This window comes from Pogoniulus pusillus, chromosome 15 (assembly GCF_015220805.1).
Source record: "Pogoniulus pusillus isolate bPogPus1 chromosome 15, bPogPus1.pri, whole genome shotgun sequence".
Lineage (NCBI taxonomy): Eukaryota > Metazoa > Chordata > Aves > Piciformes > Lybiidae > Pogoniulus > Pogoniulus pusillus.
In genome coordinates, this window is record NC_087278.1 from 2,931,485 (window position 1) to 3,068,597 (window position 137,113).

Consider the following 137,113-nt stretch of genomic DNA (forward strand, 5'->3'; position numbering starts at 1 on the left):
AATCAGTCAGGGTTGGAAGGTACCACAAGGATCAGCCAGTTCCCACCCCCCTGCCATGCCCAGCAACACCCTACCCTAGAGCAGGCTGCACACAGCCTCAGCCAGCCTGGCCTCAAACACCTCCAGCCATGGGGCCTCAACCACCTCCCAGGGCAACCCATTCCAGCCTCTCACCACTCTCCTGCTCAACAACTTCCTCCTCACCTCCAGCCTCACTCTCCCCACCTCCAGCTCTGCTCCATTCCCCCCACTCCTGGCACTCCCTGAGGGCCTAAAAAGTCCTTCCCCAGCTTTTCTGTAGCCCCCTTCAGATCCTGGAAGGCCACAAGAAGGTCACCTGGGAGCCTCCTCTGCTCCAGCCTGCACAGCCCCAACTCTTTCAGTCTGTGCTCACAGCAGAGCTGCTGCAGCCTCTGAGCATCCTCCTGGCCCTGCTCTGGACACTCTCCAGCATCTCCACAGCCCTCTTGTAATGAGGGCTCCAGAATTGGATGCAGTACTCCAGGTGGGGGTGTCAGCAGAGCAGAGAGGGGAGAATCCCCTCCCTGGCCCTGCTGGCCACATTGCTGCTGCTGCAGCCCAGGCTCTGCTTGGCTTTCTGGGCTTCAAGTGCACACTGCTGGCTCCTGCTGAGCTTCTCCTCCAGCAGCACCCCCAAGTCCCTCTGCTCAGGGCTGCTCTCCAGCCACTCACTGCCCAGCCTGGATTTGTGCTTGGCATGGCCATGGCTAATCACCCAGCACAGGCCTCTCCCCAGCTTGATCACCCTTCTCTGGCCACCTTCTGGTATCTCAACATCTCTCTTGAATTGAGGAGCCCAGCACAAAGTGCCATGTCCACACATTTTTTGAACACCTCCAGGGTTGGGGACTCCACCACCACCCTGGGCAGCCTGTTCCAATCCCTGACCACTCAACACAGAAAAGAAATGTTTCCTAATGTCCAACATAGACCTCCCCTGGCACTATTTCAGACCATTTCCTCTCCTTCTATTACCTAATACTAGGGAGAAATGACCAACTCCACCTCATGGCAGCTTCCTTCCAGGTTGTAGAGACCACTGAAGTCTCCCTTCAGCCTCCTCTTCTGCAGACTAAACAGCCCTAGTTCCCTCATCTGCTCCTCCCCATCAGATCCTCCACCAGATTTCCTGTCCTCTCCTGGACACACTTCAGCCTCTTCATGTCCTTGCCCTGAGGGGCCCAAAACTGAATTTACTATTCGAGGTGTGGCCTCACCAGTGCCCAGTACAAGGGAACTCCCATTTTAAACTAAATCCCTTTGACTTTGCACACTTGCTTTTCATTTTATACATTTCTTTCCCTGGGGAAAAGTAAGAAATAAAACATCCCTGTGAGATGGATGTGCACTGCTAATTGTAAGGAATTACTGGGGAGATAACACCAGCTTCTGTGATAGGTGGAGTGGAGCCTATTCCATAAGGACCTCTCTCAATTTCCAGCTGAAACCTGATGGTGATGATTTTGTATTTTAATTTGTTATATATTACTTAATGATCCTGTAAAATGAGGTATTGAATATGAGTAGGGAGTGGCCAAGCAACAACTTAACTTTCTGCCCTCCTCTTGCTGTGGGTTTTTTTCATGCCTTCTTACTTTGGATTCCTTCCTATTATTCATCTGCTATGTCTCTTTTAGGACACACCTAAATTCATTATGTCACATATCTGGAAGTTAGTTAGGCCATTAGTCATCATACAGAGCAGCACTGACTCATTTGGATCCCCTCCCTTTCTGCCTGCTATCTCTGGTTGTATGTTATAAACTCTTTGGGAGAGAAAATGTCTCTTTGTTATGTTTCAGTAATGGTAGTTGGGATTCTGCTCCATGGTGTGCTGACCTAAGGGTGTTCTGCTCCATGGTGTGCTGCTCTGATGGTGTTCTGCTCCATGGTGTGCTGCTCTGATGGTGTTCTGCTCCATGGTGTGCTGCTCTGATGGTGTTCTGCTCCATGGTGTGCTGCTCTGATGGTGTTCTGCTCCATGGTGTGCTGCTGTAAGGGTGTTCTGCTCCATGGTGTGCTGCTCTGATGGTGTTCTGCTCCATGGTGTGCTGCTCTGATGGTGTTCTGCTCCATGGTGTGCTGCTGTAAGGGTGTTCTGCTCCATGGTGTGCTGCTCTGATGGTGTTCTGCTCCATGGTGTGCTGCTCTGATGGTGTTCTGCTCCATGGTGTGCTGCTGTAAGGGTGTTCTGCTCCATGGTGTGCTGATCTAAGAGTTTCTGATTCATGGCTTGGGGTTCTCAGAGTCTGAGAGCCTGAGTCTCCACATTAGATGACACAAGGGACCTTCTGGAGCCCCCATTACAAGAAGGATGTGGAGATGCTGGAGTGTGTGCAGAGCAGGGCCAGGAGGATGCTCAGAGGCTGCAGCAGCTCTGCTGTGAGCACAGACTGAAAGAGTTGGGGCTGTGCAGGCTGGAGCAGAGGAGGCTCCCAAGGGACCTTCTTGTGGCCTTCCAGCATCTGAAGGGGGCTACAAAAAAGCTGGGGAGGGACTTTTTAGGCTATCAGGGAGTGACATAACTGGGGGGAATGGAGCAAAGCTGGAGGTGGGGAGAGTGAGGCTGGAGGTGAGGAGGAAGCTGTTGAGCAGGAGAGTGGTGAGAGGCTGGAATGGGTTGCCCAGGGAGGTGGTTGAGGCCCCATGGCTGGAGGTGTTTGAGGCCAGGCTGGCTGAGGCTGTGTGCAGCCTGCTCTAGGGTAGGATGTTGCTGGGCATGGCAGGGGGGTTGGAACTGGCTGCTCCTTGTGCTCCCTTTCAACTCTGACTGTTTCTATGATTCTGTGATTCTATGATCCTGAGTGAATCATAGAATCAAGCAGGTTGGAAGAGACCTCCAAGCTCATTCACTCCAACCTAGCACCCAGTCCTCTCCAGTCACCTAGACCATGAAAATTAGAGAGTTTTCATGAAATTATAGAGTGTTCCTATTAGATGTTAAATTGCTGAATGTGTGGATGGAACTTTAAGTGTTTCCTTCCAGCTGCTCTTTCAGACTGATGCTTGTATTGTTGTTTCACACAAGGACACCAAGAGATAATCCATGTTTCATGGACAGAGGAATGTACTCCTACAAACCTTCACAACTGTATCATTTGCTCTTCAGGAATATAAGTTGGCAGTTTCACAGTGCTATGGAAGATACCTTCAGCAGTTCATGGCTGCAAACCTGGATGATGTCATGGGTGATGTGCATCAATTTCAATCCACCTTCTTCCCGAGTGGTTTCAGAGACAGAAGTGCAGCACTTACGGTAGGTTGGTGTTTGGTTGCTTGTCAAAGACATTCACTGATGCAAAATAAGCCTATTTTATCCTCCACAAATGTGCTTCATAGGATTTAAATGTTAATATTAAGCAGTGATTGGGTTGGAAGGGATCTTGTCCAACATGGCTACGGGTCAAGGGAGGTGATTCTTTCCCTTTACTCCGCTCTGGTGAGACCTCATTGGAGTATTGTGTCTAGTTTTGGAGCAACTATTAAAGGAAAGATCTGGATGTGTTAGAATGTGTTCAGAGAAGGGCCAAAGGGATGATCAGAGGGCTGGAGCTGATCTGCTTTGAGGACAAACTGGGGCTGTTCAGTCTGGAGAGGAGAAGGCTCCAAGGAGATCTTATTGTGGCCTTTCAGCATCTGAAGGGCAACAAGAAAGCTGAGGAGGGACTTTTGAGGAGTGTTATCTATCAGGGCAGTGCCATGTCAGACTAAGAGTCATGTGAGGTCTAATCAGTCTGGCCAAGAGAAGGCTTTGAGGAGACCTTATTGTGACCTCCAGTATCTGAAGGGAGCTGCAAGAAAGCTGGGGAGGGACTTTTCAGATGTCAGGTAGTGATAGGACTGGGGAGGATGGGGCAAAACTAGAAGTGGGTAGATTCAGATTGGATGTTAGGAAGAAGTTCTTTGCTATGAGTGAAGTGGTGAGACCCTGGAATGTGTGATATTTGATCACATTCTGTGCTTCTGTGATCCACAGCCTCCCTGGAGGTGTTCAGGACCATGTCAGATGAGGCCTTGAGTGACCTGTTCTAGTGGGAAGTGTCCCTGCCTATGGCAGGGGGTTGATCTGGATGAGCTTTGAGGTCCTTTCCAACCTAAACCATTCTATGAATATATCATTGATTGCTTATCCAGGTAGGGTCTTGTGGCTGCTACCTATGGAAGAAAGTGGTTTAGTATAGGTGCGATGCTAAAAGCATAGAATCATGGAATCATAGAATCAAGCAGGTTGGAAGAGACCTCCAATATCACCCAGGCCAACCTAGCACCCAGCCCTAGCCAGGCAACCAGATCATCCAGGCTTTGCTTCAACACCTCCAGGGACTGTGACTCCACCACCTCCCTGGGCAGCCCATTCCAATGCCAATCACTCTCTCTGGCAACAACTTCATAGAATCATAGATTCTTCCTCCTAACATCCAGCCTAGACTTGCCCTGGCACAGCTTGAGACTGTGTCCCCTTGTTCTGTTGCTGGGTGCCTGGGAGAAGAGCCCAACCCCACCTGGCTACAGCCTCCCTGCAGGGAGTTGTAGACAGCAATGAGGTCACCCCTGAGCCTTCTGCAGGCTGCACACCCCCAGCTCCCTCAGCCTCTCCTCATGGGGTTTGTGTTCCAGGCCCCTCACCAGCTTTGTCACCCTTCTCTGGACACCTTCCAGCACCTCAACATCTCTCTTGAATTGAGGAGCCCAGAACTGGACACAACACTCCAGGTGTGGCCTGAGCAGTGTTAAGTACAGGGGAAGAATAACCTCCCTTGTCCTGGCCACGTGTTAGATTTTACCTTAGGCAGGTCTTTGCAGAGAGGCTGTTTCCAGTAGAGGGTGGATATTTCAGAATGAATTAATGCAAGGCTCTCTGTGATCAGGAACAGCAGAAGGAAACTGCAGGCATCTCCTGTGTATAAAGCCAAGCAAATTGATATTCCTCTTGTCAGAGTTAGATTGCAAATAGGTGTTCAGGGAGGAGAAAAAAGAGGACAGCTTGCCTAAAAGCTCGAAGCAGATGTCATGAGAGAAGAAATACTCTTTCTTTATATATTAATATTTTCCTTTTTCAAACATAGTTCAGCTTCTTAGAGAGAATTTGATCAAAGACTACGATAATACATTTCAGTTTGGGGGTTTAAAATGGCTTTCTAAATAGGTTTAAAGTTCCAGAGATGGTTTCTTTTTGTTTTCTATATGACTTTGAAGCAATCTTAGTGCCAGATGTCATCACATGTCTCTGCTAAAATACTTATTCTGCAGCTTGGCCTTTAGGCACTGATGTGTTGGGATGGATTAATTTGGATGTACAGGTGAGGATTGTTAATAACTATGAAAACTGTTCATTAACAGACAGGAGAATAGTGAAGAGGTGATTGGGTACAATCAGCATGGCTTCACCAAGGGCAAATCCTGCCTGACAAACCTGGTGGCCTTCTATCAACAGGTCACAACATGAATAGATGAGGGGTGAGCAACTGATGGCATTTACCTGGACCTGAACAAGGCCTTTGACACTGTCCCAAAGCACATCCTGGTCTCCGAGCTGGTGACACATGGGGTGGGCCACTGGATGGATAAAGAGTTGGCTTGATGGCCACACCCAAAGAGTGACTGTCAATGGCTCCATGGCCAAGTGCAGGCCAGTGACAAGCAGAGTCCCTCAGGGAGCAGTTCTGGGACCAGTCTTGTTCAGCGTCTTTATGGGTGCCATGCACAGAGGCATTGAGTGGAGCCTCAGCAAGTTTGCTGCTCACACCAAGCTGTGTGGTGCAGTAGCCAGGCTGGAGGGCAGGGATCCATGCAGAGGGACCTGGACAGGCTGCAGAGGTGGGCACAAGCCAAGCTCAGGAGGTGCAACAAGACCAAGGGCAAGGTCCTGCAGCTGGGTGGAGACAATGCCAAGCACAACTCCAGGCTGGGCAGTGAGTGGCTGGAGAGCAGCCCTGAGCAGAGGGACCTGGGGGTGCTGCTGGAGGAGAAGCTCAACATGAGCCAGCAGTGTGCACTTGCAGCCCAGAAAGCCAAGCAGAGCCTGGGCTGCAGCAGCAGAAGTGTGGCCAGCAGGGCCAGGGGGGCGAAGGGGAAAGAACAGAACATACCTGGGCAAGTCAGGGCAAGATAAGCCCATTTTTGGCCTGTCAGGCCTACCATGACATGTATCCCTAAATTTCCAGGTGTGCAATCTTAGTTTGGCAGTGATCTGTACAGTTGAGAACCAATAATGACAATGTGTCAAATGGTAACACCTGAAGGCTTTCTGTGTGTGTTTGCCCAAGTTTCTGTGGTTAACTGTTGGTTTTTTTTTAATGTAATACTGAGGAAATCAGAGAAGTGGAGTTCCAGGGCATGAAACTTGTAGTTTCAGTGAATTAACTGGGAAAAAAAATAACAAAATCAAGTATTATGAGGTGATTAGGCTTCTGAGAGGGACTGAGTCTCTGTTTGTGTTCTCATCTTCTGGTTTGTACAGAGAATAGAATCATAGAATCAAGCAGGCTGGAAGAGAGCTCCAAGCTCATCCAGGCCAACCTAGCACCCAGCCCTATCCAGTCAACCAGACCATGGCACTAAGTGCCCCAGCCAGGCTTGGCTTCAACACCTCAGCCATGGGCACTCCACCACCTCCCTGGGCAGCCCATTCCAATGCCAATCACTCTCTCTGCCAACAACTTCCTCCTAACATCCAGCCTAGACCTCCCCTGGCACAGCTTGAGACTGTGTCCCCTTCTTCTGTTGCTGCTTGCCTGGCAGAAGAGCCCAACCCCACCTGGCTACAGCCTCCAGTATTCCAGGCAGGACTGAGCTCACAGCTGTGTTAGCTATTACAAGGAAGAGAAGGAGCAATGTATCTCTAGAAGAAACAAGATACACATGTGAGCTAGAAATAAGTCTTATGAGGAGCACCTGAGGGAGGTGAAGTTGCTTAGGGTGAAGAAATGAGGCTGAGGAGGCACTTTCTCATTCTCTGCAACTACTTAAAGGAGATTGTAATGAGGTGGGTGTTGGTCTCTTCTCCTTTTTAAGTGATAAGGGAAGAGGAAATGTTCTCAAGTGGCACCAGGGAAGGTTTTCATTTGATGTTATAAGAAACTTCTTCATCTAAAGGGTTCTGAAATGCTGGCTCCACAGGTAGGTGGCAGATTCCATATCCTGGAAGTGTTGGGAAGATTCAAAGGTGTGGTGCTAAGAGATGTGCACTTGTGGCCAGGAGGGCCAAATCCATTCTGAGGTGCATCAGAAGGGCTGTAGTTAGTATGTTGAGAATGGTTCTCCTGCCCCTCTGCTCTGCCTTGGTGAGGCCACACCTGCAGTACTGTGTCCAGTTCTGGTCTCCCCAGTTCAAGAGGAACATAGAACTGCTGGGGAGAATCTAGCACAGAGCCACAAAGATGCTGAAGGGAATGGAACAGCTCTGTTAGGAGAAGAGCCTGAGGGATCTGGAGCTGTGCCGCTGGGAGAAGTGAAGCCTGAGAGGTGACCTCAGCAATGGTTATCAGTGTGTGCAGGGGGAGTGCCAGGAGCTGGAGCCAGGCTCTGCTGGGTGATGCCAAAGACAGGCCAAGGGCACTGGGTGCACGCTGAGACATAGGAAGTGTTGTGAAAACATGAGAGGGACTTTTTCCCTGTGAGGGTGACAGAGCACTAGAACAGGCTACCCAGGGGAGTTGTGGAGTCTCCCTCTCTGGAGGCATCCCACCTGGATGTGTTCCTGTGTGATCTGCTCTAGGTGCTCCTGCTCTGGCAGCAGAGTTGGACTGGAGGAGTTTTCAAGGTCCTTTCCAGCCCCTGTGATTCTGTGATATGGTTTAGCCCCAGACTTGGTAGTTAAATAATGGTTGTACTTGGTCTCAAAAGCCTTTCCCAACCAAAACAATTCTCTGCTTCTAGAAAAGGCAAGAATTAAAGCTAGATTAAATAATCCAGCTTCATGCCTTATCCATCCTTTCTCCCTACACTCCTTTCAGCAGTCCTAGTGTACTGTGGTGCAGTTGAAACTGCTTCAGGGTAATGGTACAGCAACCTTAAAGCTTTAGCACTTGCTCCCTATCTCTACTCACTTCAGTGTCATGCTTGTGTTTTTTTTTGTCCTGGTACATTTGGTCTTTTCATACTGAATGCTTTGTACTTTGCTGGTGTGAAGATGAAGTGTGCATCTATTCTGACTCTGTGTGTTAATTCTGTGTATGCCTCCACCTGTTTCAGCTCCATGCCTTGCAAGAGAGAAGTGTTTGCATTTACCAGATGCTTTGCAGCAGTGACAGAAATCTCCAGAACCAGGATTCTGTGCAGACTTGTTTCAGTGTCTTGTCTTCATTGAGACTGACTATGCAAGTGGCTCTGCCTCAGGAGAACTTGTGCTGGCTCATCTACAACGGTACCTCAGGCTCTCCATCTACATTTCTGTGCTAAGCAAACCTATGGAGGGAAACTTTAGATATAACTCCTTAAGGTCAGCCTAAAGGTCATGACTGTCTCTGGCTGGCTTTAAACTCAGTCAGGGTTTTTTTGGTACTTATTCTTTATTTGTTCTCTGCCATAAAACCTTTTCATAGAATCAACCAGGTAGGAAGAGATAGAATCATAGAATCAACCAGGTTGGAAGAGATCTCCAAGCTCATCCAGTCCAACCTGTCACCTGGCCCTGTCCAGTCAACTAGACCATGGCACTAAGTGCCAAATCCTTGAATTGAGTGCCCCAGAACTGGACACAGCACTCAAGATGTGGCCTGAGCAGTGCTGAGCACAGGGGCACAAGAACCTCCCTTGTCCTGCTGCCCACACTGCTCCTGAGCCAGCCCAGGATGCCATTGGCTCTGCTGCCCACCTGGGCACTGCTGCCTCCTCTGCAGCTCCTCTATCCCAGCACCCCCAGGTCCCTCTCTGCCTGGCTGCTCTCAGCCACTCTGGCCCCAGCCTGTAGTGCTGCTTGGGGTTGTTGTGGCCAAAGTGTAGAACCCTGCACTTGGCCTTGTTCAGTCTCATCCCATTGGCCTCTGCCCACCCATGCAGCCTGGCCAGGTCTCTCTGCAGGTCTCTCCTACCCTCCAACAGCTCCACACCTGCTTCTTGCTTGGTGTCATCTGCAAACTTACTGATGCTGGACTCAATCCCCTGGTCCAGATCATCAATAAAGACATTGAACAGGACTGTGCCCAGCACTGATCCTTGGGACACACCACCAGTGCCAGCTGCCAACTGGATGTGGCCCCATTCACCACCACTCTCTGGACCCAGCCCTCCAGCCAGCTCTTGACCCGTTTCAGAGTGAGTCTGTCCAGCTTGGCCAGGAGCTGCTTGTGGCAGAGGCTGTCAAAGGCTTTGCTGAAGTCCAGGTCATCTACATCCACAGCCTGCCCCACATTCACCAGGCTTAAATGGAAGCTTCTCCATAGTGTAGGCTGCATGGTTAGAGTCTACTACTAAAATGACATCTAAGAATGTAAGAAGGGCATTTGTTGAGTGACCCATGGCTAAAAAAAGCCACAATAAAACACTTGTTAATGGGTTTGGTTTGGCTTTGAAAAGAGGATTGCAAATCTAAGAGTAGGAAATGATTATCTGACTTGACATTAGCTCAATATTATGTGACATTAGGTAAACATTAGCTCTTTACCTCTCTGGTTTTACCACAACATATATACTTTAATAGGGTGGACTGGATGATCTTGAAGGTCTCTTCCAACCTGGTTGATTCTGTGATTCTATACAGATTTGTATATCTTAATTCAGTTTATCCCTCAATAATTAAACTGTTTTAAAACATGCCATATGACATCATATTAGTGTTATCTATCAGGGCAGTGCCATGGCAGACTAAGAGTCATGTGAGGTCTGTTCAGTCTGGCCAAGAGGAGGCTTTGAGGAGACCTTATTGTGGCCTTCAATATCTGAAGGAGCTATAGGAAAGCTGGGGAGGACTTTTTAGGCTGTCAGATAGTGATAGGACTGGGGGGAGTGGAACAAAGCTGGAAATGGGGACATTCAGACTTGATATTAGGGAGAAGTTGTTGAGCATGAGAGTGGTGAGAGCCTGGAAGGGGTTGCCCAGGCAGGTGGTGGAAGCCTCATCCCTGGAGGTGTTTAAGGGTGGTGGAAGTCTGGAACAGGTTGTCCAGAAAGGCTCTGGATGCCTCCTCCCTGAGTGTGTTCAAGACCAGTTAAGATGAGGCCTTGAGCAACCTGATCTAGTGTGAGATGTCCCTGCCCATGACAGGGGGTTGGAACTAGGTGATCCTTGTGGTCCCTTCCAGTCCTGACAGTTCTGTGGGAAAATCTTTATTTAGATTTGTTGTTCATCCTCTGGAAACACCAACCCTGATGTTAAGAAGAAGTTTCAGTTGGTTAGCACAGCAGTTTCCCTGTGGGACTATAGAACTCTGTAGCAGGAGCAGTGTGGCCAGCAGGACAAGGGAGGTTATTCTGCCCCTGTACTCAATATTGGTCAGGCCACACCTGGAGTGCTGTGTTCTGTTCTGGGCCCCTCAATTCAAGAGGGATGTTGAGGTGCTGCAATGTGTCCAGAGAAGGGCAACAAGGCTGGGGAGGGGCCTGGAACACAAACCCTATGAGAAAAGCCTGAGGGAGCTGGGGGTGTGCAGCCTGCAGCAGAGGAGGCTCAGGGCAGAGCTGATTGCTGCCTGCAGCTGCCTGCAGGGAGGCTGTAACCAGGTGGGGTTGGGCTCTTCTGCCAAGGAACCAGCAACAGAAGAAGGGGACACAGTCTCAAGTTGTGCCAGGGGAGGTCTAGGCTGGATGTTAGGAGGAAGTTGTTGTCAGAGAGAGTGATTGGCATTGGAATGGGCTGCCCAGGGAGGTGGTGGAGTCACAGTCCCTGGAGGTGTTGAAGCAAAGCCTGGATGGGACACTTAGTGCCATGGTCTGGTTGATTGTCTAGGGCTGGGTGCTAGGTTGGACTGGATGATCTTGGAGGTCTCTTCCACCCTGCTTGATTCCATGAGCTTACCTGTTCTTCATTTTGTTTTGTTCAGGTACTATTCATCTTTACACCATATGCAGACATTTGATGACGAGAGGTCAATCTGCTCAGGTATGGCAAAATAAAGACAAATGTACAGAAGGCTTGGAAATTGACCTGATTTTGTGCCTAACACTGTACCCTGCTGCTTCTCTTTCCTTGCCATGAGGGTGTAAAAGGTCTAGATTACAAACCAGCTGATTTCTAAGCCCTCACACCTTGATGACTCTGCTCTTTCCTTAGTCCTGCAATGCAGACCAGCATTAACACCTTGTTGCTCTTTGAGGTGGGATGCATTGGACTGTTTCAGAGGGTTCCAGATGCTCTTTGGCTTCCTTTTCTTTTGGGCAACTGCATCAAGAGTTTTATTTCTTAGAAAGTGGAAATGCACTGACATCTGGTGGAGAGGCTTTATAGTTGTAAATCCTTGGCACAAAAAGAGCTGCCCTTTATTCCTTGCCCTTCTCTTCTATTTCTCTTAGCTTTATTTTTCTCTCCTACAACTTTGAACAGAGCCTGACTCAGCCTTAATCCAGCATAGTTTCTTATCTATTGGTTGTTTTAACCTTTCATCGAGCAGGAATTTACCTATATATATATATTTTGCTGTTTGAACATCTTTTATTGAAATCAAACCCTCCTTTAACATATTCAGGCTTTGACTATACAGAAAGCTGAACAACTGCTTGTAAGTATTTCAGCTTCTTTAAATGCAGACAAAGACTTTCTGTGTATTGACTTAATTTAGGACTAAAGTTGTGCATATCTTGTGTACCTCAAAGAAAATACAAAGGGGAGATGTTGTTCAATCAGTTCAGTTGGGTTAATTTTGAGAGGCAGACTGCTGCAATGACTGTCACAGAATGCAGGGTTTTGGAAGGGATCCTCAAAGGTCATCCTGCTGCAGTGAGCAGGGACATCTCCAACTAGATCAGGCTGCCTTGGAATGTCTGACTTTGAATGTCTCATGGGATGGGGCCTGAACTATCCCAGGAGCAATCTGTTCCTAAAGTTATGTTAGCCCTAAAGAGCCAAACAGAGTAGCTGAATGGTTGGAAATTAAGAGCAGACTGTCACTGAGGAAGGCAGACTCCAGTGCATCCCAAATGAGTTTGCTAATCCAACTAAAGACTAGGTTAGAGCAAAATGATCACTAGAGCTGGTACAAAGGAGAGGGATAACTCTCAAAAGCAGATGGAATCATAGAATTCTAGACTTCTAGTTGGAAAAGGTCCTCCAGTCCAATCTTTTAGTTGGAAAAGGCCCTCTAGTCCAACCATCAACCCAGCACCACGATGGCCATTAAACCATGGCCACACATTTCTTGAACACCTGCAGGCATGGGGGGGAGTCTACCACCTCCCTGGGCAGCCTGTTCCAATCCCTGACCACTCTTGCAGCAAAGAAATTGTTCCTGTTCTCTAACCTAAACCTCTCCTGGCCTGGAGCAGTGCCCTGTGAGGAGAGGCTGAGGGAGCTGAGGGTGTGCAGCCTGCAGAAGAGGAGGCTCAGGGCAGAGCTCATTGCTGTCTGCAGCTACCTGAAGGGAGGCTGTAGCCAGGTGGAGTTGGTCTCTTCTGCCAGGCAAGCAGCAACAGAACAAGGAGACACAGTCTCAAGTTGTGCCAGGGGAGGTCTAGGCTGGATGTTAGGAGGAAGTTGTTGTCAGAGAGAGTGATTGGCATTGGAATGGGCTGCCCAGGGAGGTGGTGGAGTCCCAGTCCCTGGAGGTGTTGAAGCCAAGCCTGGCTGGGGCACTTAGTGCCATGGTCTGGTTGCTTGGCTAGGGCTGGGTGCTAGGTTGGCCTGATTGAGCTTGGAGGTCTCTCCCAGCCTGGTTTATTCTATGATAGTGACAAGGCTATAGTAAACTGAAGTGGTTAAGTTAACTTGGGGGCTGAAATAGAAAACATGACCACAAATTTGGATGGGAAAAGCCCAGTAATAGGCAGGAGGAATGCAGAGCAGTTAAAAAACCATTAGAAGTAATACAATGTCTATGATTTTGTTTTCCTTTAACTTTCTGTGTTTGTCCTAAGTGGGAGTCTTTGTGTCCTTTAGTAATAGGTAGCTTGTTTATAGAGATTTAAATGCAATCACTTTGCAACTGGATTTCTTCACTACAGGTCCTGGAATACTTGCTGTGGGCCAGTATATGTATGGAATCATCCATCCCACTCTTATCTGTACACTATTTGACCTGGAGAGCCACCCTGTATGCTGCAGTTTCTCAGTGTTATTTTGACTGCCAAGCCAGCATTCATGGAGAGGTATTCTGGTTCACCAGACAGATTTACTCCTGATTTACTGCTTCAGATCAGATTGCATGGGAGTTTTGCTGCCCACGTAGCAGAATTTATCTGTGGAGATGTTTTTCCACATAGAATGATAGGGATCATCGAGTCCAACCCCTTTGCTAAAGCAGAATCACCTAGGGCAGGCCACAAAGGAATGCACTCAACCTTATAGGTTGGACTTGGTGATCTTGAAAGTCTTTTCCAACCTGCATGTATCTGTGATTCTGTGAACAAGCAATCAGGTCTTGAAAGCCTCCAGAGAAGGAGACTCCATAACCTCTCTGGGCAGCCTGTTGCTGTGCTCCAGCACCCTCACAGAAAGAACTTTCTCCTCATGTTGAGGTGGAACCTCTTGTGTTCCAGCTTGCACCTGTTGGTCCTTACTCTATCACTGGATACCATTGAAAAGAGCCAAGCTCCTTCTTGGCACCCACTCCTCAGATACTATAAGCATCTATAAGATCCCCTCTCAGCCTTCTGAAGATGCAACATGTACATGAATAACCAATTCAAAGCTAAATGTACCATGTTATACAATCACAGTTGTAGACTTGTAGCATTAAGCAGTGGTCATCCCCATGATTTTGCAGAGGTTTCCCTTTTCACTTCAGTTTTTGTTCATGACCTGGCTTTCACTGCAGTTTTTTGCAGTTGGCTGAAGGAAAGGATGATAGGGTTCTAAAGTCAAATGGCAAACTGCAGCATACTGGTTCACAGAATTGCCAGGGTTGGAAGGGACCCCGAGGATCATCTAGTTCCATCCCCCCTGCCATGGACAGGGACACCTCTACTAGATCAGGTTGCTCAGAGCCACATCCAGCCTGACCATAAAAACCTCCAGGGATGGAGCTTCCACCACCTGCCTGGGCAACCTATTCCATGCTCTCACCACCCTAATGCTGAAGAACTTCTTCCTAAACACCCCTGGAGGTGTTTAAGGCCAGGCTGGATGAGGCTCTAGTCAGCCTGAACTGGATGCAGTGCTCCTGGTGTGGTCTCACAAGAGCAGAGCAGAGGGGCAGAATCACCTCCCTTGTCCTGCTGGTCACACTGCTTTTGAGGCAGCCCAAGACATGGTTGCCTTCTGGGCTACAAGCACACACTGCTGGCTCATGGTGAGGTTTTCATCAGCTGACACCCTCAAGTCCTTCAGCCCAAAACTGCTCTTGAGCCACTCCTTACGCAGCCTGTGTATGTGCTTGGGTGCATGGTATAGCTCTACACACCCCATGAGCTCTATAGGTCTGTATACCATAGCTTGATGTACTCTGTACCTCTGTGGTTCATTCTGTGGCTACCAGTTCCCAGGTTTGCTGCTACCTGATTTGTGCTGCTACTTTGGGATCCTTTTTGCTGCTCTTAGCATTTGTAGTTTTCAGTCCAGTAGTTGCTGTGAGCTCTACTTACACAGAACCACAGAACTGTCAGAGCTGGAAGGGACCTTAAGGATCATCCAGTTCCAACCCTGCTGCCATGGACAGGGACACCTCATGCTAGATCAGGTTGCTCAGAGCCACATCCAGCCTGACTTAAATGTCCAGGGATGAGGCTTCCACCACCTGCCTGGGCAACCTGTTCCAGTGTCTTACTGCTCTCATGCTGAAGAACTTCTTCCTAACATCTAATCTAGATCTACTCACTTCTAGTTTTGCTCCACTCCCTCAATCCAATCAGTACCCAACCTCCTCCAAAGTCCCTGCCCAGCATTCTTGTAGCTCCCTTCAGATCCTGGAAGGCCACAATATAATTTTCAATTTCTAATCTTTTTTTTGTTCACATTTAAACAATAAAATCTGTAATGTAAAAATGTTTTGATGCCAAACCCCAGGACATGAGCATGTTAATGCTTCTTGTTCATGCTTTGGACAGGTGTTTGCTCGCCGTGGTTTGATCAAAATCGATGAGCTGAAGCAGTTAGAAAGCATCAGCTCTTCACCAGCAAATTCAAGGACAAAGAAGATTTTTAGAGAGGCAACTCTAAAGGTAGCCTTCTGCCATTTCCTACACACAGTTTTGCAGTCTCTGTGAACAGCAAAGTTAGTTACTTGCTTTCTTCTTCACATCAGATGTCAGTAATGGTTTTCAAGAGAGCAGTGTTTGAACCTAGAAGAAAGCCAATCCATCGACCCAAGTTAAGAGTTACCCTGAAAGAAGCCCAAAGTGTAAGTCTGGCATTTTGTACAATGCTTTCCTTTGCTTGCTCCTTGCATGTGAAGGATGTGTGATAGAATTCTGCTGGGTAAAGCACTGGTTTGACAAAAGAGCCCCAAGGGTGGTGGTCAGTGCGGTTAAATCCAACTAGAGGCTGGTCACAAGTGGTGTCCCCCAAGGCTCAGTGTTGGGACCACTTCTGTTTAACATCTTTATTGATGACCTTCATGAATCATAGGTTGGAAGAGGCCTCCAAGCTCATCCAGTCCAACCTAGCACCCAGCCCTATCCAGTCAACCAGACCATTGCACTAAGTGCCTCATCCAGGCTTTTCTTGAACACCTTCAGAGACAGTAGCTCCACCACCTCCCTGGGCAGCCCATTCCGATGGCAGATCACTACCTGAAGGGAGGTTGTAGCTGGATGTGGGCTGGTCTTTTCTGCCAGGTAACCAGCAACAGAACTAGGGGACGCAGTCTCAAGCTGTGCCAGGGGAGGTACAGGCTGGATGTTAGGAGGAAGTCACAGAGTGATTGGCATTGGAATGGGCTGCCCAGGGAGGTGGTGGAGTCACCATCCCTGGAGGTGTTGAAGCCAAGCCTGGATGAGGCACTTAGTGCCATGGTCTGCTTGATTGGTCAGGGCTGGGTGCTAGGTTGGCCTGGCTGAGCTTGGAGGTCTCTTCCAAGCTGGTTGCTTCTATGATTTCATAGGAGTAGGGGGGGCAGGTAACTCCCAAACCATCATGTAATTCTCCCATCTTGCTTCTTAAGCTATGAAATAATGGCAGTTCTCAAGTACTGTACCCATTTTGCATGGCATTGATAACTCAGCAGGAGCCCTTTGAAGCATAACATTGATAGCAGCAATCAGTTTCACAGGATATTGTGTTTTAAACCTGTGCTTGCCGGAGGAGAACTGATAGGAAAGAAATCTCACATTGCTGTCACTTGGTTCAGACATGGACAAAGTTTACATTGCCCTTTCTTCTTCAGGTGCCAAGGCCCTGCTCTGTGACCAAACAGCTGCTGACAGAAATGTTTGATGGTGTGGCAGCTCAGTTCCTTGCCATCCTAGAAGCTCTGTCTGATAGTAGCAGGAGTCTCTTGCAGCCTTCCTCATCTCTTCCTGATGAAAGAGAAATTCATGATGTCCTCTCAGAACTTTTTGTTGCAGGGCTGGAAATCCTCTCAGGTAAACAAATGTTTTTTTCCTGGGCTGTGGGCTGAGTATAGCCATAAGTAAACATAGAATGATAGAGTGAGTTAGGTTGGAAGGGACCTCAAAGGTCATCCAGTCCCAACCCCCCCACCATAGGCAGGGACACCTCCCACTAGAACAGGTCGCTCAAGGCTTTATCCAGCCTGGCCTTAGAATCAACCAAGCTGGAAGAGACCTCCAAAGCTCATCCAGTCCAACCTAGCACCCAGCCCTGTCCAGTCAACCAGACCATGGCACTATATTCCCCATCCAGTCTTCTCTTGAACCCCTCTAAGGACAGTGACTCCACCTCCCTGGGCAGCCCATTCCAATGCCAATCACTCTCTCTGCCAACAACTTCCTCCTAAGAAAGGAACAAGGCTTCCTCCTAACAAGGTCTCGAACACCTCCCTGGGCAACCTGTGCCAGTTTCTCACCACCCTCACTGCAAAGAACTTCTTCCTAGCATCCAGTTTAAATCTCCCTTCTGCCAGTTTAAACCCATTCCTCCTTGTCCTCTCATTACACCTTGCCAGTAGTCCCTCCTCAGCCCTTCTTTAGCCCCTGTCAGATCCTGGAAGGCCACTCCAAGGTCTCCTGGAAGCCTTCTCTTCTCCATGCTGCAGAACTCCAGCTCTCTCAGCCTGTCCTCAGAGCAGAGCTGCTGCAGCCCTCTGAGCATCTTTGTGACCCTCTGGACTCACTCCAATGAATAAGGAGATACTTTGTTAATTAAAAAATATATATAGAAGTCATACTTCCAAATGAGCTACTCTTGAAAAGATTACTGATTGGAATCTAACAAGTCAAGTACAATATAAACTGATGAAAGAAACTGTCTGCATTAAAGGTGGAGTGAGCAGTCCAGGTACTCTTGGAAGTCATCGCACCGCTTGCTTTCCTGTCATTAATGCAACTTCAACCCTTCTACAGTTGACACTAAGAGGTAAACCAGCTTTGAATGTTCAAAAGATTCAGTGCTAAGTGATGCAAATGTTGGGTGAGCAGATACAGCTTTCATGTTAGTAGCAGTTCTGTTCATAAAAGGATTGCAAAATATGTGATGGGCTGGTGCTGGGCTCTTCTCCCAGGTAATTGGAGACAGAACAAGGGAGAATGGCCTCAAGCTGAGGCTGGGGAAGTTTAGATTGGACCATAGGAAGAAGTTTTTTCAGGGAGACAGTGGTCAGGGATTAGAATGAGCTGCCCAGGGAGGTGGTGGAGCCACCCAGCCTGGATGAGTTTAAGGGTGGACAGATGTGGTGCTTAGGGTTGTGGTTTAATGTGAAACTTGTAGAGGAGGGTCCTAGGTTGGACTTGGTGATCCTGAGGGGCTTTGCCAACCTGCGTGGGTCTGTGAGTCTGTGATTTGCTTGTTTGAATGTGTGATGTTAAAGCATTCAAATGGGATCATGTACTGATATCATGGAATGCACCAGGTTGGAAGAGACCTCCAAGCTCAACCAGGCCAACCTAGCACCCAGCCCTGGCCAATCAACCAGACCATGGCACTAAGTGCCCCAGCCAGGCTTGGCTTCAACACCCCCAGGGACAGTGACTCCATCACCTCCCTGGGCAGCCCATTCCAATGCCAATCACTCTCTCTGCCAACAACTTCCTCCTAACACCCAGCCTAGATCTCTCCTGGCACAGCTTGAGACTTAATCCCTTTGTTCTGTTGCTGCTTGCCTGGCAGAAGAGCCCAACCCCACCTGGCTACAGCCTCCCTTGTAGACAGCAATGAGGTCTGCCCTGATCCTCCTCTTCTGCAGGCTGCACCCCCCCAGCTCCCTCAGCCTCTCCTCACAGGGCTGTGCTCCAGGCCTCTTTCCAGCCTTGCTGCCCTCCTCTGGATGTGTTGCAGTACCTCAACATCTCTCTTGAACTGAAAAGCCCAGCACTGGACACAGCTTGACCAATGTTGAGTCCGGGGCGGAATAACCTCTCTTGTCCTGCTGGCCACACTGTTCCTGATGCAGGCCAGGATGCATTTGCTCTCCTGGCCACCTGGGCACACTGCTGGCTCATGTTCAGAATCATAGAATCAACCAGGTTGGAAGAAATCTCCAAGACCATCCAGTCCAATTAAGTTGAACTTAAAATCTATGTGTGTATATAATCTATTTCAGATCAAATATTTATGTTGTCACTGCAGGAGAAGATGAAGTGTCTGGAGATGCTGCTGTGAAATTCATTAAATTAGCCTTCAGTTATGAGGAGTGGGATGTGTTTGATTCTGCTCTGGAATTGGTTGATAATTTTCTTCAGGTAATCTGGATGCTGTTTAGAATGGAATCATAGAATCAACCCCATTGGAAGAGACCTCCAAGCTCATGCAGTCCAACCTAGCACCCAGCCCTGGCCAGTCAACCAGACCATGGCACTAAGTGCCTCATCCAGGCTTTTGTTGAACATCTCCAGGGACAGTGACTCCAGCACCTCCCTGGGCAGCCCATTCCAATGCCAATCACTCTGAGAAGAACTTCCTCCTAACATCCAGCCTACATCTCCCCTGGCACAACTTGAGGCTGTGTCCCCTTGTTCTGTTGCCTGGCAGCAGAGGCCAACCCCACCTGGCTACAGCCTCCCTGCAGGCAGCTGCAGGCAGCAATGAGCTCTGCCCTGAGCCTCCTCTGCTGCAGGCTGCACACCCCCAGCTCCCTCAGCCTCTCCTCACAGGGCTGTGCTCCAGGCCCCTCCCCAGCCTTGCTGTCTTTCTCTCAACACCTTCCAGCACCTCAGCATCTCTTTGCAATGGAGGAGCCCAGGCATGCTTTATGTTGCCTTTTCTAAGAAACATTATTCAAAGCACTTATTTTAAAGGCAATTTTCTAATGCTTTGTTTTTCTTCCTCAAATCACAACTAGGCTCAAGGTGATCCAATATGGAAGAAAGCTGAAATGGAACTCCAACTTCTCAAACTGATGCGACCTTTACTCCTTCCAAGGCAATTGAAACGTAATGTTGCTGTCAGTGAGAAGAGTAGCAAAAAAGCTAAGATGCCTCATGGTTCTGAAAAGAAGCAAGAAGTTAGAAGTGAGTACTGCTCAGCTGTTGCTGCCTTTGGAGTTCAGTTATTTCTGCAGCAAGATTTTCTGTTTGATATTTTAAAACTCCAATCTGGTGCTCATAGCACTCTCTGGGAGCAAAACTAGCAATTGAGAAACTGCCCCCTGCTGCATTTTGTGCCTTTCTCATCTGCCAGCATGTGATTCCATGTGTGAACATGTGTGGTGTATGTTAGGCATCCATTAAGCTCATGGAATCACAGAATGGCTTAGTTTGGGAGTGATCTCCGAGATCATCTACTCCAATCTCCCCACACGTGGGCAGGGACTCCTCTCAACTAGATCAGGTTGCTCAAGGCCTCATCTAACCTGGTCTTGAACACCCCCAGGGAGAAGGCATCCAGAACCTTTCTGGACAACCTATTCCAGACTCCCACCACTCTTGTACTGAATAACTTCTTCCTAAGATCCAATCTAACCCTGCTCTCCCTGAGCTCCAAACCATTTCCCCTTATCCTGTCTCTAGACAGGACCTTCTGAAAAGTCTCTCTGCAGCCTTCCTGTAGGATTCCTTCAGCTATTGGGAGGCTGCTCTCAGCTGGCTCCGGGAGGCAGCTCTCAGCTGAACTCCAGCTCCCTCAGCCAATCCCCATAGCAGAGGTGTTCCAGCCTTTGGATCACCTTTGTGGTCCTCCTCTTGACTTGCTCCAACAGCTCTGTGTCCTCCTTATGAAAGGGACACCAGAGCTGGATGCAGTATTCAAGGTGGGGTCTCAGGGGCTGTATGGAGGCATATAAAATCAACGAGTGAAACAAACCTGTTTGACTTTCTTTGGTCTGTTCTTCATTAGTGTCTAGGCTGGATGCTAGGAGGAAGTTGTTGGCAGAGAGAGTGATTTGCATTGGAATGGGCTGCCCAGGCAGGTGGTGGAGTCCCTGTCCCTGGAGGTGGATGGGGCACTTAGTGCCATGGTCTAGTTGATTAGACAGGGCTGGGTGCTGGGTTGGACTGCATGATCTTGGAGGTCTCTTCCAACCTGGTTGATTCCGTGATCTGCTGGCATAAATTGGTGAATCAATCTACTCAGATGTTTTCAACTGTAAGTTTACAATAGTGAAAAATATCTTTTTTTGTTTGTTTTTATTTCTATATATATTTAATGCAGATGATTCCTTAAAGCAGGGAGAGCCTTCTCAAGATCTTATTGTTTTGGCAACAGCAGTGTTTTCCTGTGTCTCCATACCTCAGGAGGTAATAGAATTTCAGACATTCCTTCTCAGTCCTTTCACCTGTAAAGAATTCATATAACTGTAGACCAAAGGGATCAGTTGAATATATTACTTTGGTTGGTTGGTTGTTTTTAATTGGTGCTAGGTAGTCAGCCTACTTTTAAATGTGTTTAATAGATCACAGGATGTTAGGGGTTGGCAGGGAGCCAAAAAGCTCATCGAGTCCAACCCCCCTGCCAGAGCAGTACCATACAATCTAGCTCAGGGCACACAGGAACATAATCAGACAGGCTTTGGAAGTCTCCAGGGAAGGAGACTCCACAACCTCTCTGGGCAGCCTGTGCCAGGGCTCTGGGATCTTTATAGCAAAGAAGTTCCCTCTTGTGTTGAGCTGGGACCTCCTGTGCTGCAGCTTCCATCCATTGCTCCTTGCCTTATCCCAGGAAGCAGTGAGCAGAGCCTGCAGCCCCTCTCCTGGCCCCCAGCCCTCAGATAGTTATAAACATTGATTAAATCCCCTCTCATTCTTTTGTTCTCCAGACTAAGCAGCCCCAGGTCCCTCAGCCTCTCCTCCTCAGGCAGTGCTCCAGTTCCCTAATCATCCTCGTAGCCCTCTGCTGGACCTTCTCCAGGAGATCCCTGTCCCCTCAGTGTGAGGAGCCCACACTGAAGTCTGCTTGGAAAACCATAGGTCTAATTGCACATCTCAGTTGATCAAGCAGAGATCAATGTATTTAAGGGTACCAGATTTAGATGGGCAAACATGCTGAGTTGTAGCAAAGAGTTCTGCAGTACTGATTCAAGTGGGAGCACTTACCCCAAGGAAGGAAAATGCCTTTAAAAGAGCAGCATGCCTGCAATTTAAGGTACATCTCCTATTGCAAACAAACAAGCAGCAGAAACAGCAGCACCAGAGTGAGATGGTTTTGTGCTGAAGTCTCTGCTATGGAATAACTCCATTGTAGATCTGATCTTTATTCCCAGAGGAATCACTTCTAGCTTAGTTGTTCAAGCTGAAATTTCCCTTAATGTGCTCCTGAGGGGAAAAAGCCTCCAAACAGTGCAATGCTTCTTGTATTAGCTACAGTAAAACAGTTTCTGATCCAAAACACTAATGAATAATTTTCCTTAGAAAACCTCTGTTCTGCTAATTGGTTTCAGATAAACTCAGACTGGGGCAATGTCCAAATCATATCTGAGGCATCTGCTTTTTCAGCTGTAGTGGCAGGTTTGGAGTCCAAATATCTTACTTGTGAGGTGGTTACACCCTTAGACAAAAAGATTTGTTGGTTGGTTTCCATGAGCACTGTCTCATGAGGGTGGATCAGCTGGATTTTAAACTCTTCTGGTTCTACACTTACCCACAAATCTCCTCTGTACCTACTCAGTCCTGGGAAGGCAGGCAAATCCCTTCATGGTCAGAGAATTCATTGATTGGGAAGTTAGATCATAGAATAGTTGAGGTTGGAAGGGGCCTCAAAAATCCTTTATTTCCAACCCCCCTGCCATGCCCAGGGACACCCTGCCCGAGAGCAGGCTGCCCACAGCCTCAGCCAACCTGGCCTTAAACACCTCCAGCCATGGGGCCACTGTGTCCCTTGGGCAACATGTTCCAGTGTTTCACCACCCTCACTAAAGAATTTCTTCGTAACACCTAGTTTAAATCACCCCTCTGACATTTCAAACCCCTTAGTCCTCATCCTGCCATTACAAGAGGATATAGAGTCAACCAGGTTGGAAGAGTTCAACATCAGTAGGTTTGCAGATGACACCAAGTTGGGAGCATGTGTGTATCTGTCAGAGGGTAGGAGGGCTCTGCAGAGGGACCTGGACAGGCTGGACAGATGGGTGCAGTCCAGTGCCAAGAATTTTAACAAGTTCAAGTGCCACGTTCTGCACTTCAGCCACAACAACAGCCCCAAGCAGTGCTACAGGCTGGGGCCAGAGTGGCTGAGAGCAGCCAGGCAGAGAGGGAGCTGGGGGTGCTGGCAGAGAGGAGCTGAACCTGAGCCAGCAGTGTGCCCAGGTGGGCAGCAGAGCCAATGGCATCCTGGGCTGGCTCAGGAGCAGTGTGGGCAGGAAGACAAGGTAGGTTCTTGTGCCCCTGTGCTCAGCACTGCTCAGGCCACCCCTGGAGTGCTGTGTCCAGGTCTGGGCTCCTCCGTTGCAGAGAGATGTTGAGCTAGCAGTACTTGTCCAGAAGAGGGCGACAAAGCTGGGGAGGGGCCTGCAGCAGAGCCCTGTGAGGAGAGGCTGAGGGAGCTGGGGGGGTGCAGCCTGGAGCAGAGGAGGCTCAGGGCAGAGCTCATTGCTCTCTTCAAGTACTTGAAAGGAGATGGTAGCCAGGTGGGGTTGGGCTCTCAGACAAGCAATGACAGAACAAGGGGACACTGACTCAAACTGCACAAGGGCAAGTTCAGGCTGGATGTTAGGAGGAAGTTGTTGGCAGAGAGAGTGATTGGCATTGGAATGGGCTGCCCAGGGAGGTGGTGGATTCCCCGTCCCTGGAGGTGTTTAAGAGGAGGCTGGATGAGGCACTTGGTGCCGTGGGTTAGTTAATTAGAAGGTGTTAGGTGATAGGTTGGACTCGATGATCTCAGAGGTCTTTTCCAACCTGGTTAATTCTGTGATTCTGTATTGTCAGGAGAAGAGAAGCATGAGTGGTCTACCAGAATTTACCTTGAAAACTGTTCTCTCTGAGCTTTCAAGCTGTTGTCATCCCTTAATAAGAAAGCTAAATGTGTTGGTTTGCAGGCTTTGAAAAATGTAGAGACTCTTTTTGTGCTGAGTGATTTGAGAGTGTTTATATATACACTACCTGTTGCTCCAATTACCTGTTATTCTCTTTCCAGAGCATCCAACCTGACAAAGAACTACTTGTTGATGTCATAATGTTTTTGTGGCAGAAGTGTAAGAAAGGACTTGGGAAAATCCAAACGAGTGGAAGTGACTGCTTGAAATCTCTCCACAAATACAAAGCTTACCAGGTACTCCTTTGTTACAATGGATTGTTCTTACTAGGAATGAAGTTACTTAGAGTGAAGCCAAGATAAAATATTGGTGTTCAGGCTGAATGGAGAATCATGGAATCAGTCAGGGTTGGAAGGGAGCACAAGGAGCAGCCACTGCCAACCCCCCTGCCATGCCCAGGGACACCCTACCCTAGAGCAGGCTGCACACAGCCTCAGCCAGCCTGGCCTCAAACACCTCCAGACATGGGGACTCAACTACCTCCCTGGGCAACCCATTCCAGCCTCTCACCACTCTCCTGCTCAACAACTTGCTGCTCACGTCCAGCCTGAACCTATTAATCTCCAGCTTTGCTCCATTCCCCCCACTCCTGTTACTCCCTGATATCCTGAAAAGTCCTTCCCCAGGTTTTTTGTAGGCCCCCTTCAGATGCAGGAAGGCCACAAGAAGGTTACTTGGGAGCCTCCTCTTCTCCAGCCTGCACAGCCCCATCTCCCTTAGTCTGTCCAACCTAGTTGATTATATGATCTAGTGGGAAGTGTCCCTGCCTATGAAGGGGGCTCAGAACTAAATGATTTTTGAGGTGCCTTCAATCTAAACCATTCAATGCTTCTATGATCTTACTCAGCTGGCATGTGCAAAAGGGAGCCAAATCTAAGAAGGTAGCTGACTACAGGTTTAGGAACTTTTGAGTTCTAAACCTAACCTACCTCTGTAATGCAGAAATACCTTGTTAAAATCTGTTTTAACTCTTGTCTTAATTTCCCTCTCCTTCCTGCTTTTGTTTTTAGTGGGTTCACATACTCTGGTTAATAAATGAAGCAGTTCAGAAGAGCAGCATAGCAGCCAGTAATGTTGTAATGCTTGCAGAGGTCACCTTGTGTCTAACTGCAATATTGGAGAATGTTGCTCTTTCCACAAGTAAACTGAAGGAAAAAGCAGGTAAAGCTTTCAACAAAACTGTACTTATCTTACCAGAGTCACTTTCAGGATTGGAAACTTTGTGAGCTGATTAGAATCATGGAGTGGTTTAAGTTGGAAGGGACCTCAAAGCTCATCCAGTCCTCTCCTCCACCATGGGCCGGGACACCTCCCATTAGAACAGGTTGCTCAAAGACCTCATCCAACCCAGTCCTGAACACCTCCAGGGAGGTTTTGGATCACAGAATGTGGTCTTTGATTTGTCAGGGCTGGAAGTGATCTCAAGGATCATCTAGTTCCAGCCCCCCTGCCATGTGCAGGGACACATCACACTAGATCAAGTTGCTCAGAGCCCCATCTAGTGTGGCCTTAAAGACCTCCAGAGATGAGGCTTCCACCACCTCCCTGGGCAACCCATTCCAGGATCCCACCACCCTCATGGTGAAAAACTTCTTCCTGATGGTTGGATTGGATGATCTTAGAGGTCTTTTCCAACCTGTTTCTCATAGTGAAGAATTTCCTCCTAACACCCAATCTGAATCTACCCACTTCTAGTTAGGTTTTATTTTGACCCACTTGTAAAGGTTCTTGCCCACTTCTAGTTTGGTTTTACTTTGACCCACTTGTAAAGGTTCTTGCCCACTTCTAGTTTGGTTTCATTTTGACCCACTTGTAAAGGTTCTTACCCACTTCTAGTTAGGTTTCATTTTGACCCACTTGTAAAGGTTCTTGCCCACTTCTAGTTAGGTTTCATTTTGACCCACTTGTAAAGGTTCTTGCCCACTTCTAGTTAGGTTTTATTTTGACCCACTTGTAAAGGTTCTTACCCACTTCTAGTTAGGTTTCATTTTGACCCACTTGTAAAGGTTCTTACCCACTTCTAGTTAGGTTTCATTTTGACCCACTTGTAAAGGTTCTTACCCACTTCTAGTTTGGTTTCATTTTGACCCACTTGTAAAGGTTCTTGCCCACTTCTAGTTTGGTTTCATTTTGACCCACTTGTAAAGATTCTTGCCCACTTCTAGTTTGGTTTTACTTTAACATACTTGTAAAGGTTCTTACCCACTTCTAGTTTGGTTTTACTTTGACACACTTGTAAAGGTTCTCTCTTGGTGTGGGTTTAGGATCTTGGAATATGGATCAGAGTTGTCATCAGTGTTTTGCATTAACTGGAGAGTAGGTTTTAAGGTTCTTTTAAGAGAATATTTAGGAGTAGAAGGGAATGACAATACCTTCTGCTCTTTTGAAAGGGATAGCTTTGGAACACTGCTATTTGTTATAAAGGCAGAGGAGGTATTATGTTCTGTGATATGGAAAGTAGAGGACTGGATGAATCCTCACTCTGGCATCACTGCTATTCCTTTTTCATTCACTTTAAATTCTGTATTTTGGAGAAGAAGCAGCTGAAGAGATAGGAGCCATTGATCAAAGCAGGCTGATGAACAAGCAGTCAAGCATATGTTTATGCTGAGAGGAGTCCTTTTGCTGTGTGAAGGCAGATTTTCTTGCTTCTGAGAAAAGGAGAGTGAAGAAGCAGAAATAAACAGGCAAAGGTGACACAAAGTACAGGCATGGCTAGGAGGTTGTCCTTCTGAAAAGGCAAAAGACAACAAAAAAGAGGAATTCATATCAGTGAAGGAATAAAATGTTGACAGGCCAGAGGGCTGTAATGGAGAGTAAAGAAATGCCTTGGCTTGTTCTGGAAAGGAAAGCACAATTCTAGATGCATTCTTTGCAAGTGAAAGTAACTGTAACAATCCTGTTCAATATCCTTATTGATGACCTTGAGCAGGGTGACACCAATCTAGGAGCAGGTGTAGATCTGTTGGAGGGTAGGAGAGACCTGCAGAGAGGACTTGGACAGGCTGCATGGGTGGGCAGAGGCCAATGGGATGAGATTGAACAAGGCCAAGGGCAGGGTTCTGCACTTCAGCCACAACAACCCCAAGCAGCACTGCAGGCTGGGGCCAGAGTGGCTGAGAGCAGCCAGGCAGAGAGGGAGCTGGGGGTGCTGGCAGAGAGAAGCTGCAGAGGAGGCAGCAGTGCCCAGGTGGGCAGCAGAGCCAATGACATCCTGGCCTGGCTCAGGAGCAGTGTGGGCAGCAGGAGCAGGGAGGTTCTTGTGCCCCTGTGCTCAGCACTGCTCAGGCCACCCCTGGAGTGCTGTGTCCAGTTCTGGGATCATCAATTCAAGCAAGATTTTGAGATACTGGAAGGTGTTTGAAGAAGGGCAGCAAGGCTGGGGAGGGGCCTGGAGCAGTGCCCTGTGAGGAGAGGCTGAGGGAGCTGGGGGTGTGCAGCCTGCAGCAGAGGAGGCTCAGGGCAGAGCTCATTGCTGTCTGCAGCTACCTGAAGGGAGGCTGTAGCCAGGTGGGAGTTCATCTCATCTGCCAGGCACTCAGCAACAGAACAAGGGGACACAGCCTCAAGTTGTGCCAGGGGAGGTCTAGGCTGGATGTTAGGAGGAAGTTGTTGTCAGAGAGAGTGATTGGCATTGGAATGGGCTGCCCAGGAAGGTGGTGGAGTCACTGTCCCTGGAGGTGTTGAAACAAAGCCTGGCTGGGGCACTTAGTGCCATGGTCTGGGTGATAGGCTGGGGCTGGGTTCTAGGTTGGACTGCCTGAGCTTGGAGGTCTTCCAACCTGTTTGGTTCTGTGAATCCAGCTGAATTTTAAAAGGGTGATAATATCCCTTCAGGGATTTCTAAATTGAAATAGTTTATACCACAAAAAGATGGCCTTGGGAATTTATCAGTCCTCTTCTAGGTTGGGTTAGCATTTGAAGCACTGTGGATTCAATAACAATACATTGGAATTGATTTAAAAATAGAAATTTGAGGTGGATGCTACAGCAGTGTGAGGAACTACAAAATGCATCCAGGTGAATTTGAACACTTAGGTGTTCAAGAAAAGTCTGAATGAAACACTTAGTGCCATGGTCTAGTTGACTGGATAGGGCTGGGTGCTAGGTTGGACTGGATGATCTTGGAGGTCTCTTCCAACCTGGTAGATTCTGTGATGATTTCACTGGCTTGGATGTAATGCTGCTGTGAAATACAGAGTACATTTGAAATGTTATGTTATTAAGTAGTCCTGTTTTGATTTAGGATAATTGTCCATGTGGAGCTATGGTGTTCAAACCCTGAAAAGCTTCTCATGAAACAATCTACCTCTCCTAGTTGAGTAGTGAAGAACTGAGTTACTACCAAGCTCTTAAGTTGGGAGTAGAGATAATCTGATACTGCTAAGGTTTTCTGAGTGTATTTCATTTTCACTTTCTCATTTTCTTCCTTTAAAAACAGGAAAAGGGAGTGCTTACATCTGGCAAGATCAAACCTGTGATGTGCCTGAAATACTGATGGTAATATCTCATTTATGTTCACTGACAGAGTCATTTTGCATAGCATAAGGACATTAATTTCTGCTGGAAGCTTTAGCACCATTTTGGATGTGGTTTTTGAAAGCTGACAATCCACACAGTCAGAGGGGGAAAATGAGAGAGGTTTTATTCAGATGAAATAAAGAATGGTTTAACAGCACCTTTTAAAGAGGTCATGTTGTGGAAATGAATAATCAGTTATGAATTAGGAATATTAATGTATGTATGAATATTACATTTTGCTATTGCTCTTCAAAATGCCAAGCACAAATCCAGGCTGGGCAGTGAGTGGCTGGAGAGCAGCCCTGAGGAGAGGGACTTGGGGGTGCTGCTGGAGAAGGTCAGCAGGAGCCAGCAGTGTGCACTTGCAGCCCAGAAAGCCAAGCAGAGCCTGGGCTGCATCAGCAGCAGTGTGGCCAGCAGGGCCAGGGAGGGGATTCTGCCCCTCTGCTCTGCTGAGACCCCACCTGGAGTCCTGCATCCAGCTCTGGAGCCCCCATTGCAAGAGGGATGTGGAGATGCTGGAGAGTGTCCTGAGCAGAGCCAGGAGGATGCTCAGAGGCTGCAGCAGCTCTGCTGTGAGCACAGCCTGAAAGAGTTGGGTCTGTGCAGGCTGGAGCAGAGGAGGCTTCCAGGGGACCTTCTTGTGGCCTTCCAGGATCTGACGGGGGCTACAAAAAAGCTGGGGAAGGACTTTTGAGGCTGTGAGGGAGTGGCAGGAGTGGGGGGAATGGAGCAAAGCTGGAGGTGGGGAGAGTGAGGCTGGAGGTGAGGAGGAAGTTGTTGAGCAGGAGAGTGGTGAGAGGCTGGAATGGGTTGCCCAGGGAGGTAGTTGAGTCCCCATGTCTGGAGGTGTTTGAGGCCAGGCTGGCTGAGGCTGTGTGCAGCCTGCTCTAGGGTAGGGTGTCCCTGGGCATGGTAGGGGGGTTGGCAGTGGCTGCTCCTTGTGGTCCCTTCCAACCCTGCCTGATTCTATGATTCTGTGAAAAGTTCAGGAAAATTCCCTGAGATTCTGTGGATGTTCTGTCGAGGAAGCATTTGCACAGAGTTAAACAGTTTAAACCATCAGAACTTGGAAAACAGGAATGCAAAACCAAAGTGCTCTAACTCTCCTTACAGAGTCTCAGCATTAACTGCAGCAGGTACACTGACAATGCTTTTGTCCCTGAGTATGTTTCCTGTACAAAGAGGCTTCCAAGCTCACCCAGTCCAACCTAGCACCCAGCCTCAGCCTATCACCCTGACCATGGCACTAAGTGCCTCATCCAGGCTTTGCTTCAACACCTCCAGGGACAGTGACTCCACCACCTCCCTGGGCAGCCCATTCCAATGCCAATCACTCTCTCTGCCAACAACTTCCTCCTAACATCCAGCCTAGACCTCCCCTGGCACAGCTTGAGGCTGTGTCCCCTTGTTCTGTTGCTGCTTGCTTGGCAGAGGAGCCCAACCCCACCTGGCTACAGCCTCCCTTCAAGGAGCTGCAGACAGTAATGAGCTCTGCCCTGAGCCTCCTCTTCTGCAGGCTGCACACCCCCAGCTCCCTGAGCCTCTCCTCACAGGGCTCTGCTCCAGACCTCTCACCAGCTCCCAAGTTTAGGCTTATTTTGGCCTTCCATGACATCTTATGGAACTTTGCACCTGGTCACGAAAAATGCTCTCAACTGAATTCTCTAAGTCCAGTTTCCTTCTGCTTTAAGCTTTTTGAATTAGTAAATTAGGTTTTGAGAGCTAGATAAAATCAGTCCTCAGTGAATTAAGATGACTTGAGATGTAAAATGTTTGTCACATGAAAGCATGGGGAGCAGTGGAAAGATTATTTGGCAGAGTCGAAGCTACAACAGCTCTAAATGACAGCACTTTTGGTTTTGATAGTCCATAGTATAGCTTTGAATAAAGTAGTTGTAACCAAATGAGCTTCTCTGCATTTTCATTTCAGAAAAGTCCTCCAGAGCAACTGCAACTTGCTTATGAAAGTCTGGACAAAGCAATTGATGCAATGAACACCTCTCGCCTCCTGACCCAAAGGCCAGGTGAAAAGTCAATCCTTGACAGCTGCTGTACGAAGGTAAAGTCTGCAAACAGCTGCACTGCTGCAAAACCTGTAAGGAGTGATGACACAAACCTCATCTTGTCTCCAGGCTTGGAAATCTTACCACTATCAAATGCACCTCATCCTCCTGCCCTGTGTAAGAATAGGCCAAATAAATCATAGAGTGGTCTGGGTTGGAAGGGACCTCAAGGATCGTGGAGCTCCAACCCCTCGCCGTAGGCAGGGACACGTTCCACTAGAGCAGGTTGCTCAAAGCCTCATCCAGCCTGGCCTTGAACACCTCCAGGGAGGAAGCAGCCACAGCCTCCCTGGGTAACTTGTGCCAGTGTCTCACCACCCTCACTGCAAAGAACTTCCTCCTAACATCTAGTCTGAATCTCTCCTTTGCCAGTTTAAACCCATTCCTCCTCATCCTGCCATCACAATACCTTGTCACTAGTCCCTCCCCAGCCCTCCTGGAGCTCCCTTCAGATCCTGCAAGGCCACTCCAAGGTCTCCTGGAAGCCTTCTCCTCTCCAGGCTGCAGAGCCCCAACTCTCTCAGCCTGTGCTCAGAGCAGAGCTGCTGCAGCTCTCTCAGCATCTTGGTGGCCTCCTCTGCACTGCCTCCAACACCTCCGTGTCCTGCTTGTGCTGGAGGCTCCAGAACTGCACCCAGGACTGCAGGTGGGGTCTGAAGAGAGCAGAGCCAAGGGGCAGAATCCCCTTCCTTGCCCTGCTGCCCACACTGCTCTTGCTGCAGCCCAGCACAGGGTTGTGTCTGGGCTGCACTCACACTGCAGGCTCCTGTTGAGCTTTTCATCACCCCAGACCCCCAGGTCCTTTTCCTCAGGGCTGCTCTCAGCCATTCCCCACCCAGCCTGGAGCTGTGCTTGGGATTGTGCCAACACAAGTGCAGGACCTTGCACTTACAAATCTCTGTGTAGTAGAAAGAGCACTTTTCTCTTTCCACAATAAACTCTCTTAGGTTGACTTTGGTGTTTTCTTTTGGAAATAATTATCATTTTTAGCATTCTCCTGCAAAACAAAGGCAGAAATTCCTGCCATATTTAGTGCTTTGAATGGTTTACTAGGAAAAGGAATTGGTTTACTCTTGAGAGGAGTTCAGATTTTCTGCATGTTATCATTCTACACTGCTATGACCTTTGGTTTGTGAGCTGGGAACACAATAAAGGAGTTGTTTTTTTCACAGTTGCATTTGTGTTGTTAATCCAATTAATGTGTTATTAATCCAATTTCCCACTGATTTGTCTAGTTTTATTTAACCATTATCCATGTTCTCTCTCCTGGGCCATTCTCCTTTATTCCATGCTTGCTTCAGTGACTGCATGTTACACAGATAATGACAATTTCCTGTGTCCTAAAACAATTCTACTTGTAAGCTAAGTCATAAAAGTTTGTGCTTGCTTAATTGCTGCTTTCTGTTCGTTAGGTGGACTCAGCTGATTTGAACTCTGGTTTGGGATGTGCTAATGATAAGACAGAACCAGATGATGGATTTGTAATGGATTTACACTTGGAGCTCATTCAGGCTCAACATCGAGTAGCTGTGAAACTTCTTAAGATGGCACAAGGTAGGTTTCAGTAAAGCTGAATCATAGAATGCCAGGTTGGAAGGAACTCCAAGGATCATCTGATCCAACTTTTCCATGGGATAGTGTAGTTGACATGAAATGACCCAGCACTCTGTCAAGCTGAGGGAGCTGGGGGTATGCAGCCTGCAGAAGAGGAGACTCAGGGCAGAGCTCATTGCTCTCTTCAGCTCCCTGAAGGGAGGCTGTAGCCAGGTGGGGTTGGGCTCTTCTGCCTGGCAAGCAGCAACAGGAGAAGGGGACACAGCCTCAAGTTGTGCCAGAGGAGGCCTGGGCTGGATGTTAGGAGGAAGTTGTTGGCAGAGAGAGTGATTGGCATTGGAGTGGTCTGCCTAGGGAGGTGGTGGAGTTGCCATCCCTGGAGGTGTTGAAGCCAATCCTGGCTGGGGCACTTAGTGCCATGGTCTGGTTGATTGTCTAGGGCTGGGTGCTAGGTTGGCCTGGCTGAGCTTGGACGTCTCTTCCAACCTGGTTGATTCTATGATAATTGGCCAGTGTTGAGGAGTCCCCCACTTACTCCCCTTGAGAGATGATTCCAATGTCTGACTCTGCTTGTGGTGACAAATTGTCTTCTGGAGCCCAAATGATCCTCATAGCTTGGTTAGGGTCCTTTAGTAATGTATTTTGTAACAGCAAGAAATAAAGGATCAGCTTCTCCAGAGGAGCTGATGTAGGGCAGTGTGTATGCCACATGTAAAGAGAACTAATGCACTGAATCTACAGCATTTAGATTTACCACCCCTCTACTCAATCAATGGGAGTTCAGCTTTGCTAAGACCTACTGGATTGAGCTTCTAGCAGTTTGTTGTGGTATTTCAGTTACAATATTAACTGTAACAGTGCCAGTAAAGGACACCTGAGAGATGCTCTGCACAATTCTTTCCCCTGTGCTATTATTTTTTCCTCTACAGCATGGGTTGAATATTTTATTCACTGCTGCTTTTTATATGAATTTCTCCTCCTTGACAACTGTTGAAGTTGTCCTTACCTCTTTCCAGCTAGCAGTTATTTCACTCTTGCTAAATGCCTCCTGAAAAAAAAACTTTCCTTGATCTCCTGTTCTTGGTGGGTTTTGTTTGCTTGCTTGTTTGGTGGAGTTGGGTTTTGGGTTTGGAGTTGGGTTTTGGGTTTGGAGTTGGGTTTTGGGTTTGGAGTTGGGTTTTGGGTTTGCTTATTTGTGGTTTGTTAATTAAGAGCTACCTTTGACACTGCAGAGCAACCTTAAGAGCAAACAAGATCCTTCTTCCTGTGATCTTAGAGTAACTACTAAAGTTATTAAAGTTGGTGGTGGCATGATCAGTCCAAGCAGTTCTCCTCAAACCAAATGAAAGAACATGAGCTGCTTACTACAGAACTGCCTATTTAATCCCTCTGAAATGCTCTCAGTAACACTGTCAGAATAAGTAACCCATGGTTTCCTTCCTGTACAGCTGCTCCAGAGGAGACCACAGGCCCTAAGTCTGGCAAGCCTCACGTGAATGTTAAAGCTTCTCATTATCTGACAGGTAAGGCTGGTTAATGGAGATGTTAGAAGTACAGCAGTTTATTACTGCTCTTTCAGAAGTGGCTTAAGATGCCTCTTTTGCAGAGGGATTTATCATGGGAAAAATTAAAAAGAACAAACTCTCCAGAGCACTCTTTCTGATGCAAAAGGCTGCACTGAAGTACCCTGAAGAGCTAACCACCTTGTCCCAAAGGCAGCTGCTGAAGGTAAGGATACTAAACAATGTGTGGTAGGAGTCCTTTATCACAGCTTTGCATGGTCTGTGCCATGAAGGCTTGGATGACTCTTTCTTGCAAAAGGCAAAAGATGGAAGGAGCTTGAGGGACATTAGGTGCTTTTAACAGAGGTTAAAGTGGCCTTGGGAACGTTCAGCCTTTTGAAAGGGCAAAGTGACTTAGACCAAGGAAAGAGCACATCACCAAATTCTGTGCACACATGCAAGTTGCAGGCAAGCTGAGGGAAGGTCACCCGTGGAGGTTGCAGGCAAGCTGAGGGAAGGGGACTATTGACAATATCTTGTTATGATAGGACAAGGAGGAATGGGTTTAAACTGGCAGAGGGGAGACTGAAAGTGGATGTAAGGAAGAAGCTGTTTGCAGTGAGGGTGCTGAGACACTGGCACAGGTTGCCCAGGGAGGTTGTGGAGCACAGAATCACAGAATGCAATCAGAGATCCCATTCTGTGCTTCTATACTCCACAACCTCCCTGGAGGTGTTGAAGGCCAGGTTGGATGAGGCCTTGAGCCACCTGTTCTAGTGGGAGTTATCCCTGCCTTTGGCAGGGGGTTGGAACTAGATGATCCTTGAGGTCCCTTCCAAGCTAAACCATTCTATGGTTCTGTGATCTCTCTCTGGTTTTTGTTGGTGTTGGTCGCTGTTTGACACCAATTGCTGATCAACATTATTGTGATCACTCTCCTTTTGCCCTTGGTTCTTCCAATGTTGGAGATGCCACAGCCCTGACTCTTCATATCTTCCAACCCCCTGCCATAGGCAGGGACACCTCCCACTAGAAGAGGTCGTTCAAGGTCTCATCCATCCTGGCCTTGAACACCTCCAGGGAGGTTGTGGAGCATTCTCTTTACTGTCATCTGTGCAATTAATCTGCATATATAAGCCTTACACCAAAGTGCCATTCATCTTAATTTAGAGTCTAAGATGCTGTGGAAAGCTCTCAAAGTCATCTACATAGCAGTGAATTTTTGTTAGACCCTTTTGAAACCCTTTAGAAGTGAAGTCTGTCTGACTGATATGCTTTAATAGTACTTTTCCCCTTTGGTTTTTCATGGTAGGAAGCACTGACCTTAGTTGAGCAGGTTGAAGCTGACCAAAAAGCACTGTATCACAGCTTGAAAGAGGCTATGAACAGCAAGACAAAAAGCAAGACTCCTCCTCCTCCTCTGTTGCTTTCTAGATCACATTGCTCCATGACTTTTAAACCAGCTCCATTCTCTTCAGATCCTCAGGTAATGTTGTTTTGATGAGTAATAACTACACAATACCCAAGAGAGCAGAAGTTGTTTCAACAGTGTTATAGCAGCACTGTTTTCTCTGTTGTTCTTGAGAAGTTTATGCTATTCTGCCTCAATGATGCCTTTTTTTCCCTCTGTGATTCAGCTCTGACTCACTATTTTAGCATCTGTATGAAACTTCATCTTGTGCATCGTGTTCCTTGGTGTTTCTGTTGTACAACACTTATTCTACTTGTTGAAAGCTCATGCTGTCTCTCAGGAGCTAAAATACTCCTAGTTAGTACTTGAAGAGAAGCAAGGCTGTTTCATTATGCCATGCAGGGAAGTTTTGCACTAAAAGGTCTTCTAATGAGGTGCTGAAGTGCCCTGGTTCAGGTGGCAAGATCTACCTACATGGGGAATCACAGAGGTACTCAAATCATAAGGGGAGGGCTTCAGCCCCAACCTTCTGCTTGAAGCAGTGATGACTGTGAGTTTTGACCAGGTTCCTCAGGGCTGTATTGGAGGTGTTGAAGCCAAGCCTGGCTGAGGCACTTAGTGCCATGGTCTGGTTGATTGGCCACGGCTGGGTGCTAGGTTGGACTGGATAAGCTTGGAGCTCTCTTCCAACCTGTTTGATTCCATGATTAGGTCAGTTCTGAAGGCCTCCATGCATGGAGACAGAGCAGCTTCTTCAGGCAGCCTGATCAAAACTGTTTTCCTTCTGTTCCACAGGAATCTCTCTTGCTTCAGTTTAGGCCTCTTGTTTTCCATCTTCCTGCCAGACACTACTGTGCAATAATATCCTCCTCTTCATTACTTGATTCTAGGTGCTCAGGGGCTCCTGGTAGATCTCCTGAAACTACTCCTTCTCTGGGAAGAATCAGCTCATCTCTTTCAGTCTCTTCTTACAGTGCTGGTGATCCAGCTCCTGAGAGGAAATGGCCTCAAGCTGCATTAGGAAAGGTTTGGGTTGGACACTAGGAAATACTTCTTCACTGCAAAAGTGGTCAGGGATTGGAACAGGCTGCCCAGGGAGGTGGTGGAGTCACCATCCTTGGAGGTGTTCAAGGCACCTGTGGCCATGGCACTTTGGGATGTGGTTTAATGGCCATGGTGACATTAGGGTGACAGATGGATTTGATGAGCTTGGAGGTTACTTCCAAACAAAAGAATTCTATGATCTTGGTGGTGCTCTGCTGTAATCACTTCAGTGATTTCACATTTTTTCTTAGAATGGGGAGGGGGCAGGAAGAAAGCTTACTGTGGTCTCTAGCTGTGGTCTAATGACTGCAGAGCAGAGGGGGAGAAACAGCTTCCTTGATCTCCTAACTGTACTTGTGTTAATACAGTTCAAGATGCTTTGAGACTGTTTTGCTGCTGTGGAGAAATGCTGGATCATGTTCAGCTTCCTGTCCAGCATGACCCACAAATTGTGTTAGTGCTGCTCCCCAGCCCATCCTTACAGGTGAGAAGCTCAACAGGAGCCAGCAGTGTGCACTTGCAGCCCAGAAAGCCAAGCAGAGCCTGGGCTGCAGCAGCAGCAGTGTGGCCAGCAGGGCCAGGGAGGGGATTCTCCCCCTCTGCTGTGCTCTGCTGAGACCCCACCTGGAGTACTACATCCAGTTCTGGAGTCCTTCTTACAGGAGGGATATAGATGTGCTGGAGTGTGTCCAGAGCAGGGCCAGGAGGATGCTCAGAGGCTGCAGCAGCTCTGCTGTGAGCACAGCCTGAAAGAGTTGGGGCTGTTTGGTCTGGAGCAGAGGAGGCTCCCAGGGGACCTTCTTGTGGCCTTCCAGGATCTGAAGGGGGCTACAAAAAAGCTGGGGAGGGACTTTTGAGGCTGTGAGGGAGTGGCAGGAGTGGGGGAAATGGAGCAAAGCTGGAGGTGGGGAGAGTGAGGCTGGAGGTGAGGAGGAAGTTGTTGAGCATGAGAGTGGTGAGAGGCTGGAATGGGTTGCCCAGGGAGGGGGTTGAGGCCCCATGGCTGGAGGTGTTTGAGGCCAGGCTGGCTGAGGCTGTGTGCAGCCTGCTCTAGGGTAGGGTGTCCCTGGGCATGGCAGGGGGGTTGGAACTGGCTGCTCTTTGTGTTCCCTTCCAACCCTGCCTGATTCCATGGTTCAAGTCCAGCCTCTTGTCAGAAGGTGTCTGTGAGCAGCTGCTGTGTAACTGGCAGCTTCATTAATCAATTTCAAAGCAATGTACTAGGGAAGAATTCTTCCTTTTTTATCTCTAATGAACAGGGGGAAAACAATGAAATAGAGTTCTTGAAAGCCTAACAGTTCATCTGGTTGTTTCAGTTTGCTCAATACAGGAGGGAGACTGTAACACATTGGGTCACTAGATGGTGCAATGTGATTATCATTCTTACCCTGTTGCCAGCATCTTCCAGAACAATTCTTTTTTATCTAAAGATACAACTAGCTGTAGTCAAGACAGGAAAGGTATTTTTTTAACCAAGAACTTATTCACTGGAAATGGATACTTAGGATTTAATTATTCATCTAGGGCTCTTGTACCAGAAATCAAAGTATTACTACAATTTCCTGCTCTTAAAGTTGCTCATTTGCTGAAAACAATCTCTCCTGTTTCAATCTCTCCTTCTGAAAGGCAGTCAGGATTCATTACAAGGCAAATCATGTCTATTACAAGGAAAATGAATGTAATAGCCACTGAGAATTTGCTAGGTTGAAAAATCACCTCATCTGCCAAACCTCAGGGCCTCCTTAAATGTCTGCTGAAAGCAAATAGACTTAGGGCACTTTGTAAGTAGAAGTTTAATAGGAGGAAACTTAATCAGATGCATGCCTTACTGAAAGTCATCTTCTCAGCTCTGCAGAGGTGAAATCAAAATTAGTTTGCATGTTTGAGCTCACTGCACATGGCTGAGCAGTGACCCAGGAGCCCTGCACTGCATTCTTCATTGGACAAAGATAGTGCAACGTGTTCAGGAGATGCCCAATGAGATTAGCAGCAGCTCAGTGGCATTAAGGAAGTATTGATTCCACCAGCACCTAAGAACATGGCTTGGATAGAAAACAAAACTTCTTCACTTCCCATCTGCATTTCTGTTGCCTGTTTTTACAAACCTGGGCTTGGGAAGTTTGCCAGGAGAGGCCTGGCCTGGCTCAGGAGCAGTGTGGGCAGCAGGACAAGGGAGGTTCTTGTTCCCCTGTACTCAGCACTGGTCAGGCCACACCTTGAGTACTGTGTCCAGTTCTGGGATCATCAATTCAAGCGAGATATTGAGATACTGGAAGGTGTCCAGAGAAGGGCAGCAAGGCTGGGGAGGGGCCTGGAGCACAGCCCTGTGAGGAGAGGCTGAGGGAGCTGGGGGTGTGCAGCCTGCAGCAGAGGAGGCTCAGGGCAGAGCTCATTGCTGTCTGCAGCTGCCTGCAGGGAGGCTGTAGCCAGGTGGGGTTGGGCTCTGCTGCCAGGCAAGCAGCAACAGAACAAGGGGACAGAGTCTCAAGCTGTGCCAGGGCAGGTCTAGGCTGGATGTTAGGAGGAAGTTGTTGTCAGAGAGAGTGATTGGCATTGGAATGGGCTGCCCAGGGAGGTGGTGGAGTGGCCATGGCTGGAGGTGTTGCAGCCAAGCCTGGCTGGGGCACTTAGTGCCATGGTCTGGTTGGTTGGCCAGGGCTGGGTGCTAGGTTGGGCTGGGTGATCTTGGAGCTCTCTTCCAGCCTGCTTGATTCTATGATTCCGATGCCAGCTGGAAAAGGCTACCATGGTAAGGATCAATTAATGGGTCTAGATGACTTTAAATCTGTAGGATGACCTGCAGAGTTTATGCTTTGGCATAGGTTTGGGGGGTGGAGTAGGTGAGGATCGGTGATAATGGGGATTCATCTGATCTGTTGCCATTGTAGTTCTGCAGCTACAGCCATTAACTGATGTTTCTAACACAGTTGGCCTGCATCACTTTAGAACTAAGTGGTTTTGCTTTCCTTGTTTCAGTGACTGTGTTCACAAAATGAGTACATTCTACACCAGACAAAAGCTGGGAAGAGTGTTTGCTGTCAATTAATTCTCTTCTCATTTTCTTCAAAGGTTTCCTGGTACAGTATTCTGGGCTCTGTAGCAGGAGGAAGTTACATGAAAGTGAAGTTAAATAACAATAAACTTCCCAATGCAGGAGAAGAGGTAAGACAAAGATAAAACTCCTTTAGGTTGTTGTCTCTTCCTTTAAAAACCTCCAACTTTCCAAATGGATCCTTCTGATTATCTGATAAAGACAACTGGCCAATCCTTTGACAAACCTTTTCATCTTTGTTTTAAGCAACTGAAGTTTTGCTAGGCTGAAAGCATCCCAAAAACCCCAGAAAAAGTTCAGGGAACCTTTTTTTGAATGAATTAAATAATTTAAAAAGCTTCATGTTAGGCAAATTCTCTGTCCCTTCTGTTAGCATAGAATCATAGAACTGTCAGGGCTGGAAGGGACCTAAAAGGTCATTCAGTTCCAACCCCTCTGCTATGGGCAGGGACACTTCACACAAGATCAAGTTGCTCAGAGCCATGTCCAGCCTCGCCTTAAACACCTCCAGGGATGAGGCTTCCACCACCTCCCTGGGCAACCCCTTCCAGGCTCTCACCACCCTCGTGCTGAAGAACTTCTCCCTAACTTCCAAACTGAATCTACTCACTTCTAGTTTTGCTCAATTCCCCCAAGTCCTATCACTGCCTGACAGCCTGTTGTAACTTTGTCCATTACTGTGTCCAGTTCTGGGCCACTCAATTCAAGAGAGATGTTGAGATACTGGAACATGTCCAGAGAAGGGGAGCAAGGCTGTTGAGGGACCTAGAACACAGTAAGGAAAGGCCCAGGGAGCTGGTGGGTATGCAGTCTGCAGAAGAGGAGGCTCAGGGCAGAGCTCATTGCTGTCTGCAGCTCCCTGAAGGGAGGCTGCAGCCAGGTGGGGTTGGGCTCTGCTGCCAGGCAAGCAGCAACAGAAGAAGGGGACACAGCCTGAAGCTGTGCCAGGGGAGGCCCAGGCTGGATGTTAGGAGGAAGTTGTTGTCAGAGAGAGTGATTGGCATTGGAATGGGCTGCCCAGGGAGGTGGTGGAGTTGCTGTGCCTGGAGGTGTTGAAGCCAATCCTGGCTGAGGCACTTAGTGCCATGGTCTGGTTGATTGGCCAGGGCTGGGTGCTAGGTTGGCCTGAATGATCTTGGAGGTCTAGGTTTGTGTGCTCTGTATACTCCAAAGCATTCCAGAGAAAAGTGATATTCCCCCTCCATGCTATTTCATTGCTTTCAGGAACCTAGCACCACATGGAAACATGGGATGTCTCCTCAGCTAGGTTGTCCTTTGGTTGTGTTCAAGACCATCAAGTTGTTTATTTATCATGTTTGGAATCTGAGATTTGGTTTTGATATGTACAGTGAGTATAACTGGGAACCAAAACTGTCTATTGATAGATACCAGCTGATGGGAAGAGCCTCTTGGAAATCCAAGGTTTAGATGCCAATGAGAAGTACATTTTTGCAGTGGCAGCATATTCTTCTGATGGAAAACTGATTGGTGATGCCATTGGGGAAACAACTAAACCAATCCTTGCTTATCCACCTCTTCCTGCTACTACTGTTCGAGCCTATCTGACTCAGGTAGGATTAGAGTATCTGATAAGAAACCCTTTTATTTGCTTGTGATTTCCTTATTGTCACTTGCAGCTCTAAAACTTCTCCAGGTAAAACCCCCAAAACTTTCTTGCTAAAAGCTTGATAAGCACAAATCACAACTTAAAGCTGACAATGTTAGCTAATGATGTACTTGAGGAAGTCAATTCTTGATGCAAAATTATTATCCCCAATGATTGGGAATTCTGGTTTCAGGGAAAGAATGCCTCTGAGTTTTATTATGCTTCTTTTTCAGTCTGCATTCAGCTTCTTTCTTCTTTTATATCATCTGTTTATTTTTTGACAAGATGATCCTTGAGGTCTCTTCCAAGCTGGCATGCTATGAGGAGAGGCTGAGGGAGCTGGGGTTGTTTAGCCTGGAGAAGAGGAGGCTCAGGGCAGAGCTCATTGTTGTCTACAACTACCTGAAGGGAGGCTGTAGCCAGGAGGAGTTGGACTGTTCTGCCAGGCAACCAGCAATAGAACAAGGGGACACAGTCTCAAGTTGTGCTGGGGGAGGTCTAGGCTGGATGTTAGAGGATGTTCCTGCTGCTCCTTATCCTATTACTGGGCACCACTGGAAAGAGCCTGGCACCTTCATCTTGGCACCCACTCCTCAGATATTTATACAGGCTCAGGAGTGACTTCATTGCTGTCTACAGCTCCCTGCAGGGAGGCTGTAGCTGGGGGGGGTGGGCTCTTCTGCCAGGCAAGCAGCAACAGAACAAGAGGACACAGCCTCAAGCTGTGCCAGGGCAGGTCTAGGCTGGGTGTTAGGAGGAAGTTGTTGTCAGAGAGAGTGATTGGCATTGGAATGGGCTGCCCAGGGAGGTGTTGAAGCCAAGCCTGGCTGGGGCACTTAGTGCCATGGTCTGGGTGATTGGCTGGGGCTGGGTGCTAGGTTGGACTGGATGATCTTGGAGGTCTCTCCCAACCTGGTTGATTCTATGACCATGATCAGATCCCCTCTCAGCCTTCTCTTCTCCAGACTAAACAGCCACAGGGTTCTCAGGCTTTTTTTTCCATAGGGGAGATGCTAAAGTCCCTTCATCATCCTTATGAGAAACAGTTGGAAGCATTTCCAGAGCAAGACTTTATACTTACACGACTTTATACCTCCTTCTGGGGCTCTATTTACATCTGAGAGCAGCAGAGCATTCTGCAGCATTGGCAAAAGTAAAATGATCCTAGATGAATAAAATGCCTTCAGAAACTGTAGCAGAACACCTGTGAGCTATTCCACAGAGGGCTGATAGGTCCCTGGTTAACTCTCAGCAAACTTTTACCTTCCTGCATCTGGGTTGAGGCAATGCCAAGCACAAATCCAGGCTGTGTAGTGAGCGGCTGGAGAGCAGCCCTGAGGAGAGGGACTTGGGGGTGCTGCTGGAGGAGAAGCACAACATGAGCCAGCAGTGTGCACTTGCAGCCCAGAAAGCCAAGCAGAGCCTGGGCTGCAGCAGGAGAAGTGTGGCCAGCAGGGCCAGGGAGGGGATTCTTCCCCTCTGCTGTGCTCTGCTGAGACCCCACCTGGAGTCCTGCATCCAGTTCTGGAGTCCTTCTTACAGGAGGGATATAGATGTGCTGGAGTGTGTCCAGAGCAGGGCCAGGAGGATGCTCAGAGGCTGCAGCAGCTCTGCTGTGAGCACAGACTGAAAGAGTTGGGGCTGTGTAGGCTGGAGCAGAGGAGGCTCCCAGGGGACCTTCTTGTGGCCTTCCAGGATCTGAAGGGGGCTACAAAAACGCTGGGGAGGGACTTTTGAGGCTGTGAGGGAGTGGCAGGACTGGGGGGAACGGAGCACAGCTGGAGGTGGGGAGATTCAGACTGGACATAAGGAGGAAGTTGTTGAGCAGGAGAGTGGTGAGAGGCTGGGATGGGTTGCCCAGGGAGGTGGTTGAGGCCCCATGGCTGGAGGTGTTTGAGGCCAGGCTGGCTGAGGCTGTGTGCAGCCTGCTCTAGGATAGGGTGTCCCTGGGCATGGCAGGGGAGTTCCTTTTCAACCCTGACTGATTCCATGATCCTCTGCTAACTCTGAAAGCAAACTATCAGTAGACTCAGGTTGCTTGCACACATATTTTATTCCGACAGGTCAGAATGATCTTGTGGAAACTAAATGTATCTGTTTGGGGTGGGGGGTTAAAATCTGTCTTCTTAATATCATCCTCTTTGCCTTGGTTATTTGATGAACATAGAAACACCCTGATTGATTTGGTTTGTTTTTGTTGCAGGTAGCCTATCAGACTGGCAACTACTTATTAGCCAGAGAAGCATTTTCACCAATGTGGGATTATTTTGTTTCCAGCTCCTCTCCAGTGCCTGCCAATGCAGCTGTTATTTCTGCACATAGCACTTTGACTATATCTGAAAAGAGGTAAATGGCCCCAAAAATACCCCACACCCCTAATTTATAACCTACCCAATTATAGAGGGTTTCATTTTATACTAAAGACTTCCAGGTTGTGAAATTTACTTCAGGCTTGTAATGTGGAGGAGAAAAAAATCCCAACCCAAACCAACTCAGCACAACAACAACAGCCTGACTAAAAAAGGTGTGGAATGTATCACAGAAATAGTCCTTTCTAATTAGGAGAGGATTTGTGTTATTTCTGGAACTGCTGCCATGTGCAGTTCTCTCTAATGATTGTTTTCCACTGATAATTGGAACTGTTTGTAAAGTGGCTGTTAATCTTCTGTGCTGTATTTGCATATGCAAAGTGTGTAAGAGGAGCTCAGTTCTTGCCTTTCTGGTTGGAAGGGGCCAGTAGAGTTCAGAAGTTGGGGAAGAACTCCCCCCAGAATAAGTAGCTGCTTGCTCGTTTGCCTGGGAGGTGGCTTTGTAAAGTCTGCTGCTGATCTTTGACTATGCTGAAGTGATTTAGAATAGACACTCTAAGTGAATTCACACAGAGATGAATTTCACATGTTGAACAACAACATCATAGACAAAGCCCAGCTAGAAACTCTGCACTTGCATCCACTTAAATTCTCCCCTCTCCTCCTTCTCTTCTCTTCCTCTCTCTTTTCCCCTCTTCCTCTTCCTTCCCCTTCCCCTCTCTTTTTATCTCTTTCCTTCTCTTTCCCCCTCTTTATCTTTTATTCCTCTCTCCTCTCCCCTCCTTCCCCTTCCCCTTCTCTTCCTCTTTTTCTCTCCTTCCCCTTCCCCTTCTCTTCCTCTTTTTCCCTCCTTCTCTTCCCTTCCTCTCTCTTTCCCTCCTTCTCTTCCCTTCCTCTCTCTTTTTCCCTCCTTCTCTTCCCTTCCTCTCTCTTTTTCCCTCCTTCTCTTCCCTTCCTCTCTCTTTTTCCCTCCTTCTCTTCCCTTCCTCTCTCTTTTTCCCTCCTTCTCTTCCCTTCCTCTCTCTTTTTCCCTCCTTCTCTTCCCTTCCTCTCTCTTTTTCCCTCCTTCTCTTCCCTTCCTCTCTCTTTTTCCCTCCTTCTCTTCCCTTCCTCTCTCTTTTTCCCTCCTTCTCTTCCCTTCCTCTCTCTTTTTCCCTCCTTCTCTTCCCTTCCTCTCTCTTTTTCCCTCCTTCTCTTCCCTTCCTCTCTCTTTTTCCCTCCTTCTCTTCCCTTCCTCTCTCTTTTTCCCTCCTTCTCTTCCCTTCCTCTCTCTTTTTCCCTCCTTCTCTTCCCTTCCTCTCTCTTTTTCCCTCCTTCTCTTCCCTTCCTCTCTCTTTTTCCCTCTCCTTCTCTTCCCTTCCTCTCTCTTTTTCCCTCTCCTTCTCTTCCCTTCCTCTCTCTTTTTCCCTCTCCTTCTCTCTTCTTTTCAGTAGTTTTAACCACACAGGTCTGGAGGTAGGATTTGAGTGAAGTTCCTATCAAAGGAATGAAATGCTGAGAGAGAGACTTCAGCAGCTGTACAAAGCAGTTCCAGGGATGTTGCTTTTTGGCAGCTCAGTCCATACTTAAATGATTTAAAAAATCTGTTCATTTCTCTGTTTATTCCACGAATGTGGAAGCTGCTCAAAGCTGATGGATCAAAGATGAAATAAGGCAGTTGTAGTTTCACTGATCCGTAGCTAAGAATAACAGAGCAGCTTGACAGTGGATAGGGCTCAGAGAAACAGTAGAGGGAGCTGAAAGGAAAGGAAACCTCCTGTTGCCAGCCAGAAAGCCTGTTGATCCCTCGGTGATGTCAAGTGTGTGAATGTGCCTACTCGAGCTTCCTTCTTGAGTTTCAGCCTCTTGTAGGGAAATACAATGGAGGGAAAAGGAGGCATTTTCCCCTTGTACTTCAAAATCACAGGGTTTCCCTCTAACAAAACCCTGTAAAAATATATAACAAGGATATATGTCCTCTACTGCCAGGAAAGGAAACAAGTCCCAAGCAAAAGCAAGGAAAAAGTGGGCAGAAGAGAAGAGATTTCTTTCATGGCTGTAATACAAGGCAGCAGTCATGAGGGAGCTGGAGGTGTGCAGCCTGCAGAAGAGGAGGCTCAGGGCAGAGCTCATTGCTGTCTACAACTACCTGAAGGGAGGCTGTAGCCAGGTGGGGTTGGGCTCTTCTGCCAGGCAAGCAGCAGTAGAACAAAGGGACACAGACTCAAGTTGTGCCAGGGGAGGTACAGGATGGATATTAGGAGGAATTTCTTGCCAAAGAGAGTGATTGGCATTGGAATGGGCTGCCCAGGGAGGTGGTGGAGTCACTGTCCTTGGAGGTGTTCAGAAAAAGCCTGCATGGGGCACTTAGTGTCTCTCAGCCTGTGCTCAGAGTAGAGCTGCTGCAGTCCTCTCAGCATCTTGGTGGCCTCCTCTGGCCTGGCTCCAACACTTCCATGTCCTTCTTGTGTTGGGGGCTCCAGAACTGCACCCAGGACTGCAGGTGGAGTCTGAGTAGAGCAGAGCCAAGGGACAGAATCCCCTCCCTTGCCCTGTGCCCACACTGCTCTTGCTGCAGCCCAGCACAGGGTTGTGTCTGGGCTGCACTCATGCTGTTTTTTTGTTCGGTTGGTTGCTTTTTTCCCACCAGTTAAAAATCCCAGCCTGCATTTTAATAGCCTGCAGTTTCAGGCATGTGATGTCTGAGTCACCATTCACCTGCTTTTACTGGTCTCTCTTTGGTAGGTTACATTTTGAAGCTGTGTCTCGGACGTCTCCTATTACCCTGCAGCTTTTCCTGAGGAATATATTTGTTGTCTGTAACATGAACATCATGGAAAGGAAACTCTTCTGTGATTCCATCTGCTCCAATGAAATACTTTATAAGGAACAAGTATGTATGGCTTAAAATGATAGCACAGAAGTAACCAGGTGGGAAAAGACCTCTAGGATTGTTGAGTCCAACCTATCATCACTTAACCCTTCTGAGTAACTAAACCATGGCACCAAGTGCCTCATCCAGCCTCCTCTTAACCACCTACATAGACTGGATTGGATTTTACTTCTTGGTCATTTTTATATGTAGGTGGTAGAAGCCTCATCCCTGGAGGTGTTTAAGGCCAGGCTGGATGTGGCTCTGGTCAGCCTGATCTAGTGTGAGGTGTCCCTGCCCATGGCAGGGGGAGCTGGAACTGGATGATCCTTGAGGTCCCTTCCAGCCTTGACAGTTCTGTGATTATTTCATAATTACAAGCTAAATTGCAGTGCACTAATCCTATTTGCAGAGTAATTGTGATCTGGTCTTGCTTTCTGAAGTATTTTAGTAGCTGTTGATCATTTTATATCCTGGTGGAAGGAGAGTTTCTGAATCAATTATTGCCTAATCCAAAGCCCACTGGTTCCAACTGAAGAACTTTAGTGGGTGGTAGGCAGTAATTTGGGGCAGAAGTCTGACCACTGTTAGCTTTGTCTTGTCAAGATGCTCCTTGGGTTTTTAATTTTGAACATTTCTGCTTTTTTCCATACATCTATTTGCATTAATATAATAGAATCATAGAATCAACCAGGTTGGAAGAGACCTCCAAGCTCATCCAGTCCAACCTAGCACCCAGCCCTATCCAGTCAACCAGACCATGGCACTAAGTGCCCCAGCCAGGCTTTTTTGAGCATCTCCAGGGACGGTGCCTCCACCACCTCCCTGGGCAGCCCATTCCAATGCCAATCACTCTCTCTGCCAACAACTTCCTCCTAAGATCCAGCCTATACTTTCCCCTGGCACAACTTGAGGCTGTGTCCCCTTGTTTTGTGCTGGCAGCAGAGCCCAACCCCCACCTGGCTACAATGTCCCTTCAGGTAGTTGTAGACAGCAATGAGGTCCCCCTTGAGCCTCCTCTTCTCCAGGCTAAACACCCCCAGCTCCCTCAGCCTCTCCTCATAGGGTTTGTGTTCCAGGCCCCTCACCAGCTTTGTTGCCCTTCTCTGGACACCTTCCAGCACCTCAATATCTCTCCGCAATGGAGAAGCCCAGAACTGTGGCCTGAGCAGGGCTGAGCACAGGGCACAAGAACCTCCCTTGTCCTGCTGCCCACACTGCTCCTGAGCCAGCCCAGGATGCCATTGGCTCTGCTGCCCACCTGGGCACACTGCTGCCTCATCTTCAGCTACTATCTATCAGTACCCCCAGCTCCCTCTCTGCCTGCCTGCTCTCAGCCACTCTGTCCCAAGCCTGTAGTGCTGCTTAGGATTGTTGTGGCCAAAGTGTAGAACCCTGCACTTGGCCTTGTTCAATCTCATCCTATTGGCCTCTGCCCACCCATGCAGCCTGGCCAGGTCCCTCTGCAGGGCTTTCCTATCCTCCAACAGCTCCACAGCTGCCCCTAGCTTGCTGTCGTCTGCAAACTTACTGATGGTGGACTTAATCCCCTTGTCCAGATCATCAATAGAGATATTGAACAGGACTGTGCCCAGCACTGATCCTTGGGGCACACCGCCAGTGCCAACTGCCAACTGGATGTGGCCCCATTCACCACCACTCTCTGGGCTCTGCCATCCAGCTCAGGGTTTCATGGGTTGAATGTACTAAGTGGCTTTTATTTCAGACTTCCTTGTAGTCTGCTGGCATGTTAATGGCACTGAAATCCTGTTTATTTGGATAGCCTTACAGTGCTTAATGCAAAACTCATTGAAGAGCTTTTATCTGACTTGCTACTCACACTGCTCTTTTCAACTGCACCTACACCTGGCTCTCTTCCTTTACTCTCAACTGATGGGAAACAACTGAATTGATATTGGAATCAAAATGAGGGGGGGGTTAAATTTGGATAGATTCTGAGTTGGTTATGATTCTGGGCTGCTTTTGTTTTTTGAATTGGTGGTTTTGATGTTGGGTTGGGTTTGGGGTTTGGGTTGGTTTTGGTTTTTGGGTGGGTTGGATTTTGATTTTGGGTTGGTGGTTTTGATTTTGGATTGGGTTTAATTTTGGGTTGGCTTAGATTTTTGGGTTGTTGGTTTTGATTTTTGAGTTTTGGGTTGGTGGTTTTGATTTTTGGGTTTTGGGTTGGGTTTGATTTTTGGGTTTTGGGTTGGGTTTGATTTTTGGGTTTTGGGTTGGGTTTGATTTTTGGGTTTTGGGTTGGGTTTGATTTTTGGGTTGGTTTTGATTTTTGGGTTTTGGGTTGGGTTTGATTTTTGGGTTTTGGGTTGGGTTTGATTTTTGGGTTGGTGGGTTTGATTTTTGGGTTGGTGGGTTTGATTTTTGAGTGGGTTGGGTTTGAATTTGGGTTGGTTTTGATTTTTGAGTGGGTTGGGTTTGATTTTTGGATTGGTGGTTTTGATTTTGGGCTATTTTTGATTTTTGAGTGGGTTGGGTTTGATTTTGATTTGGGTTTGACTTCTGAGTTGGTGGTTTGATTATGGACTGAGTTTGATTTTTGGCTGGGTTGGTGGTTTTGATTTCTGGGTGGGTGGGTTTTGATCTCTGGGTTGGTTTGATTTCTGGGTGGGTGGGTTTTGATCTCTGGGTTGGTTAGGTTTCTGGGTGGGTGGGTTTTGATCTCTGGGTTGGTTTGATTTCTGGGTGGGTAGGTTTTGATCTCTGGGTTGGTTTGATTTCTGGGTGGGTGGGTTTTGATCTCTGGGTTGGTTTTGTTTTGTTCCACAGGTTGCCAGATTAGCAGAATGTGAAAGAATGACTGTGGCAATTGAACTGAGCAATTGGTTGGATGATGCAAGCTACAGCCTGCAGTCTGTTGTACAGTGCTATGGTCTCCTTGCTCCAATGATTTATCACAAGATTTCCTCTGTGCCAGTAATTCAGGTGAAAGCATTTTAAGATAAAGCATCTGGCAGTCAAGTTCTGCAGTTACAGTGGTTCAAATTAAACTTAAAATGGAGTATAGATTGGGAGAGCTGAATCACAGAATGTCAGGGGCTGGAAGGGACTTGCAAAGCTCATCCAGTCCAACCCCCCTGCCAGAGCAGATCCCACAGGAATATATCCAGGTGGGTTTTGAATATCTCCAGAGAAGGAGACTCCACAACCCCCCTGGGCAGCCTGTGCAGCCTCTCACAGTGAAAAAAATCCTTCTCATGTGTACATGAAACTTCCTATGCCTCAGCTTCCACCCACTGTCCCTTGTGCTGGCATTGGGCATCACCCAGCAGAGCCTGGCTCCAGCCTCCTGCACTCCCCCTGCACATATTTATAAGCACTGATGAGGTCACCTCTCAGTCTCTTCTTCTCCAAACCAAAGTCTCATATCCAGGCTTTGAATTCTTAGCAGCTGCTGAAAGACTTTGATGGGTTTGTGTGTTCCCAAAGCATTTATGCTTGGTGCATGTGATGACTTCCTAAAAGCACAGGTAGCCACTGGAAATGGCTCCTGTTGCAGATTTCATAATTGGAAGGAAAAGTGCTTTAGTCACCTGTGCCTTTCATGCCTGATAGATAAAAGAAGGGGGGAAATTATCTCTTTTATTCTTAGAGCACACTGGAAACATTTTCTCTTTCATATAAAATTAAGAGCACCTTAATGTGTTTCTGAGCAGTGTTTTACTAGGAGTAAGCCATCCCACTGAAGGAAGCATTCTTTGATTTCATCTTAATTAAATCAGCAAAACCATCCTTGATATTGCCTGTAACTTAATAGCTGAGATTTTCTGTCAACCTCTTATTTATTCCAAAGGGCTGTGGTTGAAATCTCTACACAGTTAATTCAATGGAAACTTTAGGCTTGACTTTTGAAGGCCTAACATATCACAGGATTTTAGGAGTTGGAAGGGACCCAAGGAGATCATCAAGTCCAACCCCCCTGCCACAGCAGGACAATCCTATCTAACACAGATCACACAGGAACACATCCAGACAGGCCTTGAGAGTCTCCAGAGAAGGAGACTCCACAGCCTCTCTGGGCAGCCTGTGCCAGGGCTCTGGGACCCTCACAGTCAAGAAGTTCCCCCTTGTGTTGAGGCAGAACCTCTTTTGCTGCAGCTTACACCCATTGCTTCTTGTCCTGTCCCAGGCAGCAGTGAGCAGAGCCTGTCCCCCACTCCTGGCAACCCTCAGATACTTATCAACATTGATTCACTCCCCTCTCAGTCTTCTCTTCTCCAGACTAAGCAGCCCCAGGTCCCTCAGCCTCTCCTCATCAGCCATGCCCTCCTGTCCCCTCAGCATCCTCCTAGCCCTCTGCTGGACCCTCTCCAGCAGATCCCTGTCCCTCTGCAACTGTGGAGCCCAAAACTGAACACAGTATTCAAGATGAGGTCTCACCAGGGCAGAGTAGAGGGAGAGGAGAACCTCCCTTGATCTGCTGGCCACACTCCTCCTAATACACCCCAGGCTCCCATTGGCCTTCTTGGCCAGCAGGGCACATTGCTGTGCCATGGGGAACTTGTTAGCCACCAGCACCCCCAGCTCCCTCTCCACAAGGCTGCTCTCCAGCAGATCACCTCCCAGCCTGGACTGGTGCAGTTTATTAATCCTCCCCAGATGCAGGACTCTGCACTTGTCCTTGTTGAACTTCATCTGGTTGCTGTGTGCCCAGCTCTGTCTCTGCAGGTCTCTCAGGATGGCCTCACATATCTTCCTGTCTGTTAGATTTCAAAGTATATTTAATGTGTACCATCAGATACAACAAGCTGCACAGAGCTGCAAGCTTGTAGTTGTGCTGGAGGCTCCAAACTTTGTTTTAACCTTTGCATTTTTACAGATCCTCATCAAGTGCTTGGCTGTCCTTCAAGAAATTCCAAGTGCTGCTTTGCAGAGGAGGCAGGCAGGGTGTTATGAGAGTATTCAGCACATGATAGCTTGCACTTCATTTTATACAGCAAAGGTATGTGTGCTGCTTTGAGGCTCTTTGGGATATTTTAAAGAGGGAAATGAAATCATTGGCTGTGAAAAGAAAGTAACAGTGATGTCTGTAGCACCCATTTCTTCTGCTGAGAGATGGAGAAAGAGGAAACATAAGCAAAGCTGCTCAGTCTCTCTCTGGCTGCTGCCTGCATCATAGGGCTGGGTGCTAGGTTGGACTGGATGATCTTTCAGGTCTCTGCCAACCTGGTTGATTCTATGACTATGAAATTCCTCTATCTGCGCCTGTATTACCCCAACTAATCCTTTTGCTTCTGACTTCTTATCTGGCTTCCTGCGTCTCACACTAGAGATTCTGAAGTAAGGGAGGGGTGGAAAAAGGGAGGGGAGTTGGTTGGAAAGCCCTCCTGGGTTGTTCTGCTGTTTGGGAGGGGGGTTGTATTCCTGTATTACTTTAAGCTTGTATATCATTGTATAGAGTTGTAAGTCATGGAACCAACCAGGTTGGAAGAGAGCTCCAAGCTCAGCCAGTCCAACCTAGCACCCAGCCCTATCCAGTCAACCAGACCATGGCACTAAGTGCCTCAGCCAGGCTTTGCTTGAACACCTCCAGGGATGGTGTCTCCACCACCTCCCTGGGTAGCTCATTCCAATGCCAATCACTCTCTCCATGGCAGGGGGTTTGGAACTAGATGGTCTTCAAGGTTCCTTCCAACCCATTCTGAGATTTTATGATCTCTTTGCATTCAGGATAAAAAAAGAAATTATTAAACTGGCCTACACAATCCCTGTGAGGAGAAGCTGAGGGAGCTGGGGTTGTTTAGCCTGGAAAAGAGGAGGCTCAGGGCAGAGCTCATTGCTGTCTGCAGCTCCCTGAAGGGAGGCTGTAGCCAGGTGGGGTTGGGCTCTGCTGTCAGGCAAGCAGCAACAGAACAAGGGGACACAGCCTCAAGGTGTGCCAGGGCAGGTCTAGGCTGGATGTTAGAGGGAAGTTGTTGTCAGAGAGAGTGATTGACATTGGAATGGGCTGCCCAGGGAGGTGGTGGAGTCACTGTTCCTGAAGGTGTTGAAGCCAAGCCTGGCTGGGGCACTTAGTGCCATGGTCTGGTTGACTGGCCAGGGCTGGGTGCTAGGTTGGACTGGCTGAGCTTGGAGTCCAACATCTCCAGGGATATTTAGGAAGAAGTTCTTCAGCATTAGGGTGGTGAGAGCCTGGAATGGGTTGCCCAGGGAGGTGGTGGAAGCCTCATCCCTGAAGGTGTTTAAGGCAAGGCTGGATGAGGCTGTTGGCAGCTTGATCTGGTGTGAAGTGTCCCTGCCCATGGCAGGGGGGTTGGAACTGGCTGCTGCTTGTGGTCCCTTCCAACCCTGACTGATTCTATGATTCTGTATTTTTTGATGGCAGCACTGTGGGGGGAGGGGGAATGTCAGTCACAGAATCATAGAATCAAGCAGGTTGGAAGAGACCTCTAAACTCATCCAGTCCAACCTAGCACCCAGCCCTGGCCAATCCACTATATTTCTGGTTAAATCTTCCTATTCTCTGAGGGAGAGGTCAAGGAGAAGTAGAACACATAAAAACATATTGAAATTCCAATTCCTTGACAGGTCTACAGTCCTGGTTTTTGTTTTGGTGGTTTGTTGGGTTTTTTTTTTTGGAGGGGGGAGGGAAGTTAAACTCAAGTATTGTGTAATTAATTTCTATTTCTAATATTCATGCATTCTGACAATGCTAAGCAGACATTTTGAGTGTCCTACAAAAACACACTGTGTAACAGGTGACTCTTTAATAGGTCCTACGTTCCTGGAGAGAATATGAACTAGCAGTAATTATTGTTAACTATGGGAGAAGACTGTTGGATTCTTCAGCAGCAGGCTCACCCTGCCTGTCACAAGCTCTGAAAACTGAAGAAAAACACAAAGAAGTTCAGGTAATTGCTCTAATTTTTACTTTTCCTTCTCTCTAAATACTGTGTTCTGTTATTTTAAAGGCTACATCTCCTCCTTCTTTTTATTGTTGTTTGGAAGTGTTTGTATAGAGTAAGGATTTCCTTGTAGAATAAGAGTTCCCAGAGGACAACTGAAAGGCTTCTAGTTATAACATGAGCCAGCAGTGTGCCCAGGTGGCCAAGAGAGCCAATGGCAGACTGGCTCAGGAGCAGTGTGGGCAGCAGGACAAGGGAGGTTCTTCTGCCCCTGTGCTCAGCACTGCTCAGGCCATCCCTCGAGTGCTGTGTCCAGTTCTGGGCCCCTCAATTCAAGAGAGCTGTTGAGGTGCTGGAAGGTGTTTGGAGAAGAATCAGTCAGGGTTGGAAAGGACCTCAAGGAGCAGCCAATTCCAACCCCCCCTGCCATGCCCAGGGACACCCTACCCTAGAGCAGGCTGCACACAGCCTCAGCCAGACAGTCTGATAGGCTACCTACAACAAAAACAAACCAAATCAATTAGGATGTTTCCATGTTCATCAAATAACCAAGGCAAAGAGGATGATATTAAGAAGACAGATTTTAAACCCCCACCCCAAACAGATACATTTAGCTTCCACAAGATCATTCTGACCTGTTGGAATAAAATATGTGTGCAAGCAACCTGAGTCTACTGATAGTTTGCTTTCAGAATTAGCAGAGGATCATGGAATCAGTCAGGGTTGAAAAGGAACAAAAGGATCATCTAGTGCCAGCCCTCCTGCTGTGGACAGGGACACCCTACCCTAGAGCAGGCTGCACACAGCCTCAGCCAGCCTGGCCTCAAACACCTCCAGGGATGGGACCTCAACCACCTCCCTGGGCAACCCATTCCAGCCTCTCACCACTCTCATGGGGAAATTTATTTCACTTTAAAAGGTAAAAAGAAAGTAAGACAATATTGAGGAAATGATCAGCCCAAGAGTGAGAGGAGTTGGGATCTAATCTAATCTTCACTATTGACCTGTTGTTTTAGTTAGGTGAAAGCTAAGTTTTCCTAAGTAAGTATTCACTATTACAGACCACTTCTTCAAAGACTTCCCACTTAGCTGCCATGGAGAAAGCAACAGAAAACCTAAGTGCTCTGGAATCCAATCTCCTCAGGCTGACAAAGCCAGGTGGGTGTGCTCTTGAAACACTCCTTACCTTTTCCTGTGGAATTTCCTATGCTTGGGAAAAAATATTTCACCTAAGAAGTATTCTGATTTCATACATCTTTTGTGGTAAAGCAGCCAAAATCAGAATTGCCTGATCTTCTTTTTAGCTGGTAGTGATGTCTCTAATGATCTTTATTCATTCATTTTGTTCATCATTTCCACCAAGACACTCACTGCTTCTTAGAAAGAAATGGTTCTTTTTGTTCTCTTCTTCAGCAGTGTCCTCTCGTGGCCATTGCCAGTCTGGGGTGTGTTAGAAGGGCTGTGGTTAGTAAGTTGAGAAGGGTTCTCCTCCCCCTCTGCTCTGCCCTGGTGAGACCACATCTGGAATATTGTGTCCAGGTCTGGGCCCTGCAGTTCAAGAAGGACCTCAGAGAACTGCTTGAAAGAATCCAATGCAGAGCCACAAAAATGATGAAGGGGTTGGAACATCTTTCTTGGCAGGAGAGGCTGAGGGAGCTGGGGCTCTTGAGCTTGGGGGAGACTGAGAGGTGACCTCAGCAGTGGTTATCAGTATGTGCAGGGGGAGTGCCAGCAGGCTGGGGCCAGGCTCTGCTGGGTGATGCCCAGTGCCAGCACAAGGGGCAATGGGTGGAAGCTGAGGCGTAGGAGGAATTTTTCCCTGTGAGGGTGACAGAACCCTGGCACAGGCTGCCCAGGGGGGTTGTGGAGTCTCCCTCTCTGCAGATATTCAAGCATTCATGTGTGATCTGGTCTAGGTGCTGCTGCTCTGGCAGGGGGTTTGGACTGGATTAGCTTTTGAGGTCCCTTCCAGCCCCTGACATTCTGTACTTTTGTGATATGTTCTCTCAGCCTCTGTGAATTGAGTTCCATGCTATTGGTCTTGCTTTATCTTCCTAAAGCAATGGAAAAGACCATACATTTTTGGCCACGTCCTTTACTGCCCATCCTTCTCCACAGATGATTCGTATGGACCTTTGTTAGACCTCTGCTAAGCTGCAGACATCCTCCCTATTAGTCTAGACCATGGAAGTTCAGCAGTCACATCCACCTGTTCATTAAGTGGCATAGCTGCTTATGGCAGAAAAGAGCAAGCTCCTGAGTTTCTCTCTGGGTGACAGTGAGAAATTTGAAAGCAAACTCCATGCCAAAGCAGAGTTTTTCTAGTCTTCACTGATGATTTCAGGTAGAGTTTCTGTTACACACTGTCACTGCCATAATGGATTTGCTTTGGTTGTTGATTCAGCTCGGGGATCAGAACTCACAGGACAAGAAGATCCCTTTCTCCTCTACCCTGTGGTGTCGTGTTGGACATCAAGCAGTGCTTATCGAGAAGGTAGGGTAGTTGGGGGTTATTGTAATGGTGAAGTCTGCTTTGCATCAGAAAGCTGCCAGTAAAGCTGCCTGCTTCCTGCTTGGAGGGAAGGGGAAATGCTCTCTTTGTTGGCTATCTCCTTCTTGCTTCTAATAAACTCTTGGACACTTTCTCTTCATTTTCTGTCTACTTCTTGCTTCCCATAAACTTTTGGGAGCCTTGTCTTCATTTTCTATCTACTTCTTGCTTCTAATAAACTTCTGGAAACCTTCTCTTCATTTTTTATCTACTTCTTGCTTCCAATAAACTCTTGGAAGCTTTCTCTTCACTGGGTATCTCCTTCTTGCTTCTAATAAATTCTTGGAAGCTTTCTCTTAATTTCTGTCTACTTTTTCCTTCTAATAAACTGGAAACTCTCTCTTCATTGGGTATCTCTTTCTTGCTTCCAATAAACTCCTGGAAGCTTTCTCTTCATTTTCTATCTGCTTCTTGCTTCTAATGAACTTCTGGAAGCTTTCTCTTCATTTTCTATCTACTTCTTGCTTCTAATAAATTCCTGGAAGCTTTCTTTTCATTTTCTTTCTCCTTCTTCCTTCTAAAGAACTCTTCAAAACTTTCTCTTCATTGGGTATCTCTTTCTTGCTTCCAATAAACTCCTGGAAGCTTTCTCTTCATTTTCTATCTGCTTCTTGCTTCTAATGAACTCCTGGAAGCTTTCTCTTCATTTTCTATCTACTTCTTGCTTCTAATAAACTCCTGGAAGCTTTCTCCTCATTTGCTATCTACTTCTTCTAATAGCAACTGCTATTATGTGTTGTGACCTATCTGAATTTAGTATCACCTTTTCTTCATCGACATGCAAGATGACATAACTGTGTGCCTTGAAGCATGGGTGCAGTTCCAGCTCAAGTCAGGCAGCTCTTAATTCTTTGTTACTTTGTTGCAGTGATGAAATTCAGGAATAAACCACGTTTCCTGGAGTTTTTTGTTCAAGTCCTGCAAAAAGTCCTGAATGAAGAGAAGTTTTGGTTCGTTCTGGAATGCGCAGCAAATGTGCAAGTTCACTTGAAAAGGTAGAGGTCAATCTTAAAGCAGTGGCCAAAGATTTCTGCCTAGGTTCATCAGTGTCACAGTTCATAGAGTCATAGAATGGTTTGGGTTGGAAGAGAGATTGGAGATCATCTTGGTCCAATCCCCCTGCCACGGACACTTTACTGTCTACAACTACCTGAAGGGGCATTGTAGCCAGGTGTGGGGTGGCCTCTTCTCCCAGGTAACCAGCAATAGAACAAGGGGACACAGCCTCAAGTCGTGCCAGGGTAGGTATAGGCTGGATATTAGGAGGAAGTTCTTCACAGAGAGAGTGATTGGCATTGGAATGGGCTGCCCAGGGAGGTGGTGGAGGCACTGTCCCTGAGGGTCTTCAAGAAAAGCCTGGATGAGGCACTTAGTGCCATGGTCTGGTTGACTGGATAGGGCTGGGGGATAGGTTGGCCTGGCTGATCTTGGAGGTCTCTTCCAACCTGGTTGATTCTATGATTCCCACTAGGACAGGTTGCTCAAGGCCTCATCCAGCCTGGTCTTCAACATCTCCAGGGGGGTGGATCACAGAATGTGATAGCTCTGCTATGAGGACAGACTGAGAGAGTTGGGGCTCTGCAGCCGGGAGAAGAGAAGGCTTTGAGGAGAACTTGGAGTAGCCTTCCAGTAAATAAAGTGGGCTGCAGGAGGGCTGGGGAGGGACTGTTGACAAGGTCTTGACAGGATGTGGAGGAATGGGTTTGAAGTGGCAGAGGGGAGATTGAAAGTGGATGTTAGGAAGAAGTTGTTTGCAGTGAGGGTGGTGAGACACTGGCACAGGTTGCCCAGGGAGGTTGTGGAGCACAGAATGTAATAAATGATCACATTCTGTGCTTCTGTGCTCCACAGCCTCCCTGGAGGTGTTCAAGGCCAGGTTGGATGAGGCCTTGAGCGACCTGTTCTAGTGGGAAGTGTCCCTGCTTATAGCAGAGGGTTGGAATTGGATGAGCTTTGAGGTCTCTTCCAACCTAAACCGTTCTGTGATTCTATAGTAAACCTTCCTGTTTTCCAAGGGGAAGAAGGAAACCAAAGCTTCTGAATGTAAATCTCCTAGTGAAGTAGCAATGGCTTTACCTGCTCCCAGAGAGAACCCTTTAACTGTGGGAGGAGTTCATCACGAGTGATTTACTAATTACAGTGATTCCAACATGCTTTGTTTGTCAGGAGGAACAATCACTTTATCAGCAGCAACAGAACTTCAACACCAGACATCAGCTCTCCCACTCTGTCAGAGAGCATGGAGAGACATTCTGCAGGAGCTAGGAAGCTTCAGAAAGTAAGTGCTGTGTCCAGTTCTGGGCCCCTCCATTCAGGAGAGATGTTGAGATACTGGAATGTGTCCAGAGAAGGGTGATGAAGCTGGTGAGGGGCCTGGAGCCAGGATGTGCAGCCTGCAGAAGACCTCTAAGCTCAGCCAGTCCAACCTAGCACCCAGTCCTAGCCAATCAACCAGACCATGGCACTAAATGCCTCATCCAGGCTTGGCTTCAACACCTCCAGGGATGGCAACTCCATCACCTCCCTGGGCAGCTCATTCCAATGCCAATCGCTGTCTCTGACAGCAACTTCCTAGTATCCAGCCCAGACCTCTTCTGGCACAACTTAAGGCTCTGTCCCCTTCAAGCAAAGCCTGGATGAGGCACTTAGTGCCATGTTCTAGTTGATTGGATAGGGCTGGGTGCTAGGTTGGCCTGGATGATCTTGGAGGTCTCTTCCAACCTGGTTGATTCTATGATTCTATCTTCATGGGGCATCTCTTTTTAAAGAGCACAGTGACCTCACCTTCAAAGAAACCCGAGGCATCAACTCTGAAGAAACCAAGGAGAGAAACCTTGAGTCCTATTCACCACAAGCAGCAGTTCCTGAATCATCCAAGCTTGAAGTCTCCAGAAGCACAAGGGTAAGTGAACACAAGTTGTCAGGTTCCTATAGAAGCAGAGAATCAACCAGGTTGGGATGTTATGAAGGGGGGAATTAATAAATTAACTAATTACTAGTGTTTATTAACGTTGATATTCAGAGCTCTCACCACCCCTGACTGCTGATATTAATAACATTTAGGTTCTTACCTGATGGAAACAGTCTGTGGATAATATCTAGACCTAGTAATAACCAGCAAAATACATCAACATCAATTGAACTGGAAGAGAAGATTCCTGTGGTCAAATGCTGCTTGCAGTCAGTGCACTGCTTGGCCACTAGGTGGACTCAAGGAGCTCTTTCTGTTTATGGCAGAGGGCAGTGGAGAATTACAAAGAGACTTCTAAGTATTTACTCACAGATTATTATTACCTAACTCAGCAGGGGCAAGGCACAGACCCAGACAGTGCCCAGATGCTTTTAGTGAACTCTTTCTTGTCGGCTGTTGAGACCTGATTCTTCCCAGGCTTCTGGGGAAAGGAGGCAGACAATCTCTGACCTTGCCCCCTGGCTCCTCTGGATGATCTGTGTGTCTCCAGGACTTCTAGGCTTAGCAGGAGACTTTCAGGTGCAGGCAGGATGTCTTGCAGTGTGCAGGCTCAGCACGATGTCACGCTGGCTGTGCAGGCATTTAGAGTCTGTTCCTGGTAAACTCGTGCCAGTGGAGTTTCCAGGCAAACAATAAGGCAGTAGGCAATAGCAGGCATGAGTACAATGGCAGAGCACACCAGAGCATGGCAGAGCATATTGTTTACCTGTGTACTTCTTTCATCAATGTGGCCTGAGATTAGTGTGCCTTTGGACACAGAATAGCCAATCAGAATGGCAGTTAGCCAAACCTTACCATATTAGGCAAAAAGCCACAGGCCCACTCCACCCAAGTCTGGGAAAAGCACAGGCCTTGCAGAAGGCAGACACAAACTGTATGCACCTTGTTTACCACAGGAGGAAAGCACACCTGGGCAAGTCAGGACATGCATAAGCTTATTTCTCACCCATCAGGCCCACCATAACAACCTGTGCAAAGCACACCAGTAGAATTGGTCAGTTTTTATGTGATGGTTTGGGCTCTTAGCCCCCCACACACACTTTTGTATTTGCCCCAGCTAACTCAGACGGCCTCTGGGAGTATAAATGAAGCTATTTATTTACAGCAGCAAATATACAGGCAGCTATTTACAATATATACAGTAATATACAGAAATATACAAAGGATAAACAATACAGAAGCACAACTCCCCTCCCAGAAACCTGAGTCTCCAGGAGGGGCTTTCAAACCACCCCAACACCTCCCCTTACCCTCTCAACCTTACCCCAGTTCTCAGGAAGAAGAGAGGTGCAGCCAAGAGGTTAGGGAGCAGGGTTAGTGGGAGCAAGGTTAATGAGATGTGACTAGGTCTGAAGGCAAAGGCAGAAATGAAAGACAAAATGGAGAATGTTTACTTCTTCTTCCCAGAGTTCTCAGCGTGACTGTGAGAGAAGGAGACACAATTGTTTTTCATTTCACTGCCCACTATCTAGTTCTCTTACCAAAACATACTAGCTTGCTTCTAACTAGCACATTTTACCATGAGTCTGGTGTTTCTCCTGCTGCAATACTGAAAACACCTCTCATCTAGCTCTATAATTGCTGTCACTAAGAGCTCTCTCCATGGATTTATCTTAGCTGGGGTTGAAATCCAGTTTTGGAGAACCAAAACCAACCCAGGTGAATCTGTAAACCAAGCAATGAACAATCATTTCTGATTTGAATTAAAATCACTTCAATTAAAAGCTAAACTAAATGGATGTACCTTGTTTGCCATGGGACCCTGGGCAGGCTAAAGTCCTTAGACTTAGTGGCTCCAGGTTCTTTTGTCATCTTTTCCTGCTCTTAGAATCATAGAATCAACCAGGTTGGAAGAGACCTCCAAGATCATCCAGGCCAACCTAGCACCCAGCCCTATCCAGTCAACCAGACCATGGCACTAAGTGCCTCATCCAGGCTTTTCTTGAAGACCCCCAGGGACAGTGCCTCCACCACCTCCCTGGGCAGCCCATTCCAATGCCAATCACTCTCTCTGTGAAGAACTTCTTCCTAATATCCAGCCTATACCTACCCTGGCACAACTTGAGGCTGTGTCCCCTTGTTCTATTGCTGGTTGCCTGGGAGAAGAGGCCACCCCCCACCTGGCTACAATGCCCCTTCAGGTAGCTGTAGACAGTAATAAGATCACCCCTGAGCCTCCTCTTCTCCAGGCTAAACAGGCCCAGCTCCCTCAACCTCTCCTCATAGGGTTTGTGTTCCAGGCCCCTCACCAGCTTTGTTGCCCTTCTCTGGACACCTTCCAGCACCTCAACATCTCTCTTGAATTGAGGGGCCCAGAACTGGACACAGTACTCAAGGTGTGGCCTGACCAGTGCTCTTGCCTCTCTGGTGGAGCAGAAAAACATGCCTAGGCAAGGCAGGACATGTTTGAGCCTGTTTTGGGCCAATCAGGCCTGCCACAACATAGTCAAAATAGGTTGCTCTGAAATTTAGAGTAGTGTCTTTAAAAACCTCTTTATTTCCCCCCCATCCAGTGGATGAAGTTTTGAACAGCCCACTCACTCCTCCCTTTTAGTTTGGTATAAAATTGGCTTCTACCCCAGGAGAATAATTTCTATTTCAGAGGATAACTGTGGAGGGTTTTGAAGGCTTTGTATGAATAATCAAAGGTTGGATTTCAGTTCTGTTAACTTGAGAAGCTTGATTCAGCATGGTGGAAAAGCTATATTAGTCTGCATGCTATAGTGCTCTTCAAACTGCATTAGGGAGCTTACCTGTCAGGAACCTAATAAAGAATGTTTACTTGTTCCTGATGTTTGGCTGTTATCAGGGTGATTTTTGGCATCCTTTTGTTAGACTTTTGGGATTATTTGTTCTGCAGGTTTTGGAAAACAAATGCAAGTTGATTTACACCTTCTCTGGCAAACAGTTGTATTGATGTGGTTAATCCATTGGTTTATTTCATAGTATCATAGAGAGGTTGTGGGGTCTCCTTCTCTGGAGACTTCCAAGGCCTGTCTGGATGTGTTCCTCTGTGATCTGTGTTAGATAGTATGGTCCTGCTCTGGCAGGGGGGTTGGACTCAATGATCTCTTTGGGTCTCTTCCAACCCCTAACATCCTGTGAGCCTGTGTGACCTCAGAGGTCATCTACTCCAACCCTCCCACCCATGGGCAGGGACACCTCTCAACTAGACTCAGCTGCTCAATGCCTTATCCAACCTGGCCTTAAAAACCCTCAGGGGTGGGGAGGTTGAAGGAGATGACCTCTGAGGTCACACAGGATCACAGGTTCACAGGATGTTAGAGGTTGGAAGGGACCCAAGAATCATAGAATCAACCAGGTTGGTAGAGGCCTCCAAGCTCATGCAGTCCAACCTAGCACCCAGCCCTAGCCAATCAACCAGACCATGGCACTGAGTGTCTCATCCAGGCTTTGCTTCAACACCTCCAGGGATGGTGACTCCACCACCTCCCTGGGCAGCCCATTCCAATGCCAATCACTCTCTCTGCCAACAACTTCCTCCTAACATCCAGCCTAGACCTCCTGTGGCACAACTTGAGACTGTGTCCCCTTGTTCTACTGCTGGTTGCCTGGCAGAAGAGACCAACCCACACCTGGCTACAGCCTCCCTGCCAGAGCAGGACAATACTATCCAACACAGATCACAGAGGAGTCTCACCACCCTCATACTGAAGAACTTCCTGAGATCCATTTTAAGCCTATTCTTCTTCAGCTCCAAGCCATCTGCCCTTGTCCTGTTGCTAAACGCCCATAGGAGAAGTCGCTTTCTTTCCTGTGAGATAAAGAACCTGCTTTATTCAACGTGATTTTGGTGGCCTTCAGTGGATAAGAAGTTTATCTTCTGATGGGCTTTTTGCTTTTCAGCTGCTCTTTCACATCTTGCATAATTACATTGTTGTATGATGTGATCAAGGTTGTATATGATACCCTCTGCTGCCCTCATTGTAAAGGTGGGCAGCAAGAAAACAGGCAAATGACTTAGACTGATAAAGGGATCAGTTTGTAAGCAAAATAAAAACGAGGTTTGGTTTGATCTCAGCATATTCTATCTGTAGTGTAATGCAGAGTTGTTTGGTCTGGCATAGAAATGTTAAATAAATTGATGGAAATTAAAGCCAGGCATCCAAATGTGAAATAGTTTAGCACACATTGAGGGTGATGAGCTACCAAAGCACAGCAATAAAGACAAAGATCCCACTTTATGATGCAGTAGTAGAAGCAGTAGTAGACCCTCCATCTCCTGAGCAGACTGTGTGAGACACATTGCATTTGCTGTAATGATCTGCTTGGATGATTCAAGTACAAACAACTTCTAATGGAGAGCTGAAGTTTTTGTGAGTACTAAGAGAAATATCTTCTGGAAGTTGGTGGAAATCTAAGCCAGGAGTTGGAGTGCTGAATGTGCTTAAAGAGGGGAAGCACAACTGCTCTTCCTGACTGCAGCACAAAGCCTTTTGCTAGGAATGTGTCCTATGCTTCTGAGTTAAAACAAGTCTGCATGGACAGCACATTGAGAGAGGTGATTCTGCCACTCTGCTCTGGTGAGACCTCACTTGCAGCACTGTGTCCACCTGTAGGATCCCAGACACAATAAGGACGTGGAGCTTCTGGGTGGGTTCAGAGGAGGGGCATGAAGATGATTAGAGGGCTTCTTATGAAGATAGGCTGAAAGAACTGGGACAGGAAGGCTCTAGGGAGACTTTATAATTGCATCTCCATCTCTGAAGACCTACAGGAAGGTTGGAAAGAGACTGTTTAGAAGGTTCTGTGGTGATAGGACAAGGGACATTGGTTTGAAACTGGAGCAGGGTAGATGCAGGTTGGGTGTAAGGAAGATCTTCACAATGAGAGTGGTGAAATACTGGAACAGGTTGAGGTCCCATCCCTGGAGGCATTCAGGATGAGACTTGATGTGGCCCTGTGCAGCCTGATCTGAGTGGAGGTGTCCCTGCTGACCTCAGGGGGGCTTGGACAAGATGACCTTTGAGGGTCACTTCCAACCTGATGCAATCTGTGCTGTGCAATGAGCTACTTCTGTGTATCTTCACCATTATTTCCTTTTCTAGAGCTTGGAGAAAACACAGTTCCATGTTTTGCTACTCAGTGTGATTTCTTTCAGGAAAGGTGAGGAAGAGCTGCTAAGAGTAGCTCGTCACAACTTAGTGGTGCTGCTGAAACCAGTCGTGAGAAATTACTTGAACAGAAAGATATTTAAGCAAATATCTCTTGAAGAGATGCCCTGGAGAGCTCAGATGAATATCTGCCTGGCAATTGCTCACTACCACTTGTTTAAAAGGAAGCTGGCTGAGCAATATGACACTGGGATTTGTGACTCACAGCATCTGAACAGGTACATCTCCCTGCCTTGCCAGTGACTGCACCTGGGGAGGGATAATAAACTGCACCAGTCCAGGCTGGGAGGTGATCTGCTGGAGAGCAGCCCTGTGGAGAGGCACCTGGGAGTGCTGGCGGAGAACATCCCTGGCACAGCAATGTGCCCTTGTGACTGAGAAGGCCAATGGGAGCCTGGGGTGTATTAGGAGGAGTGTGGCCAGCAGATCAAGGGAGGTTCTCCTCCCCCTCTACTCTGCCCTGCTGAGACTTCATCTTGAATACTGTGTTCAGTTTTGGGCTCCCCAGTTGCAGAGGGACAGGGATCTGCTGGAGAGAGTCCAGCAGAGGACTATGAGGATGCTGAGGGGACAGGAGGGCATGGCTGATGAGGAAAGGCTGAGGGACCTGGGGCTGCTTAGTCTGGAGAAGAGAAGACTGAGAGGGAATTCAATCAATGTGTCTAAACATTTGAGGGCCAGGAGGTGGGGGGACAGGCTCTGCTCACTGCTGCCTGGGGTAGGACAAAGAGCAATGGATGGAAGCTGCATCTAAAAAACCTTCAAAATATTATAGGTGAAGTGTTTTTTTTTTTTTAATGATTTCTTCTTTTTCTCCCATTCTGCAGTTACAATATTCTGGATCCTGAAATATTCTCATTAAGCAGTGCTGGCACTCTAATGCTGAGAGAAGATGTAGGAAACAACATGAGAACACCAACTCCTCTTCCTCCTCCTCTTAAAGTGTCAAGAATGACCAAAAAAAAAACCTGTAAGAACTTTAAATGGGTAAAAAAGCTGCAATCAGTTTCAACTTAGCTTTTTCTCTCTCTTAATTTTTATCTTGGACTTCCTCTGGGTTTCAAGAATGTTCTCTCTTGGGCATGCTTCGTATAAAAGAAGTCATGGTCAATCATGAGTCACTTCTAGTAACTCTGAGCATTACTGAGTGTGTTGGTAAATGTGTTCCTTTTAATCTAGGAGCTATGCTTTGTCCTGTACTCTAGTAACAAGTTTATCTATTCTGATAAATTGGAGGTATTAGCTTTTCACTTGCAGAAACCACACTACTTAAACCTGTTAAACTGATAATATTCCAGGTTATTCTAAATGCATTTAGAATCATAGAACCAGGGTTGGAAGGGACCACAAGGAGCAGCCAGTTCCAACCCCCCTGCCATGCCCAGGGACACCCTACCCTAGAGCAGGCTGCACACAGCCTCAGCCAGCCTGGCCTCAAACACCTCCAGCCATGGGGCCTCAACCACCTCCCTGGGCAACCCATTCCAGCCTCTCACCACTCTCCTGCTCAACAACTTGCTCCTCACCTCCAGCCTCACTCTCCCCACCTCCAGCTTTGCTCCATTCCCCCCAGTCCTGCCATTCCCTGAGAGCCTAAAAAATCCCTCCCCAGCTTTTATGTATCCCCCTTCAGATCCTGGCAGGCCACACGAAAGTCACCTGGGAGCCTCCTCTGCTCCAGCCTGCACAGCCCCAACTCTTTCAGTCTGTGCTCACAGCAGAGCTGCTGCAGCCTCTGAACATCCTCCTGGCCCTGCTCTGGGCACACTCCAGCATCTCCACATCCCTCTTGTCATAGGGGCTTCAAATTCATCTTAAACTGTATCCCTAAGCACCACATCCAAACCACCCTTAAACACATCCAGGCTGGGGGACTCCACCAACTCCCTGGGCAGCTCATTCCCCTTCCTGACCACTCTTTCTGTGAAAAGCTTCTTCCTAAATGTCCAATCTAAACCTCCCCAGCCTCAGCTTGAGGCCATTCCCCCTTGGTCTGTTTCCAATTACCTGGGAGAAGAGCCCAGCAGCAGCCTCTCCACAGTGTCCCTTCAGGTAGCTGTAGACAGCAATGAGGTTTCCTCTCTGCCTCCTCTTTCTCAAACTAACCATCTCCAGCTTCCTCAGTCACTCCTCATAAGATTTATTCTCCAGGCCCTTCCTCAGCTTCACTGCCCTCCTCTGGACCTGCTCCAGCACCTCCACATCTCTTTTGTAATGCAGTGCCAAAACTGAACACAGTTCTCGAGGTGCTTTTTCCTAATGTCCAAGGATGTTTGGTTAAATAAAAAAATGAAGCAACTCTGCAATGCCACAGAATTTGGCAGAAATCTTCTCTTCTTCCTGACTTCCAGTTTTAAAAGGCCTCAGCTTCAGAATGGTTCTTGGGAGCTTACCACATAGAATCAATCAGGTTGGAAGAGACCTCCAAGCTTCTCCAGCCCAACCTAGCACCCAGCCCTATGCAATCAACATAGAATCATAGAATCAACCAGGTTGGAAAAGACCTCCAAGCTCCTCCAGCCCAACCTAGCACCCAGCCCTATCCAATCAACCAGACCATGGCAGTAAGTGCCTCATCCAAGCTTTGCATGAACACCTCCAGGGACAGAGGTGTCATGTAGTGACTTCTTCATTAAACTTCACTGCTGTGAAGGTTGTGCTTTGGCTCTGAGGTTGAACAGTTTGCTGATAATTATTTTGCTCTACTTCTCCCAATGCTTAAGTAAAAGCATCTTAACATGTGAAATATCACAACCTTATAACTATGATAACCTTAACGCTGGCATTTCCTAGCATTTCAGTAGTTAGCTGCCCCTGGAAGAATCTTTGCTGGCTGATAATGTGTTCTATTTTCTTTTTTTGTTCGTTTGGGAACTCATTTTTAACCAGTGAAATATTTTCTCTTCAGTTAAATCATCTGGGTGCAGAGGTAAACTGAGCAGAAGTCATACAACAGATACAGATGACTCTCAGTCCTGCACAGAGTCCCACCACTTCCTGCCTCATGCCCTTTTACTGGAGCATTTTGCAAAGATCTTCTTGCATTTAAGAAGAGCAGTGGTAAGAAATTCATCCTTGTCCACTATGTTAATGTTAAGCATTGCATTGCAGTATTTAGAAACATAGAATCAGGCAGGGTTGGAAGGGAGCACAAGGAGCAGTCAGTTCCAACCCCCCTGCCATGCCCAGGGACACCCTACCCTAGAGCAGGCTGCACACAGCCTCAGCCAGCCTGGCCTCAAACACCTCCAGGGATGGGCCTCAACCACCTCCCTGGGCAATTCATTCCAAGCTCTAATCACTCTCACGAGGAAGAACTTTCTCCTCACATCTTATCTGAATCTCTCCACCTCCAGCTTTGCTCCATTCCTCTATATTCCATTTGCTACTTTCTATATTAACACACACACTCCAGAATCACAAAGTATTAGAGGTTGGAAGGGACCTCCAGAGGTCATCCATTCCATCCCCCCTGCCAAGGCAGCATCACTCAGGGTAGTTCACACAGGAATGCATCCAGGTGGGTTTGGGAAGTCTCCAGAGAAGTAGACTGCACAATCTCTCTGAGCAGCCTGCTCCAGGGCTCTGTCCCTCTCACTGTAAAAGAGTTTCTCCTCATGTTGAGGTGAAACCTTCTCTGATCCAGTTTGTAGCTGTTGCTCCTTGCTGACCACTGAAAAGAGCTTGGCCACATCCACTTGACCCCCACCCCTCAGATATTGGTGCACATTGATCAGATCCCCTCTCAGTCTTCTCTTCTCCAGACTAAACAGCCCCAGGGCTCTCAGGCTCTCTCCACAGGGGAGATGCTCAAATTTTCGGTCGTCCTCAGGGCTCTCTGCTGGACTCTCTCCAGCAGGTCCCTGTCTCTCCTGAACTGGGCAGCCCAAGACTGGACACAGTATTCCAGGTGTGGTCTCACCAGGGCAGAGTAGAGAGGAAGAAAAACCTCCCTAGCCCTGCTGGCCACACTTTTCCTGATCCCCCCCCCAGGATGCCATTGGCTTTCTTGCCCACAAGGGCACATTGCTGGCCCATGCAGAACTTGCTGCCCACCAGCACTCCAAGTTCTTTCTCCACAGAGCTGCTTCCCAGCAGGCCAGCCCCAACCTGTACTGGTGCCTGCTGTTATTCCTCCCATCTTTCAGTGGGGGAAAAACCCAGTGGTTCCTCCTCACCTTCTGCAGAATGGCCCAGGACAATGTGTATGAAATGTCAGACTTGGCACACATCTCACAAGATAGATAAATACTTATTTTTCACTTGGCCCTTGTAGCTTCTCACAGTTGTTAAATCTCCTTGAAAATAACTTGCAGAGTTATCTGCCAAGGGAAAAGACTTAGTGAATGCTATGGCAGTATAAACAGAAGGGCTAAGCACTGAAAGGTTGAGTTCAGCACTGAAAGGCTGACTCCTCTTCCCACAAACCCTTCTAAACCCAAGTATGCCAAAAGCAACAACTACATTTAGTTGATACATTGATAACTTTATTATCAATTAATAGTTCATTTCCAAGTTAAGGCTCCATAAACCTTGATCTACAAGGAAACATTGAATTGTCTGTTAATGAGGATGATCCTTAGGCTGTAATTGGGAGAGATGACTTAGACCTAAGCTTTGCAACAAAAGAATGAGTCTGGCCAGTAGGACGAGGGAGGTTCTTCTGCCCCTGTACTCGGCACTGCTCAGGCCACACCTGGAGTGCTGTGTCCAGTTCTGGCCTCCTCAATTCAAGAGAGATGTTGAGGTGCTGGAAGGGGTCCAGAGAAGGGAAATGAAGCTGGGGAGGGGCCTGGAGCACAGCCCTGTGAGGAGAGGCTGAGGGAGCTGGGGGTGTGCAGCCTGCAGCAGAGGAGGCTCAGGGCAGAGCTCATTGCTGTCTACAACTACCTGGAGGGAGGCTGTAGCCAGGTGGGGTTGGGCTTTTCTGCCAGGCACCCAGCAACAGAACAAGGGGACACAGTCTCAAGTTGTGCCAGGGGAGGTCTAGGCTGGATGTTAGGAGGAAGTTCTTCACAGAGAGAGTGATTGGCATTGGAATGGGCTGCCCAGGGAGGTGGTGGAGTCGTTGTCCCTGGAGGTGTTGAAGCCAAGCCTGTCTGGGGCACTTAGTGCCATGGTCTGGTTGACTGGCCAGGGCTGGGTGCTAGGTTGGCCTGTCTGAGCTTGGAGGTCTCTTCCAACCTGTTTGATTCTATGATTCATCTCTGTATTTTCCAAGTGTAATTCTGTTTGGGATGATCTGCACAGGTTCTTGCTCACCGTGGTGGCTACTGGACTCTGCTGCAAAATGCTTGTCGAGAGCTTTGGAACTGCACTCAAGAATTCCAGCTGCTGGCTAACCACTCACCTTTCCACATGGATGCACTTCCCATTACCAGGGATTTACTTAGAAACACCACCTGGTTGCCATTTTATCTGGCAGCAGACATGATCATTGATATGATAACTGAACTGCAAGCAAGCAGGTCTCTTAAGGTAACAATGATTTTTACTCAGATGCTATGCTCTTTATCCTCCATCTCTTTATTGCACAAAGGCTTGAAGTGATAGGATGGGAGGACAGAAGCTTGAGGAGGGCAGATTTAGACTGGAGATGGGGAAGGAATTCTTTACAGTGAGAGTGGTGAGACACTGGCACAAGTTGCCCAGGGAGGTTGTGGGTGCTTCCTTCCTGGCTGAATGAGGCCTTGAGCAAGCTGGGCTAGTGGGAGGTGTCCCTGGGAGTTGGATGATCTTGAAGGTCCTTTCCAACCCAAACCAATCTATGTGTCAATGAATCCTCAGGAGAGAGTTTTCTTTCTGTTGCATTACATTCTGATATCTCTCAGTCACTCTGTGCCAAGTTTTCAGATGATTCCAGTGTTTTCTAATCTTCATAATTTGATTTGCCCTAGAAGCAAGTTTGAAAACAACAGGCAGAGTAATGATGAGTTTCAACAAGGCCAAATGGCAGCTCCTGCACTTGGGTCACAACAACCCCAAGCAATGCTACAGGCTTGGAGCACTGTGGCTGGAGAGCTGCCTGGCAGAAAGGGACCTGGGGCTTGTAATAGACAGGAGCTGAATGTGAGCCAGCAGTGTGCCCAGGCAGCAAGGAAGGCAAATGGCATCCTGGCTTGCATTAAAAGTGCTGTGGCCAGCAGGAACAGGGAGGAGACTGTCCCCTGGTACTCTGCTCTGGTGAGGCCACACCTTGAGTACTGTGTTCCATTTTGGGCACAGCAACAGCACAGAGATGTGGAGGTGCCAGAGCAGGTCCAGAGAAGAGCAATGAAGCTGGGGAAGGGCCTGGAGAATAATTCTAATGAGGAGGAGGGAGCTGGAGATGGTTAGTTTGAGAAAGAGGAGGCAGAGAGGAGACCTCATTGCTGTCTACAGCTACCTGAAGGGACATTGTGGAGAGGCTGCTGCTGGGCTCTGCTCACAGGTAATTGGAGACAGACCAAGGGGGAATGGCCTCAAGCTGAGGCTGGGGAGGTTTAGATTGGACCATAGGAAGAAGTTCTTTCAGGGAGAGAGTGGTCAGGGACTGGAATGAGCTGCCCAGGGAGGTGGTGGAGTCACCCACCTTGGCATGTGCTTAAGGGTGGTTTGGATGTGGTGCTTAAGGGTATGATTTAAGGTGAATCTTGTAGAGGAGAGTTCTAGGTTGGACTTGGTGACAACCCTGGGTGTGTTTAAGGGTGGTTTGGATGTGGTGCTTAGGGCTATGCTTTAAGGTGAATCTTGTAGAGGAGGATGCTAGGTTGGACTTGGTGACAGCCCTGTGTGTGTTTAAGGGTGGTTTGGATGTGGTGCTTAGGGCTATGCTTTAAGGTGAATCTTGTAGAGGAGGATTCTAGGCTGGACTTGGTGTTCCAGAGGGGCTTTGCCAACCTGCATGTTGCTGTGATTCTGTGGTAATGTTTGTTCCCTGCAGATTGTGGATCCTGAAGGAGACTTCTGCATTCCCAGTTGTTTTGGAGGCATTGCACATGAGGATGGTGGTTCCAGTCTCCATCCACAACCACCCCTGGATGATGTGAATGTGGTTGACTTGAGGTGGATATGTAATCTGATTCTTAAAACAATAGAGTTGTTATATCAAATGAAGAAGTGGGAAGCACTGGTACACATAGCTGTACAATTCAACATACTGACACAGTAAGTCACACTAATTCTGACCAGAATTCTATAGTTTTCTAGTTAAATTCAGTGTCATTTGGCTTAATTACTTCAGTTTGCCTTTTTATTTCAGTGAGAGATACACAGAACAAGTCAGCCCAGTGCTGGTGTATGCTCAGAGGCAGCTGCTGAAAAGGATGAAGGAGTTCAGTGGCCCAGGCAGCCCCAAATCTCACTTCATACAGTATCTCTCTGATCATGCACAGAAGGTAAACCACAGAATTCCCTTTTTGGAGCTGACACTTAGTATGAACTAAATAGGGAGAATGCCTTTCACTGGTTGGATTAATGTGGCTTTTCCTAATGCTCACAAACAGTAAATGATAGTAAATGAATGGACATAATTGATTGAAGTCATAGGAGCCTTTCCCATGCGTATGATGCCAGTAGCAGCAGAGGTCTACACTTGGTGACTCAGAGAACATTTCTTCCATGCATAACATCCCCACTCTGTATTATGAGCTTAAATCTAATTTCATCTTGCTTCTTAGAGTCATAGAATCAGCCAGGTTGGAAGATACCTCCAAGATCACATTCTGTGCTTCTATGCTCCACAACCTCCCTGGAGGTGTTCAAGGCCAGGTTGGATGAGGCTTTGAGTGACCTGCTCTAGTGCAAGGTTTCCCTGCCTATGGCACAGAGGGGTTGGAACTGGCTGAACTTTGAGGTCCCTTCCCACCTAAACCATTCTATGTTTACCAAACTGACATTGCCACTTGGAAATTTTTCATGGAATCAGCTATGAAAAGTTAGAATTTTCCTTTAGCTGAACTTAAACTTATTCACTTGCTTAGAGCTGTTCCATATATCCCTGTGCAGCTTTATTTTGTGCTTTGCAGGCAGTGTGCCCTTTAGGTATTTATCCAGATAAAGAAATTTGCTGAACATCAGTGAGTTGCTCTTGCTTATGGCAAATGCCAAATAAGATACAAGTTTGATTCATTAGAACCTAACCACTTGGGTGTTTTATCCAGTAGTTAGGTGTTGGAATGTTTCACAGAATTAACCTGGTTGGAAAAGACCTTTGAGATCACAGAGTCCAACCTTTGAGATCACTGAGTTCATCTCTTATCAACCAGGGTATTTAATTGTGGGTCATTGGTGTCTTTGGAAATCAGTCCTCTTTTATCTTGTCATGAGTGAGCATTTAGAAACTCAGCTTTAAGCAGCAGACATTCATTTTGTTCTGAATGTAATTCAATTATCATGAAACAAAACTTGCTTTTCAGAGGAGTTGCAGACATTACCTAAGGCAGAAGTCACAGCTGCCTCTTGCCAATTCTGCTAGTGAACAGATTGCTCCTGGATGCTTTTTCTCTCCTGAGATGAAAACTGGTTACACAGGTCAGAGCACATTTCAGTAGCCTGAGTTCTCTTTTCTCTCAGTCCCTCTTCCCCCCCTCCCACCCCATACAGCATGTTCTATTTGGTTGTTTTCTTCCTCATTGTAGGTCTTCCACTCCTCCTGTAAGCTGTTCATCTAATATTTTCTCTTAGTTTTGTCTTCAAATTATTATTCTGGGTATTTTGGACATATAGTAATGTTGGCAAGACCTTTCTGAATGCATCTCTGAAGGCAGAGAAAAGCAGTTGTCATCTAGATACTACATGACCTACACTATGTTGAGTTAGCTTAGTGGTCTTTGTCCAGTTTTCCATTGCACACCAGAAGGACATGGACCTAATGGAGCTGGTCCAGAGGAGGGCCACAAGGATGGTCAGGGGGCTGGAGCACTTCTCCTATAAGGACAGACTGAGGGAGCTGGGGTTATTCAGCCTGGAGAAGAGAAGGCTCCAGGGAGACTGAAGAGCAGCCTGCCAGTGCCTGAAGGGGCTGCAGAGAGACTGTTTGCAAAGGCCTGCAGGGACATGATGAGAGGCAGTGGTTTGAAGCTAGAGAAGTGAAACAGGTTGCCCAGGAAGGTAGTTGAGACCCTGACTCAAGGTCAGGCTCAGCAGGGTTCTGGGCAGCCTGATCTAATGGAGGATGCCACTGCTCACAGCATGGCAGTTGGTCTAGATGGCCTTTGGAGGTCCCTTCCAACCCAGCTCGTTCTTTGATTCCAAGTTCATGTGAACCTGTATTGTTATTGATAAGATCAATAGAAAAACTGCAGAGCAGCCAGGCAGAAAGGGACCTGGGGTATTGGCCAACAGCCAACTGAATATGAGCCAGCAGCGTACCCAGGTGGCCAAGAAGGTCAATAGCATCCTGGCCTGTATCAGGAATACTGTGGCCAGCAGGAGCAGGGAAGTCCTTCTGCTCGTGTACTCAGCACTGGTGAGGCCACACCTTGAGTGCTGTGTCCAGTTCTGGGCACCTCCATTCAAGAGAGATGTTGAGGTGCTTGAATGTGTCCCGAGAAGGGCACCAAGGCTGGAGCACAGCCCTGTGAGGAGAGGCTGAGGGAGCTGGGGGTGTGCAGCCTGCAGCAGAGGAGGCTCAGGGCAGAGCTCATTGCTAGTCTGGTAGCCTGCAGGTAGTTCAGGTAGTCTACAACTACCTGGAGGGAGGTTGTAGCCAGGTGGGGTTGGTCTCTTCTCCCAGGCACCCAGGAACAGAAGCAGATGACACAGCCTCAAGCTGTGCCAGGGCAGGTTTAGGCTGGACTTTAGGAAGAAGTTCTTCACATCAAGAGTGATTGGCATTGGAATGGGCTGCAACTCAAAACTCTTCTCCATAATTACTCATTTCCTTTAGATCACAGCCAAGACAAAGCTCTAGTTGATCTACCTCTAGTTGATGTACTCAAATCTCTTCTCCATATTTACTCATTCCTTTTAGACCACAGCCAACCAAATCTCTAGTTAATGTACTCAAAACTCTTCTCCATAATTACTCATTCCTGTTAGATCACAGCCAAGCTAAAGCTCTAGTTGGTGTACCTCTAATTAATGTACTCAAATATCTTCTCCATAATTTCTCATTCCTTTTAGATCACAGCCAAGACAAACATCTAGTTGATGTACCTCTAGTTGATGTACCTCTAGTTAATATACTCAAATCTCTTCTCCATAATTACTCATTCCTTTTAGATCACAGCCAAGCCAAAGCACTAGTTGGTGTACCTCTAGTTAATTAACCTCTAGTTGGTGTACTCAGAACTCTTCTCCAGAATTACTCATTCCTTTTACATCACAGCCAAGCCAAAGCTCTAGTTGATGTACCTCTAGTTGGTGTACTCAGAACTCTTCTCCATAATTACTCATTCCTTTTACATCACAGCCAAGCCAAAGCACTAGTTGGTGTACCTCTAGTTAATTAACCTCTAGTAAATGTATTCAAAACTCTTCTCCATAATTACTCATTCCTTTTACATCACAGCCAAGCCAAAGCTCTAGTTGATGTACCTCTAGTTGGTGTACTCAGAACTCTTCTCCATAATTACTCATTCCTTTTACATCACAGCCAAGCCAAAGCTCTAGTTGGTGTACCTCTAGTTGATGTACTCAGAACTCTTCTCCATATTTACTCATTCCTTTTAGATCCCAGCCAAGCCAGAGCTCTAGTTGATGTACTCAGAACTCTTCTCCATATTTACTCATTCCTTTTAGATCCCAGCCAATCCAAAGCTCTAGTTGGTGTACCTCTTGATGTGGATGATACGCTGAAATGTTTCAGAGAAACTCTACACAAATCTAAGTACCACAGCAGAGCACTGAGACACAGCAGAAAAATGCTTTTGTTGTTTCTTGCACACACACAAGGTGAGTTATTTGCTGAAATGTTTCTCACTTGAAGCAGAAATGCAGGTGAAATGGTAAAGAGTGGAAGGAGTAGGGGGTTTATAAATTAAGGGTCGTGAGACACTGGCACAGGTTACCTGGGGAGGTTGTGGATGTCCCTTCCCTGGAGATGTTCAAGGCCAGGATGGATGAAGCTTTGAGCAACCTGATCTTAGTGCAAAATGTCACAGATAACAGCATCACAGAATTTCTCAGATTGGAGGAGACCTTCAAGCTCCTCGAGTCCAATCATTAGTTTCACACTGACAGCTCCTTGACTCAACCAAATCCCTCAGCACAACATCTAATCGCTTTGAATTGCTATAGTTGGAAAGGATCACCAGGATCAGCCAGTGCAGCCTTCATCCCAGCAGCCTTCATCACTAGACCACAGCCTCAAGCACCACATCCACTCTCCTCTTAAACACCTCCAGGCATGGCAACTCCACCACCTCCCTGGGCAGCCTGTTCCAGTGCCTGACCACCTGCTCAGGAAAGTGCTTCCTCCCAGCAGCCAACCTAAACCTCCCCTGCCACAACTTGAGGCCATTTCCTCTTGTCCTATCATGAGTAACTCAGGAGAAGAGACCAGCTCCAGCCTCACCACAACCTTCTTTTAGGTAGTTGTAGAGGACAATAAGGTCCCCTCTCAGCCTCCTCTTCTCCAGACTAAACCCCTCCAGCTCCCTCAGCTGCTCCTTATAGCTTATGTTTGCCAGACCTATCCCCAGCCTCATTGCCCTTCTCTGCACCCACTCCAGCACCTCAATGTCCCTCCTATACTGTGGTGACCAAAACTGGACACACTACTCCATGTCCCTGCCCATAGCAAGCAGTTGGAACTAGATGATCTTTAAGGTCTTTCCAACCCAAACCACTCTCTGAATCTATGAATTGAAGTTACTAACAGTTAAAGAGAAGATATAAATTCCCAGATGGAATTCTGTAAGCACAAGCTTTAAACCTGCTTTCCTATGATTTATAACCCATGGTTGGATGATTCATCCTCTTTTTCTACAGCTGTCTCTTGTCTGTCTGCAGCCAGACCTCTGCCAGAGGACTGACTGGCAGATCCTCCCAAGTTTATTTTCTCTAGCAGAGCACATGTTTTCATTTGGTTGCCCTGACCAGTGGTTTAGGAAGAAGTTCTTCTCAGAAACAGAATGGGCTGCCCAGGCAGGTGATGGAGTCCCCTGGAGGTATTTAAAAGAGAGACTGGATGTGGCACTTGGTGCCATGATTTAGTTGATTAGATAATGTTGGGTGATTGGTTGCACTTGATAATCTTGAAGGTCTTAGAATCATAGAATCAGTCAGGGTTTGAAAGGACCACAAGGAGCAGCCAGTTCCAACCCCCTGCCATGCCCAGGGACACCCTACCCTAGAGCAGGCTGCACACAGCCTCAGCCAGCCTGGCCTCAAACACCTCCAGCCATGGGGCCTCAACCACCTCCCTGGGCAACCCATTCCAGCCTCTCACCACTCTCCTGCTCAACAACTTCCTCCTCACCTCCAGCCTCACTCTCTCCACCTCCAGCTTTGCTTCATTTTCCCCACTCCTGCCACTCCCTAACAGCCTCAAAAGTCCCTCCCCAGCTCTTTTGTAGCCCCCTTCAAATCCTGGAAGGCCACAAGAAGGTCCCCAGGGAGCCTCCTCTGCTCCAGCCTGCACAGCCCCAACTCTTTCAGTCTGTGCTCACAGCAGAGCTGCTGCAGCCCTCTGAGCATCCTCGTGGCCCTGCTCTGGACACACTTCTCCAACCTGAAAAGACATTTCTTTTCCAACCTGATGGATTCTGAGAAAGAAGATAGACACAGGGTACACAGGTGCTGCGTATTTGTGGGAGCAATGTGGCACGAAAAGCTTTGTGGTGCTGAAATGAGTATTGTGCTTTTCCAACCTGGTCATAGAACTCACTTCTCTGGTTTAGAAAGCGCTGTCAGAGCCATCAGGAGTCACACCTCTTCAAAGAGAAGGCTGGAATTTCACGTGGGAGCTGAACTGTTGCTTGTGCCAACTCCGCGTGACCTCTCTGAAGAAAAGTTTATCTTCCGCTCCATGGTTGAGAGAAAACCAATCCCACGCTCACACCTGCCAGAGATTATCACTTCCTATGAGCAAACAATTGGTAATTATGGCTTTTTTTTTCCTCATACATTTCTGTTTACAGCTAAGATGTAAAATTATTCTGCCTATCAGTGTTCAAAGATGTCTATTCCCAGTGTTATTCTAGTGGAGCAGTGGTCACAAGGATCATCCAGTTCCAACCTCTTGCCATCGGCAGGGACACCTCCCACTAGGACAGGTTGCTCAAAACCTTATCCAACCTGGTCCTTGAACACCTCCAGGGAGGTTGTGGAGCACAGAATCATAGCTATTTGAGACCCTGGATCCACTGTAAGGCAGTAAGAGCACAGAGGGACTCTAGAATAACCTCAGAGCTGCCTTCCAATAGCTGAAGGGATCCTACAGGAAGACTGGAGTGAGGCTTTTCATAAGGGGGTCTAGCAACAAGGCAAGGGGAATGGTTTTAAGCTGAGGGACAGGAGGTTTAGATTGTATCTGAGCAAGAAAATCTTCAGTATGAGGGTGGTAAGACTCTGAAATAGGCTGCCCAGGGAGTCTGTGGATGCCTCCTTCATGTTCAAGGCCAGGTTGGATAAGGTCTGGAGCAGCCAAGTCTAGCTGAGAGGTGTCCCTGCCCATGGGTGGGGAGCTTGGAGTAGATGATTGCTGAGGTCCCTTCCAACCTAAGTCATTCTGTGATTTTCCCCTCTCAGAATGCTCTGTCTGAAAGCTGTTTTCCAGAAATCTGCAACTTTCTTTCTGTTGATTCAGAAAATAAATCAGCATTAGAGCCTAAACCACACCACTAGTAGTTGGTTCTAAACCTCTACAGGTAGCTTAGGAAAGAGCTTCATTAGAGTGGTTGAGTCACCGACCCTGGAGGTGTTCAGGAAAAGCCTGGATGTGGCACCTAGTGCCATGGTCTGGTTGATTGGCCAGGGCTGGGTGCTAGGTTGGGCTGGAGGAGCTTGGAGCTCTCTTCCAACCTGGTTGGTTCTATGATTCTGTGAACCAAGATGAAATTAGATTTAAGCTCATAATACAGAGTGGAGATGTTAAGCATGGAAGAAATGTTCTCCGAGTCACCGAGTGTAGACCTCTGCTGCTACTGGCATCGTGTCCTAGGAGCCTTTTTCATGCTCTTCAATCAATTATGTCCATTCAGTTACTATCATTTATGTTTGTGAGCATCAGGGAAAACCACATTAATCCAATTCTGTAATTAGCACGTTAAAAAAAAACCAACAACCTTGATCTCCAGTTAAAAATCTGCTGAAATGTTTGGCAGATGCATTTTCATTCCAGGATAGTTCTTTTTTCCTAGCAGAGACCTTCTGGATGCTGTGTGTTTGAACAGGAGGCTGAGTTGATCAGTTTCCATCTTACAGTCTAGTAGAGCTTTACTCCTGCAGTTACATCTCAGCACTGCTCATAGATCACAGGATCACAGGGTGTTAGGGGTTGGAAGGAACTCAAAGAGGTCATCCAGTCCAACCCCACTGCTGGAGCAGGACAATACTATCTAGCACAGATCACAGAGGAACACATCCAGACAGTCCTTGGCAGGCTCCAGAGAAGGAGGCTCCACGACCTCCCTGAGGAGCCTGTTCCAATGCTCTGTGACCATTACAGTAAAGAAGATCCCCCTGCTGGCTGGGTTTGCTGTGTGAAGGAAATAGATGAAGTGTAGCAGGTCAAACGGTGCTATAAGTGGGTTCATTTCAACTAAAGGATCCACAAATGTGCCAGGGATGGTGCAGGGGTCATGGCTTCAAACTGGAAGAAGTTCAGTTGAGATTAGACTTTAGGAAGCAGTGTTTGAGGGTTGTGAGGGTCTGGAACAGGTTACCCAGAGACATTGTGAAGGCTCCAAAGCTGGAAGGCAGGTTGGATGTACTGGACCACAACCTGGTCTAGTAGGAGGTGTCCCTGCCCATAGCAGGGGAGTTGGAGCTCAATGCTGTTTAAGATGCTTCCCAACTCACTCTATGACTCCCTGATTCTATGACCCTGCTGTGCTGTATGCAGGCAAGGTTGTGTAGCAGCCCAGTGGCCTGCTTCAGTTTCACTCTTGGAGAGGAAGAAACTTGAGAGATCTGAAAACCAACTAAAATACAGAAGCTGATGTAAACAGGTCCACAAATACATCCTAGTCTTGTCTTTAAAGTTAGTAGCCATAAGAGAAGCTACATGTGAAGGTAACAATGTCTATGCCTAACAAATAGAGCAAAAATACTCATGCACTGAATTTGCATCACATAAAATGTGTCCAAGATTCAGGAATTGATTTACTGATGTGCTTATATATGTTTTATTTTTAACTGATAAAAAAATAACAGGAGTCCTTGAAACAAATAAACTGAGAGAGCTCAAGGTTCAGGCTTTACATGAACTTGGAAATCTTCACTTCTATGCTGGAAACAAAAGGTATGTAGATATTGGATTAAAAAAGGACACTGCTGTCTACAACTCCCTGAAGGGAGGCTGTAGCCAGGTGGGGTTGGGCTCTTCTGCCAGGCAAGCAGCAACAGAACAAGGGGACACAGTCTCACGTTGTGCTGGGGAGGTCTAGGCTGGATGTTAGGAGGAAGTTGTTGGCAGAGAGAGTGATTGGCATTGGAATGGGCTGCCCAGGGAGGTGGTGGAGTCACTGTCAGTGTTCAAGCCAATCCTGGCAGGGGCACTTAGTGCCATGGTCTGGTTGATTGGCCAGGGCTGGGTGCTAGGTTGGCCTGGCTGAGCTTGGAGCTCTCTTCCAACCTGGCTGATTCTATGATAGACCATTTTATGATTCTATGACTTTAAGGGGTCCTTCCGACCTGAAGTATTCTCTGATTCTTGTGCTCTCCTCAAGTCATACAATGGAATCATAGAATGGTTTGGGTTGGAAGGGACCTCAAGGATAATCCAGTTCCAACCTCCTGCCATAGGCAGGTGTTATAGAGGGGTTTAAGTCTGAGTTTGGGCTGAGATATGAGGCCATGATCTGGTTGACTGGATAGGGCTGGGGGATAGGTTGGACTGGATGATCTTGGGAGTCTCTTCCAGCCTGGTTGATTCTGTGATGTAAAGGTCAGTGAATAATTTATTAATAGATACAAAGAGAGCTTTCCTCCAAACTTCTATACAACTAACCCACACCAACCCTTTGGTATAGTTGGTGAAACTCATTTGCAGAATGCCTATACACAGCCAAATGGAGCAGCTTGGCAAAGGGTTTAGAAATGTGTCTGATCAGAGTCTTGCTGCTGGTTAAGTTAATGAAACTGGAATGGGCTGCCCAGGGAGGTGGTGGAGTCACTGTCCCTGGAGGTGTTGAAGCCAAGCCTGGCTGGGGCACTTAGTGCCATGGTCTGGTTGATTGGCCAGGGCTGGGTGCTAGGTTGGCCTGGCTGAGCTTGGAGCTCTCTTCCAGCCTGCTTGATTCTGTGATTCCTTTAGCAGCTGGTATCAGGAGGGTTCAAGTGCTCCCTAGCTGGAGGGCTCAGTGTCTGTGTTCCCAAAGCACACCCAGTGAAAGCCACGGGGCTGGTTTCACACGGAGCTCAGAGTTCAATTCCAACTGGGGTGCGCTGTCTGAGGAGGTCTCACGGGCACCAGGGAGGTCTCCTGTGGCTCTCAGGATGTGGTCGGGTGGTCAGCAGCCGCCGGGGCACAGCAGGGTTCCAGGTCTGCGGCTGGAGCAGTGCGATGGAGTCTGTGTGCAGCAGGGAGGCAGCCCCCGGGCTGGCACGGCAGGCCGGAGCGGTGGCAGGGCGGAACGCGTGGTTAGGCTGTGTGCTGGCTCAGTGCGAGGTGCGGGGGCACAGAGCAGCACCTAAAGCAGCCAGAGGCAGCAGCCCCGGGCAGCGGGCAGGGAGAGCCCTGAGCAGTGAGCAGCTTGGTTACCTGGATTGGCCTGGTTAGCAGAGGTGGGCCGAGAGGGGTGGGCCTTTGGCCACCAGATCATCCAAGAGGCTTCTGGCAGTCGGCCCAAACGCACCAACTTAGGCAGGGTCCACAGGTCTGTTCCCCCAGATAGGAGAGCATGGGCCTGGCACCGGGTGGGCAGTGAGCTGGGCGCGTGGCCTGGCACCAGGTGGGCAGTGAGCTGGGCGCGTGGCCTGGCAGCGGGTGGGCAGTGAGCTGGGTGTGTGGCCTGGCACCGGGTGGGCAGTGAGCTGGGCGCGTGGCCTGGCAGCGGGTGGGCAGTGAGCTGGGCGCGTGGCCTGGCAGCGGGTGGGCAGTGAGCTGGGTGTGTGGGCCTGGCAGCGGGTGGGCAGTGAGCTGGGCGCGTGGCCTGGCACTGGGTGGGCAGTGAGCTGGGTGCGTGGGTCTGGCAGCGGGTGGGCAGTGAGCTGGGTGCGTGGCCTGGCACCGGGTGGGCAGTGAGCTGGGTGCGTGGGTCTGGCACTGGGTGGGCAGTGAGCTGGGCGCGTGGCCTGGCACCGGGTGGGCAGTGAGCTGGGTGCGTGGGTCTGGCACTGGGTGGGCAGTGAGCTGGGCGCGTGGCCTGGCACCGGGTGGGCAGTGAGCTGGGCGCGTGGGCCTGGCACCGGGTGGGCAGTGAGCTGGGCACGTGGCCTGGCACCGGGTGGGCAGTGAGCTGGGTGCGTGGCCTGGCACCGGGTGGGCAGTGAGCTGGGTGCGTGGGCCTGGCACCGGGTGGGCAGTGAGCTGGGCGCGTGGCCTGGCACCGGGTGGGCAGTGAGCTGGGTGCGTGGGTCTGGCACCGGGTGGGCAGTGAGCTGGGTGCGTGGGCCTGGCACCGGGTGGGCAGTGAGCTGGGCGCGTGGCCTGGCACCGGGTGGGCAGTGAGCTGGGTGCGTGGGTCTGGCACCGGGTGGGCAGTGAGCTGGGTGTGTGGCCTGGCAGCGGGTGGGCAGTGAGCTGGGTGCGTGGCCTGGCACCGGGTGGGCAGTGAGCTGGGTGCGTGGGTCTGGCACCGGGTGGTCAGTGAGCTGGGTGCGTGGGTCTGGCACCGGGTGGGCAGTGAGCTGGGTGCGTGGCCTGGCAGCGGGTGGGCAGTGAGCTGGGCGTGTGGGTCTGGCACCGGGTGGGCAGTGAGCTGGGTGTGTGGGCCTGGCACTGGGTGGGCAGTGAGCTGGGTGCGTGGGTCTGGCACCGGGTGGGCAGTGAGCTGGGTACGTGGCCTGGCACCGGGTGGGCAGTGAGCTGGGTGTGTGGGTCTGGCACCGGGTGGGCAGTGAGCTGGGCGCGTGGCCTGGCAGCGGGTGGGCAGTGAGCTGGGTGTGTGGGCCTGGCACCGGGTGGGCAGTGAGCTGGGTGTGTGGGCCTGGCACTGGGTGGGCAGTGAGCTGGGTGCGTGGCCTGGCAGCGGGTGGGCAGTGAGCTGGGTGCATGGCCTGGCACCGGGTGGGCAGTGAGCTGGGTGCGTGGGTCTGGCACCGGGTGGGCAGTGAGCTGGGCGCGTGGCCTGGCAGCGGGTGGGCAGTGAGCTGGGTGTGTGGGCCTGGCACCGGGTGGGCAGTGAGCTGGGTGTGTGGGCCTGGCACTGGGTGGGCAGTGAGCTGGGTGCGTGGCCTGGCAGCGGGTGGGCAGTGAGCTGGGTGCGTGGCCTGGCACCGGGTGGGCAGTGAGCTGGGTGCGTGGGTCTGGCACCGGGTGGGCAGTGAGCTGGGTGTGTGGCCTGGCAGCGGGTGGGCAGTGAGCTGGGTGCGTGGGTCTGGCACCGGGTGGGCAGTGAGCTGGGTGTGTGGGTCTGGCACCGGGTGGGCAGTGAGCTGGGTGCGTGGCCTGGCACCGGGTGGGCAGTGAGCTGGGTGTGTGGGCCTGGCACCGGGTGGTCAGTGAGCTGGGTGTGTGGGTCTGGCACCGGGTGGGCAGTGAGCTGGGTGCGTGGCCTGGCAGCGGGTGGGCAGTGAGCTGGGTGTGTGGGCCTGGCAGCGGGTGGGCAGTGAGCTGGGTGTGTGGGCCTGGCACCGGGTGGGCAGTGAGCTGGGTGCGTGGGTCTGGCACCGGGTGGGCAGTGAGCTGGGTGCGTGGGTCTGGCACTGGGTGGGCAGTGAGCTGGGCGCGTGGCCTGGCACCGGGTGGTCAGTGAGCTGGGTGCGTGGGTCTGGCACCGGGTGGGCAGTGAGCTGGGTGCGTGGGCCTGGCACAGGGTGGGCAGTGAGCTGGGTGCGTGGCCTGGCACTGGGTGGGCAGCGAGCTGGGTGTGTGGGCCTGGCAGCGGGTGGGCAGCGAGCTGGGTGTGTGGGCCTGGCAGCGGGTGGGCAGTGAGCTGGGTGCGTGGGCCTGGCACAGGGTGGGCAGTGAGCTGGGTGCGTGGCCTGGCACTGGGTGGGCAGTGAGCTGGGTGTGTGGGCCTGGCAGCGGGTGGGCAGTGAGCTGGGCGCGTGGCCTGGCACCCTACGCCCATGGGCTTACACACCCATTACACAGCCTGGGCCCTGGGCAGGCCAGACTCAGTGGCGCCAGGCCCATTGTGCCCCTCCTGTCCTTTTAATGCATTTCCCTCTGGTGTGGGCAGGAACTCATGCCCAGGCAGGAACTCGTGTCCAGGCAGGAGCTCGTGCCCAGGCAGGGACTCGTGTCCAGGCAGGAACTCATGTCCAGGCAAGGCCTGTGCAAGCCTTCTGGGGCCTATGGGCCCTCCACGGCAGCAGGGACAACTCCCACTAGAACAGGCCTCTCAGGGCCTCATCCAGGCTGTTCCTTGCATGCTCCCAGGGATCAGAGATCACCTTCTGAGGCTCTGTGCTGGGCAGCCTGTGCCAGGGTCTCACCACCCTCACTGCCAAGAACATTCTAACATCCAGTTTCAGTCTCTTCTCTGCCAGCTAAAGTCCATTCCTCCTTGTCCTGTCATTACCAGACCTTGTCAGCAGTCCCTCCCCAGCCCTCCTGGAGCTCCCTTCAGATCCTGCAAGGCCACTCCAAGCTCTCCTGGAAGCCTTCTCCTCTGCAGGCTGCACAGCCCCAACTCTCTCAGCCTGTGCTCAGAGCAGAGCTGCTGCAGCCCTCTCAGCATCTTGGTGGCCTCCTCTGCACTGCCTCCAACACTTCCATGTCCTGCTTGTGCTGGGGACTCCAGAGCTGCCCCCAGGACTGCAGGTGGGGTGTGAGGAGAGCAGAGCCAAGGGGCAGAATCCCCTCCCTTGCCCTGTGCCCACACTGCTCTTGCTGCAGCCCAGCACAGGGTTGTGTCTGGGCTGCATTCACCCTGCAGGCTCCTGTGGAGCTTTGCATCAGCCCAGACCCCCAGGGCCTGTTCCTCAGGGCTGCTCTCAGCCATTCCCCACCCAGCCTGGAGCTGTGCTTGGGATTACAACGACCCAGTACAGGTAAGGTCTGTCATCTGACTCACTAAGAGTGAATAGCTAAATGGCTGCAGTTTGACAGGCTGAGACATTGATTACTTCTCTTAGCTTCCTAATTGTACCTAACCAGATGACTTAAGTCCATGTGTTTTTAAGCAGTAATGTCAGCTGCCTGACAATCTAACTTTAGTAGGCATCCCACTGCCCAGGAATGGTATCTTTTTGTGTTGTACAAACTGCCTTTCAGTTTCTGACCTGCCCAAAATTAACTCCATCTCTGGCAGCAGAGCTAAAACGCAGTGAGTCTTATCTTCCCCTTTGGAAAATGTCAGCAATATCATGAGGATATTTTTCTATGTGTTCCAGAGCTGCTTTTAAATGCTGGTGTCAAGCCCTTGATGAAACACTCAATGTTGCTGATGCTCTTAACCACTGGCAAGAGTTGGCTGGTCCAGAAGATGCTACAGACTGCTTTGCAGTTGGGAGATGGGCTGATACGAGCCAGAAACTTCTTTCTCAGGCTGGAGTTTGGGGATGTCTGCATGCAGCAGTCTTAGTTGCTAAGATAGCACAGTAAGTATTTTATTTGTATATGCATTTCTTAGAGTCAAGCAGATTGGAAGAGACCTCCAAGCTCAGCCAGGCCAACCTAGCACCCAGCCCAGGCCAATCAACCAGACCATGGCACTAAGTGCCCCAGCCAGGCTTGGCTTCAACACCTCCAGGCACAGCCACTCCACCACCTTCCTGGGCAGTCCATTCCAATGCCAATCACTCTCTCTGTCAACAACTTCTTCCTAACATCCTAGACCTCCCCTGGCACAGCTTGAGGCTGTGTCCCCTTCTTCTGTTGCTGCTTGCCTGCCAGAAGAGCCCAACCCCACCTGGCTACAACCTCCCTTCAAGGAGCTGCAGGCAGCAATGAGCTCTGCCCTGAGCCTCCTCTTCTGCAGGCTGCACACCCCCAGCTCCCTCAGCCTCTCCTCACAGGGCTCTGCTCCAGGCCTCTCACCAGCTTTGTCGCCCTCTTCTGGACACCTTTCAGCACCTCAACATCTCTCTTGCATAGAAGAGCCCAGAACTGGACACAGCACTGCAGGGGTGGCCTGATCACTGCTGAATGCAGGAGCAAAATAACCTCTCTTGTCCTGCTGCCCACACTGTTCCCGAGCCAGGCCAGGATGTCATTGGCTCTGCTGCCCACCTGGGCACTGCTGCCTCCTCTGCAGCTCCTCTCTGCCAGCATCCCCAGCTCCCTCTCTGCCTGCCTGCTCTCAGCCACTCTGGCCCCAGCCTGTAGTGCTGCTTGGGGTTGTTGTGGCCAAAGTGCAGAACCTGCCCTTGGCCTTGTTCAGTCTCATCCCATTGGCCTCTGCCCACCCATGCAGCCTGGCCAGGTCCCTCTGCAGGGCTCTCCTATCCTCCAACAACTCCATAGCTTGGTGTTATCTGCAAACTTACTGATGTTGGACTCAGTCCCCTGGTTCAGACCATCAATAAAGTTACTGAAGAGGACCAGACCCTGCACTGATCCCTGAGGGACACCACAGGTGTCTCTTATGTCTGACAAAAATTGCTCATCCAGGACAGTAGGCAACTTGCAATTAATTTAAAACCAACTAACAAATCACTCTAAAAATGGAAAAGATTCATCCAAGACAGAGGACTTTATTCCTTTCAGGAAGAAAGTTGCTCTTGTGGAGAATATTGTTCCCTTTCTCAAGTACTCATTTATGATCATAATTGCAGCTGTATTTTATAGGGAGACATCATTGATATAAAGCAGAATGATGACAGGTCCTAAGTGCAAGGAGTTTGCAGCCACATTGATTTTCAATTGAAATACCACCTCTCCCAAATCATTGCACATATTAAATATTAATGTATCTTGAGGGGGAGATTTACTGCCTGAAGGACTCATTTTCTGGTGAATTACAACTCAATGAAGTTGGAATTGCTGTATGAAAGTCCACCATCAATAAATATTTCCGTCCAATGCTCTTTAAGAGCTGGTAAAACACCTTGGAGATAATTCTGTGCTGCTCCTCAATGTCCATAAAAATGGACAAAATAGAAAATTTAGGAACATCTAAACAATCTCAGAAGTGTTATTGGGATCATCTCCTAAGGGATGTAGTGGATTACTCTAAGTTGGAAAGTTTTATCACTCAGTTTGACAGGGTGCTGGGCCAGCTCATTTCAACTCCACTGTTGCCTAGAAATGTTGGACCAGATGGTCCTTGGGGTCCTTTCCAATCTGGCATGTGTTGGAGAGTGGGAGAACCCTGCCGAGGGACTTGGCCAGGCTGGACAGGTGGGCAGAGGCCAATGGGATGAGATTTAACAAGGACAAGTGCAGGGTTCTGCACTTTGGCCACAACAACCTCAAGCAGCACTACAGGCTGGGGACAGAGTGGCTGAGAGCAGCCAGGCAGAGAGGGAGCTGGGGGTGCTGGGAGAGAGGAGCTGCAGAGGAGGCAGCAGTGCCCAGGTGGGCAGCAGAGCCAATGGCATCCTGGGCTGGCTCAGGAGCAGTGTGGGCAGCAGGGCAAGGGAGGTTCTTGTGCCCCTGTGCTCAGCACTGCTCAGGCCACCCCTGCAGTGCTGTGTCCAGTTCTGGGCTCCTCCATTGCAGAGAGCTGCTGAGGTGCTGGAAGGTGTTTGGAGAAGGGCAGCAAGGCTGGGGAGGGTCCTGGAGCAGAGCCCTGTGAGGAGAGGCTGAGGGAGCTGAGGGTGTGCAGCCTGCAGCAGAGGAGGCTCAGGGCAGAGCTCATTGCTGCCTGCAGCTGCCTGCAGGGAGGCTGTAGCCAGGTGAGGTTGGGCTCTTCTGCCAGGCAGCCAGCAACAGAAGAAGGGGACACAGCCTCAAGTTGTGCCAGGGCAGGTCTGGGCTGGCTGTTTGAGGAAGTTGCTGTCAGAGAGAGTGATTGGCACTGGAATGGGCTGCCCAGGGAGGTGCTGGAGTCGCCGTGCCTGGAGGTGTTTGAGAAAAGCCTGGCTGGGGCACTTAGTGCCATGGTCTGGTTGACTGGATAGGGCTGGGTGCTAGGTTGGCCTGGCTGATCTTGGAGGTCTCTTCCAACCTGCTTGATTCTATGACAGTTTGGGTTGGAAAGTACTTTCAAAGGTCATGCAGTCCAGCCCTCCTGCAGTCAAATGCTTCTCTCTTTTCATGCTGTGGCTGAGCACCTACCTACAGGCCAGGCAGCTGGTTTCCAGTACAGAAAACATGTAGATTGATGTAATATTATTAAACAAGGCTTTCTTTAAAGAGCCTGAATGATTTATGGATGGGCACATTCATATTTCTTCTTGTTTGTTGTCCTCTAGGCATACAACCAGAGTAGAGATGAGGTTAAGAACTAAATACTGCTATTTTTCTGCCGTACTTTTTAAGGTAAGAACACAGTTTCACTTAGAATTAATGAACTTGACAAATTGCTTCTGAAAATTTGAATCTCAATCATCCTCTCTTACAATATTTCTATTTTCATTTTGATGGTAAAGGAAAACTGGAGATCAGAGGTAGCTGCCAATTTATGCACCTTAGACGAGATGTTTTTCTTCTCTGTTTCTTTTAAGGTTATTCCTGTATTTTAGCCCCCTCAAAAAAAATTATCACTTCAATAAGAGGCTTGTGCCTCAGAGAAGTAATGAAACACTCAAAAGTGAAGATGGCTAAAATATTTGGCAGGCAAAGATATTTTACTTCTCTTGAAGTGTTCTGCTCGGGAAGAGATGGATGACAGCAGCGATAGCGGAGTGCTGTCAGATCTGGAAAGAGTCCCTACAGATTGTCATCAATTTTCAGCCAGGAGAAGAAAACTTACCCCAAAAAAAAGACTTTTTTATTTGTCTTTTGGAATCTTTCTTAGAATGGAAAAGTGTATGTTTTAAATCTCAATTCTGTAAGCTGTTTGCTGTGAAAACCCTCCCAGAGGCTAGCCAAAACGACTGTCAAGGGTTAACCCTCCTGGGGGAGTGATCTTGACCCTGGCCCCGGGTCCTCCTGAGCCCTTCCTCTCCTGAGCCCTCCCTGGGAGTGGGTCAGAACACTACCAGGTGTCATGGTTAGCTCACTCCCACTTTCTGTCTAGCCCCCTATAAAAACAGAGCAGCTTTCTGTTTCTCTCTCTCTTGCCCTGCCTCCGTGCTTGCCAGCATCACCATCCTGTTTCCTGCTGCTCTTTGTTTTACCACATGGCCATAACCCTCGAGGTGGACAAAACCATTGCCATCAATCTGGTTGTATTTACATAGTTTGTATCTTGTTTTCCCTTCCCTGTACCTTTTATAACTCCCCTATCTCAAATACCTTTTAGTTGTTAATTTTCCTCCCTTTTCCTCCCTTTTCCTCCCTTTTCCTCCCTTTTCCTCCCTTTTCCTCCCTTTTCCTCCCTTTTCCTCCCTTTTCCTCCCTTTTCCTCCCTTTTCCTCCCTTTTCCTCCCTTTTCCTCCCTTTTCCTCCCTTTTCCTCCCTTTTCCTCCCTTTTCCTCCCTTTTCCTCCCTTTTCCTCCCGTGAAGCTATTTATTTGCTTGCAAACTCTCAGAAAACCAACTGTAGAGGGGAAAAAGGATTTCAGTTTATCTTTTAAAAGGAATTTTGAAAATACCAGTAACAAATAAGCCCTGTGAGGAGAGGCTGAGGGAGCTGGGGGTGTGCAGCCTGCAGCAGAGGAGGCTCAGGGCAGAGCTCATTGCTGTCTGCAACTACCTGAGGCTGTATCCAGGTGGGATTGGGCTCTTCTGCCAAGCAAGCAGCAACAGAACAAAGGGGGCCAGCCTCAAATTGTGCCAGAGGAGATATAGGCTGGATGTGAGGAGGAAGTTATTGGCAGAGAGAGTAATTGGCATTGGAATGGGCTGCCCAGGGAGGTGGTGGAGTTGCCATCCCTGGAGGCATTCAGGAAAAGCCTGGATAAAGCACTTAGTGCCATGGTCTGGTTGATTGGTTAGGGCTGAGTGCTAGGTTGGACTGGATGAGCTTGGAGGTCTTTTCCAACCTGGTTGATTCTGTGATTATATGATTCAAAAGTGATACAGGAAAAAGGAACTGCAATTATTCTGCCATAGAATCATCATGGAGTCATAGAATCATTGTCAGTCATACTCCACCAGGATACTCCACAGCAGCATCAGGAATTGCCCTGACTTCTTCCAATACAAACCAGTGCCACTTACTAAAATCTTTTTGCACCTTCAGTTGTGACTGTGACCTTGTGTTAGGCTGTGTTTCCAACCTCACCAAGTTCAGCCAAGGGAGAACAAGTTGAAGAAACAATGGTAAAGGAGAACTCTGACCAGCTTCTAGCACTGTAATTGCTGGTAGTGCAAAGCTGAGCATTTTCAAGTCCTCCTTTTGATAGAAATAGAAGTAAGCATTTGTTCCAGCTCTATAATGGTAGAAATAATTGTGACTTGGATGAAGTGGGTCTGATATTAATTGGGGTAGGAGTAGCTTGCAGGGTGTCTTGAAAAATAGAATCCATTACTGTCATGGTGCCTTGTGAAGGTCAAGCTCATAATTTGTTCCTTGATTTGGAAACCTTCCACAACATTATGTAAGTTCCATCTCTGGTATCAGCTTTAGGCTTAGGTTAATATCTCAAATTTGACTATGTGAATGCATATTTCTCACAGGATGTTAGGGGTTGGAAGAGACCCAAGGAGATAATCCAGTCCAACTCCCCTGCCACAGCAGGGCAATCCTATCTAACACAGATCACAGAGGAACACATCCAGACAGGCCTTGGAAATCCCCAGAGAAGGAGACCCCACAACCTCTCTGGGCAGCCTGTGCCAGGGCTCTGGGACCCTTAGAGTAAAGAAGTTCCCCCTTGTGTTGAGCTGGAACCTCTTCTGCTGCAGCTTCCACCCATTGCTCCTTGTCCTATCCCAGGCAGCAGTGAGCAGAGCCTGTCTCCCTGCTCCTGGTCAGCCCTCAGATGTTTATAAACATTTATCAAATCCTCTCTAAGTCTTCTTTTCCCCAGACTAAGCAGCCCCAGGTTCCTCAGCCTCTCCTCATCAGCCATGCCCTCCAGTCCCCTCATCATCCTTGTAGCCTTCTGCTGGACTCTGTCCAGCAGATCCCTGTCCCTCTTAAACTGGGGAGCCCAAAACTGAGCACAGTATTCAAGGTGAGGTCTCAGCAGGGCAGAGTAGAAGGGGAGGAGAACCTCCCTTGGTCTGCTGGATCTCCAGCATATCATTGCTCATATCAATGACACAAACACAAGTGGGAAGGAGTACCCAATGCCAGAGGCAGTTAGCATTCCTCCCTTGGTAAGGGGGAGCATTTACACTTTAACTTAGGTGATTCAAGCTTCCCTAGCTGACCTAGTTCAAGGTGGAACTAGAAGTGAGCCAGCAACTCTCCCAGAAATGATTGAAGTGATAGCAGGACAAGGACTGAAGGCTGAGTAAAATCAGATTGGCTTTCTTAGCTTGTGGGGAAAAGAAAAAGCTTTTCCTTCTGGTGGAAGACATTTTCCATGAAACATCTTCAAACTGGCAAAGAGAAGTTTCAGCACCTCTCCAGAATCATCTCAACACATTTTTTTTCCTCTGTGTTTTCCTTGATGATGGAAATGTTTGAGTAAGTTCTTTCTGTCCTGCTGGTCAGAGGCTTGTCCTAAGAAGTCTTTGTGAGAGCCCCTAGTGATTTATTACTTTTTCCCCAGTGCTGCCAGAGATCTGTTTGGGATGTTTCTCAGAGAAACACCACCGATCTTGTCAGAACTCAGAGAGTAGTTCCTGAGGCATTTGTCATCATTATTTTTCTACACATAGAATCAGTCAGGGTTGGAAGGGACCACAAGAATCAGCCAGTTCCAACCCCCCTGCCATGCCCAGGGACACCCTACCCTAGAGCAGGCTGCACACAGCCTCAGCCAGCCTGGCCTCAAACACCTCCAGCCATGGGGCCTCAACCACCTCCCTGGGCAACCCATTCCAGCCTCTCACCACTCTCCTGCTCAACAACTTCCTCCTCACATCCAGTCTGTAACCTAAGTTACTTCTTCTCTTTCACTTGTTCTATCCCTAGATTATTTACAGCTTGCATGTTTGTGGTTTCTTTTCCCTTCTATCAAGGTCTCAGACTTTTTTTATTCAAAGATTTTTCATGATTTTCTCAGCAATAAACTGGACAATTCAGTCACTAAGTTTCATCAACAAAGTCATTTCTGAGTGTCAAGGGTTGGAGTTTTCTAATGTTTCGCTAATGCCTACCCATCTTTTTCATTATCATTCCTTTCAGAGCCTGTTTGGAGCTTCTCTTCCTCATCCAACATCTGACTGTGATTTTGCAGAGTATGAAGCCACTATGCTGGTTCCTGGCATGGACTTGTTCTCCGATCGCTACAGAGCTGACATCTCTGCTGTAGTTGCAAGTCTGAGTTTCCTTATGTTTGAGCTACATGATGCAAACCACAGTTTAATAGTAAGTGTTGTGTTTATACTCTGGCAATGAATTTTAAGACACCAAGTGTTAATTTGGAATCATAGAATCAGTCAGGGTGGAAGGGACCACAAGGAGCAGCCAGTTCCAAACCCCCTGCCATAGCCAGGGACTCCCTACCCTAGAGCAGGCTGCACACAGCCTCAGCCAGCCTGGCCTCAAACACCTCCAGCCATGGGGCCTCAACCACCTCCCTGGGCAACCCATTCCAGCCTCTCACCACTCTCATCACAAACAACTTCCTCCTCACCTCCAGCCTCACTCTCCCCACCTCCAGCTCTGCTCCATTCCCCCCACTCCTGGCACTCCCTGAGAGCCTAAAAAGTCCCTCCCCAGCTTTTTTGTAGCCCCCTTCAGATCCTGGAAGGCCACAAGAAGGTCACCTGGGAGCCTCCTCTGCTCCAGCCTGCACAGCCCCAACTCTTTCAGTCTGTGCTCACAGCAGAGCTGCTGCAACCCTCTGAGCATCCTCCTGGCCCTGCTCTGGACACACTCCAGCACCTCCACATCCCTCTTGTAATGAGGGCTCCAATTTAATGGATTAGATTTGATTTGGGTTAAAATGTACTTCTATGCCTGTGTGGTTCTGTGGCATTAAGATAGAGGCAACATCTAACTTGCCAGCTACAGTTTTGTTTACTCAGGAATATGACCATCCATGGCCCACTTAGGCATTTTGGAGGAAATTTTCTGTTTGAAATGCACTCTACTGAGAATTGCTTTTAAATGGAGTCTGTCCAGAATGCTTTCCATGAGTTAACTTTCACATTCAGTACATAGAAGTCCCTTCTGCCTTTCTCATGTTCTTTCATTCCTCTCTGTTCCTCCATTCTCTCATTCCTCTCTCACTCCTTCTCTCTTATATTGGTCATGTGTTTATTTCACAGAATCACAGTGTGTCAGGGGCTGGAAGTGACCTCAAAAGCTCATCCAGTCCAACTGCTCTGCCAGAGCAGGGTCACCCAGAGCAGATCACATAGGAATGCATCCAGGTGGGGTTGGAATATCTCCAGAGAGGGAGACTCCACAGCCCCCCTGGGCAGCCTGTGCCAGGGCTCTGTCACCATCACAGGGAAACAAATCCTCCTCATGTTTCCATGAAACTTCCTCTGCCTCAGCTTCCACCCAGTGCCCCTTGTGCTGGCATGGGTCATTACCCAGCAGAGCCTGGCTCCAGCCTCCTGGCACTCACCTTTACATATTGATAACCATTGCTGAGGTCACCTCTCAGTCTCCTCCAAGCAGCACGGCCCCAGCTCCCTCAGTCTGTCCTTGTAAGAGAGGTATTCCATTCCCTTCATCACCTCTGTGGCTCTGTGCTGGGCTCTCTCAAGCAGTTCTCTGTCCCTCTTGACCTGGGGGGCCCAGAACTGGACACAGTACTTCAGATACAGCCTCGCCAGGGCAGAGTGGAGGGGCAGGAGAACCTCTCACGACCTACTAACCACAGCAGTTTTAATACACCCCAGAATGGCATTTCCTCAGCACTTCCACCTCAGTCCAGCTTCTTTCAAAGGTACAGTGCTGGCCATTGGAATAAATGGATTGAATTGCTTACTGGTACTGAAAAAAGTGCAATTCTACTTCTCTTCCTGTTTGGTCCTGTATGCTTTAACAGATTTCATGACAGGCAATTACTTAATACCTCTATAAATCAACTCTGAGCATGACAGAAAACTCCCCAGGAAAAACAAAGCAAAACAACTCCCCTGTTTTCATGAGATGAATCCACTTCTGGAAAGGTACTGCAAGTGGCAGAGCCAGTGCAAGGGAGGGGGAAAGTATCACATGGCTGGTGGCAGGGGAGTGAGAAAATGTGAGAAGGTAGAGATGGAAGAGGACTTAGAGAGGAGGAGGCAGAAAGATGTTAGCCTTCTTTTGTCAGCAAGCCATTTGCTGGATTGATTTCTTCTGGAACTTCAGGCTAAGTGCCTGTCTTCCCTCCTCTTCTTGCCTTTTCCCATCCTGCCTTACTGGAGTTCATTTTGTTATTAAGCTTTGTCTAAGTAGCCTCAATATGGGAGATAAATTGAGAGCAAGGAGCAGGCAGTTTGTTAGCTGAAGGCAGGGACATTTCATTTGACTGCTGGCCTCACATGGCCATGCACACTTTGGATTCTTTCTGCACTTGTACTGGGGGAGAATATAGATCCAGGTCATAGATGGTGGTCAGAGCACTTGCAGTTTCAGCAGGATGAGAGCTTCATTTCCACTGCATGCTTCATGGCAGGGGATGTTTTGGATGGTGGGCACTAAGTTGATTTAACACTGAAGTCAAAATGCATCAAGATTCAAGTTTTATTAAAAATAAGGTACCAAAGATTCATTTTTTCTTGAACTACTACAAATATCAGTTGGAAGCTGCCTGGGCACAATTAAAACATTTGCCTCGAGCCTTTGGAACCCAAATGCAAAAGTATGAAGCTTCTTTATGAAAACTAAAAGTGCATCTGACAAAATAACAATGCTGTTAGCATTTTCCCAGCTCAGGGACATTTGAAAGGGAAGAAAAATGCAGAAGCTGAAGGGTAATTAAATTGTGGAAGTTCTTCCATTTTCAGTAAACAAATACATCTGTTAGCAAAGAATCTCCTGCTCCTCAACTACTGCATGGTAATAAATACAGCCTTTGTATAAGGTGCTGCAACTCCATTTGCAGTCTTAGAATCATGGAATCAGTCAGGGGTGGAAGACCACAAGGATCATCTAGCTCCAACCCCCTGCCATGCCCAGGGACACCCTACCCTAGAGCAGGCTGCACACAGCCTCAGCCTGGCCTGAAACACCTCCAGCCATGGGGCCTCAACCACCTCCCTGGGCAACCCATTCCAGCCTCTCAACACTTCCATGCTCAACAACTTCCTCCTCACCTCCACTCTGACTCTCCCCACCTCCAGCTTTGCTCCATTCCCCCCACTCCTGCCACTCCCTCACAGCTTCAAAAGTCCCTCCCCAGCTTTTTTGTAGCCCCCTTCAGATCCTGGAAGGCCACAAGAAGGTCCCCTGGGAGCCTCCTCTTCCCCAGCCCGCACAGCCCCAACTCTTTCAGTCTGTGCTCACAGCAGAGCTGCTGCAGCCTCTGAGCATCCTCCTGGCCCTGCTCTGGACACTCTCCAGCATGTCCACATCCTTCTTGTCATAGGGGCTCCAGAACTGGATGCAGTACTCCAGGTGGGGTCTCAGCAGAGCAGAGTAGAATGTTTACAAATTTAAATGTTTTAAAAATTGAAAGTGGTTTTTTTTTCCCTTAGTTGCCCTGATGAAAACTTTCAGTTTTAAATGAATGCAGAGAAATGTGTTAATGAGCCTGATCAGCATCCAGTTTATTCTACCAGTGCTGTGGTTTCACTGAGACTTCATCATGTGGATTTTATTAAGCTCACAGAATTCTCTTCCTTGCAATGAAAAAATGATGGCATCAAAATGCAGAGGGTGTTAGAAATCCCTTGGATCAACATCTTTCCTGTGGCTTTGCTCATTAACATTAGAACAAAAATAATCCTCACCTTGAACACAGAGAATAAGATTTGACTTAATAGCAACTCTAACTTTATTAACTTCAGCTTTATTAACTTTAACTTCATTAACTTTAACTTAATAACAGAGACTATAGTTTAACTTTCCAGACTGTGAATAACATTTAAGAAGGCAGAATCACAGAAACATTGAATACTAAGGGTTGGGAAGCACCTCAAAAGATCATCCAATCCAACCCTCCCTGCCAGAGCAGGATCACCTAGAGCAGGTCACACAGGAGTGTGTCCAGATGGGTTTTGAGTGTCTCCAGGGAAGGAGACTCCACAACCTCTCTGGGCAGTTTGTTCCAGGGCTCTGTCACCCTCACAGTGAAAAAGGTTTTTTGCTTAGGTTCATGTGGAACCTCCTCTGCTCCCTATGTCACTGGACAGCCCTGAGCAAAGCATGGCTCTGTCCTCCCGACATTGCCCTGCACATCTTTAGCAACAGGAACGAGGACAGCCCTCAGGCTCCTTTTCTCTGAGCTAAAGAGCCCCAGGTCCCTCAGCCTGTCCTCAGCAGGAACACGTTCTACTGCCTTCAGCATCTTTGTAGCTCTGCTCTTGACTCCTTCGAGCAGTTCTCTGAGGTTCTTCTTGATCTGAGTGGCCCACAACTGGACCCACTCACAGAATTAACCAGGTTGGAAAAGACCTCTGAGATCACTGAGTCCAGCCTATCACCTAACCCTTCTGATTTACTAAACCATGGCACCAATTGCCTCATCCAGCCTCATTTTAAACACCTCCAGGGGCAATGACTCAACCAGCTCCCCAGAGAGCTCGTTCCAATGCAAATCACTCTTGCTGTGAAGAATTTCCTCCTAACGTCCAGCCTAAACCTGCCCTGGCACAGCTTGAGGCTGTGTCCCCTTCTTCTGTTGCTGCTTGCCTGGCAGAAGAGACCAACCCCACCTGGCTGCAGCCTCCCTTCAGGTAGTTGTAAACAGCAATGAGCTCTGCCCTGAGCTTTCTCTTTTCCAAGCTGCACACCCCCAGCTCCCTCAGCCTCTCCTCACAGGGCTGTGCTCCAGGCCTCTCACCAGTTTTGTTGCTCTTCTCTGAACACATTCAAGCACCTCAACATCTTTCTTACATTGAGGAACCCAGAACTGGACACAACACTTAAGTTGTGGTCTAACCAGTGCTGAGCACAGGGGCAGAAGAACCTCCCTTGTCCTGCTGCCCACACTGCTCCTGAGCCAGCCCAGGATGCTTTGTGGCCACCTGGGCAAAATATTCCAGCTGCAGCCTCACCAGGACAAAGCAGAGTGTGAGGAGAACCTCTCTGACACACTTTTGCCACCTGAGGAATTTTAGGGCACATTCATCTTTCACAGAGTGTAAAGCAACCCTCCTGTGCTGTCTCAGTGATGTAGAGTTGCAATGTGCATTTCTCCAACTGCACCCTTCATGTCATTTGTAACCTGATGCCCTACGCTTTGTCTACAGGTTTTGCCATTGCTCACTTTATACCAATACTTGGTGTCTGAGCTTTGCAAGGATCCAGTTAGGTGCATTGAAGGAAGAATCTTCAAGGTAATGAAGCAAACTTTGTTCTTATCTCAACACAATGAGTTTTGAAGAAGGCTCCTTTTCTTTGTTAAATGATTTAATGCTTCTTTGTTAAATGATTTAATGCTTCTTTGTATGGCTCTTCTTTGTAAGGCTTTAAAGTTCAGCTATTGCTTAGTGTTTCTTAGCACAACAGATTGTAGGCTAGAAGTAATTTTTAACTGCAGTTATTAGTTATGTTCTGAGCTTTAGTGGGAGGTGCAGTCATTTGTACAGTGTTATGGTTAATGTCTTACAGAGACAGTTAAGTGCTTCCTTCACTTCTTTCTACTCTCCTTTTATCAAACATTTCCCTTTAAAGATGTGATCATTGAGTGCTGTGTCCAGTTCTGGGCTCCTCAGATCTGTTGAGATACTGGAAAGTGTCCAGAGAATGGTGACAAAGCTGGTGAGGGGCCTGGAGCACAGCCCTGTGAGGAGAGGCTGAGGCAATGGGGGTGTGCAGCCTGCAGAAGAGGAAGCTTAGGGCAGAGCTCACTACTGTCTGCAGCTCCCTGCAGGGAGGCTGTAGCCAGGTGGGGTTGGGCTTTTCTCCCAGACACCCAGCAACAGACCAAGGGGACACAGCCTCAAGTTGTACAAGGGGAGATGTAGGCTGGATGTTAGGAGGAAGTTGTTGACAGAGTGATTGGCATTGGAATGGGCTGCCCAGGGAGGTGGTGGAGTCGCCATCCCTGGAGGTGTTGAAGCCAAGCCTGGCTGGGGCACTTAGTGCCATGGTCTGGTTCATTGGCCAGGGCTGGGTGCTAGGTTGGGCTGGCTGAGCTTGGAGCTCTCTTCCAACCTGGTTGATTATTCTATGATTCTTTGATAAGAGATTGATCCTGAACTGACTCTCAAAGCTCTACCCAGATGAATTTGGTTATTTTCCTTTGTATGTATTTTTTGTTTTTGGGGTTTGAAAGTCAAAGACTCTTCTTAGAGATTTCACTTATTTGCTATAAAATGTAACAAATTTCTTTGCATTGAAGAACCTTCTCTGTTATGAACTGTTCCAGCAGCCAAATCTACTTGAAAATTACCTTTGAATTAAAAAAAATAGAAGAAGGTAATAATTGGAAATGATTTAAATCAAAGGCTCTGTTATTTTTTCCCCCCACAGATTAAAGTACTTACAGATATAGGATTTTTCACAGAGGCCTTTCATGAACTGTCTTTGCTTAACTGTGGAGAGAAAATTCCATGGAAAATCCCTGCAGGATACAGAAAAACTGAAGCAATAAAGGTAAAGAGGAGTGAAATGCAACATCAAGCTCTAACACTCCATTCTCCTTATGCTCCCTGCCTGCAAGTTTTTACCCATTCCTAAGCCAACTCTGAAATGCTTTTTGCTAGGCAGGTCAAACAGTGGACATGTCACAGTATCACAGTATCATCAGGGTTGGAAGAGACCTCATGACCTTAATTTCTCTCACTGAACAGCAGGAAGAAAAATGTCTGCTTTTATAGTGCCTAATGCAAATTACTGTTGTAAAAACCTGTGGTTTCATGTGTACCCATCAAAAATGTGCCCAGAGTTCCTGCCCCAGTAGTGGCAGAACTCCCACTGCCACAGCCAGGAGCACTGGCTGGACAGAAGGGCTCAGAGAGTGGTGTGAGTGGTGTCAGTGGAGTTAAAGCCAGTTGGTGCTTGGGCACTAGAGGTGTTCCTCAGGGATCTGTGTTTGGACCACTTCTTTTTAACATCTTTATTGTTGACCTTGATTCAGGCATAGAGAGTGTCAGCAGTAAGTTTGGAGATGACACCAAGTTAGGTGGCAGTGTTGATCTGAATGAGGGTAGAGAGGCTCTTCAGAAGGATTTAGAGGCTCTATAGAGGGACTTGGATAGGCTTAGACCAATGGGCCAACATGAATGGGATGAATTTCAACAAGGCCAAATGCCAGGTCCTGCACTTGGGTCACAACAACCTCAAGCAACACTGCAGGCTTGGGGCAGTGTGGCTGGAGAGCTGCTTGGCAGTGTGCCCAGGCAGCCCAGAAGGCAAATGCCATGCTGGCTTGTATTGAAAATGCTTTGGCCAGCAGGAGCAGGGAGGTGATTGTCCCCTTGGACTCAACTCTGGTAAGGCCACACCTCAGGCTGGGTGCTAGGTTGGGCTGGATGAACTTGGAGGTCTCTTCCAACCTGGTTGATTCTAGGAAAAAAAGAGAATAAGAACAGCAAAGGCTGAGCTTCCTTGGAATATTTTACCTACTGTTGTGGGGCACTCCAAATCCCTTCTTTCTCCTGCCTCCATCTCCAGAGGTTTGAATGGGGGAAGAAGGAAGCCAAAGCTTTGCTACTTGTGGCACCTCCTTCGGTGCAATTTCTGTGTACCTTCTGGGGCTGATTCAAGGACTCTGTGTGACAGAGCACTGGAACCAGCTGCCCAGGGAGGTTGTGGAGTCTCCCTCTCATAGAAATCATAGAGCAACCAGGTTGGAAAAGACCTCCAAGCACATCCAGTCCAACCTAGCACCCAGCCCTGTCCATTCAACTAGACCATGGCACTAAGTGCCTGGTGATATGCAAGGTCAGTCTGGATGCATTCCAGTGTGGTCTGCTCTGGTAGGGGCTGAATCAGATGACCTTTTGAGGTCACTTCCAGCCCCTGACATTCTATGACTCTATGAAAGGTAATATACAGCTCTTAAAATCTGGAAGAAAGATTTTTGTTGGCTTATGCCTTTTCCCCTCCTTGCTTCAAGTCAAAGCAATCCTAGTGAATGGCATGGGAGGTGCAGGCACAGGTTTAGGTCTCAGGTTGTGGCTCAGAGATGTGAAGCCAAATAATTGCTGATATTTTCAGGCTTCTCAAATCCAGTGAGAAATGCATTACACTTCCCCACTGCTCTGTTAAGGCACTTATGTTATATTCATATTGTAACCCTTATCTTTTTGGTTTGTCCATTTTACAGGCCTCCCAGAAATTTGACTCCTCAGCATCTCTCCTGACTGCTACAAATTTACAGGTAAAAAAAGAGAGAAAAGTTCTGTGCTAGACTTAAATATTTATTCCTCTGACATCAGTAGGAGATGACTTGGCTCAAATAATAGACTTGTTCTTAGTAAAGACCAATAAAGAGTAAACGTTTTTTTGTCAACACTTAACCACTTCATGAACTTTAAATTTGATGGTTGGCTTCTCAAGGGAGGGGTAAGGATCATTATCATCATTTTTCTGATGGGAGACCTAACATCTGCAAATCTGTGACTTGCCTGTGTTGTGAAGGGGTAATTAATTAATGCAGGGTGATAGTTTCCAAAGTTACTATGGTTTGTTAATTTGGATATTCAGGACTTTTGCCACCCTTGACCACTAATTTTCACAGAATCATAGAATCAAACAGGTGGGAAGAGAGCTCCAAGCTCAGCCAGCCCAACCTAGCACCCAGCCCTAGCCAGTCAACCAGACCATGGCACTAAGTGCCCCAGCCAGGCTTGGCTTCAACACCTCCAGGGATGGCGACTCCACCACCTCCCTGGGCAGCCCATTCCAATGCCAATCACTCTCTGCCAACAACCTCCTCCTAACATCCAGCCTACATCTCCCCTTGTACAACTTGAGGCTGTGTCCCCTTGGTCTGTTGCTGTTTGCCTGGCAGCAGAGCCCAACCCCACCTGGCTACAGCCTCCCTTCAGGGAGCTGCAGACAGCAATGAGCTCTGCCCTGAGCCTCCTCTTCTGCAGGCTGCACACCCCCATTGCCTCAGCCTCTCCTCACAGGGCTGTGCTCCAGGCCCCTCCCCAGCTGTGATGATTTGCCTCATCACAGAGCCAGCTGGGGTGGAAAAGGAACTGCACCATAAAAAGGAATTGATAAAGGAACCACTTTTCCCCTCAACTTTTCTTGCTTTTGTTTGCAGTAAGCTTCTGTGTCTCCTACAAGTCAATATTAGAAGACAGAAATGAGCTGCCTGTCTTGACAGCTTTTGCTCTGACTGGTTTCATATATGGTTTTAAGTTGTCCTTTATCTCAAGCTTTTGATTTGAACACTTCACAGTCTGCACAGAGGTCTTATTGGTCTCCTTATGCTTCTGCAAAGCTGTGTAGATGCTCAACTTCTACATTTATTAATCTAAAGTGAGAATATTAAACTCCAGATAAAACAAGGATGCCTTAATAAACAACAGAAAAGATTCTATGAAATATGTTAGAGTGATTTGATACAAGTATCTTTTTCCCAGTTAGGGTGAATTTCAACAACAGATTTTTCTCTAAGGTGACATTCCAGAGCTACAGATTTGTAGAATCATAGAATGGTTTAGGTTGGAAGGGACCTCAAAGACCATAAAATCAGAGAGTCAACCAGGTTGGAAGGGACCTCAAAGATTATAGAATCAACCAGGTTGGAAGTGACCTCAAAAATCACAGAACCAATCCAGGTTGGAAGGGACCTCAAAGATCATAGAATCAACCAGGATGGAAGGGACCTCAAAGGTCATAGAATCAACCAGGATGGAAGCAACCTCAAAAATCATAGAATCAATCCAGGTTGGAAGGGACCTCAAAGATTATAGAATCAACCAGGTTGGAAGTGACCTCAAAGATCAGAGAATCAATCCAGGTTGGAAGTGACCTCAAAGATGCTAGAATCAACCAGGATGGAAAGGACCTCAAAAATCATAGAATCAATCCAGGTTGGAAGGGACCTCAAAGGTCAGAGAATCAGAGAGTCAACCTGGTAGGAAGGGACCTCAAAGGTCACAGAATCAGAGAGTCAGCCTGTTTGGAAGGGACCTAAAAGATCATAGAATCAACCAGGATGGAAGGGACCCCAAAGATTATAGAATCATGGAATTGAGTAGGTTGGAAGAGACCTTCAAGATCAGGCAGTCCAACCTAGCACCCAGCCCTATCCAATCAACTAGACCATGGCACCAAGTGCCTCATCCAGTCTTGTCTTGAACACCTCTAGGAGCAATGACCCCACCACCTCCCATTCCAACCCCCTGCCATAGGCAGGGACAATTCACCTACATATTTTTGTGACCAGCTCAAAGATTGCTATGGCCAATGCAGAACACCACAACTCCCACAGGGTAACACAAAGACAGAACTTTGTAGATGAACCTTTACTTGAAAATTGATGACTGAAGCTGTAGTAAGTTCTGCTAAGGGATGAATAAAGTCTGGGGAAGAGCAACTCATCCATGATTACTGAGAGCATGTTACTACTATTACTCATGTTAATTGTTCTAAGCATTATTATTAGTGGAAGCTGAATATGCCATGGAAAGAAAAATGTAAAGAAGATGTCATTCCAGCTAGCCCTGACTGTTAACTTTCTTGTAGGTGCTGGAAGATGTATTTAATGGGAGCCTGTCTTCAACAGTGCTGCCACTGTGCAGCCAACAAATGCTCAATAAATTAACCTTAGCCAAAATGCATTTCATTGTTTGCCTTGCTGCCACAATAAATGAGGCACCTGAGAAGGTGGAAAAACACATCTATTCTGCTGGTAACAACAGCTTGAAGGAGCCAAGCAGAATTACAGCAGCAAAAGTCAAAGGTAATTGTGTAAGGGTGGTGGGAAAGGGCATTTATTCTGCTGCTTTTTAGGAGGATAGCTTATTTTTGACTGCATGTGCATTATCATGTCATAAACAAGTCATAGTAGGAGCAAGGTGCATATTAAATGTTGCTGGAAAGATCTCATTACTGAAATAATTAGCATTAAGTTATTTGCCAGGGTTTTCTTACCTCTGATTTTATTACAGCTGTATCACAGTATCATCAGGGTTGGAAGAGACCTCACAGATCATCAAGTCCAACCCTTTACCACAGAGCTCAAGGCTAGACCATGGCACCAAGTGCCACGTCCTCAGTTCTTTGATATTGCAAATCCCAATCACAGACTGGTTTGGGTTAGAAAGGACCTTAAAGATCATTGAATTACAACACCCTGCCATGGGCAGGGAGAACTGTTCCTAGACCTGGTTGCTCAATCATAAATATGGGGGGGGTGGGGGGGGGTGGGAAGAGGAGCCTGTTCTCCAAATTGCTGAGAATGCTTTGGTTCTGTAACTGTTATCACAGAAACAGAATTGTTGAGGTTGGAAAAGACCCTTAAGATCATAGAGGTTAACAGTTGGACTCTGAAATTACAGCTGAAGTGTATTTGACACACAAAGATCATAGAATCACAGAATCATAGAATCAAGCAGGTTGGAAGAGACCTCCAAGATCCTCCAGTCCAACCTAGCACCCACCCCTGTCCAGTCAACCAGCATCATCCAGTTCAAAGCTCCCTGCCCATCTCCCACTAAAGCTGTTGCTCAAGGCCTTGTTCAAACTGGCCTTGAACACCTCCAGAGAGGGCAACCTGTTCCAGTGTCTCACCACCCTCCCTGCAAAGAATTTCTTGCTGATCTCCAGTCTGAAAGTACTGCTTTAAGCAGCAATGTGTTCATAGAAGCACATCTCAGAGTGATTAGAATGCTCCCATCATCAGGAGAGACACCATGGAAGTACTCTCCTGGAGATGATAGAATCATAGAATGGTTTAGGTTGGAAGGGACCACCAAGATCACCCAGCTCCAACCCCCTGCCATAGATGAGGAGGGTGGGCAGAGATTTCTCTGTCTAATCTCTATTCTTACCTCTAATTTCATTACAGCTATAGTCCTCAATTGCAATATTGCAAATTCCAATCATAGATATAGAGGGGGGAAAAGAGGAGCCTGTTCTCCAAATTGCTGAGAATGCTTTGGTTCTGTAACTGTTATCACAGAAACAGAATTGTTGAGGTTGGAAAAGACCCTTAAGATCATAGAGGCTAACAGTTGGACTCTGAAATTACAGCTGAAGTGTATTTGACAGGTGATGCTGCTAAGCATTTGGGACAACAGGAGCAAAGAGGCACAACCTTGCAGCTTGTTGACTGTAAAGTTGAACTGAACATGGCCATGCTGAAGGTAATGTTCACTTTGAAGAAAAGAAAAGGCTTAAGACACAGAAGTGTGTCCCCCAAACACTGCTGATGCTTTGAGTCTGACAGAAATCCCATGGGAGCATGGCATGAGTGAGGTGGGGAGGGTGGGTAGAGATTTCTCTGTCTAATCTGATTGGGATCTTACTATGCACAAAGTGTTGGTGGTTTGGTGTTGTTCTTCCAAGGGTCTTTGTGGGAAATATTGTGACAATCAGACCTTGGTATGACTGCTACAGAAACATAGAATGGTTTAGGTCGGAAGGGACCTCAAAGCTCAGCCAGTTCCAACCTCCCCTGACATTATGTAATGGTAGGAGGAAGAGGAATAGGTTTAAACTGGCAGGGTAGAGATTCAAACTAGATGTTAGGAAGAAGTTGTTTGCAATAAGGGTGGTGAGACACTGACACAGGTTGCCCAGGGAGGTTGTGGATGCTCCCTCCCTGGAGGTATTCACAGCCAGGTTGGATGAGGCCTTGAGCAGCCTGTTCTAGTGGGAGCTGTCCCTGCCTATGATGGGGGGTTGGAGCTGGCTGAGCTTTGAGGTCCCTTCCAACCTAAACCATTGCATCATTCTATGATTCTCCATCACCTTGCCAAAGATTGGAGGAAGCCTGACCCACCTGTAGTTCCCTGAGTCCTCCTTCTTGTCTTTACTGATAATAGGAGTGACATTTGCTTTCCTTGAGTCCCTGGGCACCTCTCCCAGTTGTCATCAAAGATGATAGAGGGTGGCCAATGATGCAATGCTCTGTTCTTCTCTAGGGGATTGTATTGACAGAAGCTGAAGAAATTCTCAGCCATCTTGTGCAGAGCTTACAGGACAAATACAATGGGAAGACATCTCAGTGTTCTGCTGAAGATTTAGAGGCTCTTGTTGAGGCCAAACTTCAGCTTGCTGCTATTTCTCAGCAAAGACATCAAGCAGCTCTCAGGTAAGTTAACATTATGAACAACCTTAGGTTGCACAGCCTTGACTAGAGAAGATTAAGAAAGGGGAAAATCCAGCACTTTCTTTCTTGGAATCCTTTACATTTCCATTAATATCCTAAATCCTGGCAACCAGCCTTAGCAACCTCACTAATATATCTACAGATGTTGCATTGGCATTTAAATTTGTGCCTTTGCTTTATTTTATAGTTTGTAAAGATAATCAGTTCTGTCCCTCTGATTTCTCTAGGTGGTGGTTTTAGGGTACAAACAAAATGCTCACTAAAATATTCCAGCTAGGCTCAAACTAGCACAAGTATGAAACACTCTGTGTATAAACCTGGTTTAGCATGATACTAGGCTTGGTACAACCTGTAGTAGTAGAGCTCTGACCCAAATTTTCTCACTTTGCTAAACTGGTTCCAGTCTGCAAGTCATTTTGGTTGCAACTGGTTGCAAGATAATGTTCAGAGGGTGGTGATCAGAGGTGCCAGGTCCAGCTGGAGAGCTGTGACCAGTGGTGTCCTCCAGGGATCAGTGCTGGGGCCAATCCTGTTCAACATCTTCATCAGTGACATTGATGAGGGCACAGAGTGTCTGCTCAGCAAGTTTGCTGATGAAACCAAGCTGGGAGGCTTGGCTGAGACAGCTGCAGGCCGTGCTGCCATCCAGAGAGACCTGGGCAGGCTGAGAGCTGGGCACAGAGACCTGCACAGGCTGAGAGCTGGGCACAGAGGGACCAGATGAAGTTAAACAAGGACAAGTGCAGAGTCCTGCATCTGGGGAGGGATAATAAACTGCACCAGTCCAGGCTGGGAGGTGATCTGCTGGAGAACAGCCCTGTGGAGAGGGAGCTGGGGGTGCTGGTGGCTAACAAGTTCCCCATGGCACAGCAATGTGCCCTGCTGGCCAAGAAGGCCAATGGGAGCCTGGGGTGTATTAGGAGGAGTGTGGCCAGCAGATCAAGGGAGGTTCTCCTCCCCCTCTACTCTGCCCTGCTGAGACCTCATCTTGAATACTGTGTTCAGTTTTGGGCTCCCCAGTTGCAGAGGAACAGGGATCTGCTGGAGAAGGTCCAAGGGAGGGCTATGAGGATGCTGAGGGGACTGGAGGGCATGGCTGATGAGGAGAGGCTGAGGGACCTGAGGCTGCTTAGTCTGGAGAAGAGAAGACTGAGAGGACATTTGATCAATGTTGATAAGTATCTGAGGGTTCCCAGGAGTGGGGGACAGGCTCTGCTCACTGCTGCCTGGGGTAGGACAAGGAGCAATGGGTGTAAGCTGCAGCAAAAGAGCTTCTGCCTCAACACAAGGGGGAACTTCTTTACTGGAAGGGTCCCAGAGCACTGACACAGGCTGCCTAGAGAGGTCATGGAGTCTCCTTCTGTGGAGACTTTGAAGGCCTGTCTGGATGTGTTCCTCTGTGTTAGATAGTACTGTCCTGCTCTGACAGGGGGCTGGACTCTATGATCTCCTTGGGTCCCTTCCAACCCCTAACATCCTGTGAGCTGTGATTTTCCGTGCCAGGGCCCTTCTTTTTGACATGCAGTTATATCCTAAAGTGTAGTTTCTGTCTTGCCTTCCAACTTGCCTTAGCCTCCAGAAACTTTTTTAGGCTATCAAGGGCTCCAATGGCTGTGAAGCATTTTATGAATCCTGTTTTTTTTTTGGGGGGGTCTCTCACATTTTTGATAGCTGTTTAATGAGCCTCATATATTTACAAGGTCTTGTAATGCCAGGATGAGGGGCAATGGGTTTAAACTTAAAGAGGAGAGATTCAAGCTAGGTGTTAACAAAGGTGAGGGTGGTGAGGCAGTGGAAGAGGTTGCTCAGGGAGGTTATGGCTGCTCCCTCCCTGGAGGTGTTCAAGGCTTTGAGAGACCTGTTGTGCTGGGAGTGTCCCTGCCTATGGCAGGGGGTTGGAACTGGATGAGCTTTGAGGTCCTTTCCAACCTAATCCATTCTGTGATACATTGATAGTGGTCAGATAGCGGGGGGGGGGGGGGGGGGGAAACAAAACCCAACCCACAGAACACCACCAAACAAAGCAAAACTTTGGGGGGTTTTAAACCTATTTTACCATTTTCTTGCACTGCCCTCCATGGAAAGCACTGGTAGATCTGCCTCAGATACAAATGAAACATCCCTTCAGACAGCTGAATGTTTGCTGCCTGCCAGCCTAGGAATCAAACTTTGCATGATATTACAGAAATTCATCATCTTTTTTTCCTCTCCCTTTCCTCCTCCTTTGGCAAAATGACTTAGTGGTGGAATTGTTATAGTCAGCTGTGCTCTCCTATTTTGATCATCTTGTCACTGCCCCGTTCAGCCCATAAAGGGATGTGTATTTTGTCAAGGCAGATAGATAGACACATCACTCTTGCTGACAGCACAAGAGGCTCACAAAAATTTCATCAAGGCAAGCTTCTGCCTCACAGCTTCTGCCTCCAAAAAAGGAAAAAATAAGACCCCTCAGAAGAAGTTTCTGGTTAGGACTAATTCCACTGGAACAGAGGGCTGCAGCAGCTCTGCTATGAGGATAGGCAACCAGCAACAGAACAAGGGGTCACAGTCTCAACTTGTGCCAGGAGAGGTCTAGGCTGGATGTTAGGAGGAAGTTGTTGGCAGAGAGTGATTGGCATTGGAATGGGCTGCCCAGGGAGGTGGTGGAGTCACTGTCCCTGGAGGTGTTCAAGCAAAGCCTGGCTGGGGCACTAAGATGCCTCTCAATTCAAGAGAGTTGTTGAGCTAGCAGTACGTGTCCAGAAGAGGGTGACAGAGCTGGTGAGGGGCCTGGAGCACAGCCCTGTGAGGAGAGGCTGAGGGAGCTGGGGGTGTGCAGCCTGCAGCAGAGGAGGCTCAGGGCAGAGCTCATTGCTGCCTGCAACTACCTGAAGGGAGGCTGTAGCCAGGTGGGGTTGGGCTCTGCTGCCAGGCAAGCAGCAACAAAACGAGGGGACACAGCCTCAAACTGCAGCAGCAGGGCAGGTTCAGGCTGGATGTTAGGAAGAAGTTCTTCACAGCAAAAGTGATTACAGGATCACAGGATATTAGGGGTTGGAAGAGACCAGCAACAGAACAAGGGGACACAGTCTCAAGTTGTGCCAGAGGAGGTGCTCAAGCAAAGCCTGGCTGAGGCACTCAGTGCCATGGTCTGGTTGATTGGCCAGGGCTGGGTGCTAGGTTGGACTGGATGATCTTGGAGGTCTCTTCCAACCTGGTTGATTCTGTGATTCTTGATGCACCCCAGGATGCCATTTGCTCTCTTGGTCACATTGGTAGTTCTCAAAGTAGTTTGAGCAGCAAGTTCTTGTGGCAACAAATCCTGTTGTGCAAACGGTCTGACTGTGCTGGTTTTGCAAGTGTCCTTGTAGCGTGGTAATGCTTGTGTTCAGCCAGTCTGCTCTTAGAGATGTACAGGTTTATAGGTGTCAGTAAAGCTGAACAGCCTGGCTGAAAGCTCTAAAAGGCAGCACAAAAAGGGAAAACACAGCTAGGTACTGCTTTATTTTAAGAAAGTTGACAATATTTTGCTATCCCAACTGGCAATATTTTGAAATGCCAGTTCAATCCTACACCAGTCCTAGCAGTGTCTGGAGTGGTTTAGATCATAGAACCAACCAGGTTGGAAGTGACCTCCAAGATCATCCAGTCCAACCTAGCACCCAGCCCTGACCAGTCATCCAGACCATGGCACTAAGTGCCCCAGCCAGGATTGGCTTCAACACCTCCAGGGACTGGGACTCCACCACCTCCCTGGGCAGCCCATTCCAATGCCAATCACTCTCTCTGCCAACAGCTTCCTCCTAACATCCAGCCTAGACCTCCCCTGGCACTGCTTGAGGCTGTGTCCCCTTGTTCTGCTGCTGCTTGCCTGGCAGAAGAGCCCAACCCCACCTGGCTACAGCCTCCCTTCAGGTAGTTGTAGACAGCGATGAGGTCACCCCTGAGCCTCCACTTCTCCAGGCCAGCTGTTGTTTGGAATGAACTTGTTGTGATAGGATGAAAGGAAATAGATTGAAGCTTGAGGAAGGCAGATTTAGAGAGAAGATTAGGGAGAAATTCTTTCTAGGAGGGTGGTGAGACACTGGAACAGGTTGCCCAGGGAGGCTGTGGATGCTTCCTTGCTGGACATGTTCAAGGATGGGTTGGATGACGCCTTGGGCAACCTGTTCTAGTGGGAGGTGTCCCTGCCTATGGCAGAGGTGTTGAAACTGGAGGAACTTTGAAGTCCCTTCCAACCTAAACCATTCTATGATTCTTAGCAGATGACTACAAATTAGGCATCTTTATGGTCCCTTCCAACCCAAACCATTCATGAACCTATGACAGCTCCAGTGAAGGATTCATGATTGGGAGTGTGGGGGGGAAGTAGATGCAGCATCAGATGATTGCTTAGAGATGAAGTTCTGCCATGATGGCACCTGGCTCAGTTTGCAGTTGAGGATGTTTGTGATGATCCTCTGAGTATTGGTCCTTGTGGCTTTAGCAGAAGGGTTAACATCTAGCCTGGAAAGGCTTTAAAGAGAGAGATCTTTAAGGAGAAAGTTGTTTCCTTACCTCTAGCTTTGGATGAGACACAGAACTCTGCTGTTATATTCTGTCATTTTCAGTGTTTTTGCACCTTCTGGTTTCTAAAAGCCCATCCCTGAAGACAAATATGTATGGCTGAAACTCATAGTGAAGTTGTGCTCTGATTGCTCCAAAGCAATATGATATCTCTTGGCTTATCCATTATTATCAGGTCATGTCTCTAATTGGCAGAACTTCTCCTCTCACTGCTATCCCATGACTTCAGGCTGCATTGCCTACAGTCTGAGTGCAACATTTTGATCAGGAATGAGGTCTCCATTCTAACACAGGCACAAAGAGGCAAATAGAATTAGTGAAGGGTTTTTTTAATGTGCTTCTTTATCACAGTGTGGCTTTGGCTTTCTCTGCAATTCGACTTCTCCAAGAAGCAAACATTTTGAGGAGGGGAATGGCACCTCCTCGAGAGAGAAGGAAGGGAGTGGAGCGCTTGGTACGTGTGGATGTGCCTTTGGTCTCTGTGTGGGTGGGTGTTCCTCTGGGATGTAGGTGGATGTTCCTTTGGTAGAATCATCCAGATTAGAAGAGACCTCCAAGCTCACCCAGTCCAACCTAGCACCCAGCCCTGGCCAGTCAACCAGACCATGGCACTAAGTGCCCCAGCCAGGCTTGGCTTCAACACCTCCAGGGACAGTGACTCCACCACCTCCCTGGGCAGCCCATTCTGCCCTGAGCCTCCTCTTCTGCAGGCTGCACACCCCCAGCTCCCTCAGCCTCTCCTCACAGGGCTGTGCTCCAGGCCCCTCCCCAGCCTTGCTGCCCTTCCAGCACCTCAACATCTCTCTGCAATGGAGGAGCCCAGAACTGGACACAGCACTGCAGGGGTGGCCTGAGCAGTGCTGAGCACAGGGGCACAAGAACCTCCCTTGTCCTGCTGCCCACACTGCTCCTGAGCCAGCCCAGGATGCCATTGGCTCTGCTGCCCACCTGGGCACTGCTGCCTCCTCTGCAGCTCCTCTCTGCCAGCACCCCCAGCTCCCTCTCTGCCTGGCTGCTCTCAGCCATTCTGGCCCCAGCACTCTTTCCTCATCTCAAACCTAAGCCTCCCCTGGTACAGTTTCAGGCCATTTCCTCTCATTTTATCACCCCAGAACAGGGAGAAGAGCCCAACCTCCCCCCTCATTAGTTTGATTTCGTTTCAGCTTGACGCTGCCCTGTTGCTTTGTTTGTAGTGAAGTAGTTGATTCATGAAGTAACATTTCTCTTGCTTTTGGAACTGCTGAGGACTCCTTTGCTGAAGCTGCTGGACTGCCTCACTGTGGAACAGCAAGAGACAGGATCAATGCACGGCTGTGGCTGAGGTGCCGAGCGACGTTAGTGGCTGCGCTGCTGACACAAGCAGCTGGTGCTGCTTCTGTGGAAGGTATTGCCCTTTTTCTGGTCTGTCCTTTGGGATTATAATGTGCAGGTGAGCCTATCCAGGCACAGTTCTTCTTCATAAATCAAAAATACTAATTAATTCTGGGGCTGTGTTACCACTGAGCAGCTCTTTGTATTAAGTTCATCCAGCGCGACAAGGGGAATGTATTTCTGACTGCAGGCTCTCCCTGGAGGGTGTAAACACAAAGCATTATATTCATTGTCATGGAATGGTCATTGTCTTCTGCTGGGTTGTGTATGGAAAGGTTTTAGATGCTCTAGTGTTTTTAAAAAACACTGCTGCTCAGAGAATCAGGCAGGGTAGGAAGGGACCACAAGGAGTAGCCAGTTCCAACCCCCCTGCCATGCCCAGGGACACCCTACCCTAGAGCAGGCTGCACACAGCCTCAGCCAGCCTGGCCTTAAACACCTCCAGCCATGGGGCCTCAACCACCTCCCTGGGCAACCCATTCCAGCCTCTCACCACTCTCCTGCTCAACAACTTCCTCCCCACCTCCAGCTTTGCTCCACTGCCCCTGTCACTCCCTGACAGCCTAAAAAATCCTTCCCCAGCTGTTTTGCAGCTCCCTTCAGATCCTGGAAGGCCACAAGGAGGTCACCTGGGTCCTCTGCTCCAGCCTGCACAGCCCCAACTCTTTCAGGCTGTCCTCATAGCAGAGGTGACTCAGCCCTCTGAGCATCCTTGTGGCTCTTCTCTGGACACACTCCAGCATCTCCACATCCTTCTTGTAAAGGGGACTCCAGAACTGGATGACATGTAGTTATAGTTTTAAAAGTCTCAAAAGTTTGGGGGTTTTCCTACTTTTTATATCTCAAATAAATGAACTCTTCCTATATATCTCATACAACCAGAGAATGGTTTGGGTTAGAAGGGACCTCCAAAGGTCATCCAGGCCAACCCCTTATAGACACCAGGGACATTCCTCACTAGATCAGGCTGCAGTGCAAGAGGTTGCACCTCAACACAAGGGGGAACTTCTTTACTCTAAGGGTCCCAGAGCACTGGCACAGGCTGCCCAGGGAGGCTGTGGAGTCTCCTTCTCTGGAGACTTTGAAGGCCTGTCTGGATGTGTTCCTCTGTGATCTGTGTTAGATAGGATTGTCCTGCTGTGGCAGGGGGGTTGGACTGGATGATCTCCTTGGGTCCCTTCCAACCCCTAACATCCTGTGAGCCTTTTATGTTAGATTTTCTGTATCTTCCTAGCATGGAAGTGACTTCTCAAGAGTAGTAGGAGACACCATCAAGCCTTTTCTCTGGTATTTTTACTGTTGATATATTCTCTTCTTTTAGAAAACACTGTGGCTGGAGGCAGAAGTGTGATAAAAGAAGTAATATCAGAGGCAGAAGCCTTTGGTGATGCTGAGACTCAGGCTGAAATGATGCTGCAAGCTGCTATTTTTGACCTGCAAGAAAAATGTCCTGTGGCAAGCATTAAACTTCTCTTGCAGGTCTGAGCACAAAGGAGAAACTGTTCTTTCTGCTTCCACACCTTTTTCCTGTAGTCAGAAACAGCTGAGGCTGGCATTAAATAAGTTTGAAGTAGTGCCTCTAAAATAGACTTTTTCCTTCTTCACTTTTCTGTGATTTGTCCTCATAAACAGACAGCAAAAGCAGTAACTACTTTGGTTTGTATTGTCTGTGTCCAAACAGAGGATCATCACTTTACTCCAGGAAGATACATTTATTTCCTCTGCAGCTTCTCTAACTCTTGTGAAGAGTATTCTTCTTCTGGCAGAGCTACCAGCACTGCAAACAGCAGAGGGTACAGAACATTGCTCTTCTACAGAGGAACTGTTGAACTTACTGATCCGGGCACATGAGCTTACCATTAAAGCAGTGAGTAGATGATTTAGCATCTCAACATCTTCATCAATGATAAGGGGACAGAGTCTGCTCAGCAGGTTTGCTGATGGCACCAAACTGGGAGGCTTGGCTGAGACAGCTGAGGGCTGGACAGACAGAGTTGGGCACAGAGGAACCAAATGAGGTTCAACAAGGACAAGTGCAGAGTCCTGCACCTGGGGAGGGATAATAAACTGCACCAGTACAGGCTGGGAGGTGATCTGCTGGAGAGCAGCCCTGTGGAGAGGGACATGGGAGGTCAATCCCAAACCACAGAGTACTTGCAAAATGTAGATCCAGATGCCAACAGTCTGATAGGGAGATTGCTTTCTGAAGAGGTGCAGAGCCCTCATCTTCCCCACCTGAAATGGAGGCTACAGTCCTGCTCAGCACCTCTGGGAGGATCAACACAGTCATCGAATTGTCAGGGCTTGAAGGGACCTCAAGGATCATCCAGTTCTAGCCCCCTTGTCATGGGCAGGGACACCTGACACTAGAGCAGGTTGCTCAGAGCCATATCCAGCCTGGATTGAAAAACTTTCAGGGATGAGGCTTCCACCTCCTCCCTGGGCAACCTGTTCCAGTGTCTCACCACTCTCATGGTCACAGGATCACAGCTCACGGGATGTTAGGGGTTGGAAGGGACCCAAGGAGATCATTGAGTCCAACTCCCCTGCTGGAGCAGGACAATCCTATCTAACACAGATCATGGTAAGGAACTTCTCCCTAACATCCAATCTGAATCTACCCACTTCCAATTTTGCTCCGTTCCCCCTAGTCCCATCACTACCTGACACCCTAAAAAGTCCCTCCCCAGCTTTCCTGTAGGCCCCCTTCAGATACTGGAAGGCCACAATAAGGTCTCCTCAGAGCCTTCTCCTCACCAGACTGAACAGCCCCAACTCTCTCAGCCTGTCTGCATGGGAGATTAGGAAGGTTATAAGAATTTAACTTCCTATCTTTGAGTAACTTGACTCAGAACTATCTCTATGAAGTAGCATGTTGTTTATGTTTTGGCCTGACAGGTTGTTACTTGAGTTCCTGGGTTCTGTGATGCCTAACCCACTTCTTCAAACTGCCATTTCATTTGCTGTTTGCAGCTTGGTTTTACAAATCATGCTCTTTTCCACAGCTGTTTGTTTGTGGAGAACCTATTGAACAGCACACAGAAGACAGCACTTTGGCTTGCCTGCTCCTGCCTGCAAAAAATATCTACTTGCCACACATCAACTTGCTAGCCCAAGTCAAAATGAGAATTGGTAAGAAAAATGCTCTGCCATCCTCACAGGGAAGGATTTTTGTCCTTGGGTTTGCATGTAACCTCCTGTGCTCCACTTTGTCTCCACTGACTCTTGGCCTGTCACTGGACACTGCTGAGAAGAGTCTGGTTCCATCCTCCTGACACTCACTCTTTAAGTATTTATAAGCATTAATGAGATCCCCCTCTCAGTGTCATCAGCTCCAGGCAAAACAGCCCCAGCTCTCTTAGCCTTTCCTCCTTAGCAAGATCATAGAATCAAGCAGGTTGGAAGAGAGCTCCAAGCTCATCCAGTCCAGCCTAGCACCCAGCCCTGGCCAACCAACCAGACCATGGCACTAAGTGCCCCAGCCAGGCTTGGCTTCAACACCTCCAGGGATGGAGACTCCACCACCTCCCTGGGCAGCCCATTCCAATTCCAATCACTCTCTCTGACAACAACTTCCTAACAACATCCAGCCTGAGCCTACTCTGGCACAGCTTGAGGCTGTGTCCCCTTCTTCTGTTGCTGGTTGCCTGGCAGCAGAGCCCAACCCCACCTGGCTACAGCCTCCCTTCAGGTAGTGTGAACATGCCCAGAGAAAGGCTTGAACATGTCCAGAGAAGGACCAGTGCTGCCACCTCCAGTGCCACCTCAGTTGCCATCAGCCCCTGGTGTCCCCCCACCCTGGTCCTCTGCCACCCATGATGAGGCCTCCTCCTCCCACAAAGGGCCCAGGCACCATCCCTCCTCCTCCTCTCTCCAACTGAAGCCCCTCCTGAACTCGTTCCTGCTGCACTCCTCCAGCTCCCATCTTTTTCCATGCAGACCACAGCTGGCTCAGAGAACTGTTGCTGTTTTCTAGCTGAATCCCACCCAGTCCTGTAGGTTCATGAAAAGGTTTCCATTGCCCTTTCAAACATCATTTTATGGAGCAAAGCTGGAGGTGGGTAGGTTCAGACTGGACATGAGGAGGAAGTTGTTCAGCAACTACATCTCATCCAGTTCTGGAGCCCTCATTACAAGACGGCTGTGGAGATGCTGGAGTGTGTCCAGAGAAGGGCCAGGAGGATGCTCAGAGGCTGCAGCAGCTCTGCTGTGAGCACAGACTGGAAGAGTTGGGGCTGTGCAGGCTGGAGCAGAGGAGGCTCCCAGGTGACCTTCTTCTGGCCTTCCAGGATCTGAAGTGGGCTAGAAAAATGCTGGGGAGGGACTTTTGAGGCTCTCAGGGACTGGGGGGAATAGAGCAAAGCTGGAGGTGGAGAGAGTGAGGCTGGAGGTGAGGAGGAAGTTGTTGGTGATGAGAGTGGTGAGAGGCTGGAATGGGTTGCCCAGGGAGGTGGTTGAGGCCCCGTGGCTGGAGGTGTTTGAGGCCAGGCTGGCTGAGGCTGTGTGCAGCCTGCTCTAGGGTAGGGTGTCCCTGGGCATGGCAGGGGGGTTGGCACTGGCTGCTCCTTGTGGTCCCTTCCCACCCTGCCTGATTCTATGAGATGATTTGTGGAAGGGTTGATTTGTGCAGGCTGAGCTTCTTTTGGGTGGCCTCTATAAATCTCAGTGGCATTGTGAAGCAGTGAAATGCTGTTACAGTTCTTTATTTCTATTCATTAATCACTTAGACTTTTTGACACCTGCATTGTAACAGAGTCTGTTCAAAGGGAGCTGCTTCTTTTTTTGCACAAGGGATTTTGGTGTTAATTAAGTTGCTGAGAACTGTCTGCTTTGCTTTTCTTTAGGACATGCATTAGCTGAGAAAAGAGAAGATCCACTGCAATGGCTACGTGCTCTCAAGCATTTAGAATCAGCACTGAAGCTTTGCAGAGCATCTGCAACAAAAAAAATGGATCTGGAAGATGAAATACTGGCTCAGCTAGGTACAGCAAACCCTGTCTGTGCATCAGGATTTCCTCCCCAGGCAATGTCGTGTGGCCTCTCTTCCAGTGGAGATGTTTTGCTGTAAAAATAGAACAGATTGAGATATCTCTTAGCCTGTCCAGCTGCAGCCTTCCTGTGTTAAGTATCACACTGCTGTAGTTCAGGATGCAGCACACAACAAAACTGCCCAAGAGCTTCTCCTACCTGTGTGTTATTAGGGATCAAAAATTGTAGCCAATGAAATTGAGGACACTAGAAAGTTAATTAGCTTCTTTGCATCTGGCCAGCCTGAGCTAGGGTAGGGTGTCTCTGCCCATAGCAGGGGGGTTGGAGCTAGATGATCCCTGTGGTCTGCAGGAGGGATGGAGCTGGATGATCCCTGTGGTCTGCAGGAGGGCTGGAGCTAGGTGATCCCTGTGGTCTGCAGGAAGGCTGGAGCTAGGTGATCCCTGTGGTCTGCAGGAAGGCTGGAGCTAGGTGATCCCTGTGGTCTGCAGGAGGGATGGAGCTGGATGATCCCTGTGGTCTGCAGGAGGGATGGAGCTGGATGATCCCTGTGGTCTGCAGGAGGGCTGGAGCTAGGTGATCCCTGTGGTCTGCAGGAAGGCTGGAGCTAGGTGATCCCTGTGGTCTGCAGGAGGGATGGAGCTAGGTGATCCTTGTGGTCCCTTCCAACCCTGAGTGATTCTATGATTCTATCAGTCTGAAATAAATAAGGTCAGAGGCTAAGTCCTTATGTCACATGGATCAGATGGGGAGGGTCCAGAGGGAGGGCATAAAGATGGTCAGAGGGCTGAAACAGCTTTTCTGAGAGGACAGACTGAAAGAGTTGGGGCTGTTCAGTCTGGAGAAGAGAAGGCTCTAAGGAGACCTTCTTGTGGCCTTCCAGGATCTGAAGGGGGCCCATAAAAAAGCTGGGAAGGGACTTTTTAGACTCTCAGGGAGTGCCAGGACTGGGGGGAATGGAGCAAAGCTGGAGGTGGGGAGAGTCAGGCTGGAGGTGAGGAGGAAGTTGTTGAGCAGGAGAGTGGTGAGAGGCTGGGATGGGCTGCCCAGGGAGGTGGTTGAGGTCCCATGGCTGGAGGTGTTTGAGGCCAGGCTGGCTGAGGCTGTGTGCAGCCTGCTCTAGGGTAGGATGTCCCTGGGCATGGCAGGGGGGTTAGAACTGGCTGATCCTTGTGGTCCCTTCCAGCCCTGACTGGTTCTGTGACTCTATGAAGCTGGGGCTGTTCAGCACGGGGAAGAGAAGGCTATGGGAAGATACAACAGCAGCCTTCCTCTACCTGAAAGGGACTACAAGAAAGCTGAGGAGGGACTTTTTCTGAAGGCATACAGTGATAGGACAAGGAGCAACAGTTTTAAACTAGAGCAGATTTAGGTAGGACATTAGGAAGAAGGGCTTTACTATAAGGGTAGTGAATGGGTTTCCAAGAGAAGTTGTGGCCACATCATCCCTGAAGGGCTTAAAACTAGACTGCCTGAGGCTTTGAGCAACCTGGTCTAGTGGGAGGTGTTCCTGCCTGTGGTATGGGGGTTGGAACTGAGTGAACTTTAAGGATCCTTCCAACTGAAGCTGTTGTATGATTCTGTGGTTTCTAAATGATTTAACAGAGCTAGTGAGTTACACAGTGTTTGCAGTGGAATGATGTCTTATCATAGAATGAGACAGGTTGGAAGAGACCTCCAAGATCATCCAGGCCACCCTAGCACCCAGCCCTAGCAAGTCAACCAGACCATGGCACCAAGTGCCCCAGCCAGGCTTTCTTGAACACCTTCAGGAACAGTGACTCCACCACCTCCCTGGGCAGCCCATTCCAATGCCAATCACTCTCTCTGACAACAACTTCCTCCTAACATCCAGCCTAGACCTGCCCTGGCACAGTTTGAGGCTGTGTCCCCTTCTTCTGTCCCTGGCTGCCTGGCAGCAGAGCCCAACCCCACCTGGCTACAGCCTCCCTGCAGGCAGCTGCAGGCAGCAATGAGCTCTGCCCTGAGCCTCCTCTTCTGCAGGCTGCACACCCCCAGCTCCCTCAACCTCTCCTCACAGGGTTGTGCTCCAGGCCCCTCCCCAGCCTTGCTGCCCTTCTCTGCACACCTTCCAGCCTGGGGCTCTCACTCTCCCAAGATTATGGTATCCAAAGCAGAAGTGTTGGTAATTCACAAGGTTGTTCAACATCCTTGGAGGGAAAACTAACTGAAGTTTAGGAGAAAACCAAATCTCACTTTAATCTTGCAAATCTGCTTTCTGCATTTCTCTCTTAGGTAAAGTTGAGCACCAGATAACTGAAGCAGGCAATAAGGAATCTCCTTGAGCTGTTGGAACTCTGATGGAAGATGTACAACTCAGCCAGCAAGATGTGTGAGAAATCAACTCTCTGACATAGAAATTGGTTGTAACCACACATTAATATAGTTTGTTTTAAGAGTTTTCTGATGTTTGATGTGGAACTTCTCCTTTTATATGTTGAATTGTCTTCCATTGCTGCATGGAAGAGCTACTGTATGCTTATTCCCTTATTTGAAGCTAATGCTGAGAAGATTCAAAACCTATTTTAGAGATGCAGATTTACAGCTTGCTGTTCTGCTTCCAACTTTGTAGCCTCCCTGTCAACACTCAGAACAGAGCTATCAATTAAACAGGGGTTTTATTCATATTTCAGGAGATGAGCAGTGGTCTGCCCCCTTCCAGATAATGGAAATCCAACTTGAAAAGGTTAGCAGCCAGAAGGAGTCAGAACAGAGGCAGAAGGAGCATAGGAAATGTGTTTGTAACAGATATCAGGACAGTGACTTTGGCATTATTTATCAGCAGAGGAGATGCCTGAAGAGCTGAGCCAAGCCAGCCAATAAATACTGTCAAGGAGCTCTGATACATTTGACTTGAATGTTGGGGGTTTTACAGTTTCTTGACCAGTCTTAATGAATAATGTGCCAAGTCTGGTTACAGAGAGTGTACAGGCAGCAATTTACCTTGCTTGTTTGGGTATTCTGTTACTTTAGTTAATGAACCAGAACTCTGAACACAGAAGCACAGCATAGTAATAAACCTCTACAAGAAGTCAGCGTGATGGAAGGTAGCATAGAAATAGGCTGTGGTGATGATGCCTTACAAGTTTCATTTGTACTCTTAGTTAATTTGCTACCATCTTTCTGAAAGAGTGTGCAGATAGAATCACAGAATCAAGCAGGTTGGAAGAGAGCTCCAAGCTCAGCCAGTCCAACCTAGCACCCAGCCCTGGCCAAGCAACCAGACCATGGCACTAAGTGCCCCAGCCAGGCTTGGCTTCAACACCTCCAGGGATGGTGACTCCACCACCTCCCTGGGCAGCCCATTCCAATGCCAATCACTCTCTCTGACAACAACTTCCCTCTAACATCCAGCCTAGACCTCCCCTGGCACAGCTTGAGGCTGTGTCCCCTCGTTCTACTGCTGGTTGCCTGGCAGCAGAGCCCAACCCCACCTGGCTACAGCCTCCCTTCAGGCAGCTGCAGATAGCAATGAGGTCTGCCCTGAGCCTCCTCTTCTGCAGGCTGCACACCCCCAGCTCCCTCAGCCTCTCCTCACAGGGCTGTGTTCCAGACCCCTCACCAGCTTCATCTCCCTTCTCTGGACACCTTCCAGCACCTCAACATCTCTCTGCAATGGAGGAGCCCAGACCTGGACACAGCACTCCAGGGGTGGCCTGAGCAGTGCTGAGCACAGGGGCAGAAGAACCTCCCTTGTCCTGCTGCCCACACTGCTCCTGAGCCAGCCCAGGCTGCCATTGGCTCTGCTGCCCACCTGGGCACACTGCTGACTCCTCTTCAGCTCCTCTCTGCCAGCATCCCCAGCTCCCTCTCTGCCTTCCTGCTCTCAGCCACTCTGTCCCCAGCCTGTAGTGCTGCTTGGGGTTGTTGTGGCCATAGTGCAGAACCCTGCACTTGGCCTTGTTCAGTCTCATCCCATTGGCCTCTGCCCACCCATCCAGCCTGTCTAGGTCCCTCTGCAGGTCTGTCCTACCCTCCAATAGATCAACACCTGCTCCTAGCTTGGTGTCATGCTTTTAATCTCTCTTGGGCAGATTTGACTTTGTCTACCTGAAGTTTGATTCAGTGCAAATAAAATGCCACAGTCCTTGATATGTGTGCTTACCACTTTGACATGTGGGTAGACATCATTGCCATCCAGGTGAGGATATCTGATTTGAAATCACTTATGGAGCAATTAACCTGTCAGCAGTAATGATTTATTTACCCATAGCATGTACCATATGTCAGAGGGAAATAGAATTGGCTGTAAAAAATATAGGAGGTGGAGTAATTAATTATTTTGCCATCATCTGCCCCCTCTCAGAGTTTAAAATGATAGAAATATTAGAGTGGATTGGCTCTGAAGAGAACAAATGTTATTTTTTGGGCAGTGAAGCTGCTCAGCTATTAATTGGCAGGAAGAGTGTGTGAAACCCACAGCGTGTGTACCAGAAAACCCCATGGTTTGCTTCCTTGGGTCTTCTTACTTCATACAGAGATTTCTTATCTGGTATTCCTTTATACCTAACAATATTGGGGCATGAAGTAACCAAAAACTTAGCTGCTTAGCTATTAACTGGCAGGAAGAGTGTGTGAAACCCACAGCATGAATGATGCTGAGCACCAGAAAACCCCACAGTTTGCTTCCTTGGATCTTCTTGCTTCATACAGAGATTTCTTATCTGGTATTCCTTTATACCTAATAACACTGGGGCATGAAGTAACCAATAAACCTAGCTGCTTAGGTATTAATTGACATGAAGAGTGTTTAAAACCCCCAACATGAATGATGTAGCATTTTTTGGTGGGGGGGAGAGAGAGGGATTTAAAATCCCCTCAGTAAAACCAGGAATCCTGGAATAATGCTTGCCAGACATTAGATAAACACAGAGGCAAAATAAACACCAGGAAACAGCAATTCAGTGATAAAGCTTTGGTTCAGTGCCTTAATTTCAATCATCCCAAGTGACTGACAAAGATTGAATTGCTTTGCCTGGCAGTTGTTGGCAAAGCTGAGCAATGCCTGTGTGCTGTACAGAGTTTAACCATATGTGCTTTGATGGGTTTATGAAAGCAAGGGTTGTACACTAACACTTCTCATCATCTGATTGTTTGCTGCTAGCTCCTTTTCCTTGGAATCATACACTCACAGAATCAGGCAGGTTGGAAGAGACTTCCAAGACCATCCAGGCCAACCTAGCACCCAGCCCAAGCCAGGTAACCAGACCATGGCACTAAGTGCCTCATCCAGGCTTTGCTTCAACACCTCCAGGGACTGGGACTCCACCACCTCCCTGGGCAGCCCATTCCAATGCCAATCACTCTCTCTGGCAACAACTTCCTTCTAACATCCATCCTAGACCTGCCCTGGCACAGCTTGAGGCTGTGTCCCCTTGTTCTGTTGATGCTTGCTTGTGAGAAGAGCCCAACCCCACCTGGCTACAGCCTCCCTGCAGGCAGCTGTGTTTCTTACAAAAAAATGTATTCTGTCCATAGAAGCCTCTATAAGTATTAATTCAGGCTTTGGTAAAAACATGGGGGTTGGTGAGGGGCCTGGAGCAGAGCCCTGTGAGGAGAGGCTGAGGGAGCTGGGGGTGTGCAGCCTGCAGCAGAGGAGGCTCAGGGCAGAGCTCATTGCTGCCTGCAGCTGCCTGAAGGGAGGCTGTAGCCAGATGGGGTTGGGCTCTTCTGCCAGGCATCCAGCAACAGAACAAGGGGACAAGACACAGTCTCAAGTTGTGCCAGGGGAGGTCTAGGCTGGCTGTTAGGAGGAAGTTGTTGTCAGAGAGAGTGATTGGCATTGGAATGGGCTGCCCAGGGAGGTGGTGGAGTCACTGTGCCTGGAGGTGTTTAAGAGGAGAGTGGATGTGGCACTTGAGGCTATGGTCTGGTGATGAAGGATGCTGGGGTGAAGGTGGGACTGGCTGATCCTGGTGGTCCTTTCCAACCGTGGTGATTCATAGTGATTAGATGTTGTGCTGAGGGATTTGGTTTAGTCCAGGAGCTGTCAGTGTGCAACCACTGATTGGACTCAAGGAACTTGAAGGTCTTTGCCAATCTGAGAAATTTTGAGATTAGTCTCTTATGGTTTATCTTCTGCCTATCCTGTTCAGCCTGAGGTGGAGACAGAGGACCCTCAAGGAGGTTGAACTCCTTCTCTTAGAAACAATGAATGAAAATCCTTCAGTGAAAGTAGCCCTTCTAGAGTGAGTAACTTTCTGCAGTCTTGGACAGCATATCATTACTCATTGCCCAACAAAGAGCTGCCTGAGCCCCTGAATGAATTGTAAATATATGGTGTGTGACATTTCTAACAGCCAGCACACATCAAAAAGTGTTTTACTCTGTCTGCTCCTCTTTTTTTTTTTTTGGACATAATTAGTATTACACTGTCCTAGAATAATAAGCTTCAGAGCTTACTGTCATGTTCCTGACAGGTGCAAGCTGCATAATCATGTGTTAGCTTCACTGTTGTAGACAGCTAACAAGCATCAAGCTCTTCCTGCTTTTAATTCTAAGCTTCGTTGATCTTCATCACAACATTTTTAGCAGCTTTAAATGTTCCAGGAGGCTGCAGAAGTTATTTTTAAGCTGTAGCTGGATAGGGAGATTTTTAGCACCCCCAAGAAGATGTAATTTTGGAAAGCATTATTTTTATGGCCAAGGTTGTTTTGCTTACATGTGACTTGGTAATTCTGGGTTTGGCTCTTAGAATCATAGAATCAGTCAGGGTTGGAAGGGACCACAAAGATCATCTAGTTCCAACCCCCCCTGCCATGGGCAGGGACAGCCTACCCTAGGTCAGGACAGCCTACCCTAGGTCAGGACAGCCTACCCTAGGTCAGGACAGCCTACCCTAGGTCAGGGCAACCTACCCTAGGTCAGGACACCTTTCCCTAGGTCAGGACACCTTTCCCTAGGTCAGGACAGCCTACCCTAGGTCAGGACACCTTTCCCTAGGTCAGGACACCCTACCCAAGGTCAGGACAGCCTACCCTAGGTCAGGGCACCCTACCCTAGATCAGGGCACCCTACCCTAGGTCAGGGCACCCTACCTAAGGTCAGGACACCCTACCCAAGGTCAGGACACCCTACCCAAGGTCAGGACACCCTACCCAAGGTCAGGACACCTTTCTCTAGGTCAGGACACCTTTCTCTAGATCAGGACAGCCTACCCTAGATCAGGACACCCTACCCTAGGTCAGAACACCCTACTCTAGGTCAGGACACCCTACCCAAGATCAGAACACCATGCCCTAGATCAGGACACCCTACTTTAGATCTTGAAGCTTTGTTTTCATCTCCACTGACTGAACCCAAATTACATTGAGGAAGCTCTGATGAAAATTGTGTCCCCTGTTATGTTTCCTGTGCTTCTATTTTATTCTGCTTCATGATAGAATGTAGAGTGGAAGCACTTAGAATCATAGAATCAACCAAGTTGGAAGAGATCTGTGTGCTGAGGTGCTGGAAGGTGTCCAAAGAAGGGTGAAAAAGATGGCAAAAGGCCTGGAACACAAACCCTATGAGGAGAGGCTGAGGGAGCTGGGAGTGTGCATCCTGCAGCAGAGGAGGCTCAGGGCAGAGCTCATTGCTGCCTACAACACCTGCAGGGAGGCTGTAGCCAGGTGGGGTTGGGCTCTGCTGCCAGGCAAGCAGCAACAGAAGGGGACACAGCCTCAAGCTGTGCCAGGGCAGGTCTAGGCTGGATGTTAGGAGGAAGTTGTTGGCAGAGAGTGATTGGCATTGGAATGAGCTGCCCAGGGAGGTGGTGGAGTCACTGTCCCTGGAGGTGTTGAAGCCAAGCCTGGCTGGGGCACTTAGTGCCACGGTCTGGTTGTTTGGCCAGGGCTGGGTGCTAGGTTGGCCTGGATGATCTTGGAGGTCTCTTCCAACCTGGTTGATTCTATGATGGCTTCAGTGTTACCTGCCCCCTCCCCCCCCCCCATCTTAAGAAAATCATAGAATCATGCCTGCACATAGCCTCATCCAGCCTGGCCTCAAACACCTCCGGCCATGGGGCCTCAACCACCTCCCTGGGCAACCCATTCCAGCCTCTCACCACTCTCATCACCAACAACTTCCTCCTCACCTCCAGCCTCACTCTCCCCACCTCCAGCTTTGATCCATTCCCCCCACTCCTGCCACTCCCTCACAGCCTCAAAAGTCCCTCCCCAGCTTTTTTATAGGTCCCCTTCAGATGCTGGAAGACCACAAGAAGGTCACCTGGGAGCCTCCTCTGCTCCAGCCTGCACAGCCCCAACTCTTTCAGTCTGTGCTCACAGCAGAGCTGCTGCAGCCTCTGAGCATCCTCCTGGCCTTGCTCTGGACAATCTCCAGCATCTCCACATCCCTCTTGTCACAGGGGCTCCAGAACTGGATGCAATATAAACATATATACAGCAGAGAGTTGACTCTGCCCTCAGCTGGACATGATACTTCAGAGCAGAGTAGAGGGACAGGAGAGCCTTCCCCAACCTGCTGGCCACACTCTTCGTAATACATCCCAGAGAAGTGTTGCCCTTCTTGGCTGCAAGGGCACATTGCTGGCTCCTGGTGAACTTAGTGTCCACCAGAATGGAGATTAGGATGAGATTCTTTCCAGTGAGGGTGGTGAGCCACTGGAACAGGCTGCCCAGGGAGGCTGTGGATGCTCCCTCCCTGGAGGTGTTCAAGGCCAGGTTGGATGAGGCCTTGAGCAATCTGTTCTAGTGGGAGATGTCCTTGTCTATGAGAGGGGATTAGAATTGGATGAACTTTGAGGTCCCTTCCAACCTAAACCCTTCTATGATTCTATGGAAACATTTCTTTTCATTAGCACTTGTGCAGGAGTGGGAGCCTTGCTGATTCTTGGAGACACTCGAGTTGAACAGACTCTGTGTGTTCCACTAACAACAAAAAAAAACCCCTACAGTTGAATTTTTTCTCTTCTTTTGTTTCAAATATCTCTTGAGATTGCTGGAATTACATCAAAGATGTCACTTGTGAGGACAGCTTCTCTCCTTTCTGTCACCCCAGCAGCAGACAGGCAGACAGAGACTAGGGCAGCAAATGCTTGGTGTAAGGAAATTGACATTCAGTGGCACATCACTTCTCTGGAAAAGCCATCAAAGAGTTCAGAGACCAAGGTAAAACTACACCAAAGCTCTTCCTTACTTGTTGGGAGGAATCAATTCTCATTTCCAGTGAATATTTCTCTTGTGTCTGATCAGCTTATTAATTGAATTACACAGATGCCAAGCTGGGCAGCAGGGAGTTACATATTTAATGTGCTGCCAATATGCTATGCAGGACAAAAAGAATGGCCTGACAGTTTTTTGGTGGCAGATCAGAGAAGTACTTTGTTGACCATGTAGAGCTTTCCAGTCTGTGCTGTTTGCATGGCAGTTGCAGGTCATAGAGTCACAGAATGGTTTGGAGTGGAAGGGACCTGAAAGATCATCCAGTTCCAAGCCCCCTGCCATGGGCAGGGACACCTCCCACCAGTCCAGGTTCCTCAAGGTCTCATTCAACCTGGCCTTGAACACCTCCAGGGAGGGAGCATCCACCACCTTCCCAGGCAGCCTGTCCCAGTGTCTCACCATCCTGACTGCAAAGACTTTCTTCCTAATCTCCAGTCTAAATCTCCCCTCTACCAGCTTCAATCCACTCCTCCTTATTCTATCACATTCGATTAAAAGTCCCTCCCCAGCTTTTTTGTAGGTCCCTGCTGCTCTAAGGTTTCCCTGGAGCCTTCTCTTCCCCAGGCTGAACAAGCCCAACTCTCTCAGCCTGGAGGTGTTCCACACCTGACTGTCTTCATGGCCTTCCTCTGGACCCACTCCAGCAGTCTGATGTCCTTCTTGTGCTGAGGGCACCAGACTGGATGCACTACTCCAGGTGCAAACTCACACGAGGCCACACTCTCCTCTGCTTTGAAAGTCAGGTAAGTCTTCAACCCTTCCAACCTAAGCCATTCTGTGATTCATCAGGACACTGTGTTTGATAGTTATTCTGATCTTGTATCCCTGGAACAGCTCACTTCTGCCATACCATGCTGCATTCCAGCTCACCCATTCCTTCTCTGTCACAGGTTTTGCTGCTTTATGCTCATAACACAAAGCCTGCCAAGATTAGCAACATCAAGATTTTCAGTTCAATGACTATGTTTTCAGGCCACTTGTGGATTCTGTTGGCTAGGTAAGTAATCACTGGCTTTATCCTGTTATTTCATGCTATAGTAAAGATCACTCAACCATTTAGGGGGAGAGAAAATAAAGTGCAGCATATCAAAGAGCTGTAAAAACCTTTAAAAGCATTCATTTTTTCACTATGAAAACTGCAAGAGGCTGCACACAGCATTACACTCATCCAAACAGATGCCTTTTCACTGGGCTAGCAGTTTAGTTTTGATCCTTAAAGATCTGAGTAACACATGCTAATTCTATGGCACTGGCATAGCTGTGTGAGAGAGCATTAGCAAATCTAAGAGGCAGCCCCAGCAGCTCTTCCCATTCTGTCACTGAATTAGCTACTTTCTCCATCCCATAACACAGTTCTGAGCATGCAGGAATTTCTCTCTGGTGTAGCCTCAGACCCAGCCCCATGATGTATTTCTTTACTTCTTCCTTGTCATCCACTGAATCCTAGAACATGTCTGGTTGGAAGTGACCTCACAGCTCATCCAGTCCAACCCTCAGCCCAGCACTGAAGGGTCAATACTAAACCATATCCCTAAGTGCCAGGTCTACAGGCTGCTTAAACACTTCCAGGCATGGTGAGTGGTGATTGTTCAGCCTGGAGAAGAGGAGGCTCTTAAAAGAATTGAAGTGAGATACTACAAAAGAGATACAGGCTGGGGTCGGAGTGGCTGAGAGCAGCCAGCCAGAGAGGGATCTGGGGGTGCTGATTGATACCCACCTGAACACGAGCCAGCAGTGTGCCCAGGTGGCCAAGAGAGCCAGTGGCATCCTGGCCTGCATCAGGAATGGTGTGGCCAGCAGGAGCAGGGAGGTCATTCTGCCCCTGTACTCTGCACTGGTTAGACCACACCTTGAGTGCTGTGTTCAGTTCTGGGCCCCCCAGTTTAGGAGGGACATTGAGATGCTTGAGCGTGTCCAGAGAAGGGCTACGAGGCTGGGGAGAGGCCTTGAGCACAGCCCTACGAGGAGAGGCTGAGGGAGCTGGGATTGGTTAGCCTGGAGAAGAGGAGGCTCAGGGCAGACCTTATTGCTGTCTGCAGCTACCTGAGGGGAGGCTGTGGCCAGGAGGAGGTTGCTCTCTTCTCTCAGGTGGCCAGCACCAGAACGAGAGGACACAGCCTCAGGCTGTGCCAGGGGAGATTTAGGCTGGAGGTGAGGAGAAAGTTCTTCCCTGAGAGAGTCATTGGCCACTGGAATGGGCTGCCCGGGGAGGTGGTGGAGTCGCCGTCCCTGGAGCTGTTCAAGGCAGGATTGGACGTGGCACTTGGTGCCATGGTCTGGCCTTGAGCTCTGTGGTAAAGGGTTGGACTTGATGATCTGTGAGGTCTCTTCCAACCCTGATGATACTGTGATACTGTGAAATGTGCCCAGAGAAGTGCAGCAAGGCTGGCGAGGGGGCTGGACCTCTGATCTACAAAATCTGATCAGTTGTGCTGGTGGTTTGCTTATAAAGAATGTGTTTAGATGAACTTAAATGGGCCACTCAACTTAAGAAAGACGTTGAGATGCTCAAATGTGCCCAGAGAAGGGCAGCAAGGCTGGGGAGGGGCCTGGAGCACAGCCCTGTGAGGAGAGGCTGAGGGAGCTGGGGGTGTGCAGCCTGGAGAAGAGGAGGCTCAGGGCAGACCTCATTGCTGTCTACAACTCCCTGAAGGGAGGCTGTAGCCAGGTGGGGTTGGTCTCTTCTGCCAGGCAACCAGAGACATAACAAGAGGACACAGCCTCAAGCTGTGCCAGGGCAGGTCTAGGCTGGATGTTAGGAAGTTCTTCACAGCAAGAGGACCATTTAGCAAAGTGTTAAATCAGCACAGTGATCAACTCCCCCCAAAAAAGTGCATCTTCCAAAGCAGTTACACATCCAGCAGGCAAAATGGGCACTGATGGCTTCTGAAATGAGAGCCTTCTAATAACATTATTGAGAGAGAACTAAAGCTGGCAGTGAATTCATTTTCATTTCCTCCACGCCGCCTTCCTCTTTTCTTTTTATTAGCAAGGCTGGGGATGGTCTGCAACCAAAATCACTCCCCTCACAGCCACACACAAAAGAGGTAATTTCAGCCTTATTTTTTTTTCCATGTGGTCTGCTGGAGATAATGTCATTGGAACAGAACCATGGCACAGCAGAGCTGCTGCTTGATAAATGCCAAGGCAAAATAGACGTTTATTTTCTGAGTGGGAGGCATTTATCATGTGACAGGATTCTCTTTATAGCTATTATATGAAATGATTAATGATGTAGAGGCTGTCTTGGGGTTTTTTTTCTTTGCCTGATAGATGCTGTTAAACAGTGACAATCCTGCACCCCACCCTTGTGACAAGGCTGGGTGAGAAGAAAATGAGGGGTTTGGGCCAATCGAGAGCTGTCTTCTGGTGGATGGTTCTGATTACCTGCAGGGGTTTGCTCAAGCTTTCATTAATGCCTGTCAGTAATTGGGGAAAACAGCCTTTGGAATGCTGATAAAGATGAACATGCCTGGCATTCTAGGTGTTTAAATACCACCTTGTCAGAGGGGTTGTTTGTGATGTCTTCAGTAAACAGGGAGCAAAAGGAGGTCTGCTCGCTGGGTTTCGTACCTGAGCCATTCTGCCTCGGCAGAAACTGCAAGGTTTGGCTTCTTGTGTTTGGACAGCAAATGCCACTTGTTTGTGTTGCAGGAAATGTATATTCATCAGCTAAGGGTTGTCTTGCTGTGACTTCAGTTAAAGCAACCTCAACATTGATTGCTCTGAAAAATTTGGTAAAGCTAAGGCATCTGTTAGCTTGTGGGAGGAGAGTGATAGTACTGCATTGGGGGTTTTCTTCCTTTCTGCCACTAGCATCATAGAATCAGCCAGGTTGGAAGAGACCTCCAAGCTCAGCCAGTCCAACCTAGCACCCAGCCCTGGCCAAGCAACCAGACCATGGCACTAAGTGCCTCATCCAGGCTTTGCTTCAACACCTCCAGGGATGGTGACTCCACCACCTCCCTGGGCAGCCCATTCCAATGCCAATCACTCTCTCTGACAACAACTTCCTCCTAACATCCAGCCTGAACCTGCCCTGGCACAGCTTGAGACTGTGTCCCCTTGTTCTGTTCTTGGTTGCTTGGCAGAAGAGACCAACCCCACCTGGCTACAGCCTCCCTTCAGGTAGTTGTAGACAGCAATGAGCTCTGCCCTGAGCTTTCTCTTTTCCAAACTGCACACCCCCAGCTCCCTCAGCCTTTCCTCACAGGGCTGTACTCCAGGTCCCTCATCAGCTTTGTTGCCCTTCTCTGGACATGTTCCAGTACCTCAACATCTCTCTTGAATAGAGGAGCCCAGAACTGGACACAGCACTGTGCTGGAGGCCTGTAGGCAGTGGTGTTCCCCAGGGATCAGTACTGGGTCTAGTTCTGTTCACTGTCTTTATCTATGACCTAGATGAGGGCACTGAGTGCACCCTCAGCAAGTTTGCAGATGATATGAAACTTTGAGGGGGTGGGGTGGGGTAGCTGATCTCCCTCAGGCTGTGCTGCCATCCAACCAGATCTGAACAGGCTGAGATCTGGGTGAAGGCAAACCACATGAAGCTCAATAATGTCCTGCATCTGGGCAGAAATTCCAACAGTACAGGTTGGATCTGCCCTTATGGAAGTCATCTCTGTGGAGAAAGACCTTGGAGTGCTGGTGGGCTGCAAGTTCTGCATGGGCCAGCAATGTGCCCTTGTGGGCAAGAGAGCCAATGGCATCCTGTAGGGCATTAGGAAAAGTGTGACCAGCAGGGCTAGGGAGGTTCTCCTCCCCTCTGCTCTGCCCTGCTGACACTCACCTAGAATACTGTGTCCAGTCCTGGGCTCCCCAGTTCAGGAGAGACAGGGATCTGCTGGAGAGAGTCCAGGGGAGAGCCATGAGGATGACTGGGGTAGCCTGAGAGCCCTGGGGCTGTTTAGTCTGGAGAAGAGGAGACTGAGAGGAGATCTGATCAATGTGTACAGGTACCTGAGGGGTGGGGGTCAAGTGGCTGGGACCACTTTTCGATGGTCAGCAGCAATAAGCCAAGGAGCAACAGCTACAAATTGGAACAGAGGAGGTTTCACCTCAACATGAGGAGAAACTTTTTACAGTGCCAGCCCTGGAGCAGGCTGCCCAGAGAGGTTGTGGAGTCTCCTCTGGAGGCTTTCCAAACCTGCCTGGATACATTCCTGTGTGAAGTACTCTAGGGGACCCTGCCTTGGCAGGGAGGTTGGACTGGATGCTCTCTGGAGGACCCTTCCAACCTCTGAAGTTCTGTGATTCTATGGTTCTTGGCTAGAGGTGGACAGCTCCAAGTAGGAGTATGTATTCTGGGTGCTAGGTTGGACTGGATGATTTGGAGGTCTCTTCCAACCTGGTTGATTCTATGATTCTATTCCATAGGGTAGTCCACTCCCTGTGTTTTCAAGCATGCAGCAGGCAGCAGATCCATTACCTGTATGTAGCTCTACATCATTTTCCCACCCCACACACTTATTTTGTTGCTCCTCTTCTTGTGAATTAAGTGGACAAAGTCAACTCTCATTAGTGGTATTCACTGTCTCATTCTCTGAGCTGTCAAACTTTAACTCCTGTCATGTTTCCAGCTTCTCTTCTTTGATTCTCTTCCTGTTGATGTGCCTTATGCTGTGTTTTGGTTATTTTTATTCAGCACTGAATTATATTTCTAAGGTTTTTTTTTGGGGGGGGAATTAAAGTATTTTTATTGAATTATTCATTTAAATTGATTTGGCTGCTCATGTTTTCAGAATCAAAAATGATCAGCTGGCTTGAAGGCTGTTTAATGAATAGCTGTGTTCTTGAGGGAGATAATAAAGCAAAGGGTTTGGGAGTTCCAGTTTGAAATGTTAAGAATAAATGTATGAATAAGATAATTGCATTAAAAATTAACCTCCCAAGGTAGCCTGTTCCAGACATCTCTTGCCTCAGTTAGGTTTTTCTTCACATCTAAACCAGCTAAGTAGTTCTTCTCCATGCCCAATGAACATTCAAATCAGCTTAGCATTGCCCTCTGTTTCACATCATTCTTCCAACTTCTCATCTTGGGAAAAGCCTCCCAGATTACTAATTGGTTTTGCCTTTCTTGCCTGATATCTTCATTTTACCAACAGATGAACAGGATAAAGTTTGTGAGCAAAAAATTTCCTCCACTTACTCCTCTTTTTGGTAGTTTCCTGCAAGAGATGTCAATGGGTTGAGAGTGGCTCAGAAGAAACAGACTTGGGTGTGTTGACTGGAGGTTGGATGAGGCACTTAGTGCCATGGTTTAGTTCATTAGAAGGGTTAGGCAATAGGTTGGTCTCAATGATCTCAGAGGTCTTTTCCAACCTGGTTAATTCTGTGATTAAGGAGAAGCTCACCATAACCAGCAGTGTCTTAATGCAGCCCAGCAGGCAGCTGTGTGCTGTGTGTCTCTCTTGAATTGAGGAGCCCAGAACTGGACACAGCACTCATGCTGTGGCCTGAGCAGTGTTGAGTCCAGGGGCAGAATAACCTCCCTTGTCCTGCTGCCCACACTGCTCCTGAGCCAGGCCAGGATGCCATTGGAAAGGAAGCAATCTCTGTGAGCCAACTGAGAAACTGAGAGTGGTTATTTAACTCCACTACCTAGCAGCCAGTTTGGGGGAGAGATTCCTTACTGTTATCCTCTCTGTTAAATGAGTTTATTCTTCTGCACTCCTTAAAAAGTAGGCAAGATAAAACATCAACATGACTCATTTTTCTTTTACAAGGAACAAGTAGGGAATTGCAGTTTGGGTTTTTGGTTGTTAGGGTTTTTTTTGGAAGGGGAAAGCTTTTCAGACTTTCTTGTGCTTTGTGAAACTTGTAAACCTCTCTTATTCTGCCCTGGGATCACCTGGAGGATTACCATAGGGTTTTTCGTGCAGTGTAACTAGTATTTGCAAAGCACTCAATAGCATCAAGTGAAAATGGGAGTAAATCTTCTTACAGATGAGATGCTCCCTCACTGCTGCCTGTCTGCAGGTGTTCCCTCACTGCTGCCTGTCTGCAGGCATTCCTTCAGTGCTGCCTCTCTCCATGTCCTCCTTCACTGCTGCCTGTCTGCAGGTGTTCCCTCGCTGCTGCCTGTCTGCAGGTGTTCCTTCACTGCTGCCTGCCTGCAGGTGTTCCCTCGCTGCTGCCTGTCTGCAGGTGTTCCCTCGCTGCTGCCTGTCTGCAGGTGTTCCCTCACTGCTGCCTGTCTGCAGGTGTTCCCTCACTGCTGCCTGCCTCCAGGTGTTCCTTCACTGCTGCCTGTCTGCAGGTGTTCCCTCCCTGCTGCCTGTCTGCAGGTGTTCCCTCGCTGCTGCCTGTCTGCAGGTGTTCCCTCGCTGCTGCCTGTCTGCAGGTGTTCCCTCGCTGCTGCCTGCCTTCAGGTGTTCCCTCACTGCTGCCTGTCTGCAGGTGTTCCCTCGCTGCTGCCTGTCTCCATGTCCTCCGTCACTGCTGCCTGTCTGCAGGTGTTCCCTCACTGCTGCCTGTCTCCAGGTGTTCCCTCACTGCTCCCTGTCTGCAGGTGTTCCCTCGCTGCTGCCTGTCCAGACTTTGTTCTGCTTCCCACACCTGAAAGAGCAACAGGAACTGAATCACTTTCCCTAAGCCTTGCAAATCCATTTCACCTCCTCAGCTATTTAAGTTGAACCCAACTGTTGACTCTACAATCTCCTTGCACGCACAGCAGAGCAAAACAACACCACTGAAACTCTGTGCCCTCTTTGCAGCAGATTTTCCTCTCAGGAGCTCAGGATCAAAGATTCAGTGCAGGTTTCAGAGGAAAAAAAAACACTGGAGAAAACATTTTTCACTTTGCATGTGATTAAACTCTTCAGTTAAAAATCTGCTTGAAAGTAAGAAAGCTCCTATCTAAAGTCTCCAGTAATTGCACAGGGAGGGGGGAAGCTAACTGCAAAGCAAATTGCTTCTCATTTTCTGTATTACAGAGCTTTGGCTGGATGGGTTTTTTTTTCTTCCCAATGAATGCAGAGTAAAGCTTTCAATGTGTGAGAGTAGAAGAAATTTGTGTCAGCACCGTGCTCAGTGAAATTCCTCTGGCATGCTTGTCTCTGCCACTGCCTGCAAAATTCAAAAGGCAGAAGGCAAAGTCATCTGCTTTGATTTCAGAGCCTGGAGTGTAAGGCAGGGTCCTCCTGCCATGGGAAGGTCTGCTCTGTTCTCACCACCCTCAATGGAAAGAACTTCTTCCTAACATGTAGTTTGAATCTCCCATCTGCCAGTTTAAGCTCTGTGGTAAAGGGTTGGACTTGATGATCTATGAGGTCTCTTCCAACCTTGGTGATACTGTGATACTGTGATACTCCTTGTCCTGCCATTACAAGACCTTGCAAATAGTCTCTCCCCAGCCCTCCTGTAGGCTCCCTTCAGATACTGAAAGGTCACTATAAGGTCTCCTCGAATCCTTCTCTTCTCCAGTCTGAAGAGCCCCAACTCTTGTGGCCTGTCCTCACAGCAGAACTGCTGCAGCCCTCTGAGCATCTTCATGGCCTCCTCTGGACTCGCTCCAACAATTTCATATCCTGAAGAATCAACCAGGTTGGAAGAGACCTCCGAGATCATCCAGTCCAACCTAGCACCCAGCCCTATCCAGTCAACTAGACCATGGCACTAAGTGCCTCATCCAGTCTTCTCTTGAAGACCTCCAGGGGCAGTGCCTCCACCACCTCCCTGGGCAGCCCATTCCAATGGGAAATTACCCTCTCTGTGAAGAACTTCCTCCTAATATCCAGCCTATACCTACCCTGGCACAACTTGAGGCTGTGTCCCCTTGTTCTATTGCTGGTTGCCTGGGAGAAGAGGCCACCCCCCACCTGGCTGCAATGCCCCTTCAGGTAGTTGACCCAAGGGCTTGTGACCAATTCTGCTCAGATTTTCATAGAAGCACAGAATCAGCCTGGTTGGATGAGACTTCCAAGATCATCCAGGCCAACCTAGCACCCAGCCCTAGCCAGTCATCTAGACCATGGCACTAAGTGCCTCATCCAGGATTGGCTTGAACACCTCCAGAGATGGCAACTCCTCCACCTCCCTGGGCAGCCCATTCCAATGCCAATCACTCTCTCTGACAACAACTTCCTCCTAACATCCAGCCTAGACCTCCCCTGGCACAGCTTGAGGCTATGTCCCCTTCTTCTGTTTCTGGGTGCCTGGCAGCAGAGCCCAACCCCACCTGGCTACAACCTCCCTTGAAGGAGTTGCAGACAGCAATGAGCTCTGCCCTGAGCCTCCTCTTCTCCAGGCTCCTGCACACCCCCAGCTCCCTCAGCCTCTCCTCACAGAGCTATGCTCCAGGCCCCTCACCAGCTTCATTGCCCTTCTCCAAACACCTTCCAGCACCTCAACATCTCTCTGCAATGGAAGAGCCCAGAACTCAAGCTGTGGCCTGAGCAGTGCTGAGCACAGGAGCAGAAGATGCTCCCTTGTCCTACTGCCCACACTGCTCCTGAGCCAGCCCAGGATGCCATTGGCTCTGCTGCCCACCTGGGCACACTGCTGCCTTATCTTCAGCTCCTCTCTCCCAGCACCCCCAACTTACTCTCTGCCTGGCTGCTCTCAGTCACTCTGTCCCCAGCCTATAGTGCTGCTTGAGGTTGTTGTGGCCAAAGTGCACTTGGCCTTGTTCAATCTCATCCCAACTGGAATCTTTTAACTGGAATCTATTCTATGTCTGTGAAAGCAATGAGTAGTGCTTCCCTGGCTGATAACCTGGGGGATAAAGCAAGGAAAAAAGAGAGAGAGCAGTGTGGAGACAAACTGAAAGGCTTCTGAAATGAATGGCATTTTATCTGCAGTGTGTCCCCTGGGAGAGGGACAAGAAGGATCTTTTGGGAGCTAAAGAGCAGTGAAAAGAGTTGTGGATTTTAAAACTCCTTTGGTATTATCTGTTCTATGACTAGAATGAAGACAGCATCTTGAGAACAAAACCAGCTTCTGGTCTTGTAATGAATAACTGCATCATGGAGAACGTGCCAGGGCTTCCTGGACAGAGAGCTGAGCACTGACAGGTCTAAATGGGTGCAGAATACTTCATTTTTCCACCTGCTGCTTCAGTACAGCTTTAAGTTATGTTGCTGCCTTCAGCAGAGTTGTGTACCTAAGGCATTCACAGGATTTAGGAGTACAACCTATGGAATCACAGAATGGTTTAGGCTGGAAGGGACCTCAATGATCTACCAGTTCCAACCCCCTGCCAGAGGCAGGGACATCTCTCACTAGCACAGGTTGCTCAAAGCCTCATCCAACCTGGCCTTGAACACCTCCAGTGAGGGAGCAGCCATAGCACCCCTGGGCAGCCTGTGCCAGTGTCTCACCACCCTCACTATAAAGAACCTTTTCCTAACATCTAGTTTGAATCTCCCCTCTGCCAGTTTAAACACATTACCCCTTGTCCTGTCGTTACCAGACCTTGTCAATAGTCCCTCCCCAGCCCTGCTATGGCCACCTTCAGATACTGCAAGGCCACTCCAAGGTCTCCTGGAAACCTTCTCTTCTTCAGGCTGCAGAGCCCAAACTCTCTCAGCCTGTCCTCAGAGCAGAGCTGCACCAGCTCTCTGCACATCCTCATTGCCCTCCTCTGCATTGGCCCCAACACTTCATGTCCTTCTTGTGCTGGGGGCTCCAGAACTGCCCCCAGGACTGCAGATGGGGTGTGAGGAGAGCAGAGCCAAGGGGCAGAATCCCCTCCCTTGCCCTGTGCCCACACTGCTCTTGCTGCAGCCCAGCACAGGGTTGTGTCTGGGCTGCACTCACACTGCAGGCTCCTGTGGAGCTTTGCATCACCCCAGACCCCCAGGTCCTGTTCCTCAGGGCTGCTCTCAGCCATTCCCCACCCAGCCTGTGTCTATGCCTGGGATTGCACCCACTCAGGTGCAGGACCTTACACTTGGCCTTGTTGAAAGTCATGAGGTTGGCCTGGGCACAGCTCTGCAGCCTGTCCAGGTCCCTCTGGATGCATCCCTGCCCTCTAACAAGCAGACTGTGCTTGGTGTCATCTGCAGACTTGCTGAGGCTGCACTTGATTCCTCTGTCCATGTCACTGACAAAGATGTTCCACAGCATTGGTGGCAGCTCTGACCCCTGAGGGTGCCACTTGGCAGTGGTCTCCAGGTGGACATTGTGCTGTTGATCACCACTCTCTGCATGCCACCATCCAGCCCATTCCTTACCCAGCAGTGCTCCACCCATCCAGTCTGTGTTTCTCCAGTCTGGTGACCAGGATGCCATGTGGGACAGTCAAATGCCTTACTCAGGTCCAGCTAGATGCTGTCAGCTGCCCTTCCTTTGTCCACTGTTGCTGTGACTTCATCATAAAAAGCCACTACATTTGTCAGGCCTGAGTTGCCCTTGGTGAAGCCATTGCTGGCCACGAATACCAATATCTGGCAGCCTGACATTATTTCTGGTTGAATTCATTTTATGAGGTGGAAATGAGTAGTTTCATAGCATTTATTCCATTCTCTTGCCTCTGGTTTTTAAACTCCACTGCAGCTCCAATGCACCTTCTTTTGTGTGTGTGTGTGTGTGTGTTTTGCTGTCCTATTTATCCATTTTCTTGGATAAAAATCTGGCTAACAAAAATAATCCTGGTAATTAGGCTCAGGGTTTCTTTTTAATCTGAAGATAACAGTAATCCCTTCATCAGTGAGGGATGTGAAGTTTTCTGCATCAACACTTGGGAAGGATTTTCAGATCTTTGGATGAAAGCAGCTGAGAATTGAAGTTATTACTGCACTGAAACACCACGTAAAAGGGACAGGCATTTCCTTCCAAATCCATTTTTCACTGAAATCCAAGAAGAAAGATTGTTAAAAAGAATACTGATGGAACCAGAATTAATTGTTGGAATTACAGGCTAATATGCTGAACTAATTAAGGCAGCAAAGAATTCCATTTTGTGTTTGCCAAAGATACTCTTTTGAGTTAAAGATACTGAGCACATCATCAAATGAGAGAAGTGGAAATATGAAGCATAGGTTAATCTTTAAAATAGAGTGGGTGAAAGGGTCTAGAGACAAGAGCTGAAGTCAAATATTTACCACTGCAATTAAATTTTCCACTTTGAAACCCAAGAGATAATTAGAGTTAGTCTCATTTGTCTCCCACGTCAGAGTGATTTAGGATTCTGCTTAATGTGCAAAGTATGTGGTGAAGTGAATTACACCACAAAGCTTTGAGGCACACACACTGGAAAAGCAGAACATGCTACACAGAAGATCATCATCACAGGGTGGTGGACCTAGCTCTAGTCACAGTATCACCAAGGTTGGAAGAGACCTCACAGATCATCGAGTCCAACCCTTTACCACAGAGCTCAAGGCTAGACCATGGCACCTCCCTGGGCTGTTTCAGGGCAGCTGAGTGGAAGGTCTCTGTCAAGAGTCATAAGAATCAGAGTAATTCTGGTTGCAAAGGACCTCTAAGATCATTGAGTCCAACCACCAACCAAACACCATCATGGCCATTAAACCCTCTTTCAAGAGCCCCTTCAAGGTTGGTTTTCCTCCCAGCCAGACATCCAGAATTGAACAGAGGCACTAAAAAATAACAATGTTCTGGGCAAACCCACCTGCTTCTTGGCAGCTGTGCCCCCTCCTCACCAAGGCTTGAGGGGGGCACAGCATGGAAGCTTCTACAGTGGGGTTAGCATGGGAGGACAATGAGGTCTGTGCCTGTTTACTATGACAAATGTCATTTTGTGTGCCATCTACAACTACCTGAAGGGAGGTTGTAGCTGGGTGGGGGTTGGTCTCTTCTCCCAGGCACCACCAATAGGCCAAGGGGACAGAGTCTCAAGTTGTGCTGAGGGAAGTCTAGGCTGGATGTTAGGAGGAAGTTGTTGGCAGAGAGTGATTGGCATTGGAATGGGCTGCCCAGGGAGGTGGTGGAGTTGCTGTCCCTGGAGGTGTTCAAGAAAAGCCTGGCTGAGGCACTTAGTGCCATGGTCTGGTTGACTTGCTAGGGCTGGGTGCTAGGTTGGACTGGGTGAGCTTGGAGCTCTCTTCCAACCTAATTGATTCTATGTCCTACAGCTACAAGGTCACAGAATCACAGAAACATCCAGGTTGCAAAAGCCCCCCTGGGATCACCAAGTGCAACCTATGCCCCTACTCTACAAGATCCACCTTAAACCATAGCCCTAAGCACCACATCCAAACCACCCTGAAACACATCCAGGGTGGGCAAGTCCACCACCTCCCTGGGCAGCTCATTCCAATGCCAATCACTCTCTCTGCCAACAACTTCCTCCTAACATCCAGCCTAGACCTCCCCTGGCACAATTTCACACTGTGTCCCCTTGTTCTGTTGCTGTC

General features: G+C 48.5%; 1 protein-coding gene across 1 annotated transcript; it reads left to right on the top strand.

Moving 5' to 3' along the window:
* The first annotated feature begins 7,032 nt into the window (after positions 1–7,032).
* Positions 7,033–117,466, top strand: CFAP54 (cilia and flagella associated protein 54). Its single transcript, XM_064154959.1, is given in 57 exon segments — positions 7,033–7,140; positions 8,215–8,386; positions 11,001–11,059; positions 13,114–13,257; positions 15,154–15,267; positions 15,351–15,446; positions 16,431–16,629; positions 17,486–17,581; positions 18,791–18,903; positions 19,503–19,671; positions 20,810–20,895; positions 23,726–23,860; positions 24,635–24,785; positions 28,066–28,124; positions 30,079–30,207; positions 31,624–31,765; positions 33,214–33,288; positions 33,372–33,493; positions 34,580–34,753; positions 38,792–38,884; positions 40,160–40,345; positions 42,584–42,726; positions 45,414–45,561; positions 48,328–48,483; positions 50,378–50,500; positions 52,272–52,409; positions 53,465–53,561; positions 54,808–54,897; positions 55,823–55,949; positions 57,121–57,232; positions 57,723–57,856; positions 63,048–63,278; positions 63,888–64,030; positions 65,969–66,120; positions 68,311–68,538; positions 69,983–70,206; positions 70,301–70,436; positions 71,457–71,571; positions 73,783–73,935; positions 75,885–76,082; positions 78,361–78,448; positions 83,650–83,856; positions 86,614–86,680; positions 90,546–90,728; positions 95,714–95,800; positions 96,939–97,061; positions 98,737–98,790; positions 101,115–101,331; positions 102,642–102,736; positions 103,517–103,686; positions 108,601–108,703; positions 109,495–109,633; positions 110,942–111,099; positions 111,302–111,487; positions 112,626–112,752; positions 114,465–114,602; positions 116,866–117,466. Coding segments are annotated over 57 exon segments (7,620 nt in total). The 5' UTR covers positions 7,033–7,125; the 3' UTR covers positions 116,967–117,466.
* Positions 117,467–137,113: the final 19,647 nt, after the last annotated feature.